Raw genomic sequence first — 144,179 nt, 5'->3', positions numbered from 1 at the left:
AACCTTAATGTAATTCTCACTTCAGGTGGTGCAACATTTTCTGTTTTTATTATAGTTAGGTCAAAGATTGTGGATAGATGTCCATTTTGAAGATGTTCCTTTCCATAAGGTTATTATCCCTCTGTTTTAGGCTACTGCCCCACAGCTCTGCTGGTTGACAGGTTTTTCTTAAATTTTCTGTAAGCTGTGCATTGCCCTGCTTTGGGAGGAATCAGCTAGGTTAGCCAAAACAGCTGGAATGGATGAGCAGCTACCTTTTGCTTGAAGCAAGCTGAAAAGTGAGAATACAGGGTCATTCAGTGGCATTTTAATGAGGGTGGAAAACTCTTGTAGCACTGCAGTGATGACCAGCCAAATGATAGCTGTCACAACTTCTTCAGAGTCCTTATGGACAAAGACAGTTTGATATGAAATGTCTGGGTTTACCCAAAGTGTTAGAGTTCCCTTAAAAATTACTTAATGAACAGATTTTTTTTTAAGGGTAGTCTGAATGATGTGGGCAATGATGAACAACTGTGGGTAGTAACACCCTGAGTTAGGACAGTCAGATCTGTCTTTGGTCTTCATAGGGTCTATATGGCCATGTAAATTAAATCAAAAATATTCTGTTTAGGTGATCTAGACTATTTAGAAGTAAATTCATTCCAGTAATCCAGCTCAGTATATTCATGGTCTTTAACATGTGTATGAGGATAAGATTTTCAGTTATTTTGGAAATAACTTAAATTTGTATTTCTGTCTTTCTCCTGATTTTGCACATGAATTTGAGCCTGGAATTATGCAATGTATCTCTGTGATTCAGTACATATGTGTGTGGTGAGAATCCAGCAAACAAACTGTCAGTGAGTTTTAATTGACACTATGGTTGGATTCAGTATTTTACTCTTTTAACAGTGGTTACTGGAAAAAAAGAGCCTTATTTTTAATATATCTGGGTTCTTTTTCCAGGTGGGAACATAACCCATGGACTGCATGTTCAGTTTCCTGCGGAGGTGGCATTCAGAGGAGAAGTTTTGTGTGTGTAGAGGAGACCATTCATGGAGAGATACTACAAGTGGAAGAATGGAAATGCATGTATGCCCCAAAGCCCAAAGTCATTCAGACCTGCAATCTGTTTGATTGTCCGAAGTGGGTGGCAATGGAATGGTCTCAAGTAAGTTGAAAAGTAATTTGGACCTTTATTCTTTCTTTTTTAAAGAAAGCCTCCAGTCTTGTGTTACCATGTGTTTATGAGCACAGTGCTATTGGAAAAGTATAGCCCTGAAAGATAATTCATAGTTCTTTCTAGGAGACGTTTGCACTAAGCAATTCTGCCTGATAATCACAATTTTCATGTGTCTGTGTGGAGAAAAATGCATGTAGAATTCTTTATGCCTGTTGAATTCCTGCTTTATATGGAGGAGAAGTTAGAGACAGAGGTGAGGTCCCTCTGCAATCAGATCATTTATGTCTCAGTTCTTGAGAAACGTAGTATTTCACTGGATATAAGAGCTAAAGGCACGTCTGTCTTAGGGGCTGGCAAGTCTGCAAGGGTGATTTTCCAGCATTCTTACCTTTCATTACAGTTACAAGAGCACAAGGCAACTTGTCCTGGCTATGGTTATCTGATACAGCCAGATAGCTCAGTACTCCTGTAATTCCTTAGTTCATCCAAATGACATCACTGACACAGAGCGTAGAAACTGCAGCACGCCTGACCCAGCTTTAAGTGCAAATGACCACTGTGAGAGGGTGTATTCTCAGTGCACAGCCATCTCTGGTTCAGACTGTTGCCAATCAGATAAGCTTTACAGAACCCCAAGAGATCATTTGCATTCCCAAAACTTAGACATTTTTTTCCAGCCTCAGCCTTTTCTTTACTCGCTTAGCAATGCAGGGGCAAATTCACGCGTCTCCGTGGAAAAAACTTAAGTGAGCAGGTCATCAGTACTTGGAAGTTCCTTCTTAAGAGCATTTGTAAATAGAATAAAGACATGGGTTGAGGTGGTTGTGTTGTCTCCTACAGTGCACAGTGACCTGTGGCCGAGGCTTGCGGTACCGAGTGGTGCTGTGCATCGACCACCGCGGGCAGCATGTCGGGGGCTGCAACCCACAACTTAAACTGCACATAAAAGAGGAGTGCGTCGTGCCAATACCCTGTTACAAGCCAAAAGGTAACTGGAATTTTGTCTGGGTCTGTTATTGTTTTACATTTTTGTTCGGAGAATTAAAAGCCCCTGGTAACCTTTCTCAGAAATGCCAGAAGCTGGAATTTACTAGGACTTATTTCAGTCTTGGCAGAAACAAGCACTTTAATTATTGGTGCTAGGAAAAGTGCCCTGCTGATATTTTTTGCTGATATTGTGGCCAGACTGTCATGAGGTGAACATGCAAACTAAATCTATACAGTCTGGTCAAATTGGGAAAACCAGAATTAATGAGGTTAACATGGGGAGGAGAAATTGTTCAGTGATATTTAAAATGGGAACGAAACTCCGTATGTATCACCTGGGATCTTGTTTGTTTGCTCTCATTAAATGTTTCAGCATTCTCAGTGGACCTCAGCAGCTCATTAAGTTATAATCAAACTAGTTTCTTTCTCTCTTCTTCATTTCTGCATATTTAAAACAAAGAATGGAACTCAAACATCATGAAGAAATTCCCTAGTAAATTTTGTTCTATTATCCAGTATATCTTTATTCAAAGCATTAGATCAATAGGCAGTATGAAGGTGAATAATGCAAACATCTACATATTGCTTTGATTTTGGAGGAATTACTGAATGTTTTGGGTTTTTTTTTTCCTCTACCAGAAAAAAGTCCTGTGGAAGCAAAATTGCCATGGTTTAAACAGGCCCATGAAATGGAAGAGACCATAACAGTCTCAGAAGAGCCAACGTAAGTTCATTGTCTTTTACAGTGAAGAAACATTCCCAGCGTGTTTTGCAGATATCTGCAATGACTGTTGCTGTGCAGTTTGCTTTGATCATTGACCCTCCTGGGGAGATGAGTTGTGTTATGAGCTGTTCCTAATGTTCCATCTCAATAGCTTCTGGAGCTCCTGTTCTGGATGACACTGAGCTATTACAGTATCCTGATATCATCTGTACAATTCAAAGGGATCTTAACTGAGCTTAATTAAACCTTAATTAATGCACGTGGAAACATTTCAGCAGATATAAATTAAATAAATGCAGTTCTATCCCAGTCATAGCTGTTACCTCAATAATGTAGTGGTTGTATTAAAACTTAAGAGGTATTTTGTAGGCTTGCCACCCCCTTTCCTTGGGGGGTGAGACCAATGCCTAAAGAAAGTGAGAAAAACCTGCTGATCTCTGAGCTTAGCTGATCTGTGGGGGTAAGTTGTACTATTTTACATGTGCATATGTGTGAAATGACATCTGGATTTTGAGAGTCCCCTTAAAAACTGATGAGCATGAACCTTGCAAGTTCTGAGGATGAAAGCATAACTTAAATCCAGCCACAACTTGTTCCTGACCCTTTTGCGTTAGGACATCCATTCAGTTGCTTATATGCCCTGGGTACATTTCTTACATACATACATATATATGAATATGTAATACATTCTATATATAATATTTAAATTTCTAAAAAGTTTTAGTTTTCTATAAGGTTTTAATGAGAGATTTTGAACAGTGTTTTGTTGTACTCTGCAGAATTCTGCACTCTTTTGTAATAATGTCAGTTTGAAATAGTTTAGGTGAGCTTACTGAAGTTCCTTTGGATTTATATTTCTCTGAGAGCAGAGTGTGCCCTATGCTTATTTTTCTTCTTCCATCTAGCTATTCCTGATTTTTGGCACACATGCAGCAACAGGTGTGATCATGAGTAATAAAATCTTTACACCTGCACTGACTCACAGAAGAAACCTCTTGCCAAACAGGTGTTTATACAGTTATGGTGACTGTACTTTAAACTTTTCACTGCTCTAGCCTCTCAAGTCAGGTGTCAGCCTACTGTGAGCAGTTATTTCACCCTCCAAATTGGTGGCCCTGAATTCAGGCAGGGTAGTAGCACAGACATAAAAATAAAGTGTGATTGTCAAAAGGGGTGATGCAATCAAATGTGCCTGTTGAATGTCAGCATAGCGGAATGGAGGGGTACGAGGCCACTTCTAAAGAGTGTTCAGCATGAAGCTATAAAGAAAATTATCTCTAGCATTACAAAATCCTGCTGTGGCAGCTGTGAGCTAATGCAGTTTCTAGGTTTTTAGGGTCCTTCAGCATCAGTCTGACAGAACAAGCAAGGAGGACTGGCAGGGACACAGCATCTGGTTCAGAGTATGTATAGAATATAACAGAAATGAGCTGGAAACTTTGTCATGGGTTCCCTTGTACCTTGTCCTGACAAAGGAAGCAGTAAGTCATCCTTCCTAGTTGTGACAGACGTATTCCACTGCAGCCTCACTGTGTGAATGGATCCACGTGTTCTAGTTCCCAGAGTGTTGTTACACCTGTGCAGTTTTGCAGTTTCCTGAATCTTTTTTCTTCTTCACTTATTCTGGAGACTGAGATGTTTTTCATCTTTCATTCCTGATCCTCATCTCATCCTGGGACTTTCCTTCACATTTTCAAGAAGCATCTTCACCTAAGTCTGAAAGTTCCTTCCAACCACTTCTTGCCAACGACTCCTCTTGGCCATCCCCTCTTTGCTGAGGTGCTGCTGAGGTGCTGCTGAGGTGTTGCTGAGGTGTTGCTGAGGTGCTGCTGAGGTGCTGCTGAGGTGCTGTGCTTTCCTATTCTGGGCATTCTGGGCTCTCCTGAGACGCAGTTCTAACACTGCAGCCAGATTCCCCATTAGTTTAATTTTGCCTGTATTCTGCTGCCAACTGCTCTTACTTTAGCCTTCTAAGGAAGCTGGCAGGTAAGGGGAAATGAGAAATAACTGGTCCCTGACTTCATTCCTTTTTACAGATTTTCTGTTGGTCATGTGGACAGTGGTTTGCAACCAGAGAGTTTCTCCATCAATGCCTTAAACCTTGTGCCCTAACTGCTCTAGTCTTTTCCAGTTAGAGACAGATTTTTGGGTCATGAATCAAGTTTTAAAAAGAAACTGTAGCAATAAGTTACTTTTCTCAGAATAAATTATAACAAGGTTTTCCTCTGGTTTGGATCTGTTTAATTTTTTCTGTAATTTATACATGACACAGTGATAGCTCGTAGCCCATCTCTGCCTAGCAGGACACTTACGATTTCCTTGGTAAAATGCCATCACTTTTAATTTTAGTTATTCTCTTGTCATGCAAACTTAAGCCACAATATGAAGTCCCAACTTCTAGTACATCCTTTTATTACAACTGTCGTTCTATGCTTTTGTGTGATATTTTAGTTGATAATGAATAAGAGAATAAATGCAGCTGTGTTTTAGAACCCACAAGTGATGGATATGCCAAAAGTAGCTTGTGGAAGATAAATATTTCTGCCGCTGTGGTCTACCACGGCTGGTGTCCTGAATTTACATAGAGGGGGAACGTTCAAAAGCTTCTTTTTTTTTATTATTAGCAAAATAAAAAATGACTGTCCTTAAAGTGAGGCCAAGAAAAATGTAGGTCTGACCTTTTCAGTTTTTAGTTGTGGAATGTGATGACAGTTGATACCAATCATTATTTTAAATGTTCTTCCCTCGAGCCTTCTTAGTTACAGTGGGATTCACAGAGAAGATCAAGCAAGTTCTTGCATCCTTTTTATTAGTCTTAAGTTATAGAAATAGACACCTCAACTGCTTTTCCATGTCATGGCTTAGGACAGAGCTGAAATGGTTTCAAAAGCTGATACATTTTTTCAGTAATATGAGCTAAAAAGGGATCACTAGGCTTGCGCAGTTGTACTCCCTGGATGTGAAATGCAGTGTCTCTCACAATGGTTCACGCTCATTATATTGGAGTCATTTTCACAGAAATGTCCTTTTGGTGATAGAGAATTACCCATTTTTCACAGCTCCTTCTCTGAAAATGGGCTGGTGATTTTGTGAAACACATTAGACTCGATGTTGATAAAGCCAGCAGTGTGACTGTGTAGAGTGGTGGTGGTGCTGTAGGGAGGGGCAGGGTGTCAGCGTTGTGGAAGTTCTGCCCCAGTAACAGCCACCATTTCAGATAATTCAAACTTTTATCCAGGCCCCTTTGTGCACTGGAACTGGAAATATCACAAGAGAAGAATTTGTTTTTTTCAGGATTTAGGCATTTCCTGTCTTTACTGAAAGCAAGAACTACAGGAACGAGGGGGAAAAAAAAATAAAATTAAGAAACACCATGTTTTCCAAGTCTTTAGAAAGCTGCAGAGGGCCACACTGAGTTCAGTTTTCAGTTCAGATTTGGTTTGGTTGTGTTGGACTGCTCTGTCCCAGTTTTCTCATCAGTAGTTTAGGTCACCGCTTCATTTCTCAGGTCATCCCACACTGGCTTTTACAGCGTGTGCCAGGTGAGTGCACATTCCCATTAGCATTAGACTGGTAATGCTGCAGCCTGGATGTGCCCTCCACTGCATCTGTACTGTGTTCATTATTCATACCTGCACAAATAGGAGCATTTTAGTTCTGTACTGCACTGGGAAGAATGACTGTACTAAAAGGCTGATTGTGAAAAGTTGAACCTGCTAAAATTTGCATTTTCCGATGCTTTTCCTTTTTTTTTTTTTTTCTTTTTTTAATCAGGTGATCCCTTCTGCAAACTCAGTTAAAGATCTCAGAAAATTTTCAGTTACCACTGTCCTACTCATTATAAATTCCCAATGATCGACAAGGCATTGTAGTACAAGTACTTTGAGGCTTCTTAATCCCAACCTGAGATGACTCTGAGTGTTTGCCCATTGAAGGCAGACTGAGTTTCAGGGAAGTGCTGTGCCCTGAGCATTGCCATGTGTATGCTGTGAATGCCATGGAGTGAAAAATAGATCACTTCTGAGGCTGGTGGAGTGGGCTTTAATGACCTATCACAGGCTTTGCTTTTGCACATTAAATATAGAATAAAAATTTTAAAAATCATGTGCTTAAACAAAAACTTCAGATAAAATTCAGTTCTCTTATTGTCCAGTCAGTTCCTTGCTCTAATTTTGGATTGTCAGTCTCCATTGGCTTCTACTGAAGGTGCTTATTGTGACTTCAACATGATCATCCTTGGAGCAGTTCTACAATTTAGGATTTCAACAGTCATGTGACTGGTTTAGCAAATGCCAAGGTAGAATAGAAAGTATTTTATGTGTTGCATTTTTATCTTGCAGTTCACTGAAAAAATATCAGACACTAATATTCAGCAGGAAAACCTCAGTTGTAATATAGCCTTGCTAGAAATAAAGGAAAAAAATGTTTAGAATTTTATGAGTTTCTTTATAAATAAGTTGGTTGCTGAATGGAATAATTGCTAAGATTCAAAATTGCCTTTAATTTTTACAGTATTTCAAAAGAATGTCTTACATTGTTGTGGAATGTCTTAATGCACTCAACTAGCAGTACACAAAACTAACACTTATTTCTCATATGCTGCTGTCATTCTTTTACCAAAAGAACTTATGCTTTCAGACTGCAAACTCTTAGGTGTGGTTAGGACACCAACCAACTCTTTTCAACTATAAATGTCCATCAGTTTTATTTTTCCAGTTAGGTACATAACTACAAATGGACTTCAATTTTTGGTTGTTTTGGTTTTTTTTTTACACAGAAGGAGAAGAAAGTAATCATTCTGTGAAGCCTGTTCATACTGGCCTTGATCCAATAAAGCACTTAAGCACAAGTTTTCCTCTGAACACATTATCATCCCACTGACTTCAAAGCACAGCTAATATGCCTCAAGTTAGGCACATGCTCAAGTGTTTCATTGGATGAGGGTGCTTTTGCCACGGCCACCTTAGGTAGTTTGCATGGCTGTCTTTGAAAAGACTGTGAGATCTGCTGTTTCAGGGTTAAGCTGATTCTGTCTGCTGGAGTAAGAGAAAGCCTTCCTTGGCAGCTTTTCCCAGAGATGTTCCATTAGAACCTGTTATCCAGAGCATCTGGACATTGACCCCCAGCAGCTGAGTGCTCAGACTCAGTGGGCTGTTGGGTTGTGGCAGTAGGGCATTTGCTCAGATTTGATCACTGTATGACACAGCCATCCCTCATTCTGATAGTACTTTTCCAATAAAAATGAGTATGGTCATCTTGGAAGGCAGCCAGATTTGTGAAGGGATGAGCACTTGCAGCTCTCCTCAGTGTGAAGAGGAGCTGGGGATAGGGTGCCCTTTACTGAGGTCTGATGAGAACCATTTAGCTCTAACAAAAGTCCTGAGACTGTTCAAAGAAACTTTGATGGGCTTTTATATATTTATATTCGTAGTAGAGTTGTACAAGGTATTTCATTAACATTTCCTTAAAGAATAACCAGTTAACCTTGTAACCTCTGTTGGAAATGGGAATAGTCTTTTTCCCCAGAGAAAGTCTATCCTGGGGCCTGTCCCAGTCACAGCCTGGGTGACTATCCCAAGGACTGAGTTGGAGTGTCCTTGCAGGCTGTCCACCCATCTGTTCTTCTTTCTTCTGTTTGATTCTTCCTCTGTGTACACTGACAAGAAGTCATTGGTGCAAGATGATAAACTGGCCACAGAATCAACCACACTGTTGACATTTTTCTGTGCTTGCTGTGTATGCAGAGCATAAATACTGATTTTTGTCTTACACAACTGTTCTTATATTTGTAAGGGCAGCTTTCCTGCAGTAAGGGAAAGATAATTCTTAATCCAAGGTAAGGGGAAAATCTTTGAATATTAATTTGGATCTTTCCTCCCAAATTCATTTTTAACATTGGTCAGATATGTCCTCCTATATCTCCTGCTGGTGTTTTGATCATCAGCTGCATTTGGAAACATAATAAAGAGCAACTACAGCCTTTTGAAAAAAGAAAAAAAAAAAAAAAGTCGTATGAAACTCTGTATTTAATTTCTTGCAAAATATACTCCAGAGCCACCCAGGATGACTTTATTAATGAAACTCAACCCGTTGACTCCAGTGCCACTTTGGAAATTGCTGTCAGTGGCCCTCAAAGTCAGAGAATATTATAACAAAGTCACAATCTGTAAAATAAGATTTTACTGTAGTTCATCAGGAGCATAAATGCTTTCTAATAAAAATGATGGATTATAGACTGTTCTGGTTAGACCTCTTTACTGAAGATGAGAGGGTGTTACAAGATTGAATCTGAAGAGGAGCCTGTGGTGGTGGGCATTGGAGATAGCTGGATTTGGAAAGTACTCCTCTCTCATTGCTGGTTTTTAGCACAACATAAGGTGAGGGCCTCTCAGATTTAAGCAGACTGCAAATATACTTTTGGCATATGCCCAACTCTGTGTACCTGGGGAGCTATTTTGTGTTATATAGAAATATCTTCATAATTTCCCCTTTTTTAGCACTGAAGGAGACTGAAAAGGAGACTTAGGTGATATCCTTTTTTTCTCAGGAAAGGGTACAACTTTTCCCTGTTCCTCGTGATTCTTTCCTAGATCTTTTATAAATTTTGGTGAATGGCTTGGGGTGGGAGGCAAATGAAAGACTGAAGACACTTGATTCTGCATTCTACTTAAGCATCAAATAATATAATGTATTGTCTGTTCTGCATATAAACACACTGTGCACACACAGACACAATTGCATGGAATAAAATGGCAGTGTTTCTGCTGCACTGTGATTATTTGCAGGTTTATTCCTGAGCCCTGGTCTCCATGCAGTGCCACATGTGGCAGTGGTGTGCAGGTGCGGGACGTGAAGTGCCGAATTCTCCTCGCGTTTACTCAGACCGAGGTTGAACTGCCTGAGGAGGAGTGTGAAGATGAGAAGCCACCAACAGAACGAGTCTGTCACCAGGTGTCCTGTGACAGTGATCCTGTCCCCTACACACCAGAATTTTCACATGCTGAAGATGACGATGTCATTTACGACTGGGAGTACATTGGGTTTACTCCTTGTTCAGCCACGTGTCTTGGAGGTACCTTCATTTATTTATTTATCCTGAGTTGTAAGAAATTGGCATTGTTTGATATTGTTGGGTCTTCTCTTAGGGTTACCCTAAAGTAGCTAAATTGATCTGTAGGAAAACATGCAGCTACAGGCTTTAACATATTTCTAGCCTATCCCTAGAGTGTTTCAAACGACTTTGTTTCATTTATCAAACACTGACTTTATTTGGTTAAGTAATGTGCAAGAAGTGATACAGTGACTTGCTTTAGTCTTGCTGCTGCAGGAGCCTCTACCAGATAGTCAGTGGTACCAGCATGTTTGATGCATCAGTGATGGGAATATTTAGATGACCTACCTTTTCCTGGGAACTGAAAGTGTATGATTACAGAGACAAAATTCCCACATTTATTCTTTATCTTCCAAAATGCTGCCATTTTCTGGAGTAAAGTAGGAATACAAAGTTTTGATTAGGAAGACTTGCTTTCAGCCTGATGAGCATGAAGATCAAACAGGAGTTAGTTTTGGTCTCGGTGCTCTGTATCCCTCCATAGGAACTCCGTGCCATACATCTGTCTGCAAGTAGTTAGGCACATTCCTTTTTGGATGTAATCGAATCTCCTTGTCGTTCTAAGTACATGTTACTAGACAAGGTTGCTACTACATACTGTACTTTGGGACCAAACACAAGTGAGTTATGAAGTGTTAAGTGGAGGCAGTGGAATTGTGAACACACCTATATATGACAGGACTGCTGACATCAGTGGGAAGTGAAGACAGTTGTACCCATAGAAGAAATAAAAAATATAGAAAAGGGGAGAACAGAAACAATCGGAAGCAGAGAGCCAGATAGAACTCACAGACAGCAGCCTCTTTTGTGCTGTTCAGCAGTTCAAACCTGGAAGACAGAAGCTGGGAGGGATGCCCCAGAATGTGATCAGCAGGATGGTAAGTGATGGATAGTGCCACCTTTATCAGTTACTACTGCTGTTTACTGAGGGGGTTGATCCATAGGAATAACAGCACATGTGATCACAAAAGATGAAACATCCCATTCCCTGCACTACCTGCAGTGGGCATTATTACTGGCAAGGGAGGAGAGACTGTAATCCGATAAAGTAAGTATAAACAGGAGATGGAAGTGACAGATATTGAGTATCTCCATTTCTTTTCTTAAAGAGAAATGTTTTTAGAAATAAGGAAATAAGGAGGTGTTCTAAAACTCCATAGTTTTTGAACTTTGAGGACGCTATCAGATATCTAGGCTGAAATAATCTCTAGTCTTTGCCTGCTGTTGCACATGTGCATGTTTACCTTGCCTGCATCTTCATGGGTGAGTTTGTCCATGCCTTAAACATCCGCTTGCCCTTGGTGTGCAAACTGATAGTAATTTAAGGAACCTGTACTGAATACAGTAGTTTCATCTGAGGGAACTTCAGAACTACTGATAAACAGAATCTCATGTTGACTTCTGATCCTTTCATGAATTTTGGTAGGTTCCTGACCTAGAGTTGTCCTGTAGGTGTTCATAGTAATCTAAACCATTTGTTTGATATGCAGTAGAAATTACCCGCTTGAAGAACTTTGAAAGACAATATCTGTGTTCTTAAGACTTGTGTGGTATCATTGGTACTGTGTCTAGACATTCTCCTTATGTGATACTCCAGGGAAATGTGGGAAGCTGTCAGGGTGTTTTATCAATGAACAGCTTCAGAAGCCCCTGTGCTGCTATGCTAGTTAGGTACCAGTGATTTTTTCCTTCTATCAGTTCTGGTCTTCTGGCTGCCTTGGCAAAGGCTTTCAAACAGACCAAAAATTACCTGCCGATAAATAGTTTTAAGGGAACCAGACATCTCTTCTGTTTCCAACTTATTGCAATATACTAACTAATGATCTCACTGTCTACTATTTTTCCATTGTGTAGTTCAAAGGAGCTGATCCATTTCTGCTAAGTTTTATGTTCAAATTTCATTTCAATTAGATGAACTCTTTAGTTACAAGAAGTAAATGTTTTCTGAGTTTGGAATATCCCAGTGTAACGTAAATTATATTAGATACTTTTTCTCTAGAATGTATGTATCTAGCAGTGGCTATTAAAATAAATTCCTGTGGATTTCTGTACCCTCGGAACTCCCTACCCCCATTTCTTGGTGCTTAACTCTCTCTGAAGGAGGGAAAAGTCTGCGGGGTCTGTGTAGGCTGGAAGCTTTATAGCCACTGTTAGAGCAAGGTCCGAATCTCTGTTTCAGAGCTTGTCACTTGCACCTTTTTTTTTAATCCTCATACAGACTAGACTTGTAATTCAAAGTCTTCTCTGGTCTCTCTGCGAAGCAGACGAAAAAATGCAGATGGAAACACTGGGGTTTTTCAGGCATTAGAGTTACAGAGCCATCTGCAAGGCAATATCAAACACCATCTTTCCAGTTCCAGAGCAGTAGTAACGAGTCCTGGGCCATTTTTGTGCTTTCTGCACCAAACCTGTATGCATGGCACTTGGAGTGCTGTACAACTTGCAGCTCTCAAGAACAGCTGTTGTGTTATGGCTGTTAGCATAATTAATGCTTCTTTCATCAGTCTTCTCATGAGTGCAAATAAAAGTTGTTGAATCCTGTTTGTCATAAAGCAGATATAATAAAGCACCTTTAATATCCATAGGAAGCTCTGTAACCGTCCTGAAAGCTAAAGATCTGATTTTCCTTCCGTGCCTGAAAAATCCCAAACCAAAAGTAAGCCAACTGTGAGCTTGGGGATCTCAGGATTTGCCTTTATTTTTCTGGAATGTTCTTGGGGGTTTCTTTGGTTTTGTTTTTGTTTTCTTTTAAATCTGAAGAACTTTGGCCCTGATATGAGAGCCCCCAGCATAAGTTTAATTCCCATAATATCTTCTGTAGAGAATTGTTATGAGAGTAAAGAGTACGCCTGAAGAGAAATGTTTTTGTTGTATTGTATAGTATTTGTTTAGTTTTGTCAATCATTTAACTACTCAACTACTACTCAACTGAACATTTTCTTGTTTAAATATACCTTCAGTTGCAAGAGATGGATTTTGATTGTTAAAAGCAATTATTATTATTATTATTGATACTCCATATGCTTCAGAAATTATGATTTGAGCCCCCTTAAGTAATTACACTGGCCTAAAAATAACGAGATTAAACAATAAATAACATAGGCACTTCCTGTTATTTCCTCTGTAGTCTGTGGCTTTGGAAACTTTAGGGTGCAGACAAGTTGTGTTTTTGGGCTTTTGTCTGGACCATAAGGGCTAAAAGTTTACCATTTTATTTATGAAAAACCTGAGATTCTTAGAAAATTAATGGATTCTAGCCAAATTTAAGGGCTCTAAGAAAAACAGTGACCTTTCTGAAACGCACATATAAAGCTGAGAGCATTTGATCTCAGCTTGTGTTGTAGTCAATTTGATAACTGTTACTCCTGTCACTGGTTTCATTAACTGCAGATACTGTTTACTCTTTTATAGAAGTTTAAAACAGATTTACAGAGAGGCTCAGGGATTGGCATTTCTTCTGAGTTATTTTCAGCTATTAGTACATATTTTAAGCAGCCATCAGACTGCGATTATCTGTCCTTCCTCTTCCAGGTACAGAGAACAGATCCACCCTCTCACCATTTGACCACCAGCTTTTTGACCCCTGTTTTCTTTGTACTCTCAAAGAAGCAGAAGCGAAAATTCTGGGCTTTTTTCAAGCATTTTGATCTTTTAACACAGCTTCGTGCACCGTGTATTTCACTTCACAGAAAAGATTGTAAAAGAATGTAAATGTATGTGGTTTGAATGCTGGGTTAAAATAGAAAATATTCTATTTCATGGAATAGTAGGGTAATTACTGCAGTAGTGCATCAGATTACTGTAAAAATACTTAATGCTCCCTGCTGCATACATAATGTTTTAGTTAAATTATCTACTATGTTTATATTATAAGCCAAGAAAGTCATACATATAAAACTTAGCTTGTTTGAATAATAGATTTTTCCGCTTTCCAATCAATGTAGAGTAAGAAATTTATCAGTGATTGAAGTTCCCAACTAATGGAAAATTACAGTTTGGGGTGAGATTAATTGTGAAGACATTCAAGCAAATGTAACATCAATTAAATGCAGTTATTTATTGAATAGAGCTCTCGAACTGAGAACTGAGGAACAGGAAGGGAGTGTTCGGTAGGTACTTAACAACTCTTTAGTGTTTCTTTTGTACTTTCAGCATCAAAACAAAGTGTAAGTTTTCTTTGAGCAAGGCTGCTGTGGGGAGGAATTGCCACTGCAATTTGTGCTCTGTACTTGACTCCAGTGAAATACACACCACGTATCAGCATTTTCTTCTCGTAATACAATTAAAGCTGCGCAGGTCGTGCTAAAAGGCAGGAATGGCTTAATGAACTCCAGGTGGCAATTTGCAGTGAGAGCCCATCACCTGGTATGACATGCCTTTTGTTCATTTGGCTGACCAGTTTAGCTTCCATAACACCGAGGTATAAAGTTCCTATGGCATTATTGCCAGTTTAGATGGTCTGAAAGGAATCTCACTTCGTTCCCCTCCTTTGTGTGAGAACTTAAGATACTACCTATTGCAACCTGTTCCAGAGCAGCAGCAGCATCTTGGAGTGCAGTTTTCCCACAGGATCACAGTGAGGTCAGCAAAGCTGAAGGTTGCTCACAGAGGGTAGATTTTGACCTAAAATAGAGATAATGTGGATGCTTGACATGGTCTTGATTGCTCATGAGGTAATGCCATTCTGTTTCTGCTGGAACGCAGTTTCTAAATTCTTACTTCCCTCCTGTAGGCAGTTGAATTTGCATTTCCTATGTAAGGGGAAAGGGAAGCTGCTCCTGTTTAAACAAACACATGGGGATCGACTGGACAGAAAACATCTGATTGCCCTGGTTGTCAGTCTGCAATAGAAAAAAAAATTTATTTATTGGTTTGTCATCTTTGGGCGTTTTCATGTCTGCATTATAGTCATGGTAATTGTTAAATATTTATTCTCAGCCTCACTAGTAAAATAGCTTTTCCACAGTGTGTGGGTTCTATTTAAATGTAATTATCAATACTTTGATACAAGAGAACTGAATAGGTTGTCAATCATATTTAAGGTCAGGTCTTTTGTTCTATAAAAATTCATCACTTTGTAGATGTAGTCAAAACATTTATATAACAAGGTCTTTCTGAACTGAAAATGAGTCCCAGAGGGGATCTCGAGGTGTACCAGAGAGCCTGAAAGAAATTGGAATCTCTGTTATTCTGAAAATCGCTGCTGGTTTACCCTTGTGAAGTGTCTGAAGTAGCTGGACTGGCTCGAGTGTTGCAGCGAGGGATTGTGGCCTGGGCTGGCTGAGACGCTGGGCTAAATCAGAATTATTCATAGACAGAAGGAACAGCTTTGGTTTATGAAAAGAATGACAGTGCTCGTGTACAGGAAAGAAATGGAGGCAGAACTCTGAGTGTAGGGTATTTCATGGAGCCTGCTGGGATCAGAATGGCTGATGGTCAGTGGTGACAAGAAACTGCTCATTGTGCGCTTTTGAGACAGAATCAGGGATAGTTGTAGGAGCTTTTGTGGTGATGTTTTGAGGTAATGCCATAGGTGATACTATGAAGTGGTTAGTGAAGGTTTCCAGTTAAAAATGCAGCTCTCTTTGAAACTTCAGGAACTAATCATAAGAAAAGAAATATAACCTGCTGCTGAAAATAAGTTGCTTACAAAATCACTGGAGACAAGTGAAAAATAAGAATGAAATGGATTTAAATTCTCTGAAACTGTAACTCTTTTTACCTGGAAACAACAAAATAGGTATATTTTATGATTTCAGTGCTTTTTTTGTTCTCTAAGGTTATGGTTATTAGCGTTGCGTATATAGAACATCCCAGATACATAAAATCCCCCAGGCACATCGCAACCCTCTTGTATTTCATGTGCATGGGAGTGAGCTTTGAAACTGAGCAAGGTTTCCATACTAAAAAAATACGATATATAAAATTGGATAATTATACAGGTTTAAAATAGAAGTAGTTCACAAAATGTGTATTCACTAAGCTGACTTGTTCTAAGGGAAACTTATATTACATTTCATTTTGACTCATAGAAATTTGAGTATTAGTAATCTTTCATGCTTCAGTAATAAGATCCAGGTAGCTGCAGATCAGAAGGTGCCAAGAATGGTCACGAGTGAGGAAAGCTTTAGGCTGGGTCAGATTTGCTGCCTTCAGCAAAACTGTTGCATCTCTTGGCCACTGTGAGAATGGCTGACTAAACATACAACCCTTCTCCTGACTAGAGTTTTGCAGGTTTTCTGCAGTTTTTAATAACAATTTTTGCAGACCTTTAGCTTAAAGGCAAGTTAAGTGAGAAGGAATCACTTTTACCTTGATTTTGGCAATGAAAGTAGTAGTTGGCTTAGGACCATTACAGAACCAGCAGATGTAGCCTCTGATAGTGTCTTGACAGACAAACCTATTTTATGTTGGTTTTCAGAGAGGTAGAATGTCGAATCAAGCCTTTTAAATATCACAGAAGTTCAAGATATGATTCACAAATATCTTTTGAGCATCAAATATGTAAACCTTGTCTCTGTGTTCCTTTTTGAAATGTTACTTTTAAGCCTTCTAATTCGGTGTCCTGAGCTTTTTTACTGAGTACTGTTCAGGAGTAAGCTTTGCAGAAATCTCTTCCACCTTCACTGTTTCATGAGCGTTTTCCTTTCAAATTCAGGAACGCAGGAAGCCATTGCAATGTGTCTGCACGTGGAGACAAAACAAGGTGTCAACGAAACCCTGTGTGACAGTTCCAAGAGGCCACCACCAATGACTCGTACTTGCAACGTGAAGCTTTGCCCTCCGAGGTACACTGTAATAATGAAACCATGTGGTGGCAAAGAAGGGGTTAATATGACTTACATAAACATTGGCTTTCTCAGAAGAGGTTCAGATTGCAGAACCGTGGTCATGCTTTGGGATGAAATTTCACTACTTCTGTTTTTTAACAAGGTTTTGGGATTGGGTTGTTTTTTTGGTCTTGTTCACTCCTTTTCCACTCTTCACATCCCGCTAATAAAATAGGGGACATTTTCTGAAATAAATCTCTTCCCTGTTGAATATTTGCCAGAGCTGGAAAACCAACCTTAACTCTTCTAGTGGTAGAAAGAAAATTTTGAGGATACTTCATGAAAAAAAAACAGATAATATTTACTTTTTATCCTTACTAAATGGGAAAAAAATGAAATCAGGATTTTTAAAGGTACCTTCATTTAAAGCTTCGTTGATAGCCCCACATAGTTCTTACGGCTTCTTATGTTTATTTGGAGATTCTGGGGAAAGAACTAATCCAGTCCAAATCCGAGAAAACCTCAGCCATATGTGAAATTCTGACATGCACTGCCTTATTTACCCACTTTTGATCTCTGACATCCCTGATCCTTTGCATATTGTTTCTGTGTGTTTGCAGAAACCTGCTATTGCTAAATGTAGGCAAGAAGTTAACAGGAACAGGATGTTTTATAGAAAACATATACACATTTAAAGGAAGTTTTGCAAATGTAAGAAAGATCTATTTACATATTTACATTTATAAATGTAAACGTCAGCAGGTTGCCAACAGGCTGCTTTTTAAGAGGAGCATTCCGAAAGGAAATGCTGGAGTTGAATTTGTCTGAAAATTTCTCTTTTGTTTGTTAATAACTTCTGCATTTGCTTGTCACCTGCAGGTTTTAATCCAGTGTATAATTCTGTGTTACAGCCAGACAGAGGGGCGTTTCAGCCATCGATCGATGCCTGCAGTTGTGTTTTTTGCTAGGCCCTGTTTGGGTAGGATTGCTCCTTGCCCAGTCTGAGGTGTGTTGCTCAAAGGTGATCCTTTGGCTGTGTTTTTGGAACAGGTGGCAAAGCGGCCCCTGGAGACGCTGCTCGGCAACCTGCGGGGTTGGGATTCAGACACGAGACGTGTCCTGCCAGCGGCCCGGAGGATCCGCTGTTGCTGCTGAAGAGTGCGAAGACCAAAAGCCTCATTCATTACAAGCTTGTAACCAGATTGATTGTCCTCCTGTTTGGCACGTTGAGGAATGGCAACAGGTATGACTGGGTTACAGAAGAAGGTTAAATGTGGTCCTCTGGACAGGGGCTTGAAACGCTCTAGTACAGAAGGTAGTTCCCCACCTTCTCCATGTGTTCCAGCTTATGCCCTTAGAACAAACTAACCCAGGGTCAAAAGTCCTGGTTTTGTCTGTTGTGCCAGTGGGTAGTCACAGGATGTCCTTTTTAAGATTTCAGAAGGATGTCAGTTACTCCAAACATCATCTCTCTATGCTCTACAAGCACAATAAACTGCTTTTTTTCTTCTTTTTCCTTTTGACTTTTTTTCTCTTTTCTCTTTTTTTTTTTTTTTTCTTTTTGTCTCCAGTGCAGTTTCCTAAGGTCCCAACAGATGTGTTAACTAGTGAGGGACATAGGCGTATCTGTGCATGTTTTTCTTGACGATTTTTATTACTTGCTTGCATCTAGGTGGTAGATTTGACTTCTGAACTCAAGTTCTCATCGTCTCTAACATATTAAATATTTTTGCAGAAGAATTTTCTGTGCTGCTTGATTTTTAGTTGAAAGTAGATGTCATTTTTCAGATGGGGGAGGGCAAAACTTGCAATGTTTGAATACCATAGCAATGTGAGCACAGATGTCCATGCAGGTGTTCGTGCTATGTTTTCTTCTCCTCAGTGCTCACGTACTTGTGGAGGAGGGATTCAGACCCGCAAAGTGTACTGTAAGCAGCTGCTGACAGATGGAAGTTTCCTGAAACACTCTGATGACACCTGCCAGGAACCTAAATTGCCGACAAGTAAACCATGTGCAAAAATTGATTGTCCTCCTCAGTTGGTCTTTGGAGAATGGTCCAAGGTGAGCGAACCTCAGCAATGGTGAACCAAAACCCTCAACTGCAATATGAGCCCTAAAGATTTCTGCTGGGGTGAATAAGCTTTGGTTTGGAGCAATAAATTGACAGCTGAAGGTTTCACAAGGCATGTGTCTGCACTAAACTGTACATGCAGTTGCTGTTCATCCATGCCTTTAAATCAGACTGATCACAGCCCCCTACCCTGAGTGGTGTTTCAGTTACTGAAGGACAGACCATAATGCACTGCATTCATTCTACCAGACATGTTTACCTATCAATTATTTTATGGTGCAACTTCCAAAAAGCAAATCTTCACATTATTCTGGCATGTCTCCTCCTCCTTTCACGTTTAGTGCAAGCTTGCTACAACTCCTCATTCAAAAAGATTTAGAAAAGTGAATTTAGAAGCTGCAATTACAGGTCAAGGCAATATGAGATCAGAGAGAAGGCTGAGAGACTTGACAAAGCCTGTTTTAGAACCTGCTGCGTTGTTTCTCTCCTACTAGCTCTCATTGCTCTCTTCTACCCATGATTGGCCATAAAGAAATACTGCTCTCTTACTTTAATTCCTGAATTGCTTTCTGGAAAAACTCTTTTTTATTTTCTGGAAAAGTGGAAGTAGTTTAATAACTAGATAACACAAGGATTCATATGAAGTTGAGCCTGTGCACTCCCTATCAGAACTAAAAATCAAAAAAACCCACAACAAAACAAGCTACTTTAAAATTAACATGTGTGGTGTGGGACACCGAGCTTAGCTTGTCTGCATCCTTCCTTTCACAGTGCTCAGTAAGCTGTGGTGTTGGAATCCAGAGAAGGAAACTTGCCTGCCAAACCCTAACAGCAAAGGGCCAATATGTCACATTAAATGGATCAATGTGTAGTGGTCTGTCTCCTTCACTGCTTGTAAGGTCTTGTCAGATGAATGCCTGTAACAGTAAGTATGTTACTTTATCTAATTTCTTGCTGATTTGGAATGATCTATTTATTAAGAGAAATCTGTATACACATAAATTCACTCATCTGCCTACACTTACTCAACATTACGAATCTGGCACAAACTGTCATGATTACTGGATCAGTAATAACATGATTTTTTTTCCCTGCCAGTTAGAAACAAAGGTTATGATCTCAAGAAGCAGTTTTTTAATACATTTTAAGGTACATAGCTCTCACCCTCATATTTACCCATATTTGATCTGATTTTTCCTTTATCCTTTACACTATTCCAACTAAAAAAATAAAAGAAATCATAAATTGACTATAAATTATAAAAGACAGTAGAAAAGATAAGAATCCAGTTCTGCCTTGTCTTTTCACTGTACATGTGTATTACACTGGACATTTCGCTTAGCATGGTGGAATACAAAACCTGAAACTCTGTGCCAGTGATAATTTTCAGTATAATTTCTATCTTTCCTTGTAGAAACTGGGATCCCAGTCTCATGAGCTTCGCAGTAAGTAAAGACAGTAGAGAAACTCAAAAGATTCAATATTTAGTTGCTGGCTATATAAGAATCTTTTCAGAAAGGCTGTCAATGGAAATTGTACAGTTTGGGTACAGTTGGGTTATGATACCGATGGTAGCTTCACTAATTGCATGTGTGTAACATCAGTGGAAATACCTCACTGATACAGAGTATGTTCAGTCGCACACTCTAATTTAGAATAAACAGTTCTGAATGCAGGATCCTTGTGTCTGAACCTGTGCTCCCCTTCCTTCATAAAGGAGAGCATTGGTTTGCAGGTTTGGGGAGCAGGGTGCTTAGAAGAAAGGAAGAAAGCAGAGCTTTTATTTTTGAGTTTGGGGAAAACCAAAAGCCTTCATCAATGTCCTGATTTTGATCACAGACCAGATAGATATGTTTTGAGCCAACTCATAGTGCTGTCAAGAAATAGCTACTTTATATATTTTGAAGCTTTGCTTTAAAAATTATTTGCAAAACAAAATAAGAAATAGAATAATTACTGATTCATACATAATATAAAACTTCTTTTCCTGGCCTGCATTTCAGATTAACATGCCAAAATCCTGAGGTTCAAAACTCCACTTTAAATAAAGCCCTGTGGACTTTCAGGAATGTCCTTGGCATAAGGTTTAATAAAATATTTTGAGCTGCATATCTATCTGAATTTAATTAATTGTGGATAGTTGAATGGCAATGTAGCTGATTTGAAAATTGCTTAGCTCAGACTGATATAAAAGTTACAATGTCAGCTTCCAGCACAGTGCCAAGAGAGCAGGACAGTGGACTGCAGAGGGAAGCCATCAGACTGGATGGGTGCAGATCAAAGTCACAAAGAGAATCACTGTCCTCTTCTTCCACGTCCACAACCCTTTGGAGTGAGGGAGCCCTCGCAGCTCAGATTTGCCTGGCAGTTCTCCTGCCAGGAGGGCAGGGGAAGGTGTGAGGCACATCCCTACCCGTAGCTCCAGTTTGGGTCTTGCAGAAGGAGCCAGGGCAGGAGCGGCAGCAGGCTTTGGATTCACAGGAACATAGAGGAGGCATCTCCTCCTCCTGCAGCTGTGGGTTCAGGCTGCCTTGAGGTGGGAGTGGGTAGAAGGCAGGAACACAGGATGGCCTTAGGATGGGCAGGCAGTGAGCTCAGTGAGCTCTACATGGAGTGATGTGGACTGGGTGAGGAGCAGTGGGGTGTGGGGGGTGTCTGTTGGGGATTCTTACCTTTGAGAGGAGTTTCTGACTGTGCCTCCTTGAGATGATGCTTCTGTGGCTCTAACGAGTGCCTTCTTTTTTACTGTCTCATGACAGTGCTGAGTCATTTTAGACTTAAGCTTTTACCCTGAGACCAGTAATCGTAGCTGTTTTCTGACTTAATAGTGCTTATTAAGTAGAAACATTCCTGACTCTGGGCTCTGAGAAATAGGAAATAACAGCAGTCTAGCCCTGAGGTCACCAGGACCTGAAACCAGCTGAAGCTGTTCAGGACTATTAGAGGTCACAGATGCAGATGGATTTGTATCAGGTGATAATGAGGTCCAGTGGCTCCAGCAAGTAAGATTTACCTTTACTCTCACCCTCTCTTACCTCAGCAGCTGCAAGATTGGATGACACTAAGGATGCAGAGAATGCACACTTGTGTAGCCTCATACATTCATATGACCTTGTGTATTTGTATGGCCTGCCATCCACAGCTCTGAACTTTGTTTCACACCGAACCTTGCTCACCAGTCACCAGTAAAACTACACACACCCTTAAGTGTTGAACTGCTAATGAGAGTTAGTGGTCTGTCTTTTTTTAAAAAATGAAATGGATGAGACTTGTTAACATATTTATAAGTATGCGCTGGGTTTAATTCCATGTTGGAATAACTAGTGTAAACAGACCACAGCCTGAAGTATTTTAATTTGTGTGTTTAAAGTTACACTTACTGTGTCTGCAAGTTGGATTTTGGAAATGGAAGATTTAACACTGGAATGCTTCCCTGAAAATAAATATTTGGGGTCCAATAACTTATTAAAAACAGGACGCTACTTTAATAATTTTTGTATACTGAGTGCCTGAAACAATTTATTTGTTGTACCATGTGAAATGGTTGAGGGAACCATGTATCTGGATAACAAATCCCAATTTAAAAGCTGTGTAATTTTGAAACCATGATATCCCCACAGGTCTGAACTCATTACCCAAAACATTGAAAATAACCATTTTGTTTTATAAGCATGAGAACGCACTCTAGGGTGTAGTTCCTACAGTGTACACACTTATTGAATGCTTGAAGCATTTAGCTTTTCACCTATTTCTTCACAATGTATATGAAGCACACGTATATATAAAAGGCGTGCAGCTTTTCAGATATCATTTGTGTGCCATCAATGTAGTTGTCTTTATATTTGAGTACCCACCAAATGGAATAGCAGTACTGATTTCATATTCAGACATGCTGAGATGTGTTTGGATCTATGTGTCCATTTCCTGGCTCATCAGCTCATTCTGCAGGCTCTGAGTTTTCTCTCTGTCACATACCAAAAGGCTGGGTCACTAAACACAATTGAGTTGTTTTCTAGCACCAACATCAGTGTTTCCTGACTCTTCCCATCTGGCCAATGTCACTTGCACACAAGAACTCAGAAGTTCATGCCCTTGCTCCACACCTTGTCCTGCAGTTCTTTGTTCCCTACCTGCCCAGTGCTCTCAGTCAGATTAGTTCTGCTGATCAAAGCAGAGCACAGCGGTTGCCAGTAGTGAGTCAGCACAGTGGTATCCAAAACATTGCAGTCTCCAGCGTGCCTACCCAGGCACTGCTGGGAAAGCCTGCTTTTTGGTGGTATTCATCCAGGCAGCTCCCTAGAAAGCTTCCAACATCCAGGTGCCTGCAGCACAGTGCAGGAGGAGCTTTGTGATACCCAGTGTCTCTGTAACCAACCTGCATGAAACTTTTGTTAGTCCATCTGACTGCTGTATTCAGCCTCTCAAACTTCTGCCTTATTTCTCTATTTCCTCGCTTCTCTCCCTACTCTCTTGGCACAACACTGTGAGCAACTCATCTTTCAACCCGAAGAAATTACCCTCAGCCAATGATTACGGGATGGCTTTGCCTTCTGCTTGTACTGTGTCTTCACTGACTGTTTCTGTCACCTCCTGCATTGCTATCAGTTTGGCTTGACTCAGACAACCAGCAGGGCCAGCCAACAATTTAAATCACAGTTGAGGGGAACTTTGCTTTCTGAATAGGTTTTGTTTCATTTAGGTCATTCTGCATTCAACAGTGCTCAAATGTGGGGAAACTGACAATGTGTTCACATTTTTTTTGATTCAGTTTTTTTCATTCCCATCATGCCTAGCCTTTCTGATGCAGCACTAGGAAATATATAGGTAATATAACCATAATAGGATCATATATATGGAATAATATATAATGCACGTAGACATACATTTACAAATGAGTGTACCATCTACATCCTTCATATAGGTATATGTTGCCTGTATCCTTTTATTGTTAAGAGATTTGAGAGAGAAGCAATAGAATTCTTGGCTGGAGCAGGGGAATGTTATGGTTTCATGTTGTTCATATTTTTGCATTTTTGAGACTCAGATAAAAGCTCTGCATGTTGCAGTCTGACCTGAACAAAGTCAGGAAAAGCTCTGTGAAGTATTCTGTGAAAAGCAGATTTTCTAAGCATGACTGCCAATGATTAGATGCTTTTCAACACTTTGTTTTCTTGCAGAGATTAAACCTAAGCTTCCAGGAAAGTTTTCTGCCCATGGACCTCAGATTGTCAGTATTCATCGAGTCTATATTCAAACGAGACAAGAGAAGCGCATTAATTTTACCATAGGGAGCCGAGCCTACTTGCTTCCAAAAACATCCGTTGTAATTAAGTGCCCTGTACGCAGGTTCCAGAAATCACTCATCCGCTGGGAGAAAGATGGACAAGTCTTACAGAACTCCAAAAGACTTGGCATCACTAAGTCAGGCTCGCTGAAAATACACTGTCTGGAAGCTACTGATATTGGGGTGTACAGGTGTATTGCAGGCTCTGTGCATGAAACTTTTGTACTCAAACTCATTGGTACTGACAACAGACTGATAGAACCACCAGCCCTTAGAAAACACGCCAGCGAGACCAGTAACGCAGATCACAACGAGGCCAACAGCTTTGGGGCCAAATGGCATAAAATGAGCAAAATGTGGCAAATGTGGAGTAAGAAGAACGAGCTCTATCTGGGGGACAGGCAAGTAAATGATCAGCCATTCCTTCGAAACCTTGAAGGCTTTGGGAGTAATTCAGCAGAGGATTTCAGCTCCCGTGAGTTCAAGAACAAGCGCCTGGAGGCGGCGGTTCTGCAAGGCGCCTACAGCATGGACACCGCGCAGTTTGAGGAGCTGATGAGGAACATGAGTCAGCTCATTGAAACGGGAGAAGTCAGTGATGACTTGGCATCCCAGGTCATTTACCAGTTGATTGCTGAGTTATCTAGGCCTCCACAACCAACTACCGAAAAATGGAAGGGGGCCCAGGATGAGAAACTTGCCTCAAAACTCACAGGCAAATCGCCAAACGAATCCGAGCGTTTTGGCACAAAAACAGTCGATAAGTTAACGTTTGACCAGAAGGTTCCAGTTATTATGAGGCAAAAGGAAATTCCTCGAGTTTCCCTCAACAAAACAGTAACCGTACGAATTGGAAATACAGTTTTTCTGACCAAAAACACTCGGACTGTCAATCTACTGTGTGAAACAGCTGGTATTAGTGAAGTGAAATATACTTGGACAAAAGATGGCGAGACATTAAAAGCCTCTGAGAAGTAAGTAAATAGCTTCTCTTTTACTTTTGACTGACTTGTTATGTCACTTTTGACTGTGAAAATCCCCCCTGCTGTGCAATATTAGAACATACTGTTGTAAAAATGAGATAAGCATGACCACTGGGCCTTCCATCTTTTTAGTAAAGTAATTTATTTTTGTTCTTTCGAGTGTCTGTCACGTTGTTTGGCTTTACTAACATCCAAGTATTTGTCCTTTCCATGATACTATATGGGAGGATAGACTTTTTTTACAGAGTGAAGTGCTTTGGATGTCCTGACTGTACTTTGTGATCTGTCTTAAGCATTTCATCTGTGTCAGAAAAAGGGCAGATTTATCCTCAAATTAGAAGCCCTATTGGATTCGTTCAGATACCGAATACAGTGGGAACACATTAAAAACTTCTGCCATGGTATAGATGAAAATAAGTCTTAGCTCTTAACCATTTTACGACAGAAAAATATCACTGGTATCCTCACCATCCTTCAACAGAGTAAATATTTAGGTATAACTGAAACTGCATAACTTCAATTGAAAAAGAAAAAATGAGCTTGTATGGATTTTTTTTCCCAATTGTTTAAAATGTTTCTGTTGAGGTCAGTGAAATACAAAGCAAAAAAACCTATATTAGCATCATGTCTGAGAGCTGTACCTGAGGAACAAGTACATCAAGAGTGTGTAATAGTCAGGTATTTGCTCAAGACTGAGCAAATACTTCTACTTCATTGCTGATAAATTAGAATCTCACCTGATAATATTAACATTAACTTTGTGTGTGAGCCTCTTGGAATTACAGCTGGCTCTTGAGTAATGAAAAAACCGATTCTGAAATGATAAAGGCGCTTTTGGATATTTCTCAACATACTTAACTGATTAAATGCACTGCCAAGAAAAATATACTTCTGCAGAGCTATCAATTAAAGCAAAGACACCAAAACCAAGCCATTTTAAAAAGTGAAAATGTTTTTGGAACTATGTAGCTCCCACCAGTTATATTTATTTTATGAAATACGCATAATTTTCCATTAATTTGTTGCAAGTGATCCTTTGATTTTTTTGGACATGATGGTGTTTTATTTATTCAGAAGTGTGTTTGCTTCCTAATTTTAGCTCAGACTGATATTCTTTCACTTAAGGCATATATTACCAAAGTAGGTTTATTTTGTACTTTTTTGTCAGTAAGATTTCTTGTAGAAAAATCCACATATATGTGTGTGGACTCAAAAGCCAGTGACATCAATAGCATTGCATCTGAAAAAAGAGTGCGACGAGGTAAATGACTGTTTATCTGTCGGGTTTGTAAAGAGTGATGTACTTGAGCCATTCCCAAGAGGGGGTTGGTTTTTTTGAGATGCAGGTATTTTTAATTTTATTTTTTTGTGAATCTGTTCTGTAAGTGTACTCAGTGTGGGAAAATACCAGATCTGCAGGGTTTTTGGGTTCAGTGAGTAAAGGGCAAGTCATGAACTTTAGCACTGAGAAAGGTAACAAGGGAGAAATACTTTTATTTTCAGCCTCTTCCCCAGCTTGTGATGCTCTCTCTAATATTTTGCCCCTCAGAGGGCAGGCCAGGTATTCAAGACACCTGTGAGATTTTAGTGGAATATTTTAACTTCAATAAGAATATTAATAAAAGCCCAAACAATCCCAACCCCACAGTAATTTGAAGTCAGACCGTACACCTTTGAATGTCCCAATCCTGCTGAAAACCAAGCTTGCTGTGGAGAGATCGATTTCTTGCCAAGCCTAATACTTTTAATTGTGGTATTCTGATTTATTCGTGCTGTTGTTCCCAAGGGATCCTGGTTTGCAGTAGCAAACCCTCTGTCCTTCCAAGGGCTTGCAACTAGGACACAGCTCTGTAGAGGAAGGAGATTTGAAGAATGTTCCATGTGTGTATCCCTGAGCATCTCCCATCTATCACCAAAGAGGAGGCAGATCTGTTACTGTGCGTCCTGCTCTGGAACAGCCACCTCCGAAAAAGGACTTTCATTGCCGTATCTGTAACTCTTGCAAGAAGATTCAGTGGGGTTGGACCCCGAGTAGTAACCCCTCTGTTTCCTTGTTGATTCTGCAGGGTGACCCTGGACACCATTGGAAAAGTGCAGATTCGAAATCCTACTGGAAAGGAGCTTGGCACATATGGATGCCTGGTTGTTAATGACTTCGGGTTTGATATAGAAACATCAGTGCTACTGCGTGCAGGTAAGACTGTAGCATCTGCAGAATTGGGCTTTTATATATATGTACATACATATATAGATGTGTGTGTGTGTGTGTATAAATATAAATATATAAGCACCCATCCCCACTGCCAGGTGAAATAGTTTATTTTACTGGCAATCCATGAAACTCTGCATGATTTAATAGGCAGCAATAAGATGGTCTTGTTGCTCTAAATGCTCTAAAACCATAACAAGTGTGAGTTCAGTCTATCCATATCTATCCCATATTTTCTGGCTGCTGCTTTGCAAAGTGAATTCTGATCCAAACATAATGATTTCAAATACAGGACCTATATTTAAAAGCCAAATAAAGCTTTTAAAACTTATTATCCCTTTAATTTCAAAGAGATTCCTGTCATCTTGTCCTCTGTGTTAAATGTGACAAATCTGGAAGCCAGCAGTTTCTCAGCAGTTGTTGGAGATACAATCGTGGCAAGAATTGGAGCAAATATTATGATTGAGTGTCCAGTGAAAGGTAAGCAAAGAACTGCACTGACATTCCTTGTAATGTTGGAATCGGAAGTTTACCTTATATCTTGAAATAAATTACCAGTGAAGGCAGAAAATCATTGATCATTAGTCTTTTTTTATTAGGCATGTCACCCACACCAGACCTATTTCTTTTCTGCCTGTCACTTCAATTTACACAATTACAGCTCAGAGTTTCCTTTAAAAGTGCTTTCCTTTTCATGAACTGGTCTAGGGCTCCGCTATGGAGCTGAAAGCCCACGAGAGTGCAGGACTGTCTTGCTGCAATAGCAAGCGTGACCAGCTGACTTGCTCATCAGAGAACTTTCCTTATCCCTGTTTGAGATGCACATATGTCTAGACTATTGTTAAAACTGAAAATGAAATCTCCAGCCATAGCTTAATAGAACTTAAAACCTGACAGTGAAGTAAACTTACCTTTTAGAGCCATCAGTCTGCAGCTGCAGCACGAAAACAAAGAACACTGCCGAGCTGTGAGAGCACTACAGATATTTTTCTAGCTCAGCATCTGTGAAGGAGCATTAATGTTAATCAGAAGTTACATGCATTAAGCAGTTCACTGCTTCATTTCATTTTCCAGTCCTTTATGTTGGAAAGGTAGATATTTTCCTTTTAATTTTATCATTGCTGTCTTTTAAGTTTAAAGAGTAAGATTTAACTCACTGCAGCAATATTCTGTCAAATATTCAATAAGCTGAGCTCAGCCTTTTGTGAAGATGATGTGTGAAAGTGCTGGTAATCACAAACATTGCAACTGAGTGCAAAGAGCGACCTCAGAGCAGCCAGAGTGCTGCTCCCATTTGTGCTGCTGGGAGGTGCAGATCAGAGGGGTGTTGATACTGAACCAGGGTAGTGATAGAAATATATGTATGCAAATAGCTCTGCACACAATAGTGGCGCCAGGCTGACATATATTAGGACATGTGGCTCTGCTATTCACCGTTGTACCAAGGCTAATTCTTTGATGAAGTAATATTTTCCAACTATAGTTTGGCAACTCCCTGTATAACTGACCTACATCTCAAATTCAGCAGAGAGTTCATGTCACACTGTTAATATTAATATGGTTAGGATGGGTGAGCAGTTAGCAATTTAAATATAAATTAATATTTTCACATGGGACTGTAGATTTCCAAATGCTTCAGAGTTGTGTATATTCGTGAGCCAAACTTTAGTTATGCTGAGACACCAGTGTTGACTTAAAAAATGATTTATCTAATTGCTTTATTTCCTGTCATTGCCAAGGAAGTAAGTATTGCTGTTTGTGAATAAAATAGAGCTTGCATGTCTTAAAATGTCAGTGAGTCTAAAAGCAGAAAAACTTTTGCAGTGGCTTAAGATTTTTCCTGTTCTCCTTTTCTTTAATAAAAACTAATAAATCACTTCAGAAGATAAATGACTTCAGAAGATTGAACCTTATAGCACCTTATGCTAATATGTTTGTCTGATAAAACGTGACCCTAAAATATGTCCATTTGCAGCGTAGGTGGATGAGAACTTTGTTGTGAATGCTGATAAAACATCATGTGAATCATCAGACAAACAAGAGTTTGAATAAGAAAAAAATACTAGTATTTCTATGCCCTCCAAAAGTTCTTACAAACAGGCAGTGTGAGTGTGCAAGAGCCTTTTGTCATTGTCATACATGTTGATTTACAGGAATGATCTCTTGCATTCTTGGAGGAATAGCCCACTGCAAATCCTTGCAGGTAATATCTGGAGCGAAAGTGCCGTTGGAAAGTGATCAAATGTAACTTTGTCAGCTGAGGATCTCTTAGGGTCACCTGTAAAAGTAATTGTAAGAACCTTTCTTTTAGTGTCAGGGAGACCTTGACTAGATCCTGAGCACCTTTCTCCCTGCCCCTCCTCCTGATTGCTCAGAGACAAGGATGAGTTTTCTCTGTGGATGACAACTTCTCTGCCTGTCCTGAGTGAAACATTATTAGCTAAGTCTTTGTGTTTTCCATACCTCTCCTTCTACACAGACGTTACTCACGCAGATTTCTCACTGGTGTCATGCAGATACATTTGATCTTTTGGCCTCTCACTAGCCCACAAAATAGTTCTCCACAAGATGAACCATCTAATGAATAAGGTGTCTGTGTGTGTGAAGAGTATTAGTGCCATGCCAGCAGCAGAATTCCTAAATTACTTTTGAATTTCTTGGCTGCAATGGCTTCTGAAGGATTTTTTGTGTTCTTTTTCTTCTGTAGGATAAATAACCTAAAGTACTTTTTAGAGTTGTTCAATCCATAGTTTCCTCTGGGAATAAATCTACATATTGAAGATGTAAAGATTAATATTCTGTGCAGCGTTGGCCGGTTGAGTAAAGGGGTTTTCTCTTTTTCATTGTTACTGATTTGATTCTTTTGTCCTTTTGAAAGCTTTTCTTGCACACTCCAAAAATCACATTGAGATTGAAAAAAGCCTTTGAAATGCTGAAGAGCAGTGTATCCTAATAAACAGAAGAGCATCAAAGAACAGACTAAGAAAAGTTAGCTGAACCGCTGAAGCTGATGGTATCGCTTTCTTTTCTCTTTTCAATTTATAACTAAACTATTTTTCCACTAATTATAATAAACTCACTTTTATAGCTCCCACACGAGTATACACTAGGAGATATTCATGGCAGTCTGGATAGATTCATATTCCGTTCTTACAGCCAAGAGCTTTTCAATCAACACACATGGTATAAATATCAATACTGATTGCTCCAAATTGCTCTTGGATAACATTTATTGTATTTGCAGAAAAGATTGCCTTGTGATTATTGTGAAAATAAACTAAAACTGTCAGACTCCATTTATTGTAAAACCTTTGAAAGTTTTAAGTTAAAGTAAAATAGGGGGGAAACTGGAAATACGTATAAAATGTGCATTGTCTGCCACTTGCTGGTGAGAGAGTGGAAGTGACACACACTAAGCTGAGGTTGTTTATAATTTACATGGCAGCTCTGAAATATCTTGGCACAGAGACATTGAAAAGTAGAAACTCCATCCTCATCCAAATTCTGCATTCCTATGAATACATTTTGGCTCTCTAATAATAACATACTGATAAAAAATTGCGAGAAATACACAAAACCTGTTGTATCTTTTTGCACAGAAGTTTCACAAAGGTGGACCAGCTACTTGGTGGCAGTATTGGAAACTGAAACAGGTCCAGAAAAATCAAGATTTTGATTTTCCATCTGTTCCTTCATTTACCCACACTATTCCAAATGTAACTTTGATGCTGTTCTTTGTCTTCCACGCTTAACCCCTCAGAAGACAGCAGTGAAGAAATACAGCAGTTTAATACATAGGATTCTGGCTCTTCATTTCTTTTAGGTTTTTTCTGTGTTCTAAAAGACATTAATAGTAGATTCCAAAAACTTGAAGGAGTGAGTAGAGGTGTATTTTATGAGGAAGGAATGACAGTATTTATAATATAAGGAAAATCTTTTATGATTTTTACAGTAAGTGCATCTACGTTAGAGTTTTTGTTTGGATCAGACATAAGTGAGAAGGGCTGAAAGATGTACTTCAAAAGCTTAATTATGCTTTGCTATGTGTTTTTTAACAGCCTGGGAACCTGAAAACTCAATACCTAAACTGAAGGGTGTGCCTGGGGCCTGTGCCTGTTATTTTCCCAGTATTAATGGACAGTATGTCCAAGGGTCCAGGCAAGATTCACCAAGTGGTCCAAAGCAATCCTCATCCCAACATTCATCGAAAATGTTTTGGAACCACAGTACCTACTACGTCTCTTTCAAAGCACATTCCTAAGGCCCTGTGCTACTTTCTGATGTAGATGTAACCTACAGTGTTCAGGGAGGGAGGAGTGAACATAAATTGAAATGGTTTACAGTGTTGCTTTTCTTTCTCTCACAGCTTTGCTAATTTGAGGATATTACTTTGAATTCCTAATTCAGGGAGGGTTAGGATGGATTGTGTGAAAGTAAAATTTCAAATACTTTCTACTTCAATTTGCAAAAAAAACACAAACAACCAAACAACAACAACAACAAACACCAAAAAAAACCGTGAAGAAGTTCCCTAGGCAAAGTTTAACATAATCTAATAGGGTAAAGGAAGAGGTGAGCTCGCTGGTTGACACCTGACTGAGTGACTGAGAGGAACAAGTGGTCAAATTTACAATGTAGAGAGGGTAAGGAGCCCCAGAGACTGTTCCGGTATTTGTGATGCTCAGCATGTTTATAGAGGTTCTCAAAAAGAGTGTGAGCAGTTAGTTGACTACAGCTTTGAAGAACTGAAGATTTGTACAGGCTGATTGGATCTAAAGCTCTGCAAAGAGTTTCAGCAGGATTACACAAGTCGTTTTTAATAGCTAAATGAGGGCAAAGGATGTTCAGAATTGATATTTGCAGAATAAATGTACACACAGAGCAAGTAGTTCTAAAGAGGGACTTACAGACATGGCTGTACCTTGAAGAGTGTCACTCAAAGAAAGATGAGTAAAGTTTTGGTGGGTAGTTCCATGGGAACACCAGCACACTTGCTGGGTGCTGACCATAAAGGCAAATCAAAGCTAATGACAGAGGAATGGATGAAAGAATAGAAAATATATATTGGCCATTGCTTAAAACTCTGGTGAATTCTGCTTGCAACTTGTTCATCTCATCCCAAAAACTATATAATAGTGCTGGATGAGGTGGAAAGGAGAGCACTACTAGAGGAAATAGGCATGATGGTCTAAGGGCTACTTCTGGTCCTGGAACACAGGAAGGTATATTGAGGAAGGGTCATTCAATAAGTGCCATGACTTTTGTACTCTGCCTACACATCCCCAGGTGCCCATGAATGGACAATAAGTGCTTTTAATTGGACTTCAGGTCTAAGGATAAGAATTCCTGCATAGTTTCTTTAATTTCTGATGAAATTGTATTTTCCAAGTGTGTATATTTTCCCTGCGTTTGTATGTACTTTATGATGATAAATGTCTGAGTCCTTGGTGATATAGCACAGTTATTCAGTAAAGTGAAAATGTAATTACCATAGTTGGGCAAAACAGTCTCTGCTAACAGTGCTGAATTGTGGAACTGCCCTAATGAACACCAACCAAGTCTTTGTTGGGGGTCGACTACAGAATTCAGTCTAGGAATCATTAATTGCCTAAATATAGTTTCCTTGCTTTAAGTGCCTGATTTTGAAAAATATTAGCCTTAAACTTGTGCAGCTGGAAAAAAGATCAAGTTCTCTTTGAGATGACAGCCAGAGAACTAAACAGAACCCGACAGAGCTGTAGCAAGAGTGGGACGAGAAGGGGTCTTGTTTGGGAACCCCTCTAAGGGGGTTACCAGATGTCGGTAAGAATATCTAAATCCTGCCAGATGCTGCTACCACCTAGGAAGAGGGGCTGGTAGGAAGCAGGAGAGGTAATAGCTTTGAAAGGTTGTGAGAGAAGGGGCAGTGTCAGAGGGCAGGTTGGGGGATCACACCGAGTGCCAAAATGTCTCAGGCTGGTGCTCCATCCAAGGCTGTTATTCCTGATGAAGTGGGCAAGATTCATACAGGTAATTTCAGTAGCAGCAGGATTTAGGCTTTTTAGGGTTCACTAGAAGTTGATTGCCCAAGCATAATTCAGGTGAGTGCGAAGGCAGTTTGTGAGAGAAAATATGAAAATGTATCAATCAAAGTAATTGCTTTGTAAGTGCACTGGAGGTGTTAGTGAGTGTAGGGTAAATAATAGTCAGATGACATTCATTGTGTGTATTGCTGACCCAGAAGTGTTTCCTCTGAAAGCTGACATGCAAATTTAGCCTCTGAAATTAGGTAAACTTTTAGTGAAGTACAGCAAATGTGCTTTGTGCTAGCACAGTTCTGCCTTGCTCTTGAATGGGAAATACAGAACACTTTATGAGATTCTACATAGCTGGGGGAAAAATTTCTGAAGACATATCCAATGTTTTAGAGCAACTAGTTAGTAGGCCAAGATTTTTATGGTGTGTAATATTTCACAGGGCTTTCAAGGTTGGAGGAAATTTGTTTTTGAACACTGAATATTTTAAGAGCACCCTATAGTGCGGATTCCTTTTATTTTTTCTTCTTTTAAACACGTGTTTTGCAGTCCTATCCGGAGCTGGAGTTTTTTTCCATAACATTTGCTGTCCCAGGGCCACTCATGGCTTTTTTCATGGAACATTGAGTATCGTAGATCTGCTCCAGTGCTAGTGGAAAATAACCTGTGTTTGAGGTCAGAAAAAGAGATTAAACTAATTTTAAAGTTTTATAGCCACTTAGGTCTATAGTAGAAATTTTTAAGAGGATTTAGATCCGTTGCAACAGTAAAATTTGCATTTTTAAGGTTTTTCTAAGACTAAGAGGGCCTGAGTTCAGGAATGCACCTTTGTTCATGAAGGACAGTTACAGCCATCTTTAATTTTAAGTATATGTTTAATTGCATTCCATGATAGGAACGGATTTAGTCTTATACCCAAGTGCTTTCCTGACTTGGAACTGTAGAATATGATTGTTTGATTCTGCTATTATCTGAATCCAGTGATAGATTTGAATCACTGGGATTTATATTGCATTCAGGGACTCTGAACCTTTGGCATTTTGGGGAGTTGGTACCTTTGGGATCATTCTCAGCTGTGTTTGTGGAGATGGAGTAGGAAGGAAACAAAGGTGGCTACAGGCTATCTCCTACCTCTTCCCCTTTCTGTTCTTCCTGGGCATCAAACCAGGAATTCTTCAGCTTGAAAGTCTTCTTGATAAAATTCTGTAATGGAAAAGGCTCTCAAAGACAGAGTGAAAGTTATTTTTGTTCATTTAAAGTCCCTGTGTAAACCAACCTGTGTGTAAAGGAGAGTTAAGCATCTGCAGTAAAATTCAACCTTGTACACAAGACAAACTCCTCTGCAAAGTCCAGAAATATGTCCCAAAGCTTAAATATAATTTCAGGTTCTTTAAGAAAATAAAAGAAAACAAAAACTTGGGTTTGGCTTATTTTTGCTTACTTTAGTTTCCACTTGGATAAGAAAACAGTACTTAAAACTCTTAAGGTTTTATTTACATGAGTACTAAAGGGTAAAGAAGAGATTTTAGGCCTTAACTACTTGCCTAGAGAAAAAAGAGCTTTTTTAGTGTTTTGATGGTATTCTTGAACTCTGTCCTGCAGTTTCTGTGTAGGAAAATGGGTGTTTTTCACAGTGCTACTGTAAGAGTCTTGTCACAAGAGGAATGTGGGAATTGTGTACTTTGCCTGCTTTCTCACAAGAGCTGATAGATGAGACTTAGCTCAGTGTGCAGTGCTGCATTCCAGTAGGGAAGGAAAAATCTTATCTCGGGAGCAGTAAATATGGGGTCTAATTTCTAAAGAAAAAACACTGAAACTCTGCACAATAGAAGTTTTTTCCACCTGAAATGTGCTAATGGTGACTGCACAATGGGGTTGTGCTCTGTGGTGGGTTATGAGACGGAGTTTAATGCAAAGCACTGTTAAGCAGAAAGGTAAATGCATACCCAAAAATAGTTTTTGTAAGTGTCCTTGAACAGTAAGAGTTCCTCCTGATAGGAATTCTAGAAATGAGAATATAAACAAGAACTCTGTTTGTCATGAGAGCTACTGCACAAAAATATTTTTCACTGGCCATATGAACATACAGATAAACTGAAGCTGTCCAGAAGACCTTGAAATGCAGGTGCTGCTTTGCCAAAGAGTGCGAAGGAGTTGGACTGCAGGAGTCTCTCTTCTTCTCCAGCTTTCTCTCTTAATCCATTTCTAGGGTGTCACTTAGGAGATGTGATAGCACTGTACCATCAGCCTTTTTTCTAACTGGATACAGAACTCTGAAAGCTTCATATCTCATTTGTGCCCTGCAGTTTTGGGTTCCCCTGAAAGGTTGGAGGCCCTTGATTTCTAACATAGAGTTGTGTCCTGACTGCAGAGTGTGCAAAGTCCTGCCCTCCTCTCATCACTTCATGCTCTATTCCATCCTGTAACCAGCCCCCAAACTCTTCTCTGAAAGGAATCTTCCTGGTTTTCCTTAGCTCAGGGCTCGGCTCAAGCTGAGGATTTGCTTTAATGCTCTTAATGACAACTTAACAAAAGCCTATGAAAAGGTCATGGAAGGAGCTTGATTGCAAATACCAGTTGTTTTTAAGCAGATAATCCAATATCTCTCAGTCTCACTTTCAGATAGCGACACTGTTTTTCTTATCCACATAATAAGAAGTTGTGGGGAAAGAAATAGAACCATGACATACAAAATCTTCTAGGGTCTTCAAAATCATTGTGAAGAGGCCAGCTCAGAGGGGCTCAGCACACAGTTCACATAACAATTATTAGCTCCTGGATAAAAATCTTCCTGATAGTTTTTGCTAAAATACCATGGAGCAGTGTTGTGATTATCCCCACTACTGTTTTCAGCTCAAACAGCTCACCTTTGTGGATGTACCCTGAAGGTATCCAGGTGACATCAACTCCACTTCAAAATGACAGCATGTGATAACTGTGCATAATGCACTAGCGTTGTTTTTTCCTGTGATGTGTTTAACTGATCATTTTCCATGGCTTCCCCACACACAGGCTCTTTACCTGTAAGCACCAGCACCCCAAAGATCACTTGGGTGGATTCACTGTGCATGACAGATGGACTGGCTGCAGGGCTGCTGTGCAGGGCTCTGTCTGCACTTCTGCTCCTCAGACCTCGAGTTCACGTTTGTGTGCTCACATTACTCACTTGAGTAACGGTCTGATTTACTCGTGTGTGTGGTATTGCTCGCTTGTTTCCCCCAAAGAGAAACATATACAGCTCTTTGGAGAAACAAAGGGGAATCATTTGCTATAACTTGAGTGTAAGGTGTGTGACAGATATGCAGTTTGGAACTTAAAATGAGTGGCAAAGCTATTCTGCAGATTTCTGCAAACTGAACTCCAGCCCCCAGGTTTTAAAAGGCTGTACATATGTCTGAATAGGACATGGCTAGAGGAATAGAGACATGGCTGTTTTTCTGGGATAAACTCTAGGATACAAACCATGTTTGGAAGTATTTTACTTTAGTTAAATCTCTGGAATGAGCTCCATTTCTAAATGCTGCTGTGCGAGCAGAGGGAGGACAATATCCTGGGGTGATACTGGGCCGATGTTTGATAGAGGCTCAGGTCAGAAGTTTAAATTTGAACCGTTCCAAACGTTTTTGTGTTTTGTAGAATTTGACTTTAAAAGTTCTTACTTTAGTCCCATCTCAACTGTGCTGCTTCTGGCATCTTTTTGACTCTGATTGCTCTGCTGGATTTTGGTGCCAGTGATGTTAGTCTCGCTGCAAACCTTTAGGCCTTATATTTGAACAGCTTAGCATCCTCACCCCACTTCCTCAGCCCATCTGCATAGTAACTATATACTCCTGAATGGCCATGGAAATTACACTGTAAAGGAAAAATATGTCTGAGAATGATAGACTTCAGCCAGAAAGCTGGGGTAAAATGGAAAAAAGACCCTTAAAACAAGACCTTGTCCTAATTCCAAAAGGATTTTTCAAAGTGGCATAAAGCTTCTTTTGGAAACTTGAAAAACAGCCTGGGTTTTGAACCCCTATGCACTCTGCAGATCTGTACTTTGTTTTATGCAGCTTCCTTCAGTAAAATACAAACCTACATGAGTTTAAAAGAACCAAACAGCTGCTAAATTGTCTAGAATAAAACCTGTGATTGTGCAGAAAAGTGTTTCTCTCTGCTGCCTTTCTAGACAAAATGGCGGGGGGAGCTTTTTTCTTCAGTGAAATAGCAGGTTCCAAAAAGTATGTCTGGTTCCTATTACAGCAAAGGAAAAACTTGAGGTGTGCGTTGGAAGTGCTAAGCCAGTGATTGAAATGCTAAAGTTGTTCCTAAAGGCCATTCCACATCATGAAGACATCATCTGTAAAGTAATACTGCACAATGATCTGTGAAGAGAGGAGTCTGAATTAGCATTGAATATGGCTGGAACTTCCAAATGTCCAAACCTCGGGTCGGCTTCTGTGGCAGAACCTGTTTTGGTAGTCTCCAGTGAGCACTGGCCGATGTATTTAGCAAGAAAAAGAGTTCAAGTGAAAGACAGTTTATCTGCTCTGACTTGTCGCTTCCCTGCACCTTTGTGTGCCTCTGTGGCTGCTCACTGTGCCACGTACATCAACCTACCCAGTGACTTCCCGAGCATTTTGGAACTTGGAAAGAGCATTTCTGCTGCAGCAGCTCAACCAGAGCACAAGCGATGAGGTGTCTGGTTTGCCAACCAGCAAAATATCTTTTTAAAGGCAGATGTTTGAGGAGTGTAAAACAGTAGAAGTCCTCCCTCTGGTACTGTGCCAGTGGAAAAATCATCTCATTAAAAATAAATGTCCAGAGTACTTTGTTGATTAAAATTTAAAATGACAAGTTATCTGCAAATGCCGAGGTTCTCACAGCTCAAGAGTTACAGCAGGAATGATGATAGACCTTTGGTTTTCCATGCCCCGGTAACTGAGATTGCTTAACAGCTGAGCCCCTCTTTCTGTTCTTTTCCCTTCACACTGTTGTTACTAGTTGTATAGATCACATCTGCAACCTGGAGAAGTCTTCAGGAGTCTTTTTGGCATAAATTGACCACATTTATTTTCTAATCTAATTAATAAATACACCCTATTTTTTTTCTGCAAGAGAAATATATTCTGCAAGAGAAATATATTTATTTTTTCTTTCTTTTTGATGAGAAATTGAATATTTCTTCCTTTCTTCATGTATTTTGATAGAAAAGTTGAATGTAAAGGGTCTGTGCAGACCTTTACATCAGCTAGTCCTGACTGGATTTAATGGTCTCACATCTTGTTCAGCAGCAAGACACGTGAGCACATTGCTTTTGTAGAACTGGTAACAGTTTTTAAAGCTGTCCATGAGCTTGGCTTTACAGTACTTAACTTTAATCTTTAATCTTAGTGAGGTGCTGAATTACTAGGAAGGCTCAAAACTGAGAAATTTTCTTGTGAGTGTGAGAAGTGCTTGTTTTGTTGCAATGTTTTTATTTTGGTTTTCCCCCTCTGTGAAATGACAATGGAAACTTGGGATTCTTGGATGTTGTGGCATCAGTTAGCAATATAAACCCTTCGGTTCTCTCTCACAATAAATGCTTTAATTACTTGCATTTTAAAGGTGTTCCCCAACCAAACGTAACATGGTTGAAGAGGAAAGACGTTCTACAAATCAATTCTTTCTTGGTTTTGAATGGCTCTTTATTTCTGAGGAATGTTTCCTATGAAGATGCAGGAACATACACCTGCAGAGCAACTAATGCTCTCGGAAAAGCCGAAGCTGCCTCTGTTCTCCAAATAACTGGTAAGTGCCAAATGACAATTCCTTACTGATAACAGCAGGGAGACACTTTATAATCAAAATTAAACAATAAAATAGCTGGGGGGATACTTAGCACTTTATTAGGAATTTGGAATTTTTGATTGCATCTGACTCCCTGTGATCTGTTCTTTATTTTGTGTTTCCTGTAATGTGGATCTACGAAGAGACAGTTTGACTCGTCACTTCAAGGTTATTCCATCTTCTTGCTTCCAGGCAACAAATATCACCCCTTAAACCAGCTGACACATTAGAAACTAAATCCACTGTCATGTTACATTGTTCCCAGTGCTTTTATCTAGGGAAACAGGGCAGGCTTGAGCATTAAGAAAATCTGCAGGGAAATGCAGGGAAATGAAAGCAAAGACTGGTTTTGGGATTTGGTTTTTGTTTTGTTTGTTGCGTTGGGGTTTTTAATTATAGAGACCAGTAAAATGTAGAGACATGGAAAAAAAATTCTGAATGTGAATTGCTGACTCTCAGAATAGAAAATGTAAAGAAAAACTCCATGTATAATACCCTTTTGTAAGTAGATTAATAATGTAATACTGTATAATACAATCTTACCTTGCAAATCACTGCAGTAAATGGATCATTTGGCTCTAGAGATGAGCTTTCTCACTATTTTGCTGTACAAAGAGCGGCACAGCTCCCCATGGCCAGTCCTGCTACAAAGCTCTCTTTCTTGGGCACACATGGAGGGCAGGCTGTAGCTGTTTGGGTCTGCTGGCCGAGGAAGACGTTCCAGAGGCATAATATGAGTCTCTGTGTGAGGATGAGTGTAGGCTGAAGCTGCCTTCCTGGTTTCAGTTTTCCTGGAGTGCATGAAAAATTTGGATGTTCCAGAGAGGAATATTATTACAATGACGTGACTGGAAGATTGCTCACAAGAGTCTGAACTTCGTTCCTATTCCTGATCACGTGACATGAGTTTAAATAAATCCGGAGTGGATAGGAGAGGGCCAAATTCTGCAAGTTTTTGGCTGTGCAGGACTGCAGTGAAATGGGAGGACTTCTGCTGTCAGGATTTGCAGATTGCACTGGCTCAGTGTTGTCTAAAACGACATCACATCGGGTTTTGGTCTTGGCTGCAGCATTGACTGCCTGACCAGGGCAGTCCAGCAGTAGCACAAAGTCTGTGCAGCCTTTCCAATAGAAGTTCCGAAGGCCTGACATGGCAACCGGTCTTTTGGCCATGGGATTGGCATCGCTGTGGTTTTAGACTTGTTTTGCCCCAGTGTTTACAGACAAGCAGAAGGCTTAGCACAGACATTGCACACTGAGGAAAAGGGTTTAACCGTGTAAAATGATCCATAGAAGTTCGAATGTAGCAAAAGATTTAAACCCTTCTGGAGGAAGAGTTATGGGTAGTATGTACATTCATCAGAACAGAATTGTTGACTAAGTGGTAAGAACTGTGCATTAGTGACAGATTGCCCACATTTTTGGCAGTTACTCTGCCGGCATATGATAAAAAGGAGGAGTTGGTATAGTGATAGGCATTTGATTCTGCATACATTATGCTATCTGTGTGCATAATGAGATTTTAAAAGATTTTCTCCTTTTTTCTGTTGTAGCACTTTGTCTTAATTCCATCTAATGGAACAGAGGAACTGACCTGAGAGAATTCCTCAGAGAGAATTATTTTTCTTAAAATTTCTGTGTGTTAATGGCTTGTAATGAAACAATAAATAACATTGGCATGAAAACCAGGAAATACATCCTGTAAATCTTGTTTTTACACTTAGTGTTACAGGCCTATTTTTCTGTTAAATTCAATAAATTTGATTAATGTAGGAGCTTGCAAAAACAAATATTTTCTGTGTTTCCCTGCTTACATATCTGAAGTTTATTTGTTATATGGGCATACATGAAGTTGATCCTAAGGAATGGCAAAGTGCTACTATCCTTCTGCTTCATGACTAGCATGCTGGATATTTTGATTATTTTTTTTTTTTAGCATCATGATTTAATTCTTGGTAAGAAGAAATCTTATGCATTGTATTACAGAACAAAGATTTACAGAGAGTAACACTCAATTATCAAAGGGAAGCAGAAGAAAGCGTGTCATAATGGCATCTGGAATTGGTACAAATGTCACTGTGGTACCTGGAGATCCATTAAGAATAGGTGTGTTGTCTTTTCTGCTTTGTCATTTTATTTATTTATTTATTTAAATTGGAGGGGGCTCCATGGAAAAAGTGAGTGTAATTCCCAAGAGTTTGGTGACCACCTGGATTTCCTAACTCTACCTCAGTTTTCTTTTATCATGGAGGAAGCCTTAGAGTAAGACACAAAGTAATTTTTTTGTTCAGCTTTTCAAAAAATATTTTGGAAGGTTGACCTTTTAGGCATCTTGAGGTGACTCATTGTGACACCAAAGCTGCATAATTACTCTTTGAGATTCACTTGAAAAACATGGGAGGGGGTTCAGCTGGGCTCTGGAAATGTTTGGGTTTTTTTCCCTGTCTAAATGAAGGCCTCTGTTTGCATCCCTGCTTGTGCCCATGGGGTGAAAATGCAGTAATTTTGTTCAATGTGTTCATGATTCTTTTCACCAAACAGATAAAATCTCTTTAATTACAGACCTATTTGCATACTGTATAGTCTGGGATGAAATCTTCATTCCATTTAAATAATGGTTCCCCCCCATCCACTTTGTTCATATAGAAATTAAGTTTATAAGACCTTATTGAAAGGGAAAATATAAAGAAGTGTATTAAGTGTTACCACAGACCTGATATCCCTCAAGGGGCAGTCAGGATTTTGGGCCATAGCTCAGACTTCAGTGAATTTATGCATATGCTTGTTTTTAATTAGAATGGTAATGTCCTTTATGTAGAATCACACATTCATACATCCTTGTTCACAAACATTTCACTGTGTTTAGAAAAACCTGCTAAAATCCTGTTGATTTTTAGGTTGCCCGGTGCTGCCCAGCTACAGACATCCAGTCCACTGGCTTTTTGGAGATAGTCCAATTGAGGAAGTTAAGACCTTGGAATACCGAACCCTGGTTGGGGGTCGTATCCTAGAGGTGAACACCAACTCTGGTCAATTTGCTGGACAATTCCGATGCTGGACTTCAGCTAGTGCAAAACTAATGTCAGTTTGGGTAAATGTCAAGAAGGAAGGTTTGTTGAAAATTATATGACAAATTCTTGAATTTTAAAGCATATTCTTTCACTCTGTAGAGACTTTCCTGAAAACTAACCTGCTTTTGTGCATTGAAAGTAATTCACGAATACGTGTTTAACTTCACATATGTGAATAGTCCCATTTAAGTCAATAGACAATGCCTGTACTCAGAGTTGGATATGGGAATTAATGTGTATCCAAATATCATGTGGGGGTTCTGATTTCTTACTTGTATATCTGAGAAGCTGAGAGAACAGGTCTTTCTGCTTAAGCTTTTTTAAATCAGGCAGGCACTTCTCCTCCAACGAATGGTACAAATTGCTGCTGTGATAGCCCACCAAACTGAAACAAAACTGACTTTGAGGTCACCTTTGGAAATACCTTCATTATGATCAAAATAGTTTTAATATAATTGTCATAATCCAGCATCGTTATGATAAATATGGTAGTGATCTTACTGCAGTCACCCTGAAACACATTAATGTACCAGGGCACACTCACTGATTTCTTTCCCTCAAGAATATCTCGTAACGTTCTCCATTTAATGTGTTTGCACAAAAACCACATTAGTAGGTTATGAAATGCACAACTGAGGATTGTATATGAAGTTGAGAAGAATCTTATATATGCACCAGCAAGACAGTCATCTGTATCTGCAAATGTTTTATGAAGCTTTAAACATTTTAAGTACTTTAGAAATTAATTACATTGTATTTTTAAAGCCCAGTTATAGTTAGATCCTCCTAAGAGTCTGGCAGCAAAGCATCACACTCCCTTTGACATTTAAAAAAAAAAAAATTCTGACCAGTCAATTCCCAGGGAATGCAAATCAGATTTAAAAACAAGTGTCTGTTGAAACTCAAAGGTTTTGTATGTGTTTTATCTCTTAACCTGTCAATATGATTTGGCGTATGGTGCAAAGGGCTCAAGCAGTAGGATCAGATCCCCTACACTGTGTATGAGGATATTCTCAGTGGCTGTTTCCTGGGTGAGGATGGTTCTGGTGTGTCTGGGGTCAGAGAGTCAGTTACGTTTGCAAAGCAATTTTACTGAGACATATCTATGATCAAAACATTCATTTTAAAAATAAAAATTAAGTAAAAATATTAATGAACTGAGTCAGAAAAATATACTAATAGAATTTAACAAGAAGTAAGTCCAGTCCTTGATCCCAATCTAGAGCTGAACAGTTCTAGCCAGGTATTGAACTCTTCACCTGTCTTGGGGTTGTCCAATCCCCTTTCCCAGTCAGATTGCTCAGTATTCTGGGGTGATTCCATTTTGTAGTTGAGAGCTTTAACTCTGATTGACACTTATGTAAATGTTTCATCGTGGCAATATCCAAGCATTTGTGAGACTGCATAATCTCCTTCGGTGGTTTTTGCACAGTAGGCATATTGAGGGCACTTCTGAGTAGTATCATCCTAGTTAAACAAACAATACAGTCTCTCCATCATAGCTGCAGTCAGTAAATTTAACTATTTCTATTTTGAAAAAGGCCCTTTTGTATTATTTTAAGAAACCCAGAAGTAATAAGGAAACATTGAAAAACAATAAGTTAAAGAATTCATTATGTGCTGGAAGAGTGAGCCTGTGGACACAGCTGGTAGCTATCAATTATTCTTGGTTATTATAGAAAAACCTGACTCCTTCTGTGATCACATAAAGATCTGTCAATATTGCATAGTACTTCATCTTTTACCAAGTGTCAAAAAAAATTTTGGAGGAAAGAGTAAGTGTGGAATTGTGAGTAAGTATAAAGGTAGTAATGGTTAGAAGTGATCGGTTTTTAATATAAAACGCTCTTTAAAACAAATTCCTTTTTCATCTTGCCAGATGCCTCAGTAGCAAATTATTTTTGCATTAAATACTCCTCTGTAGTTTAGTACAGGATTTTCTTAAATCCTGAAATTATGTGAGGTGTCTGGAGTAAGATGAGTTTTCTTCAGAATAAACTTATTGTAGAACAGCATGAAACCTGGAGAGCCTGATTTACGGTTTCCTCTTTTTAATGCTCATTATATAAAAATGTTATGAAAGTTTTAAAAGAAGCTCATCAGTTCCTACTGTGAGCCAGGTTCTGCCCTTCAAGTGCACATATGCTGATCCCATTTGCTTTTTAGAGAGCTTCATGCTCATAGGTAAGGGCTGAACTTGAGGGGAAGCTGAATGGGGCTAAATTCTACTTTGGCTCATGGTCCCTTTTCATAATGCTGAAATATTTGCTTTTTTACAGAGGATGCAATATCTATCCAGCCTACAGAGCGTGCTGCCAAATCAATCAAAATGTGACACAGTTCCACTGTACAGTTCCTCTCTCACACTGCCTCCAATTGCATTTCTTAGATTATGCCTGGGAATATGCTGAGTGGAGTCCTTGCTCTGCGAGCTGTGGGCATTCAGGAACCCGCTCCAGAAGGATCCAGTGCATGAACGCAGAGAGACAGAAAGTAAATGAATCCCAATGCAGAGAGCTGCAAAAGCCAGTGGTTATTCACGAGTCATGCAACACAGAGGACTGCCCTGCCAGGTAACCTCCTTTGTACTCTATTTCCATGTGCTCTAAGTGTATTACAATGCACTTACAACCTCCTGAAATTGTGGTTTTTTTCTGTGAAATTTCTGTGTTTATGATCTAAATCTGAAATCTGGGGTTTATTTCATCATGAACCCTGAAGCATGAGAGATGTGATAATGGATCCACCAGCAAGGAGGGAAACACTTGATTCAGCTGAATAAGTAAGATCTGAGTGTGTCTTCATGCTGCTGCAGCAAGTCGTGCTGCTATCACATCTCAAAAGCTAAGCTGGAGATCTCTCTGAGACGCTGTGGAATCTGTGCCACCCCACAGGGAGAAAACTCTTAACATTTAGAGCAGCCAGGATACTCTGTGTTCACCTGCTCTCAGTTGTGCCAGCAAAGCTCTGAGTAGGATGCTGACTGAGGAATGCCTCATTTGTCTCTAATACCCCTCACCACAGTGCTCCTTACATGACCTTCCCTGCCAGTTTTCTCACCAGATCGACTGGGGTACCTTGTGATCATGGGTCTGAAAATAAATTATATTGCAGACAAGTACACCTCAGCATCCAAAGGCCAAACCTTGACCTCTAAACTGCTTGAGTTGCACTGAGCATTCCAACCCAACAAGATGTTGCTCTAGGTCATTAGCAGGAAACCCCCCAGGAGTCCTGAAAACAAGTGCTTTCTGTTGCTTTAAGGAATTGGCCATCACTGTAGCAATGTAAAAATCTGTGAGGGATGCACACATTTTGGAGTTGTCCCTCGCTGGAAAATGTTGGGAGAGAAGAGTTAAGACCTTAACTGACATCGTGGGAGTGCATCGTGCCAGTATGTTCTCACTCTGTTCTAAATGCAGAAAACATAGCAACAGATTTATATCAGGAGAAATTTGTTTATATTTCATTATTAGCAGCCAAAAATCAGATCATCTTAAATTGTGAGACTGAACTCCAGCCAGCCCATAGAAAGCAAACGTTTTACCAGTGGAAAGATACTGAAATAGAACCAATAGTTCGAAAAACAGATTAAGTTGCAGGTTTCCCTCCTAACTCCAGCCTTGTGGAGCAGATGGCAGGAGGATAAAAAGAGGACCCGATGCTCCCCTGAGCAAGGTCATGCTTTCAGTGAATTGCAGGGCATGACTTAATCACTGGACTCGGAGTATTCACAGCAAAAACAAATCAGTTGTTTCATATGGCTAAACAGTGTGGGCACTGAATTGTCTTTTAGAATGCTTTGATTTCTTCTGCTTTTAATTTGGCTTTATATATTCACCACTGGAAGGGAACTGTGTGTATAGTAACATAATTAACTCTGCCTTCAGTTGTACATGTATTCTTTTTTATGTACCTTGCTTCTTTTTTACGAAGTATTCCATGCATTCTGTACAGGAGAGTCTCTGATGCCTGGAAAATATGGAAAATAGCCCTGTGTCTGGTTCTTGGTGCCTATAACTTCTCCTCTCGCTGTGATTACTGTCCTGGGAGGGAAGTGCAAAATGTCCAGACTTCCCTTCCCATTTCCACACTTACTGATTTCTGCTCAACCTTCTCATCCCAAGGCAGCTCTTTAGAAAGTATCCATAGAATTTTTAAGGCTTTAGACATACGGTCAGTGCCATGGGCCCTTATGATTCAAAGTGTTTTGCATGTGTTTAATCACTTCTTTCTCTCACAGCAGAGAATACAGTTAAGCAAATATAAGGTTTGAGTATGTACTTAACTTGTGCTGTGCTGGGCATGCACTGCACCAAACGTTTGCAAAAATACTTGAGCTTTAAGAGAGAGAGAAATGAACTGGTGCACACTGTAAAAGATTAATCTTCCTTGAAGGGATATAGGCTGTTTGACTGTGAGAAAATTAAGTAATTGCTGAAGAGAATAGAACATTTTTCCTGTCATCACTGTTGTGCTACACATAAAGTCCCATTCTGTATTTCTAGCCTAGACCTATGAAAAGATCAAGTACATAGATTTTATTACCACCTTCTGCCTCCCCAGTGTTGTTCCTAGCTGCCAAGACAGACTAAATCTTTGCAACTTCTAATCAATAAGTAATATATTCTGCTTGAGCCACCATCTAGCAAGATGTCTGCGTAATAAATTCGGATGAGTTACGATACCTGTCACCTTAGTAGTAAATAAGTTGGTACCGTCCATTTTAGAAGTTGAAAAAGTACACTGTCCTTCTTACTGAAATGTCCTGTAGGTGGGTGGCTGGTCCGTGGTCTGAGTGCTCTGCATCTTGCGGCAATGGATTTCGCCGTCGACAACTAACGTGTCAACAAATGAAAGGCAATGGCAGCGTGCTGACACTGCTGCCAGGAGCTTGTACACACAGGGATCGGCCTGTGGGGAGGAAACCCTGCACGGGCCACTCGTGTTCAGTGGGACCAATGCAGACAAAGGGACAGGTAAGTCACAGCGTTTGTCTTGAAACTCCACATATTATAAAGTGTGTGTCATCACACTGTTGGCTGAACATCTTTCCTCTTGCGCAGGGGAGGAGCTCTGTGGCAGTAGTTGTAATTAACTTTCAGACCAGTCAATTAGAAATCCTGGTTTGGGTTTTTTGTTTGGGGTTTTTGGTTGTTGGTTGGTTGGTTGGTTTTTTGGGTTTGTGTGTGTTTTGTTTTGTTGTGTTTTTTTTTTTTTCATTTTGTGATATCTGAGCAACTTTCATTTGTTCAAGACTTGACCCAAAACCAGAGTATCAGCTTCAGTATATTTTATAAGCTATGCCATTATGATGTATTCCATTTTCCAAGCTAGTATATTGCTTTTATTTCAGTCTTATAAGAACACAGTTTGCATAGCTGTTCTTCTGAAATCCCCGAAGAAAACATATAAATGTACTTCAACAGCAGTTGCCACAATGTTTACTGCATAGAACAGTTTTCCTTTATTTTCTGTTTCTTCCTTTATGCAGTAAACTTGTGTTCATATTGATACAATTTTTATAATTATGGACATTAAATGGCAATAGTATTTATTATGTGATCTGCAAAGTAATGACTTAGAATTACTGTTGCCACGTTCCCAAGACAGGTTTCAGCAAGGCAAGTTTGTGATTGTCAGAGGTACAAAAAGAACATTGTAGCAATAGTGTTGTGACCTTATGAGAGCAAACAATGGATTTAGCTTTAGAAATAAGCAGGAAAGTCAGTGTCTTGGTGAAATTGTACACGCAGAATCTAAAACATCTAGGCTTTATCCAAACTGAGGTGTGATAGGGCTGAAGAAGGAGAAACACAGAGCAGGAATTATGGCTGGGCTGTGTAGCTGTAGTTGGGTAGCTGCCTAGAAGGGTAATTCTATTGTTATTAATTTGGTTGTTCCTTTTTCTCTCCATTTTCAGTGTTCTGGTCGCTGTGTAGGCCGCCCTGTAGGTTTACAGCATCGTCATTTTATATGTCAACTTCGTAATGGATCTTTGGTGCCAAACTTTTCTTGTGATGAAAGAAAGAGGTAAACAGTTCGAAGAAGTTACAAATTAGATTCTTTAGATGATCAGATTAAAGGTACAAGATTGTCAATGCAGTATAGATATGTAAATTCTTTCGTATCAAACACAAGGAAGGGAGGTAGTAACAGTTATCCCTTTGTACACAGTGGATGAATTCAGGAACCCCAGAGAGGTTATTCACTAAAACTTGGAGCATCCAGTATGCAGTGTTTCAGGGTCAGTTAAGTTTTCCAAAAGGTAAAACACTTTTTCTGGTTTAAAGACACAGGGCTTTGTCCTTTAATCCCTCATGAGTGAGGAGGTGTGATGAATGGGCACAAAATTAAATCCAGGGAATTCAACTTAAATATAAGAAAAAACTGGAACAGGTTACCCAGGAAAGTTGTGGAGCCTCTTCAAAACACAGAGATGATCTTGAGCATCCTGGTCTAGTAGACTGTGCTATGAGCAGGAGGTGTGGGCTAATCAGTTCCAGACACCCCTTTCAGTATTGGGTATATCACTCTGTGAATAAGGATTTAGCAAAAAAGCAAAGATTTAACTGCCACTTATTTCCCTCCACAGGCCTCCTGTCAGAAGAAACTGTTCTTCAGAGGCGTGTGATGTCTATTGGAGGACAGGCCCTTGGAGGCCTTGCAGTGTGGACTGTGGGAGCGGATTTCAGTCAAGACGAGTGTACTGCGTACACAGACAGAGTAACAAACCTGTGGCTGATCAGTATTGTGGATGGAGGAAGAGACCAGTGACCTGGCAACACTGCAGTGTCACATCCTGTGGCAGTATGTAAATGTTTATTTAAATATGAGCATAGTAATAGTTTGTAGCAGTTATATTAGAAAGTGACTCACAGTTGTACACTAATGATTCTGCAAGCATTTGATTGTACATCAAAGGTAAAACTATCCTCTCCAAGGAGCACTTCATAATCCTGGGGTTACTTTTGTCTAAGTAGGCCAGTTTGATATTAAAGCCTCAAAAGCACTTTTAGAAACAGGATATTTAGGAAGTTGTTTTTTTGCAAACTTCCCTACATGACTGTGCCAGTTGTGACTCACAAGTCTCTGAGCAAGCTGTTAATTCCTCCAAGATGGGGTAGTGTTCAGAAACGGACAATAAGTAAATGAATGGAGCAAGATCACACCTCTTGTGACCTTGTTTAGCTGTTGCCAGGAATGCACAGTAAAATAATTACAAACCTACCAGGAATCCATCAGTTGTTTGCAATTACAGTGACAAGTTCTGCTATTTCTCTTTTGTTCATTATAAAGCCTTGTAATGTGTAAATATATTTTTCAGAAGGCGAATGCAAGGATACAACTCACTACTGTACATTTGTAAAGCAACTAAAGTTATGCTTGATAGACACCTACAAACAAAGATGTTGTCATTCATGTCAAGAAATGTAAGTCCTCTATGGCAAGTTCATGATGCTGCAGTGAAGAGATGAGAAGAGAGGTCCATTAATCTAACATGCTCGAAGTATATACTTGGAAATGAGACATTAGTTGTAACAATTCAATGGAAACGTGGGGCTAATGAAAAAAACCAGTATTACAGATTGATGTGCTGGACAGGGTATTTTTGGGGGGAACTTTTATTACTCACTCTTCGCAATGGAACTTTTAATGTTTTAAACATTTTCGTATCTGGATTAGCAAGATAATAGCATGGTATATCATCTGTAACATTTTACAGGCCATCACATCATAATTTTATCAGGGGAAAAAGGCATTACCTAAAAACACCAGATAGGGCTTACTGTCCTTAACTTGAGAGAAAAAGTCACAAAAATACTGTGAGAAATTTTGAAATGCAGCAACTATTGACCCCTAGGTTTTCATTTTTTTTATTATATTTAATACAGTTTTTAAATTCATAGAAGCTGTGGCTTGTAGTTGTAAAATTTTTGGCAGCAACCTCATTTTCATAAACAGCTTGAGCTGAAGAGTTGATCTCACAGGATATGTTTTACTGATATTAGCTGTGAGATGGATACACAGAAGCACATTCAATTTTTCATGCTTGTACTTATGTGTATGCAGTAAAAGACACTACCAATGCTGATACAATTTTCAAAGCTGTTTTGAATAAATGAGGTGTCACATTTTATTGTTTCTGTTCTAATTCCAGTCTCTGAAGTACGATCGAAGTTCTGGCGTGATTACACTTCAGCACTGATAATAAATTAGACAGAAGGCTTCCTTGTCAGAGCTGTGAAGGAAACATTTGTGATCACTGTTCTCTTGCCCATGAAGTCAAATGGGGAGCCAATAACTGGCCAAACACGGCTGTCAGATTTCCTGTCTTGAATAATCATTTTATTTTTCTCCATTAATGGGGAAAAATGTCCAAGGAGGAATTATTAATTATGAAGATAAACAAGTGAAAGAAGTCTATTTTGAGCAGTTTTCCATCAAGATGGCTTTTCATCGTGACCATTAACCATCTGAGTCTCTTGCAAGTTGATAAATTCTCATTATGATATTCCTGGCTAAATTATTTTCCATATTGCAAATTGTCTGATTCGGACTGTAAGCAGAGGGAAACCCATGGGAGGCAGAAAATAGATGGTTTTTTCTTTTGTAATTTCCAAACTAGTGCTCACATTGGAGGCCTGAGTGCTTGCATTGACTTGGCTCTTGTGTTACACCACTGAGCTGTTACAGGCTGGTGAGTGGGTGTGCTGTTAGAGCAGTTCACACACAGCATTCCTGCACAGGGTTTGCATCACTGAAAATTAGGTTAGCACTACTGTATAGAAAATGTTTAAGGTGGACTGTTGTGTCCAAGGCTGACTGCAAGGAGAGGATATTCCTGATCATTATCTTCAAAATCAGCAATGGGTCTTGATTGTTTAAGCCTTTTTTTTTTTTTTTAAATTAAAATAAAACATTTGTAAGATACTTTTGTAGATATTTATTGTCTGATTTAAAAGTGCAATATTTTGTTTTGTACAGTGTTTAATAAAGATTTTTGGACATATATTTTTTCTTATTACCAAAATTTCTTATTCATGTTTTCCCTTTATATTTAAAGTTTTCAAGTGTTAACACATAGCATTTTTTGTTGCCATAACTCTGTCTATGGTTAACTATGCATGCTATTCAGAAGCAGTGCTGTAAATGTTTGTTATTGCAATTGGCATGACATTCCTCTGCAGATTATTTTATTGCTTCTCCAGTAACTGAAGATTTTAGCTTTCTTGAACGTAGTTTTGATATTTCTGAAATAAAGTATAGTTTGATTATTCAACACTGTGATTACCCAGAGACTGTTTATTACTGTGATTTTCATGGTAACCATGCTTTCATTCTTTGTTATTTTATCAGATTACTATGTCCATAATTCTGGGATTTTTTCAGAGCCTCAGTTCTTATTTTCAACAGCTTCTCAGACAGATTCTCAGCTTCACTACAGTCTGGTTTGCACTACTGTTAAGAGACAGCATAGACGTAACCTGAGTGAAAAAGAAGGAAGAGAACTTGCCAAAGTTCAAAAAAGTCAGCTCTGATCCACTGAAATCTAGAATCAGGATTCTGTAAAAGGTGGAATGAAGTTATATTTCTCTGCTGGCCCTTCATGTACTGAACCAAGCAGAGTTCATTTAGTTCCTACAGAACAGCTCCGTGCTTTATATTTAGTGAGTGATGAGAATAGCTACATGAAAAAGAAGTTGTTTCAGAATATCCAATATAGGTAATAGTTTTTAGAAAGAAGAGTCTCATAAGTAGCATGTACAATAAAATCCTTACAAATTTTTATTAAATAGAAAATAAATATCTAGCAGTGGGAAGGTGGTGTTCCAGAGTTATCCTAGATGGTAGTATTGGCAAAGGTGCACGGATCTGTTTAATTTTCCTTTGGTTCAGCAGTGCATTCCTTTTTTGCAGTCTTGAAAACAAAGTAAAGATTTTATACAGCAGTTCTGTGCAGCCTGCTGCTGTATGGCAAAGTGCATGGAAAGCTCTTCTACAATAGCAACTGAATCCATGAATAACTTCTCTGCTTTTACATCTTGGTTTAGCATGACATCATAAAATGCTTTTTTAACAGCTATTTTGGAAAAAATATTAGTTTTCCAGCCTGCTCTTCATTTGGTTTGCATTTCAATAATATGTTGCTTATGAAAAAGTTGATGTCACATATTGAATACTGTCTGAAGGTTTATAGTATCATTTGATGCTTTTTCTGGAAGCACCATCAATATGTTGTGGCTCTTTCAACTGTAAAGTAATAAAGACTTCTCTCTTTCACGGTTAAACTTAGGAGAAAACATTAGGGACAAAATGAAAGGGAATATGCCCCTCCACCCTAAAGTCTTCAAACACATCTGCAGAGGAACTGTTAAATGTATCTGAATATGCCCTCCACTTCCTCTCAAAATCTTTGTGCTGTGCTGGTAGGTGGCAGCAAATTACATTCCATAACTTAGGGTAGGGAAGTGACTTCAGAACTGAAAAAACAGCTGTGTAAATTTAAAAAAGCATCTGTGCTTACTCACAGACTCAGAGGAAGAGCCATTTTGATCAGAACATGCAGGCACATGTAACTTCATGGATTCAGATTGCATTTCTCCCCCGCTAGAAAAGACAGCTGGACGGCATCTGTAAACTGCTCAAGAGGTACCAAGGTTGTGTATAGGATGTGGACCTGAGTAGATGTGACTGTGCAAAGGTTTGACCTTGTTGTCTCCTCAGTTGTGGCCAGACAGAGAATGACTAAAGGGGGTGTTTGTATTTTTTTCTTCTGTGGTAAAGAAAGATGAATTGGACTTTTCCTGTGCTACTTTTAGGATCTCACAGATCTACATTGTCCTAGTTCGTTCACAGTCTGAGGGACGTGAATAATCTTCAGAGAGAAAAGTGTAACAATTGCTGCTTCATTAACAGAATAAGTCATACTACAAAACACAGTATGAAGAAAAAAATTGCCTAGAAGTGACTGATGCTCTAGTAATGTCTGGATCTCTCTCATGCAATGCTTTTGTGCACAGCTGATATGTTCAGTTTGGCTTTCTTGCTTTCATGTGACCAAGTTCCTGCTTTAAAAATGTTTTCATCATTGCCCTTAGCCCTTTTATGACTGATTTTGTTTATGAAGTACAGGCACATAATTCTGCAGAACTCTGTTCTACACCAATAGGTGTAAGATATGCAATACCGAGAAAAAAATCATACTGGAGTGCTGTGATAAAGCATGATAATACAGTTAATCATAGAACTATTAGTTGGTTCATTTAGATTTCTCAAAATCAGCTAAGGATATATAGAGAAAATACTAAGTATCTCATGCAGAAGCATAGTCATATAAATTGTCTGTAAAAAATGTGGTTTCTGTGTATTTGGAACAAGCAATTCTTTGAAGAGCAGACAGACTGAAACCAGGCTGTCTATAGATTTTTGCATCTCGGCTGATATTTCTTTTTTTTAACTGAGTTTACACTGTTTTCCGTTATCTCTACTTATACCTGTGCAGTTTTCTGCCATTTTTCCCTTCAGACTGCCTCTGCAGTGAACTCTGGCCATAATAACTGGCTGTTTAGCTTTAAAAATCAGATAGCAGGTTCAAAGTAGAGCAGATGTTAACCTTTTGAGCCTGATTCTCTCTGCTTCCCCACCATCTGCCTTAGAAACTAAAAAAAAAAAAAAAAAAATGTATGCAATCTCATTGTACATTGGGTTTAAAAATTACTTAACTGCTGAGGACACGTGCACTGAGGGTGAGGTAGGAAGGCTGAAAGAGCATGATCAGGGAAATAAGGAAACAGAGTCTGGTGATCTGCTTTTGGTGTGTTTGCATGGTTTCAACTACTACTTGTTAATTGCTGGCAGAAATTACAGTGTGACCTTTATACTCACTTTAGAATGGAATGAAGGAAAAGCTAACCTCAGGTCTTTAGAAATGCCTAGGTGTCATAGCATGCTATCTTGTGATTTGGGCAGCAAAATATAAAGACCTTACCAGATTACTGAGGTTATTACTGGTTGCTTAGATTATTATAGATAGCGTTATTTGCTTACTCTGTAAAGGACATTACCATCAAAAGACACTATTTCACAAATACAATCATTTGGTTACAGAAAATCTGGAAGAATTAAATGTGCAATACATATGCTTGAGATGGAGCATAATGAAATCTGGGAAGTCGAGAAAATTGGAATGTACCATCAAAAAAAGGACAGATACCATGTAAGGCGTAGTATTCCTAGAGCATTTGGCAAATCTTTATTGGTCTTGTAATAAACTTCTGGTTTTGCTTTGGTTTTCTTCAAACTTCTAAAAGCAAAATTTGCGTTACTTAATTTGCTTTTGGTGTTATTTAAAGAAAAAATGAACAAGTTGGATTCCAATTTTTTCACCGGGGTGCTTGAAATATTGCACTTCGGTATTATGTCACAACAGCTACTTCGTTTGGAATGGGATTACAGTTTGACTCGGAGGGTTCTGGACTCAGCCGGCGGAAGAACTGGTGACCCTGAGAATCTGTGTTTATGTAGACGTAACCCAGGTTAGATGGATGATGTGCTGGGCAGATCTCTTTTTTCTTTGGAGTATACTCTATGCGATACATAGTTTCATCTTGAAAAGGAACTGGGTTAAGACCTACAACATGTACAGGTTTGCAGCTCTGAGCTGGAGTGCCCTGATGTGGTATGTAGTGAGATCTGAATGTAGTTAAATCAGCAAATTTTCCCGTGGGTTTTTGAATTTCTTGATCTTTCTTAATAAGGCCTCGTGGACAGATGCTCCAGGGTTTAAAGTCTTCTCTTGTAGTAGTGTTCCCTTGAAAAGGGGCACTGACTCGTCTTCTATGAGGTGGTCTTATAGGGGCAACAGGAGAAATCTCATGTGAAATGTAATCAAGACGGTTGGTGGAGTTGAGATCCATCTTGTCTGTGGGTGGAACGTACTCTCTGGGTTTGCGGAACTCGGGCAAGGAAACCAGATATGGCTGGTAACGATCCTGGAATTCAGTGGTTCCATTAAAAGGGGCATCGGATCCAACTTTTCTGTGTTCAGGCCTGCAGCTTTTTGCCTGTTGCCCAGGTATCCCTTTGAAGTCTCTCTGGTGGGTTGTGAGATCCTCAAAGGGTTGGTCGCATGGCTTGTACTCTTCTTTTGGTCTTACGAACGGTGGTTCCATCTCATGAACAACATAAGCGGTGCGATGGATGGTGTTCCCGTCGAAAGGCCCATCTGGCAGCTTGGCTGCAGGAGGTTTACAACTTTCTGGAGGATTGGGTTCCCTGGGAATATAGTCATCTTGGAACGTAGAAGGATTTCCAAACCTCTCTGTAGGTGGCTGGTATGCGCGCTCCACCTTACAAGATTCCGTTCGCTGAGCTTCCCGTAACCTATAGTCATCTGGAAGGCAAAACCGAAATTCCACCACACGGGTGTTCTTAAGACCATTCCTTTAAATTTAAGACAAATATTCTTCTGGTATTAAATCTTGCAATACAAAGAAAATGGATGAGAGTGATGATTTTACCTGCATGTTTGTGGTATGTCTTCTATTATAGTGTGTGATTAAAACAGACAGAATTTTACAGGATGCCCTGTTTTGACTATATTCTCAAGAAAAAAAAATAAAGTTGCATGTGCTTATTTAGTGTGTGTTTTATACAGAAAATAGCACTATACAGGTTTTACATACAATATCTTCCATTTTACTTAGAAGTTTATGCAAGTATTCAAGTGAAAGGAACTTTGTAGGTCAATGGGTCATGTTTACAACTGCTTGATAGAATAATCTCTTAATTTCCACATCAACGTTACATCCTTTTCAGGCTTCTTGGGATTTTTGTTTTCTTTGCCAGACTGTTCCGCTATAGTTACAGAACTTACTGCCTAGTCTGAACTTCTTCACCAGCACTTGAAATCAGTTTTTTGATTTGCAATTCCTGTACTTGGTGTTTTTTCACTCCTTCATCCTTAATCCCTGTTTCATGTTGCTAACATGCATTTTAAATGAAACAATTGTGTGCTTTCTTAGTTGTGTGCTGAGACAAGGCTAATTTATTCATTATTTGCTTACTACTTATGTGCAGGCTAAACAGAAATATTTAAATTCCCTTATAACTATTTACAGTTAATAAATATAAATAGAATGTATTTATATATATATGCATTTTGTCTAGCAGAGGCCTAAGCTTGAAGAAGCTAGTGCAGTATAACTGATTTTAAAGAGTCTGTTTTCCCACATTTTATCCTTCCAGCTCTTTTGTTGCTGCACTCTCTCCTCTGCTCATTTCACACCCAGAATTCTAACTTCCTGTTTTAATACCCATATATGATCCTTGTTATTTCAGCTATCTCTTCGATACCACGCTTATCGTAATGTGAAACATCTTGATTTTCAGTAGATTGTATCTTGTAATTTATGTTTACTTACTTTTAATTGGCTAAAACGCAGTACATGTAACAAATTCAGTAACACACATATAAAATTCTCTAGTGGTTTAAAGTATATCAAGGTCACTTCTCAGAATGACATGAAAGGAGATTTAACTCCTTTCTGCTGACTGTTGTAATAGAACAATTTGTGTCAAGACAGATCTTTACTAGGATGATATATACATAAGCTATAACATACACAAGCAGAAATCTAAAATCCACTTTTGACCTACTCTGTGGCAAAATATGTCACATGAACTAAAACTACCTGAAAGATATATTGCACTTTAATTACAATCCTCTTTTGCCTGAGATAGCCTAACCAAGTGTACTTCCTTCTAGCCAAGAAAACCTCAGAGAGGGCTTTTCATTTAGAACCAATAAATGTCACTTCTGAACAACTGTAGTGCTCAATATTTTAAGACATTATGACCTGATTTCTATTATGTCTTACTCTGTCCCAAAATAACAAATTTGGTTTCTAATGCAGATTATTCAGAATACTCCCTTCATCTTGGTTATTTCTCATTCTGTAGCTGGCATATCTTATTACCTCGGTAGGTTGGTATGGTATCCAGTTTTGCATCTGTCGTGTGTTTTCTCTCTCTAGGTCTTGCCAGTGTCACTGGTCCTACTTTATGAGGATTATAATCTCTCTGGTAGATGGTCCCCAGGTCAATCTTTCCCGACTTTGGTCTATATTCTGCTGGTGCCCGAAAAGGTCTCTGCACAACTTCATATGGTAAATAATCAGTTCTGAAGTGGGGAAAAAAAAAATGGTTAAAAAAACCTACCCTGAAGAAGTCAGTTTTATTTCCACTGTGTGGAAAAGTGACAACTTAGGATGTTTACTCTGAAAAATCAACCTGATGCCATATGTTAAAGGAGTAGCATGCAGGGAAGGAAACTGTAGTACATAAATTCCAGGGACTCTGATGCATGATAGAGCCTTTATTCAAAGGTAGATGGTGAAGCAACTTTTTCAACACTCTGAATCTCATACACAGTCTAAAAATATTATTTTAAATATCTGAAAGGAGACTTAAAAAGTTGCTATAATTTTGCAAAGAAACGATCCAGTAAACAGAAGCAGAGGAAAGCTCAAACTACTATAAGGGGTAGCATTTACTAATGGCATGAGGAGGATGGAATATAATCAGAAACATAATTTCACTGGTTTTATATGGGCACATTACATTAAAAGGGTGTATATTGCATATGTGGGTGTTTAAACAGTCCATACAGTACATGACCAATCTGGCAGAATGGCATTTGGGCTTTTTATTTATTTATGTCTTTTTTTTAAATAAACATAGCTTAAAAAAAAAATACTAATGGAAAAAGTAAAGGTTGGTGTGCCTGTCACATCACTAACAATGAGTAAGTGATGTCTTTTTCTCTTTGAAAGATACTCTTTAATTCTGTAAGCTTAACATCAGTCTGTGCACTGACAACTATTAAACCCCTTTACAGCTGGCTTTCTTGAAAGTAATCATTTAGAACTACGAATAAAAAAAATTTCCTTTTTCTTAAGATTTCATTTTCCCACTATCTCAGATTCCACATGTGTATTACAGAAAGTGCCCGCTTTTCAGGCTCCACAAGACCCAGATTTCCTAAACAGGCTGAAAACACGGACAAAAAATTTAAATAACCTTTACAGGCTAAAGGATGCTGTAAATAATGCAAATCTTCCTGTACGTGTGCTTCGCCTATTTTTTACAACCTTTCTGTGGTAGCAGTGTTTCTGTACTCAAAATTTATACCTTAAATATGCAAAAAGCATAAAGGATGCAATGAGAAGATAGCAATGCCATGTTTAGTGTGTGTGTGTGTGTGTGTGTGTGTGTGTCCCTTAAGAAAAGCTTCAAAGAGGAACGGTAAAACACATTGCTTCAAAATATTTACTTAAATATCGAGGTTCCATCCATTTTGCCGCGGTGCTGTTGCAACTCGGGTTTGGGCTTACAGCTGCTGGGAGGGCAGATGTTGCCATAGCCGGGGTATTTGTCCACGTACTCGGTTCTGTGGCTTGGTGGCAGCCCATCGTCGTAAATCTTTGTGCGTTTGTGGCAGCAGCGATGGCGCCTGGGCAAAACACATCAGGTGAGATCATTCTGAACAGTTTCATTTCGCAGGAAAACCTGCACACTGCCTACTGGGAGGGAACAACAAATGGGGAAGATGGAACAGGGTCAGTAGTTTCGGTTTAAAATCTTTTCTGAGTGAGAAAACCACAAAATGTTGATGGCTGGTGGCACAGGTCCCAGAGCACAGTACACTAATACATTAATAAAAACAGTATCAGATGTGAGTTAGTCCTTGGGACAGAGGACTCAGTCCTCTCAGTGATGGCTTTCCTCTCTTTTCTTTAATCTTTATCCATATGATTAGTTTTACTTCTAAAGATCACTAACTACATTTCTTGTCTCATATTGCCTCTTTTTTACTCTATTCCCTTATCACTTGTCTTTTTATTTCATCTCACCTATTTTCACTACTATTGGTAACACTTTCTGATTAAAATTTTAGCAGTGTGAAATCTGTTCTGCAGACCATTTCTGACTTTTTAACCCTTTTTTCCCTCCAAGGAATGTCTAAATTCTCTATCCCAAACCCATGTTTATTTAGAAGTAACAACATCTCTTATTAGGTTTTATTTCAATTACACCTGCTTGTCACTGATGCCTATATCAATGACACCGTTGTGCTCAAAGGTATACCATGACAATTTATTACTTATACCTTGTTGTTTTGCATAAATGATTAATGAAATTAAAATTTACATGTTATTATTGTTTTGAAAATTTTGTTATAGTCATTCTAATTTGCATAACACCCATCTCTCTGGCTGAAGTGATTGTTGTTTGATCTCTCCCTCAAGGAAATATGTAACGAAAGATCTTCCTCCTTCTGGCTGACAACTTGCAGTACTGGTTCAGATATAAGCAAAGGGAAAAAACAATAAGTGATTTTTTCAAATAAAAAGTGTTATAAAATTCTATACGTGAAAAGCAAAAATATCTAAAAACCCAGAGAGGTAAAAGTGCGCAGCTCTGACTGAGTACAAATAAATTCAAGTTTCAAGAAGGTAGATAGATATCCAAGGAATAGTTCAAAGGTCTGTGGAGAAGTTTAGCTAGCACTGAATACCGAAAAGAAAAACAATAAATTAAAGCAAGGTAAAACAGAATACAGAAACAGACATAAAGGACTCCTGTTGGGAAAATGAAAAAATGAAAATGGAAAAACCACTAAAAGAAGTTATTTGAGACTGGAGATCCTAAAGCTGGGATTAGTTTGTGCTGCCTGAGTTTGGCAGCTCAGTAGTTCAAAAAATGAGAAATTAAGTAGCCATATCTAAGAATCCAGGTCCTTTCAAAGCCCAAGGTCCTTACTCCTTTTCAGTCAAGTCAAGTAACAATTGAGAGACCTTTTCAGAACATAGAAGGGAAAGGAAAAAGGAAGAAGAAGGCAGGAACAGGAAAGGTAGGAAAACAAGGAGGTAAGTGTGTGCTATTTCTCAGCACGGTGTTTGCTTGTCATTACATTTGTCATGAAACTCAGTTTTCACCTTTGTCATGTTTTTTTCATAAAGTATAAACAGCATATGTTGTGTCACGGAGCTTCTAAAAGTAACAGCTATGCAGAAACAAAAAACATTGAATGGATGCTTTGAAAGCTAGTTGAAATATAGGTTATCAAATTACAGTGTTCTTCATGTATTTTTTTGGCATAAAGTTCAAAGGAGTTTGAGACAAACACTATTCATCTGCAAAAACTTCATTGTGACATAACTTCATGTTGCCATATGCTGGTCCAGACCAATAATCAAACAAAAACACCTCCTCTCCCTAGTGTCAGCAGGCTTTAAGGACTTAACTTTGAATATTTTCAAAGCAACCTTGTCAGTATATCACATACATTGCTGAATGGACATGCTACAAACAGAAAGACACTAGAAAAATAATTACTTGCAGACTGAGCCTGTAGTTCTTGGTAGCTTTAACCCAGAGGTGAAAGTGATCTACTCTATCTTGCCAAGAAACGAGATTTTTGCGATTTTATTAGAATTCATTGCTGATCTAAAAATGTCCTTCGTCCCAGTAATTTCTAGTATATGAAATAACTCTGAGCAGACTCTATGTACAGAATTACTTGGAATTGGATGAGACTGGTTGGGAAGATCCCACATCCTACTCTGTGTTGTGAAAGTACTTTCAGTGGGTCTAAATGGCACCGTAAAACTACCTTAATATCAACATGAATTTGACTTGGAGAAGAGATATGGGTACTTTTGTTAAACCAATAAATCTACTTCAGGATGTTGTCCAGCAGCTAAAGTGGAAGTTTTCATTTAGATAATAACTTTGTACAGGCCATCACAATGCTACAAATCCTCAGAGAAGACAGATTGCAGCTCTGATAAATGAAATATGTTTGGCCAGAACTCCTTGAAACACTGATTATTTTTAACTTGTTGTTCCTCGTATTTATCTTAATTTCAACCCCAGAGTTACTGATAATTCACACTAATTTGGTGAGAACATGCCTTTTCCCATGACTGGCTGGTGCCTGCTTTGATGGATTATTATTCTTTCCCTTCTTTGAGGGAGACCAACTATCTTGTGGCTTGCATAAGGTCTGAACAGAACCTCAGCTAACTAGAAGTGACAGTATATGAGCTCTCTAGTGCCAAATGCTGTTGTTCTGGTTATTTTAATAGAATGCTGGTGCATTTCACTTATTTAGGGCTTGGCATACATATGTTTGTTTTTTATGTAATGCTAGATAGACCCTTGAAATTTTCCCACAAAGCCTTGTCCTCCCAGAGAGGAGTTTTTGTGTCATTTCCATGTGGTCAGTATGATGGCTTAAGTAACTCATATTTTAGAGAGATCTCCCTCTTTCCTTCTAACTTACATTTATTCCAGAATCTAGATTTTTATGATAATGATAACAAAAGTGCAGTAAGTGAGGGGCAGTTGACATATTGAGAAGATAAAGCAGCAATTTATTTTTGTATCTCAAAATGAAACTTTTATGCTTTTGTATGCATCTTTGTATACATCTTATCTATCTTTTATAGCAGACAAATAACTATTCTTGAGTGCAGAGAGTTCATCTACCAGAGAGGCTTTTTTCTTCTTTGGAAGCCATATTTAACATCCTGTATTAGAGAAAGCAGAATAAAATTCTGTCTTACTGGCTTTTCTCCCTGTATTTGTAAGTTTTTTTAGTTTTGTTTGTTTGGGGGTTTTTTTTGTATTTTTTTTTTCTGGGAAAAGCTGATAAATATTTTTTTCCTTTTATTTTATTATTTAGAATTAAGCAGTATTTATATGTCCACAAAATTTTCTGCAAATAGCTAAATGATAACTTGTAAAAAACATTGGATCTTTATATTTGCTTTGAAATCTCTTCTAGGGTGTTTATGCATTCCAATATCCAGGTAACACTGCCAAGTGACCAGCCTTCCCTTAAAAACAGAAACACTATACACTGAAGCAAACACAATGTGCTGCCTAAACCAATAATGGCTTAAGAGCCTATTGACTGTAAAAACTTCAGTGATGTTTGTTTTAAACCACGAGTTTTCTGCATGTTTAATTCAATTATTTGTATTATTAAAGTAGGTTTTTGGATGGAGAATTTTCAGTTGAGTTGAACCTTATTTTGTGCTCTCTCACTGTGTTATCTCACCATCTTTATACTTGAGCCTGAGCCAGATTTGTTATCTCATCATGAAAACAATACTTTCCATCTTGTCATTAATCTAAGACTTTTGAAACAATTCTATGGGGTAAAATTCACCAGAGTCTCAGCCAAAAACAATGTGAGGAGCTTTATTCACTGCCTGCCTCTGATCTCTGTCTACAGATTAAAAAAAAGGTGGCTCATGAACAGATAGAGAGACTTCTCCCACTGAATCATGTGAGTGTGTCTGCTATACAGACCTTCCAGAGATTTGAAACCTGTAGTTCTTAGTGCCCTTTGCAGCCTTAGGGTTGGCCCAGTACTCCCAAAAAATATTGAGCACACTCTTGAGATCTTACTATGATTCTTCTTGTGTATAGTTGTTGGATTTTTTTTTTAATACTAAAGCCTGAATCTTTGAATCCTATGATGATTATTTTTCTGGTTTTGGTTTGGTTGTTTAAGCTTTTTAAAAGAAGAAATTAGGAGAATAAATTGAAAATATTAACAGTCGTGACTGAAAACTATAAACATATATCTGAATTTTGCAAGATTTAAATCCCTTATTATTTTGGGAAACCTGACTTGTGATTTTTTTTCCCTATGACATAAATAATATTGCTTATAGACCTGTAATTTTAGACTAAAAGCTGCCTACTGTACCTTTTTGTACAAGCCTCCCTGGGCCAAAGAGGCTATAGGGCAATGATGAAATGTTTCTGTCTATGTGGGACCACTGAATGTAAAGAAACAGTGGTGAGTGCTACTGGATGTGAGGGCATAAAGGCAGATCTATTAAATCTCTCTTAAAGGCTGCAGTGCTTTTCACAGGTTTCTTACGAGGTTATGAGAACTCATCCAACTTTTGTGCAGTCCTTCAGTGGGAGCTGGCTTTGTGGAAAAGCCTGATCCTGAGGTTTAGTCCTGCTATTCTGCCACACTGTTCCTGACACGGCCCAGGTTGCCATTGGCCTTATTGCCACCTGGGCACACGATCAGACACTGTCGACCAGCACCCCCAGGTCTTTTTTCTGCCGGGCCACTTTCCAGCCACTCTGCCCCAAGATCGCAGCGCTCCGTGGGGTTGTTGCGGCAGGACCCGGCACTTGGCCTTGTTGAACACCACACCGTTGGCCCCGACCCATCGCTCCAGCCTCTCCGGGTCCCCCCTCTGAGCCTTCCTGCGCTCCATCAGATCGTGGCGCCGTCCGCGAATCCGCCGGGAGCGGGCCGTACTCACCCGCAGGAGCAGATCTCGCACAGGCAGCGCGGCGGCCCCATCCCCGCTCGGCCGCGCCGGCCGGTAACCAGGGACGCCGCGGCCCGTGGCAACGGCGGCGCCGCGGGCCCGGCCCGGCCCGGCCCGGCTTCCGTCCCGCGTCACGGGGCGGGATCGGGAGCGGCAGCGGAGCCGGGACGGGTTCCGGGAGCGGCGCCGGAGTGAGAGAAGGTTCGTGTTCCCCGCTCCGGGAGGGGCGCGGGGGCAGCAGGGCTGGCTTCCCTCTTCCCTGGCCCCGGCGCAACCCTCACCACGGGCAGGTCTGTGCCGCCCTCCCGGGGCAGCCGCGGGGACAGCGCGGCGGTGCCCGCTGGAAGGGGCGGCAGGGGAGGGCGGACCGCGGCCAGAGGGTGACTCGTGAAGTTGGTGCGGCTCCGGGGCGGCTCCGTGTTCGTGCCCAGCCAAACTCGACCCAGCCCAGCCTCCTGCTCCGGGTCAAAGTCCAAACACGGCCCGTGCTCTCCGAGTTTCAGGTGTACAAGTGGCGGCCCAGGGACGTGACGTGCTCCACGCGGTTTCCCCGATGAGCAGCGCTAATCGCAGTTTACGTTATTAAAAAAAAAATCCCAGACGTTTTCTTAGGTTGAATCCTAAATAAAATACTACTTCACTCACAGAATTAGCCCACCATGGTGCTCACTAGCGTGGAAAAGATGGTTGGCCTCCAGAAGAAGACGTCCGGCATCAGGAATATCTGTATATTAGCCCACGTGGATCATGGTAAGGCAGGTGTTTGTGGCTGGCAGGAGACCCCCAGAGGAAACTTGTGTGTGTTGGAACGGTGGTGGGATGTTCTGGTCACTGTTTCAAAGCAGTAGGTTTTCATGGGTTTAGTTTTGAACTGTCTTAAACCTGATTCAGGGAAGTAAATTTGCTTTATGCACCTTTTTCTTGGGATGGAACAGCTAATCTTTAAGAATTTAAGAGAGCATTATACTGTAATAGTTTGGAATAGTTGAAACAATATTTTCTGCTTCTATGATTGTAAACGTCAACGTGAAACACATGCAAGTATAAAGATGGTGAGATAACACAGTGAGAGAGCACAAAATAAGGTTCAACTCAGTTGAAAATTCTCCATCCAAAACCCCACTTTAATAATACAAATAATTGAATTAAACATGCAGAAAGCGTGTGGTTTGAAACAAACATCACTGAAGTTTTTACAATGGCTGCTGTTTTTCTGTATTTCCTTACTACAACAACTTTGTTAAATAGGTGGAAATAATAAACATAACACAAATACTTTGTCTAATTGCCTGCTATACTGAGGTTTTGATGTACTGTTTGTTATTTCAACTGCTCCTCTGGTCATGACAGGTAAGTTTGCATCCACTCTTCAAAAATAAGTTCATGTGTACCTAACAGGTGAAGCTGAATAATCGGATTTAGTGTTTTGAAAGTTAATTTACACTTTTGTGGCACTTAAAAGCCTTTATTAGTGTTCATATTTTAGAACACTGCTTGTTGTCAGCATTCATAATGTTGTTGCATCTTTTGCCACTGTTTGTATTCATTTAATCTGAGTAATTTATTTTTCTTTTCAGGCAAAACTACTCTAGCTGATTGTCTTATATCTAGCAATGGAATAATCTCTAGCCGCTTGGCAGGAAAGGTAGAGTTATACTGTCATTTGTAACAAAATTCTGGTGTATGCATGCTGGGATTGTAAATCTGTGATGATTAAGAAAAGTCCAAATTCTAGTCTTGCTAAACCTTGTTTTCTTGCACACATAGTCTTTGACAGTGGATAAGAAGCTGTGGAGATAATTCTGCAGACTCATCACCTGTTCTTTTGTTTTTATACTCAGCTGAGATATCTAGACAGTAGAGAAGATGAGCAGATCCGAGGAATAACAATGAAATCTAGTGCAATTTCACTGCACTTTGTGAAAGGTAAGTTTTTTATGCTGGCAAGTGGGATTTTTAATACCTACTTTTATTAGTTTTCCCCGTCTCGTCATTGTTGCTGTTGTGAACTTTTTGTGTGCAGCTTTTACTTTTGTATTTCCCTCTTCTGTGTTTTTTTTTTGTGTTTAGACCATCTAGGAATTTGTGAGTTCTGCAGAGACTTAGGCATGCATTCAACAGCCAGCCAAGATATTTGAGTTCCATCTCAGGGGTAGCAAAAACATCTTCAATCCTATCTCCGAGTGGAGGCTGTAAAAGTAGCTGTCTTTATCTTTTTATTTTAAATCTAAATACTTAAATTTTAATCTTAAATCTTGAATTAATGGCACTTAAAGGCAAGAACTTCTTTCAAAAAAAACAAGTTTAGTACAGTCTTTACTACTACGTCAAGATACCTGCTACACTATGCTGTAAAGGTTTTTTGTAGTGTAGTTTGTGTCATGACAGTTACAAATAATAGCTGAAGCAGAATAACTGGGTGGCTGAAAGAAATATTTTTTGAAAACTGTTCTGAAATGTTAATTTATTGTTTGATCCTAGGTGATCAGGAGTATCTCATTAATTTAATAGACTCCCCAGGGCACGTGGATTTTTCTTCAGAAGTATCTACTGCTGTCCGGCTCTGTGATGGTTGCATCATAGTGGTGGATGCTGTTGAAGGAGTCTGTCCACAGGTGAAATAAAGTGTATTAAACAGAGAAAGAGGGTAGGGAAGCAAGAATAAGTGAAGTCTGAAATATGCTATGTAGAAATGAAAGATGAGCTGTGTAAGAAGTTCTGTATAACTTTTAATAAATGACAGTGCACTTGAGGTATGAAAGTAGTTGTGCTTGAAAAACTGAACAATGCTGGTGAGTGGGTGTAATGATGCAGTGTTGAAACTGAGTATGCAGTTTTTCAGGTAATGGAATATTTGTATAGAGAATTCTTTAAAGAAGTAATTTCATGTATTTACATGAACTTCTAGGGTATTGAAAGTGAAAAAATATGCAAAATAAAACTGAGATAGCCATGAAAAAAGGAGCACAGTTTTCTATATATGGGTGGGTTTTTTGTCGTTGTGTGTGTTTTTGCCATAAAATTCTGCCATTCTGCAGAATTCTTCAATAATTAACACTGTACACCATGGGAATCAGATTTCTGGTTTAAGTGTCAACCTGTCCTTTACTATATGTTTATTAAATTTTAGGATTATATTTTCTTTTTTAATATTCTATCTTTTTTTGTGGTATCAAGCCTTCTGTAATGGATATTTTTTAAAACTATTTCCTTCTTAGACTCAAGCAGTCCTGCGACAAGCATGGCTGGAAAATATACGTCCAGTGTTGGTGATTAACAAAATCGATCGCTTGATTGTGGAGCTGAAGCTCACCCCTCAGGAAGCATACTTGCACCTTAAGAATATCTTAGAACAGGTATTCAGGCCTTAGTGCCACGTTCACACAGCAGATTTTACTGCACTGTAACATTTAGTCCAGTTTTAAACGCTGGGATACATCTTCTTTCTAATAGGTTTTGAGGTTCGTTCAGAAAGCCTGTGACGGAGAAAAGAGTGTTAAATGCCTCTTGACAGGTCATCAGGAAGAGTCTTCATTTTTAGAAATAATATGCTGAATGTTTTCTTCTTCCTGTTAAATTGCTTAAATTTTTTGGAGGTAGATGAATTATCTCTTTGGAATGCTCCTGATATTGATGGGTTTATGTAGGAATAAAGTTGATTCATCTTTTAAGTTTTAAGTTAAGTTGCCCTCAAACTTCTTTTCCCCCCAGAGTTTACTTTTAAGCACTTTCCCGCCTGGCTTCCCTTTGCCCTCTGTTGCCAATAACAAGTTTCTGTTTCACCATTCCTTGTTCTGAGAGGCCAAGTGTGTTACTCATGATCCTCATTATCTGATTCAGTCCTGGTGTGGTGGCCTTTCACTTGAAAACTACGTGGTGTTTATGTCTCATATGGTGTTAGTCTCATAAACTCCTGTTGTCTTCAGATGTGCAGAATTAGATACACAGTGTCTGTGTTTGAAATTGCCAAATGAACCATAGGCAATGCTATCTTGTTAACAAAACTTCTCTCTTTATGTTTTGGAGGGTGGGGGAATTGCATTTTAGTTGCAAGGGTTGTGAAAGAGTGCATGAATCTGAGGATGTTTTTACATATCCATTTTAGATCAATGCAGTCACTGGAACACTCTTTACCTCCAAAGTGTTAGAAGAAAGAGCTGAGAAAGAAACAGAAAGTGAAAGCGTTTCAGACACTGCACCAGGAGATCAAATTTATGACTGGAGTACTGGATTGGAAGATACTGATGATTCACATCTGTATTTTTCACCAGAACATGGGAATGTGGTGTTTGCCAGTGCAGTTGATGGCTGGGGTTTTGGGTAAGTCTGGGATTTCTTTTTTTTTTTTTTTTTTTTTTTAAATTGATTACTACAGTTGCTCCATATTTGTAAAAGTGTTTTTTTAGATTTTTCTGTGATATGCAACTGTATATAAACTAATTCTAATAGATTAACACTGAACAGCTGAAAGTACTGCCAGCTTTGTCTCTGTGTCAGGGACCTCTGCTTTACTCTGACAGCAGTTGCTGGGCCTGCTGTGGTGTCCAACCTGGCCTGGTAAACTTATTATTTTATCAACTGCTGGCACTTGATAGACTGTCATGGACAAGGCCAAAAACTGCAGCAGTGCAGGAGCTCTTTCTCAAGTAGATTAGTTTGGGAGGGCAGCAGGTGTGTGAAGGTTGCACATGTTCTGGTTGCTGGCCACCAGGTGGAGTCTTTGTCTACATCTTGAAAATAGAATTAGGGAGATCCACTCAATAATACAGCGAATGTCTTGAATATTGCAGAACCTTTAGAAAAATCTTCTCCATGACTTTTAAGTCAAACTCTTAAATAAGGCGCCATGCGTAGTTTGTTTAACACAAACATTTCTTGTCACTTCAGAGGAAAGGGAAAATAAAATCAGCTATTTTAGTTTAATTATCTGTCATGAGTAATAATAATTTATAAGAAGAAAAATCAGAGAAGTGTGCAAAGAAGTTGAAAACAAGTCTTCCAATTCTGACATGTTCTTTAGTCTGCAAGAGATCTTTTGTTTCTGATACCTTTGTTTTACACATTAACACATCTCACATTAAGTTCTCCATTCCCATATGGTGCCTGCAGTTACTTTCCTGTTTATGGTGTGCAGGGAAACACTATTTTGGTATCTGTAGGCTTTAGCTTTCCTGACTGGTAACTTTTCATTGAAATTTCATGCAGAAAATGGATTATGGTAGTAAACTATTGATACACAGAGTATTTGGGCTGCAGTTGTTAAGCACTTGTTTTAGTAGAGCTGTCTGTTTTTCTCCTGGATGGGTAAGAAATGGACAATTTGCAGCTTATTTTTGTTTTGTATTCTGATAAAGCCTGTGCAAGGGCATAGATGAAAGCAAAATGCTAAGTTTTGGTTTTGGGAAGTTGAAACATGGCCTGTGTTTTGCATTAGTATTCCAAGTATGCTGCCAGGGAATGTTAAACATGAAGAAAAATTACTCTTAAAGGAAGTGGTACAGTGGATACATTGTTACAATAAGTAGAATTATAAGCTCAAAAGCAATTTAGAAACTATTTCTTTGGATCAAGCTAGTTGATATTTGCAAGTAAATGATCAACTATTAAGATTTTATAGGTTACAGAACTACATTCTGATATAATCACGTGGTCATAAACACCCTGTGATCGCCTTTGTAATGAGAAAGCACATATGTTGTTCTTAAATGGTAGGTGAAAATAATGGTTATTTTTGTAAAAGTGAGACTTAGGTAGCAGTTTTGCTTTCATCATTTCCTTCTTCCTGATAATTTCTCTGCGTGTAGAATTACATTTCATACAAATGTGTCTGAAAATTAGGTTATTTGTCTAGCTCAGATTTCAGCAGAAACTCTTGGTGTATGTTGGTACTGGTATTTCTGCAGAGCGGAATGTGTGATAGATCATTATTGCTCCATGCAAGGGTAGTCTGAAGTGGAATGATAACTGGTCTTTAGGTGTTTCTCTGTATTGGCTATGTCGCTGCCACTTGAAATGTTTGTCAAGTGCCTTGAGCCTTACTTGCAGAGTTTCTATAAGGCTGAAATCTAAATATTTGTGGTCATTTAGCTCCAAGTGGGAGGAAGAAATGGGCTAGATATGACTTGTCCTCATTTTTGTGATTGGTGTAATCATATATTAAAGGTGATTGATAGGCCTTCTGTTTAGTCTTTGCCAATACTAAACTGATTCAGGATGAACTTAAAAATCATGCAATGGTTTTTATTGAATATGGAACAAAAAATCATTCTTGCTTAAATTCTGCAAATTTACACCCTCTTCTGCTTTATATATCTTAAGACACTTTTGTGATTGCATTAATTGAACTATTCATGTACAAGATTATATCTCAGCCAAAAATATTTGTGCATTTCAGGTAAGTGGTGTTACTCTGCTGCTGCTGGGTCTGCATCAAACTGTTCTCAGATTACACATTAGAAGATTCTGTTAATTTAGTTTCTTTCCAGTAAACTGTGCCTACAGCTTAGACAAATGACAGGACTCCAATCTGCTAGATTTCTTATTCATACCAATCCTAATTCTCTATTTCTCCCTCACACCCTGAAGTGGTTTTAATTTATTTGTTGAAGGTGGGTGAAGATTGTTGGTTTTCTGATACTGTTGTGTTTCTTACAGTGAACTGGCAGACCCTGGCTCTTATAAATTATATAATGGAGGGGGGGAAAAAAGAACACTTTTCCTAATTAGTTTCAAGAGGTACTTGTGAGCTGGCAGCAGTACAGTGTGGTGAAATATGGATCAGTGGAGCATTTTCCTAATCATGGAAAGCCTTGACTGCTGTTACATGGTTGTGGGTTCTTTTCCTGAAGGTATTATGACTTACTGTAGCATAAAAAATTTAGTTATTGGGCAGTGCCAGCCTCATCCAGTGTAGTAGGTGCATGTGTTTTTCTCATAATCCCCAGGTCAAAATGCTATAAATGTCTATGCAGGAGCTGCTGGCACACAAATCTTGAATGTTCTCCCTGTATTGAGAGTTTAGGGTAATTTCTGGAAAAGAAATCTCTTTGGGCTTAGTTGAGAACTCACCGCTCATGTCTTGCTGACAAACCTTCCCATGGAAGGTTTTTTTTTAGGTGCATAAAAACTTAAGAATTCTGAGTTTCAAAGAAAAGATTATCAAATATCATTATTCTGTAAGTAGGATTATTGCAATTATAAATGTGTTGGTTTTTTTTTTTTTTTTCTGTGGGCACAGGGAGCAAATATTCTGGTCACAGACTATATTTAAATGTGTTGTGAGAGATCTTTCATAGAATTAGTCTGAGAGTCACCACATAAGTGTTTATAACTTTTCTATTATGCTTTTGAGTTTTTGCTGAGGGAATAGTACACAAATGTTTACTTCAAATAAACAAGTACAACCTTGAAGCTGACTTGAAACAAAACAAAGCCATTCAAATACTGCTTATGTTTTTGACCTGTTAGGACTAAATATTTTTGCAGGTGTAAATATTAAACAATGTGAACTAAACTGAGAACAATTGGAGAAGTGGGAGTAAAAGAAGGATATGAGATTTTTGTGTGATTTTCATGCAAGCTGTCTGTTGTTTAGGCTGAAGAGAACATATAAACAGGATTGTACTTCTGTCAAGGTATATTTTGTTTCCTTTCAGCATTGAGCATTTTGCCAAACTGTACAGCCAAAAGATTGGAATCAAACCTGCAGTACTTCTGAAGACTTTATGGGGAGATTATTATCTAAACACAAAAGCGAAGAAGATAATGAAAGGTGATCAGGTAGGGAGGCTGTCAAAAATATTACCTGATTCCTACTTTGGGGCTTGTTTTTATTTTTTCCTTCTATTCCTCAGAGTGTGTTGTGAAAATTGACCTCAGTACCTGTTCACTTGGTATCACTGGAGGTATAGAGTCACTAGGATAGCCTTGCTTCAATCCTTGGAGCAGAGAACATTCCAAAATTGACCATTGAAATGCTACATGGAGAAAATCTCATCTCTCAGGGAGTTCCCTTATTTTCATTTAATCATGATTTTTTTAGTATTTATTTCAATCCTAGGTGAGGATTAATAAAGAGTTGTAGAAATAGTTATAAAAAGGGGATAACAGGCTCCAGGTAGTTATGTGCCATATTTATCAGGTACCTTTTCTAAAATTGGAACCCTTGTCCTCTACTTCTAAATTTTGTGGGTTTGTGCCTTATACCGTTCTTATAAGACAGATTGTTAAAATAATGATCTTGTTTGGAAACTGTCCTGATTTTGAATAAAGGTTTTATGTTTTGCTTAGGAAGAGTGCAGTCTTAAGCCTATTGTAAAAGTGAGGAATTGCTGGTAATGAGCTGTATGTTTGTCTTCTACCAGTCAAAAGGAAAGAAACCTTTGTTTGTGCAGTTGGTGCTGGACAACATATGGAGTCTGTATGAAGCTGTTATGAAAAGGTGAGAAGTTTTATAAAGTTTTCATGATGTCTCTTTCCATGTGCTGTGGTGATTCTGTTTCTTAAATTCTCACAAATTATAGATATTTGTTACATATTGCTGCTGTAGTTTTTATCTATTTATTATTTTCCTTACAGAGACAAAGAAAAAATAGGAAAGATAGTCACCTCTTTGGGATTGAAAATTGGTCCACGGGAGTCACGGCACGCAGACCCTAAAGTTCAACTTAATGCCATTTGTAGCCAGTGGCTGCCAATATCTGATGCAGTCCTCTGTATCCTTAAGAAAGATACTGTTTTTGGTTTTATTGGCAGTTCTCAGACTTCAGAGGGCACTCACATATTTCAGTGTGTGATTTGGTATGATATGTTCCCTTTTTTTATGTCTGTGCCTACGGTATCTACACCTGTTTTCTTGCTTGTTACCTTACAAGTTATGTATCTGCAGTTATTCTTACATTTCTACCAACTTTGTGCTTTTGCATGCATGCTGTTTTTAGGAAACTGAATTATTAAACTGGAGGTAATAAAACAATACACTTTGATTACATAGTTTTGTATACAAATTTCAGTGCTTTTCCTGAAGAAGAAACCAATCTCCTGTTTATAATAGGTCTTCTGTCCATGAGGTTCTGTAAATATCTGGTGTTATGTTTTAGGCATTCAATTTCCTAATCCAAAATCAGCCTTTGTTGTTTGTCTGCTATGCTCATCATTTATAATATAATATGTATTATATTGTAGTAAATGTGCATAAATTATTGATTAATTAGTTTTCTAAATCTTGCCCCAGTTGTGCTGTTCTTAGTTTCCCAGTTGCACATAGGGTGGGTCACTCCTTCTTAACTCTCCATTCTGCCTTTGATAAATGGCAAAAAATTGTTGCTGATTTGAGCACTGTGACAGACAGAGCTGGATTTGGGATCTGTTCTTGCTGGTAGTTGGTGCATGAGGCTGAATTAAAGAAAGAACCATTGAAAGCATTTGTTTTCCTGTTATTTGCATTCAGTAAGGAAATATCAATATGTATCCTTAGCAATGTGTTTTAGCCATGGTGTGTAATAAAGTTCCCAGTCCTCTTGACATCACGGCAGAGAGAGTGGAGAAGCTGATGTGTGTTGGAGCTAGAACATTTGATTCTCTGCCACCAGAAACTCAGGAACTGAAGAGTGGTAAGTGTTCTCCCATTAACACGAAGGTCACTTTTGTCTTAGTGGTTTTGTGTGTCTCTGGGTCTTAAGATGTGGAGAATTCGCTACTTAAATTTATAATTATTTTACTTGTAATGTCTTTTTCGATGTTTGTCACTGGCATGTCATAGTCTAATTTGATAAGATTATGTTTACGTATTTTTCTTCAATCCCATATATTCATGGTTTCTCAACAACTCAGGCTGCAGGTGGGATTTTACAAGGCTATGAGGTTAATATTTGGTTTTAGTTGTAATAGTAGAATTGAAAATGTAATTGAGAATTGAATATTTTACTAACTTCCATATTAAAATCATTAATTTTTAGCCAGTAGTGGTTTGAATTTGGTTTTAATTTTTGCAAGTGTACTGATTAGCTTTTGGTAATTGGATATTAATTGTAGAACAATATTTTGAGGAGAACGTCAAGAAATCTAAGAGGATGAGATGTCAATTAAAGATGAGCAGTGAATGTATTTGGTATTTGCAGGACTCCCTCCTTTAGTTTGAAAGGAGGGAGAGTACTTTGAAGTGCTGAATAGATAGTTCAGTCTTAACCATAAGCTGCTCTCTGGTTTTCATTCTAATCTAAATCAGCTGGTAAACTCAGCTTTAAATATCAAAGCAATGCCTTTAGTTGGAGTATATGTAGTTTGTTATCAAGCGTTGTCTTTTTGCAATTGTGCTCATTTTATTGTGAAACACACTTGAAGATACAGGCAGTGTTAGCAAATGGTTAGGCCTGAGTAATTTTCTACTTTTTCCTATTAATTTGACTTTAGTGTATTACCCACTGAAATAGAAGATGAACAGCAATACCTATAAAATTAATGTAAAGCCATAATTTGTCCATACTTTGGGGGAAAAAAGTGAAAATAACTTCCTTTTGTGTTTCTTCAGCTTTCATGAAATGCAGTAGTGAAGGAACAGCCCCAGTTATTGTCTTTGTTTCCAAAATGTTTCCTGTTGATTCAAAAGCATTACCACAGAATAAACCAAGGTAAGAAAATGTAGCATTTAACTTTCTGATCTACATTAGATACTTCTAGGAAAAAAATTCATGTTGAAAGTGTGGGTAAGTTGTTTTAGAGCTGAGAAAATAATTAATGGGTTCTTGAGATTCAATAAAGTTTTTTCCTCAAGTAAAGACTTTCTGAATGAGTTTAAAAGATGATTTTTAAAAATCATATTATTTTTAGAAGATACAACAAATCTATGCTATAGATATAACAAATAGTACTGTTATCCAAATATACCATCTTAATGCTGTTTCAGGATGTTTGTGGAAATGACTGAGTTGTAATACTTCCTTAGTTTTTCAGTGAGGTTGTGTTGGCATGACCATAAACAGCTTGTCTTGTACCAAGAAACACCTCCCATCAAATTGGGCATAATAGCTCAGTGATCATCCAGTCCATTGCAAGTGCAAAATAAAATGGGTTAATTAAAGTAGTCCAAACCTTGACTAACTCTATTCAGTGCTCTGAAAGGCACTAATGCACTTCAAAAGGTTTTCTTCTGGGAGGTTTGGGAGACTGTTTTGTTATAGCTTTTTATTGCTTAATAACCATATTATTTTCTTTGAGGAGTAAGTCCTTCTTGATTTAATTTCCCTGGCACACTTAAGTGTGCTACTTTTAGCTGAAGCCATCTGGGGTTTTTTCAGAAGAAATGTATTTTTCTGAAGAGTTTATAAGAATGAGGTTCATCTTAACCTTTCATCCTTCTAAGCCTCTGGAGCATTTTCAGTAGGCAACTTTTGTATTGTTGTTTTTCTAGGACTGTCACTGTGCAGTGAAGTAATACAGAAAATACAGATTTTTGTGATGAATTGGACTGATTGTGACTGTTTAGTAGTTGTGGAAAAAAATGGTACTTCTACAGTAGTAATAGTTGAAAGCTTTACTGCTATCTTATGTTTTTCACACACTTCTTAGATTTAATTTAGTTTTTTCTTGCTGAGCTTGTCTACAAATCTTCCATCAAAAATCTTTCTTGCACTGAGTTCAGGGAAAAGATGCATTACACTTCTGGGTTGAGCAGACACTAGATGGTGCAGTTTTGCTTTGAGTATCTGAAACACGAGTTCTCAGGTCCTGGTGTGGCACAGCAGCGCCATTCCTGCTTTGTCTCCTCTCCTGGATATGTACTTTAGTTATCAGAGAAGAGTACACTGTGAGGCCGTCACTTTCTGGCTGTTCTATCACTAATAATGATTTGAGTTTATATTTATTGGGAGGATTGAGAGTCTTTGAGGTCATGAGAATGTGACATAGGGGCAAAGGTGGCTTTTACATACACCAGACGCTGAAATTTTGAAGATTTTACTTCCCTTTCTTCCTGTTTATTCAGTACATTGAAAATTGTAGTGTCTTGTGTGAAAAGTATTTCTTGCTGGGCTTCATAATAAATTATTCTAGTTACTAGTTGCCTAATGTTAAAATGAAATCACCTGAGTGTTTTCCTTTGAGATAACCAGTCATTAGCAATACCATGTGATTTTGAGGATTAGGTAGTATTAATGATTTTGTTTTGAGGTGACAGTTGGATTCCATTATTTAAAAAATATTAGTATAGCTAAATGTATATTTCTCAATATTTTATTTGTTAAGATTCTACAGATTAGCAGTTCTGGAAGAAATTGGAAAAGGGGGTTATTTCTAAAGAATAAAAGGTATCTCCATGAAGCAAAATCTAAGTGTTTTAAAAGCACAACACTGTGCAGATGTGGTTCCTGAGCACACTGTGTGCTATTTATGATTACACAGTGAAGATTGTACTTAACAGAATTGAATGATGCTTGAGTGGAGCAAGAGAGATCCAGTATTTAAACTGACATTCCTTGAGGGTGCTCCATAAGAATGTCTGAACATAGGGAGGAACAAAGAATGTCTCCACTATATCTGTTACCAGTGGTTTCATGTTTGCCTATTAAAGAATATTAAAGAACATGTTATATGTTTCATTTACATGTTAATTTTGAGGAGACATAACTGTTCCTGTGTATCTTGACGTTTGACTGCTGGACTGATTTGCATGCCTTGGGCGTGTAAAAAATCTGAGAGCTTTCTCAAGATTTTGTTTTTTGCAAGACTGGTACTTTTCTAAGGTTTTTGTAACGTTCTTAGAAGATGCACGTTGACTTTGCAACAGTTTTTTATAGTTAGCCTTATTTCTGCCATCTGTTTGTAATAAGATGGGAAAAGGAAAAAGCTCTTCTAAGTCCAGGGTGTACAGTAAATGATAACAAAGGATGGATTTTTAATTAAAACAACCTCCTTTGAGACTGCTGTTGGCAACTAATATCTCCTAGAAGGTGACCTTAAAATTAATAGATTCTGCATTAAAGCTGCTATGATTTTGCTTTTACTGGTAAAATAGCGAAGTTTTTCAGCTGTTACTACACTAGAATACATGGGAAAATAATCTGTTGTCAAGTTGCCAGCTTAGATTTGTCTTTCTTTGGAAAGAACTGAAAACTGACTTTCTGGATGGTACCAGTATGTCCTGAGTTTTTATCAGGCTTTCTGATACGAAGAATTGTGCAAATATGTTTTGTCTTCCAGTTTCTCCTTTCTGAACTTTTGAAATTACTTCCCAATTCCAACTGAATCAAAGGTGTAAACTGATGGTTGAGTGGAGTAGACTAACAAATTAGGACTCCTCCTTCACTTTAGATGTTAAAATATCTGAAACCCAAACCTGTAGGAAATAGGACCATATTGGCTTCTCTTGGAGCTGCTGGCTTTGTGTTTTTTGGTTGTTTGTATTACTTAAGAATAAGTATTATTGTGTGTAGAATTAGCTGTTCATTCAGCACATGCTGTTTCTTTCTCTCATTCCACTGGTGTTTTACATTGAACTGCAGCCTAACACAGAATATTAGAGTGTAGGTGTAGAAATAAAAGGTGAACTTGGCATTTAGGTGCAGGGTCTAAATGTTCCAGTTTCCTCTTCCTGAAGTTCAGAATTCTGTCTTTATCTAACCTAGTGTAAAAGAGAAATATTTGGTAGTTAGTTGCAACTGCTTTCAAGTGTTGCTAGGTGTATTTAATGTAAAATGCTAAGAAAATATAAGTTGAATATCAGATGTTATGATGAAAGCAACTTCTAACTTTGTAGAGCTTTATGTATAAATGTCACAGTGAAGTGATGCCATGTCAGCAGTAGGAAGCAAACCTTTTATGTTACTTCAAGTCCATCTTACAATCCTGCTGAATAATGTAAATAGAGTGCACTGAAGAAATTCCATTTCTGCTTTCTAGTGGTAATAAAGAAAAGTCTATTGAACAGATAAGCTGGTGTACTGAAATTATATTTCATTACTGCACTGGGGGATATAAAACCTATAATACCTGTACCATTTTCCTCCAGATAATATGAAAGGTTCCTTCTCAGTCAGCTTGAAATCAGGACTATTTTTTCCTTACGTGTCACCAGGAAGCAGACTCCTTCCCATACAATTCTGTGTGAAATTATGATGATAGTTGTTTCTTTATGCTACAGCTCAATTGAATGTCTTAAACCAACAGACTGTATTGTACTTCTTTGCTTTCTAATGCTTCCTAAAAACTGTATTGGAAAAAAAAAACCCTGTGATTTTCACCAGACTTTCAGTTGAAACATCATTACATTGTTTTGATCCTAATAAGAACATTTATAAAGCTCGAAGCTCTGTAAGGAGTTACTGTCTTCTTGCAAGTAAATTAACTTAAATGTTTAAAGGCAATACGACCTGCAGTGACTTCAGTTGATCTGAACCCATCAGCTTCTGTTTTCAGTAATAATTTGTTCAAAATAGTAGTTTGTGCATTAGAAAGGAGTCATCTGAATAGGCTGTCAGATTTGCAGGTTAACATCTGAATTTGGCACACAGTTATATAATTAATAGACTAATATATGCTTTTGAAAAATTAAAACCTCTATTACGGTTATCGTGAAAAAAGATTTCAATGTGACAGTATACAGCTGAATCCAGCTAAGACCTTTGGAATTGATCCAAGGAAGAAACGTAGTAATGGCTGAAATTTGGATCTCTGGACGTAATTTGGTTTGTGTAATGGTAGGATTAAGAGGGAAAAGCTTGTAACGTTGTGGAAGAGTTTTGCTTCAAGTTTATTCTTTTTTTTTATTGCACATTTAGCATGTGAAATAAATCAAAGGTCCATATATCAGTCTAGAGTGTTTTTCAAGGCAGGGTATGACAGCTTGGTATTGATATCTTGTTCCATTACATATCTCAGAATGAATGAAAGCTGCTATGTAATATAATACAGAAGAGTTATTGAGTGTTCCCTGTTGCAGGAGCTCTGGAAGATTGGTGTATGAAATTTTATGTAAATTCTGATTTGGATAATTTTCAGTTGTTCCTTTGTTGTTTGCACATTTATTTCTACTGTGAATTGCACAGCACTTCCCATTGCAACAGAAATAATAGTAAATGATCTTGGTAGAGCTACATTAGTTTGTGAATGGAAATAGTTCCATAGACATTAAGTAGTGTAATACAGAAAGTAATGAGCTTCAGAAGGATTAGCAAGACCACTGGACATAGGCTGTGCTGAAGTGGAGCAAATAAACTGCACTTGGCAGAGCTGTCCTTAGGGATGCTGCTGACAGAATTCTTTGAGTGCCAGATGAGTGGAACAGCAGCCAATGATTTCACTGGAACTTAGTTCTCAAGAGCAGAGCCATGAAGAATCTGGAGGATTCTCCTTAAATTACTTGGATTTAAAGATGTTATCAGAAGTTACCCCTTTCACACCTTGTGAAGTCAAGTCACATGTCCATGAGCTCACAGAATTTAGACTGGTAAAACTGCCTGGAGAGAAAGTATTGTCAGCACTTCAGGAAAGTTATCCATGGCATGGGAGATGCATCACAGACACTTGTTGGCAATACTATTAATATTTTGGAAATCAGTTGATGTTCTGACTGTGGCGTTTCCTTTTTAAAATGGTCTGAAGGTTAAAAAACGTAACACTTTAATAATCATCAGAGGTAAATTTATCTTCGGGGGGTTTGTTTTGATGATTCACTCTGAATTTTTGAGTTGTTTTGGATTGAAGTCTCTCTTTGATAATGTGAAGGAGTAGAAAAGCTATCATATTCAGAGGATTGATTGCACGAAGTTAAGTTGTCATTCAGTTTGCACTAAATGCTGTATCCTGGGGGAATGTGGGAATCATAGAAGTAGCTGGCAGTGCTTGCTTACATTACCTGAGAACTGGTGGATTTGATCAACAATCTACTAAATGTCAGTAGTATGTATGTTATACTCTTTCCCACGTGATTATTTCCATAGGTTTTCTGTACCATGTGTTTGAGGTTAAGATGAGTTAGTAATATGTGGTTACCCATCTTGGGCCAGCTCCCCGTGTCTGGAGGCAGGGAATCTCTTCTTTCTCTTTCTGCTCCTGAATTTTCGTTTGCTGGTTTCTGTGGGACTGCATGTTCTCTTTTTTTTCCTGACAGTATTAGGAGGCTGTAGATCCTTTCTTGTGGAGTGAAAAAAGGGGAAGGGAAGAAAAAGAGAGACAGTCTTTCTTTTGGTTTGAGCAACGTTTGTTGAAAATTGATTTTGCCTCTGATTGGTTTTTGCCAACTGGAGAAATTGAATAAATCAGGGTATAATTTAAAACTGGTTTTGTTGCAGATCCAGTGCCTTATGTACATTAATCTTGTTCTGTGTTCTGCCTGAGTGTGTTACAACTCTATATAAGGATTTATTTGACAACATTGTCTTTTTTTAGTTTCTAATGATACTATCGGGAGTGACTAATTTTGTAGAAACTGATGCTGACAGAAACCAGGATGGAAGTTTAGGTTGTACCTACTAGCTAAAGTCCCACCTACACTCAATCTGCTTTTTTATCAAATTGAGCATAATTGACTGTGTTTATATGACTGCAACTTACACCAGTGCATTCTGAATTTTAAGGTACCATTAATATTTGTGGTTGGGCTATTTGACACCTAAATATACTGATATTTTTAAAAATACCATGTAAAGGGGAAAAAGCAAACTTTTTTTTTTTTTAATCTGGGTATTATTTACACAAATGAAAAGTATTTTTGGACAATCAAATGTGTTGGAATGCATATGTATGTCCTCATGTGTATACTATGCCATCATATATAGACTGCATTTATGACACACTTGGCTGTCTCATCTGTACTTTCCCTATCAATCTCTCTCCTCTGGGAATTTTTATGACATTCCAAACCCTTAAATAACTTTGAACAGCTGCCTTCAGGAAAAAAAAAATAATGATAAAAAAGTTTTCATCTCCACCATCTGTTTTGCATTTTGTATTGTTAAGCCTCGCTCTCTTTTGCAATAAAATAAACAGGCTGAACAGTAATATCACAGTATCTGAAATTTCAGAGATACGTATTCCTAATTCTGTCACAATGATTACTTAAGGAACAATTTAAAAAAAAAAAAAAAAAAGAAAAATTTCCAAGTTGCTAAGAAGTGTGAACTGGTGATTTTGTCTTGCCTTCTCCTTTACTATGACATGTGATGTCAGAACTCAGAACCAAGTTGAGTTCTGAAAGTCTGTGCTTCAAATTCTTACATTTTATTCTGGTGGCCTCTCTTAGGTAATTTTGTGAGAGATTTTTAACGTATGTATAATTTTCTTATTCTTTTGAATTGGACATTTGGATTCAAGATAAGCATGATAACTGTTTAGTGATTTCCTCAAGTTCTAAGAAGAATTTTGATAAAAGGAAGGGTCTCATTTCTTAAATTAGGTCTCTTGTAGAACGTGTTATATGCAGAAAAACATCCAGATTGTAATATTAAAATCTTACTGGCAGTGAGTTGGTCTCAGCCAGATAATCTGTTCAGGGCTTCCTGTCCCTAATTAATCCACTTAAGAGCAGAGTCCTGTAACTGCCTCTACCGACTACACATAAAAACTTTGACCTGTGAGTAATGGACCATTTCCCTATTTAGGAGTTGATATGGCAAAGTGAGTCAATTTTGTTGTGCTTTTTTTAGTAGAGATCATATTTACATGGCTGTTCTGTAAACAAAAGTTGATCTACTACTGTAGTGCTTCCTGTGGTTTTCTTCCTCCTATCATTCATTACCACTATTGCTATTTAGGAAATCTTGACCTGTTTTTGTAAGTGTGGAAATTAAGGAGAGGAAGTGACTGGTCCAAGGCTACCAAACAAGCTAAAACTACTAATAGGAAAATTCTAAACCATCTAAACACTAAGAACTGTTGTCCTTACCTCCATCATGTGAGGAAATGCAGGACACATCATGTAGGTAGGGATTACGGTCACCTTCTTGAGTTGAAGTGAAGATCTAAGACTTGGTGATTTGTTTGTCCCGTTGTGTTGTAGAAATGCATGTTTTATGATAGAAAGACTTCTATTTCCTCTTGAGTTAGAATTTCATTAAGAATATTCATACCCTATAAAAAGGTATATTGGTTATTATTTTGGAAAGAATTATTTATCAGTGCTTGAAAGCAATACATATGTCAATTGCTCCCAATGCAAAAAAATCCCAAACCAACATTGAAAGCATTCTAGTTCCAGTAAAAAATGTTATCTACATCACATTTTTTCCCTCTTTTAAACCACAGTGCTAAAGATTACTTTTTAGTGTAGGCACATAAGAGCATGTTGCTTGAGAAATAGTTGATACTAAAATTAGTAAACTGAGTAGATTATTCTTAAGAGCATGTGTAATGATGATAGCAGGAGCACAGGCTCACCTCTTTTGCATGGGAAATTAGTAAAAACAGAGAAATAACTGGAAAGAAAAGATGACTTGCATCTGAAATCAATATCCTGCTCTGAAATTCATTAAACTGGAAGATAACCTTGGATCACAGATTTTTATTTAGGGCTAAATATAAAAATTAAGGGAAAATTTCAGGCCATGCTGTTAGATTTCAAATATGTGTAATGAATATCCCTTTGCTGTTTAAAATGCTTTTATTTAATAACAAATCTCCTTATATTGCCTTAGGTAAGAATGATAATATAATTCTTTATCTTTTATTATTTATTGCTCTAAATCTTACTGTAAAGCTTTTGCTTTAGGGCAGGGTGTACCAGTGAGTAGGTAGATACATCAGAATATTAAAATTATTTTTTGTTTTTGTCTTTTAAGTCTTTTGTCCTTAATGAAGTTACTTTATAGAAGGTACCTTTAGCAAGCAAAGACTTTGAGCACTTGCTGTATAGATTGCCTTAAAATAATAAAAATACCACAAGTAATTGAAAATGGCACTATTTGATCTCTTTGGAAGAAAAGTCTGGGTTTTCTTCTAACTACCTTGATACAGATAAACTGAGATTAGTACACTGTATTTGTAGTGTGAGCAGTCATTCCAGTTCAGGGTAACATACAGCAGGACATGGTGTAAAAAGCAATTTTGAAAATTGTCTTGGATTTTTTTCTGGAAAAGTGAGAGCTCACATAGTTGAGGAAGCTTGACTTATTTTAACAGAATAAACAGAAGTTTAACATAGTGGCCTTTTTCTAAATATGGTAGAGGAAGAGTTTGCTAATTTTAGCTAACTTAAAATCTATACTATCATGGGGACAAGAGCCTGAGTTTTTGCTTTTGCCAAATATAGTATTCCCATTATTGTTACTTGTTTCAAATTAGATGCCTTTTCCAAATACTAATGTTTTAAAATACAATGTAGGCCTTTAACTCAAGAAGAAATTGCTCATCGGCGTGAACTGGCGAAACGAAGGCACGCTGAGAAACTGGCAGCAAGTCAAGGGAAGGAGCTGTCAGAAGAGCCCCCAAGTGAAAATTCATCTGAAGTAACTGGGAACACTGGTGATACAAAAGGTATGTGATGCCCTGATACCTGTTTCTCCTGGAGGATGTTTAATAGTAGTGTCTTGGTGTTGCCGAGGGGCTGTGTACATCCACACTGGGAATCATCCACGTGCCAATCCAGAGTTAACTACATGGAACTGAAGAAGGAGTGAGGAAGGATTTGTAGGAAAGCTGATAGTTCATAAATGGTATAAGAGTGCCATGGATGCATGTTCTTATAGCTTAAAAATGTGCTTGGTCTTGGTATTTTGAGAGAGATGATGCTTGAAGGAGATGCTGAAAATTAAATAATTTCGAGCCCCAAACGAACAGCCTAATAACAGATTGGTACAAAAGCAGTGTGTGAGCCACAGGACTGGATTATGAGTTACATTGGTGGGAGTTGGTCGTTCTTCACAAGTAACAAGTGATAGGACAAGAGGAAATGGCCTCAAATTGTGCCAGGGAAGGTTTAGAACAAAAATTTCTTGACCAAAAGTGATGTAAAGCATTTGAACAGGATGTCCAGGGAAGTGGTTGAGACACCATCCATGGGGATATTTAAACGATGTGGCACTTAGTGGCATGGTTTAGTGCTGGACTGGGGAGTGCTGGGTTAAGGCTTTGATTTCATGATCTTGAAGGTCTGTTTTAACCTAAACAATTCCATGATTTTCCAGATGGGATAACGTAATATGTAGCTGATTTTTTTTTTCTCTTCAGATGATGAAGCAGAAACTGGTTTTATATTTAATATATTTTTTCTAACTTTGATTAGGTGAAGAACAACAGCTTACTGATCAAGGAGACAGCATGACCTCGAAGGCAGTGAAACAGGAAACAGAAAGCAAGGAATCTTTCATCGCATTTGCCAGAGTGTTCAGTGGGGTGGCGAAAAGAGGGCAAAAAATCTTTGTTTTAGGACCAAAATATGATCCTGCTGAGTCCTTGCATAAGGTAAGAGGTGGCATTGAGCTGTTACAAGAGCTTGGGATTCTTTTGAAGCATTAATGGCTGAACTTCTTACATGTTGCTCACTCAAAAAATAAAAAGTTCAAGTAAAAAGTTACAAAAAGTATCAAACTAATTTAGGTAATTGTGCTAATAGCTGATTGTGAGTGTAAGCTCATTATAAACCTTAACATTTCCAAAATAGTTTTAAGTAGTGTTGTATTAGTTTACCATAAATCCAGTATGTATATATTTTGATTTTAAAAAAAAAAAAAAAAAAGTGAAGGATAAAGCAATGCTTTTAGGGAACACAAGATGCATAATAGTATTGAATAAAAAAGTGTTAAATGTTTCGAGATTGTGATCAAAGAAGTTCATTGCTTTTGAATTTAATTCAAAACACTTGTTTTATCAGTGATAATGAAAAGTGGGATGGGGGCAGTACACACCTAAAATTAACCAAAGAAAGCATTATTTTTTAATCTTTGTAACATTTGCTCATTCACCACAAACTGGATTTTTGGAAGTGTGTGCTGATTTTTAATATTTAACCTTTGAAATGAAAATTTTTTAGAAAGTGGGTTTTTCTAGCTTTGGAATGCAAGGAGATTTTGTGGAAGAAGCTTTTGTCAGTAGTAGGTGTTAAATATCCAAACCCTGGTTGTTCTACTCTGTGTAGCTGTCAGCCCAGTGTTCTGCTACCAGTGATCTGCCAGCAGTACCTCATATGACTTGCTGTACCCTGGAGAATCTCTACTTACTTATGGGAAGAGAACTTGAAGACCTTGAAGAAGTACCTGCAGGAAATGTTCTGGGTAAGTTGTAACTTGTATTTAATTTCCTAGAGCTTGAATCCTTGTATCAGCCAAAATACACTGAAATTGGTTAGATGTGATTAATAAATAAGAAAACTTAAATCTTATGAATATTTTTAGGTACGTCTTGTGTGCAAAAAAGGAAGGCACTTTAATTAAATGGGGATTTCTGTGAACTTTGAATAGGAGAGAATTAGGGATTACATTAGTATGTTATCTTCAGATTGGATTATTGCCAGGTAAGCCTTGCTGCCAGGAATTGCCAAAGGCAGAAATAAATTCTCATATTATATAAATCTCAAGGATTATGTCTATTTTCCTAGTAGTGCAAATTCTGTAATGTGACTTTTCGAATGATGTGGCTGATTGGAAGTTTTCTTTATGGGTCTGCTTGAACTATGGTGCTAAAAATTACTTTGTTAATGACTGTGGCAAATTTTTCACTTTCTCCATGGACAAGGTTCTAAAGTGATAAATTATGATACTCATTGGGTTCTGCTCTTTTGTGCCAGGTTCTGAGCTGCTTTGCTATAGAGTATGAATAACATTCTTTGCTGGTTTTATCTTTCATTTGTCTTTTTTAATATCAAAACTACTCTTTAGAATTTAGAAGGTGTAAACTCTAAAAATTGTCTTTTTTTTTTTTTCATTTCATTATTTTTGTGTCTGATGCCTGATTTTTAGAATTTAAGGCAAATGTATAGTAAATGAAAAATAGGTCTACTCTCTCAGGGTTGGAATTTATAATTTAGGCAGATAACCATGCTGGTCATTTGTATCATGGGCCTGGCATTCAGAACATAAGCAGCTGGTGAATTAGTTTTATTTGGAAGCTTGGTATTTTAAAATTCTGAATTACACCTCGCTGTTGTCTGATTGTAGTTGACCATTCACAGTATCAAAATGAGTTGAGTATATAGTCTCTTTACTTCAAGAAATTATTAAGAGGTTGGGAAAATAAAGAAACCCACCCCAAAACACTCTGCAGTACAAGTGAAAGGATATTATTTTCATGTTTACCGAACAATAAATACCCCTGGAGCTGCCTCTTGCAGAGAAAAATAAATTGTGAAAATTTTATTATGTCTTTAGTGTTAAGAGTTGGGCCAAATTTCAAGAAACTGTTTTGTATCCATCTGATTTTGCCAAAAAGTTGTGAGTGGTCGTTAGTGCTGAAGGTTGCTCTTCAGTGGGATCCAACTTTTCCATAAAGACAATTACTTGGGTGAAATGAGTTCTAAATGGTCATATGTAGAAGAATTCAACAGAATTTTAAGATCAGAATTCAGTCAGAGCTCTAAGCCAGACTGTGTTTGGTATTTCATATTTTTTCATTGGGTCACTGTAAAGTAATCATACAAAACAGGTTTTCATTTTTACCTGAAATGTGCAAGTTCAAGTATATATGTTGGATTTTTTAAAATCTGATTGTTAAAGAAATTCCTAAATACCTTTCCTTTGTTTCTCCCATTTCCCTGTAGAGCTGCATTGCTAATTTACATAAATTCAATAAACACCTTTACTGATTTGATGATGATTTACCACACTCAGGAGAAAAGGCAATACATTTATTTGAAGGGAATGTGTAACAATGGTGATGCAAGACTTTTATTATTCCAGTTAATAACAATGATTTCTGTTTCAAAGGCCATTTATCTTCCAGCTTTGAAGCATACAGCAGTGATTTCTCTCCAGCCATATAAGGAAATTGCTTGTGGATTATCTAGAAAATTAAGGAATCTTTGCTGAAAGCTCTGTGGTTTTACTCTGTATAATTAAATTATTGCCATAAGGAATACACAGTTAGTCATGACTGCCTATTTCCGCTTTAAGACTCATGGTATAAGGTTTCTTTCAGTTGTTTTTTTTTTCTTCAGGGTTTGGGGATTTTTTTGCTATTATTTGTAAGGTTATTTCTTACAAGGAGGAATCTGCTTGGTCCTAGTGAGCAGCATTTTTATCCTTTTCAGTGTCTTATGCAAAGGTTTAGTGATCAAAGACGTGGCTTGATACAGAGGTTGTTACACTGAAGATGGAAAGATTTCATCCTTGTTCCTTCTTTTCAATTAATATTTCCGTAAAACACTAGTCACCTTTTAATTGATAAAAATATGAGATAGAAATATTCTAAGAGGGAAAGGTAATGAGACAAACTGTGTTTGAACTGCAAAGCTGAGACACAAACAGAATTAAAAAATAACCCAGCTGAAAAGCGATGCTGGGTCCCTGTCTAACATGTGTAGCCATTCTGGAAAGCTTTGGGAAGTTATTTTCTGGTGTTGTCCTGAGTTCCTTGAAGTTAGGAGAGACAAACTGCTTTGCATTAGTTAATTTGTATTGCAAGTTTGCAGCACAGCTGTTTTGTCAAGAAGCTTTAAGCAGTGTGTCATTTTCAAGTAATATGGCAAATACAGAATAGTGCCTCTTTCCACATAGCTGGTTGTACTTCAGAATTTTTCTTTACAATCTTGTGACTACTGTGCATTTTTGTAAGCCTTGAGTAGGAGGTGAAATATGATTTAAAGCAAATGTAAAAGTTCTTGGGGACCAAAGATAATTAGGTCTTTGTAACAAAATTTCTTTTAAAAACTATTTGTCAGAATATTTCTCAGACAAAACCCGCCTGGTTTACCTGGTTTGTAGAATCTGTAATTTAGGAGGGCTACTGATTTTTCTGAGAACTAAGAAGGACTATGTGAATGAAGTGCTGTCTGAGGAGAGAGTACTCTCTCATTTTTCACCTTTTTTTCCCCCTGCACTTCTGTTCAAGGTCCTGTGCCAGCAGACAGGATATTATACTTATTAACTGGCACTGTTATGGTCTGTTTTGTACTCCTTTGAGTGAGCAGAGACCTTGCAGAAGGCAAATCCAGTTAGTGGAGCAGCAGATATCATTGTACTAGATCAGGTGTGTGCCCTCAGATTCCAAATGGCACTTGCATTGAGTTGAAACTGCTGAATGAAAACATGATAGTGACTGGAGTGGGCCATGGAGGTATCTTGAGGTTTAATTTGGAAAAACGTTGAAGTGCTGGTCCAAAACTAAATCATGTGTTTTGATGCACTGTTTCAGGAACAGCTTATGTTTCCTCTGTCATGTCACAGGCTTTCCAAAGTGTGCAGCTGCTGAATTTGAACCTCCCTGTGGACATGAGCTCTGAGAGCTCTGGGAATGAGAGCCTGGTCTTGCAGATGCTCCTCCTGCTTGTCCTGGTTGATGTGCTGGCTGCCTTTGTGTCACTCTGTCCTAAGGACCATATCAGCTTCTGTACTGCCTTCACTTGGGCTGAGGCCTCATTACCTTAACAGAAACAGTAAATTCTATCTAGGTACACCAAAATCATGCTTGCATTCCAAATACAGAAGTACTCCTTACTTGCAGACATTAAATGTGACAATTAGGTGTACCACCAAAACCCTGATCTCACAATCGATTGATTTTTGATACCAACACATCTGGGGCACAGTCTGTGCTCCCTGTTGGAAAACTGTCTGAATACTCATTGGAAAGAAGGTCCTTTATCCTGAACTTTGGACACAAGTCTGTGTGCTGTTTTGACGATATTGTCCTTCTATGACTTATGGGAGAGAAACGGTACTTAAATTCCAAAAATGGCTTGATTGATATATCCTTGTGTGTTCTTTGTGACACTGTAATTAACAGACCTGAGTTTGCATAATCAAGTCTATGCAAATAGCAAGTTCCTGAAACTGCCCCACTCTCATGTTCTTCTTTCCCATGGCAAAAGTATAACAGAGAAAGGAGCTTTATATAGACAATCATCTGGCTATCCAGGCATGTTTAGCTTTTTTAGTTTTTTGAGTATTATAGAAGCTTGGGTTCTTGCTGGGACACTCCCCTTGTGCTACAGGGGATGTCTGTGGCACTGGAGCTGCCATGCAAGCATCTTCTCCAGAAGTGTTTGACAGGTGAACCCTGGCTGTAGCATAAAATTCATTGGTCTCCAGTTTAATTCTCATAGCTCCTCTTAGTAATGCGTTGTTTCTCTTATAAAGGAAAACAATAAATGGTCCAGTCACAACATGGTAATTTATTTAATTTGGATGCTGTGTGTAAGTTCTTCTGCTTGCCAAGCAGTGTTAAGCATTATTTAACAAGCAGTAGAGACTGATAACATAGCTACACAAATGGAAAAATTAACTCTAACATAAACTATTTTTAATTATTTTGTTAATGAAAGTTGTGGGAAAGCAGCATTTATTATGCCTTTCCATGAGTGAAAAAATGTTACTTCTTTACCAGAAGGGAAGACAATAACTTCAATTGAACCAGTGTTGAAAAGTCCACCAAGGAGATTGCTACATTCAAGTTTTAAATTATTTCCACTGTGTTTCTATGTTCAGATTTTTTAGTCTAAATTAAGACTATCTCTCACACAGAGACAGTTTTAAAGTGATAGTAGGTCTGTGTTATGGGGAATTCAAGAGAAAGTGGGGATGGTTGATTTGCTTATTCCCATGCAGGAATCTCTCTCCTTTCCTATACATATAAACACACTTGTTTGTTTACTTGAACCAGTCAAAGAAAAAGTACAGTTACAGGAAAAGTATCACTTTGTAACAATTGTGAAATTTTTGTGGTTAAAGACTATAAAAAGAAATAAGCGGGTGATCCCCAAAGTGACAAAGGAAAAATCATAAGGCACTATGTGAGGAAAATGTAATCTGGGCTCGTAAGTAAAGACCGAACAAGTGCATGTTCTCCAGATGCACAGAATATCTTCCTTTTTTTTTTCTCTCCGTCCCTTTTTGTTATTTTATTTGGTGCTGTCCTATAATTGAAGGCAAAATGCCTTTTTTTGTTCTATGCAATAAAGGGGGGTTTGAGTAATAAAAACAATTATTAAAAGTAGTGTAAAAACATATTTTAAAAAGAGTAAAAAGAGGTAATGGGTTTTTTTGGTGATAATATGCACAGATGAAAGGCATAGAATTCCCATCCTGCGTACTGTTTCTTATTTCTAAGTCATTTAAGCAAATACCTATATGAAAACAAAGGTGTGTGTTTTTGAAAATACTGGTTTAGGTACTTGTATGAGTACAAACATGTTTAGGTACTTGTATAAGTAAGTGAATAATGTTGTGGGATGTTTTTTTAAGTTGGTTCATTGTCATGTTTTTCCTTTGAAGAAACTGAAGGATCATTCAGTGATACATTTTTGTTAATTGGAATAAAATTTACCTCAAGGCATGTTGTGCATGCACGCATTCATGTGCACACACCTGAGTTCAGAATGACATGCATCTTAAAATTATTGATCTGTATATTGCTTTTTATTCACAAGTACCACAGCAATAGACTTAAGTTTGCTAGTGTACAAAACCTCGATTTTCTTTGAGGCTTCCTGTTTGACTATTTAAATGCTTTTTGTGTTTTGTGGAATACTGTTAAAAGCTTTTCCCTTACCACTAGATTTGTAGTGCTTTAGTGTAATGCTCATAGGAGGCTACATGATTTCCTTGATGTTTTCAAATGCAGTTAGCTCTGTGAATATCAAGTGTTCTACCGAATTAAGAGCATTTGGAGGTTTTTAACTTACCAAATTACATTGTTAAAAGGAGGAATCCAGAAGTCACTCCTGTTGCCACCCCACTGTCTGACTTCCTACACGACAGACTGCTGTGTACCTTGATTTCTGCATGTCTAAAATGATGGTTTTCAAATGTTCTTTCAGTTATTTATAACTTGTATGCAACTCTCTATACGACTTACGGGGTTCTTGTGCAATATGTCACAGGAAATGTGGGTGACGATGGATTCATACTCCTGGATTTGTTTGGTGCTCTCTGAAGGTAAATTGCCATAGATCTGCAGTAGCACGAAGAGCTGGTGTGAAGAAGTATAGCTAACCTCATTACAAGGTGTCTGACAAGCATTTTATTCCTTCAGGACTTCATTGAGCAATTTAGGAGCTTTTAATAAGCAGCCTCTGTTAAGAACAAAGAGCAGCTGCGAGCAGCGATGCCATTTTAAAGGCCCAGAATGGCTTTCTAGGCCTGGTGCCAACCAGCGAGCATTACCACCTTCTGTGAGAGCACCAGGAACAGGCCTGCTGTTCACCAGCCTTGTATTCCTGTGCAAACATTTGGTGGGCTAATTTCACTCTCTGAATCACTAATGTGATTATTTAAAAAAAAAAAAAAAAAAAAAAAGAGAGAAGAATAAAAAATAGCCAGCTTGAAGTGATTCCAGCTGCATGGCCTGTCTCCTCCCGTGCTATGGCGGGTGAACGCAGGAGGGCAGTCTTCCCCCAGGATGTTACTGAAATGGGCTGAAAATAGTGAATGAAACAAAGAAAACTCAGACCTTTGTCTTCACTTTTGGAGTACTTACAGTTTTTTATCGCTAACTGCCATCTTACAACGCCAGTAAAATAGCCATGCCTTTTTAGTTAGTTTTTAGTAATCCAGCACTGTTCAGGAAGAGGTATATGGTAGAATGGATTTTGTTGTTGAATGACATACTATCTCTGTGGACTGTTGCATTTACCTGACATTGTTGTATATATATTAATTTCCTGCCCAATTAATGTTTAATAGTTAAATTGTTGAAAAAATTCGACATATTCAAGTTGTTTCTTTGAGCTAAAGACATAAGAGTTAATCTGTTGTTTGACCTCTTTCAGTGCTGAAAACTGAAACCATTTTCTTTAACTCTGTATTTACCTTAATGGATTTAGTCCCTTTGCAGTTCCTGCTCTTTGCTGTGTGTGCTTCCAACAAGGAGGCTGACTAATCTGTATTGCTTAGTGGGCAGCATAATTTGACATGGTGCACAGCTAATGAAATAGTATCAACTGAAATTAGAAGTATGTTTTGATGATTATCTGATGAGTTTCCTTTGCCTTATTTGCCTTACCATTTCATGTGGTTTATTCTGAGGAATTCGACTTGACAAACTTTATTGCAAAAGAAATAAGTGATTCATGACCTTGTTTTCAAATCAATATTGACGTATCACTGGAGAGAAAAAAATATGTCCTGTCTTAGGTCAGAGTTATAGCACTGATGTGTCTTTATTAACTCAACTGATTTTGGGAGTGGAAAGGATAATTTGAATGTGGAATAGTTTCCTTATAAAGCCTTTTTTGTTTTGGTGGGGTTTTTTGTTGGTTTTTTTAAATTGGAGAATTTAAATTGCATTTTGAGTAGCTGGATTTTTTTTTCCTGTTTTTCTGACTGTAGCTATTAAGACTATAAAAGGAAATCAGAAGTGTAGTAATTCTTTGTGAAGAAAACCACTTCTAAATTCTCTAGTGCTTCTGGAATGTTCTCTGCTCTAATTTTCAGGAGTTGATTATGGGGTCTTAAAAATGTGTTTAGTTTTGCCACTGGAATACAAGGTTTTTTTAAAAATCATATTTGAAAAATTGAACTATATAAGACTATTAAAGCCAAAGTCTTAATACGTTCCTTTTCTCATAAATGTAAGTTTGCTCTTGACCCCTATTGGATTATAATGTCAAAAAATTCAAATGATTAAGTTTTTGAGGAAAGGACAGAAAGCAATGAAACATTCAGTGTCAGTTTTAAAGTAACTTTTAGTTATTATAATCTGTAAAAATTTTGTGTAAATGGAAATTAGATTTCTAAATAATCTTCCAAATGTGAGGCAAGCACTCCTGATTCCATGGGGTTTGTCTGCAGACAGCTACTTGCTGATGCCTGAGGTTTCCCAGATTGTACCAGAAGGAAAACTGCCCAGACTTGTTGGTGTTCGTTGCTGCTACTTATGTGCCTGTGGGCAGCAGAGGGACTAACAGGAATCAAGACAATTTCATACCATTGCTGCTTGAAGGAACTCACAGCACAGCAGCAAGCACATGCTCTGCAGCTACTTAATATAAACCACCTAGAAATAGACTGGGAAGAGGGTCTGAGGTGCAGGCACTCATCTCTGTTTATCACCCCAGTGTTTACTTTAGAGAGAAGTGGTTCTTGCCCTTCAGACTTCAAATTTATTTCATGCCTATTATTGCACTACTATTCATTGATCAGAATTCAGGGCCAGTGTTTGGGGAGACCTTTTCTTGTGTCAGAGTGGAGAATTGACTTCTGTAGTCATTGCCCCTGGGCAGGTGTTACTCAGTCTTTCAGCAGCTAACTGTTTGTGGGTTTAGTTTGGAGATACTGCCTGGCTTAACTCCAAAATCTCCAAATCTTCTGTGAGAGTGGTTGGTTGGGTGTAATTTTTCAAGTCTCCTTAAAATGAAAAGATGGGGATTTTCCCCAGTATTTCACACTTACTGCCTTTAGCAAGTATCATTATTATTTTTAGTCTCTCCCTCTATGAAAGTGAGTATGTGCATATATAAATAAAGGGAGAAGAGTTACCTTTAGAAACAACAGTATTTATTATTTGGCTAATGAACCTTATTTTTTTTAATAATGTAAGTTATAGTACTAATATCACTGATGTAAAATGGTAAGAGAAGTCTTAAGGTGAAGTTCTGAGATGATTGGCTGAGTTCACATCTGTAATGTTGCATTTGGGATTTTTTACAGCATACTGAGATACATCTCTGATGGTTTGGGGAAATGACCTCATGTTTTCATTTGAAGAGCCTGAATGCTATACCTTTCCTTAGTCTGCTTATAAAAATTAATTGGAGCATTCTTTTGTCTTTGGTGTGTTGTATTTTTTTTTTAAGACTAGTATTCTCTTTAAAACTAGAATGTGAGCATTGTTTAGTAGGTGTCTAGTAAAGCCGTGTGCCCACTCCTTTCTCATGATGTGGGTCTAAAGAAAACCATTTAACTTGTTTTGTTTAGTGGAAAATCTGTAAAAAGACTTAGATATCCATTACTAAATGAGGATCTATAATAAATGAACCAAAATGACTTCAGTTTTGTGCTCAAAGTTATTAGAATTCCACATCTAAGAAAAACCTGTCTGTTAGTGCAGCTATGAAGTGGTGTATGGAGAAGAGGGAAACACCAGTCCAGGGATGAACTTGGGATACCAGGGCACTAGAGTAAATGTCTGAGAGATTCAGCAGCCAGGCCTCATTTGAGGAATTAGCGTTTCAGGTTCAGTTTTCAACATAGGTGTAAATTATCTGATTTAAAAAGGATCTGTATTTAGACTATATAATTGAACCTTTTATCACTCTGCACAAAATGGCATTAGGCTTGTTTTCTTGTTTCTTTCAGAAACCTGTTTTAAAGGAACATTTCCTTTGTTTAATGTGACCTTGGATTTTCTAAAATTCACACTGAGAACATGCAGTGTCATTTCAAAAATAGGTGCAAAATAATTCTTTTGAGCACGAATGGATTTGTAAATATATGCCTTACTACTCGTAAATTCATGCGTAACAATTCAGACATAAAAAAGACATCATAAATCAAATCTGTTTAGGAATGTGTGCAATTACCAATGCAGAAGGAAATTCTGTTCTAAAAGGATTTGGGGTTTTGCAGTGTAATTTATGGACAATACATCTCTCTTGCTACCGTGATGGTGTACATGAATCAACTAGTGACGTTCAGATGTCTGTACTTTTAAACAGCTGGCTATTCCTTTAGCTGATTTTGTCAGATAAAGTTCAATTTCTATCAGATGAATTAAGTTGCAACTTCATTGCAAATATTTTCAATTCACATACTAAAAGATAGTTGTGAAATGTAGGCATTTTTTTGGAGAATCAAGTCATTATATATTTTGGGGCAGATAACTAAATAAAAATGTAACTTGAATACTGCCTCATAGGCTAGACTTTTACTCAAGTGTGGAATTGCAAAGACACTGAAGGGTGTAAAAAATTAGATTAGGTCATGAAATTATCCATTTGGATAATCATTGCTTTGTGTATCACAGGGACATGTTTCACATGTGTGTGCAGCTCCGCTCCTAAGAGAGCTTCTCTTGCCAGGCCTCGTATACAGACAGTGCTGCCTCTTTATCCTTCTGCAGTCTCAAACAGGACAATGTCCTTTTCCCAACACAGCCTTAAATAAAACAAATAATTGTATTCATGGTACAGAATATTTTCAGTTCTGATGTTTATCAGCACTGAAATACACTGTGTGTAACTTAGAATGGGAGAAGAAACTTGGAGCTAGAAATTACTTGTCTCCAAATGTCATCCTCTCCATGCCCAGTGAATGAGTGATGGATAAACATGTTTTTTCTAGGCAGTGTAGGCTTTGTTGGTTAAATCTAGTTTGTCACTACTTTTGCATAGTTCTTGACTTCTGAGTATTTTCTTTTAATTCTTTCCTTTTTCAGCTCTAGTACACCAGGAAGTTGTTCTCTGTATATGTGGTTTATAGCAATAAAAATTTTATAATTCTCTTTAATTTATAATCTTTGTTTCTGTATAATGTCTTTTCTATCGTTCTGGAAAACTGAAGCTCCTCTACATGGCTTTGATTGAAGAAGGCTTTTTTCCCCATCTTTATACTTTAAACAAATATCCTGTGAACAAAACAGTTCTAAAGAACAAATTTAGTGGTTTTCTTTGGTTTTCACTGAGTTTCAGTTTCTCATGACATATGCACAACTCTCTGATAAGGATTATATTTTAAGTTCAATATCAAATGATCTCAATATTCAGAGCATTTGAATTATGATGATTCCTTGACAAATTAGGATAGTCAGAGAATTGCCATGTAATTTTCCATATGTTTCTTTACAAGAGCTGGCTCTAGGAACCAGTTTTATCCTTTAAACTGTTTTCTTATTCCCATTTTATGTGAAGCCAGAGGGCACTGTTTTTCATACAATACGAAAATGTGTAGCTATTTTCAACTTCGGGTGAAGGTCTCACATGGATTCACAGCACTGTCAGTGTCAGAGAAAACTTTATGATTTTTAATGTGCATTTCTTCATGCAGAAAATCTACAAATGTTTTGACTCTGAATTAAATTAATCTTACGGAGTAGTCTGAAAGCCAAAAATCTGCAATCAGCATGGTTCCTAGTTATTAGCTCAGCCTGGAAATTTACAGGTTTCAGAGGCAGTCTAGTGTTAAGTAAAGCCACTGCCATGAAAACATCTTGTTTAGCTTCTTTTTTTTCTCTGACACTTTGTCCTGAGAAAAGCTACTGTTTTATATGAAAAAGAGCTCCTCTTGGAATGTTTCTTTAACTTTCATGGCTACACTAATTGCCTTCTGCTCAGAGTAAAAGCCAGACTGTAGAAATTAGGCTGGACCTCCCTCAGCTGTCTTTGGAGTGTTAACGTGGCTCTGAAATCGACCCTTTGTCCCCTAAGCTCCCCAGCCCAAATCTTAGTGTTAACCTCTTGTTTACTCTTTGTATTTCACCTTCCTCTCTGTCTTTCCATCAGGTGTTCTACGTCTGCTTTTTATTTTGATTACATTAGTTATCCCATGTCAGTTAAGAAAAACTATACCAGAATATTTTATTTAACTAGAAGCTAAACAAACGCAAAAACTCTTCTTGTAACTGTCACTGTTTATGCAATATAAACCACCAATCTGTGAGGGCAATTCATTTGAATGTGTTTTGAATTCCTGCTGGAGCACTTCCTAATCTTAGCCGGGCTTCCAGTAAAGGGGAGAGGAGCAGGATACATGTTTTCACACCTGCGTGTGAAGAAGTGTTTGTCTTTTTGTATAGTAGACCTCGAGCCTCTAATGTACGGCATCCTTGCAGTAATTACCATCGGTGGCTGTGAAATTCCTCTACATTTGAACCAGCCACAAAAGCCTTTATTTGTTACTTCGGATGTCTCTCCCGTGCTTCCATTGTGTGTTGTTACCAAAATTTCTTAAAAAAAAAAAAAAAAAAGGCAGGGAGGGGGTTGCAGTGAGGACATGAGAGTGTGAGTGAGGATGACCAGTTTGGAATCAATTCCCCCTGATGGAATACAGTGAACACAGTCACAGAGAATCACAATCCTGTGTAACAAACGGGAAGGTTATAAAGTCAGGAGACTGTTAATAAAGGCTGTGTTTTAGTGACTTCTTTTCTAAATATTTTCCCGAAATTTTGATGTTGTTTCATGTTTCACATTAAATTGCCAAAGTGTTGTGAGGGTTGTTTGGCCTGTATCAGGCTGTGAGTCATGAAGCTGGCTTTGTCTGGGTTGTGAACTGTAGGGGGGAGTTAAGGCAGAGCTATATTTAGGAGTATCAACTGATGTCAAACTGTGGAGCACTGCTAAACAACAGTGTTAAAGGGGCAGCACTGCATAGTTTAGGCTCAAAGTTTAGATTGTTTGTGGTGGTTTTTAATTTTGTAAATAATTGGAAAAGTTGATATTTACTGGAAGTAGTCTGTTGAGTTTGCAGGCCAAGCAGTGTGTGTCTCAACTTCATTTGTACTTATCTAGTAGTAAAACTATTGTAATTTAATTGTCAAAACAGTATGATTGGAAAATAGCAAGCCTAGATAAAAGTTTCCACGTTTAAGAATACGAATCTTTAAGAATGTTATTTATAAAGACTTGTTTAATTCCAATCATAGATATGTAAGGGTAATATTTGAGGGGCTGTTACCATTGAGTTTTTGTCTTAAGGTGCAGAACAGCTGCTGACTTAACTTGATTGTGTTTTGAAATTTTGGCTTTAATGCCTGGAACTAAATTCAAGGACCCTTTTGCATCTAATTAAGACTAAAAGAAATATGGTTATTTTCTAACATTTCTTTCTTTCTACAGTCTAATTCTCTCCAGGGAGATCTGTTATGTATATGGGCAGAATTCAAGACAGTGATTTTTAAAAATGAAAAGCTCAATTTTCCAAAGCTGCTCCTTTGTCATGACTATCATGGACTGTATCTAGTGGCTTTTTTGTGAGGTTTTACATTTGGTGACCTTCCTTTATCCATGCATATTTTGGTAGATAATTCACCAAATTTGGTAGTGAGAATTTTATATTGCCATCTTTGCTTCTGGTCCTGCCTGTGTGAAAGCAGTGAGATTGCAGTAGGGGAACTGCAATGAGCTTAAGGCCCCCAGCTGAGATGTGACTCAAAGCTTTTCCTAACAGAATTCAGATAATTTCAGTCATTCCAATAAATTTGAAGTGGGTAGATTTTTATAAGGCACTTGGTGTTGGTTTAAGCACACTGTTGTTGTTTTGAATGTAGGCAGACCTGCACCAAGACAGTGTAGTGGTGGGGAAACAGAAAAACCATGCTCAGTATGTATAAATTACACAGTTGTTTAAGTTAATGTGTGGGGCATAAGTCAGTCTATCTGTAACTGTCATTTTAAGCTTCATTGGCTAAAATGTAATTGGCTAAATCACTGCCAGCTTTGACACAAGTCTGTTTCAGTGACTAGTTGGATTTCTGAAACACAATATTGAGCAACAAATACTCATCTAAAGAGATGTTCTCAAAGTGTCATATGTTAAGATTTGTACAAGTCATTCTTTGTGCAATATTGAAATATTGGGTCAACCGGTGTGAGCTGCATGACTGTGAACCCATTAATAAATGAAAATGTAACCTGCTGGTAGTTCTTGTTCCATCAGTTACTGCACTCACATCAGCAAAGACGTTCACACCCATTCCCCCCTTCTTCATTCTGTTGGAGCTGGTGAGGGCAAGGAAGTTGAAAGCCCAGGTGACAAATTGTGAAGAAAGCCCCCACAGTTCACTTCACTGACGCCAAGGTGTGTGTTGAGAAGCTTTCAAAAAGGGATATAAAATGTTTGGAATCCTGACGGTTATATTTCTACGGAGCTTTTCCACAAAAGACTAATTGTTTTGTGATGTTCAGGAAGTTCGTTCTCTGAGCAGTGTTACTAACAAAGCCTGGATTCCTGTGGACTGGTGTCCTTAAAATCCTCGGCTTCCCTCCGAAGCTACGCCTCTGCCGGAGCTGTGTGAGTCCCAGTTGGCCAGCCAGGCTGCGCATGCCGGTCGCCAGGCAGCTGCTTCCAAGCTCGATATATAATGACCGTGTTTTGCCTGCCCTTTCTCTCAGTGAGCTCGCCAATTTTGGTCTCCCTTCAGTGCTTAGCCGATGATTTTACATAACTTGCGGGAACTTAATTACACCTGAACCCTCCCCTCTCTCTCGCTGGTAGAGTTAGTGGAAGTTGACAACATGTTTAAAAGTTGTTGAGGGGAGCCTGTGTGATTACAGGAGCTGCGTTTACTTTGGAAATGGGACTAAAAACATACTCCATTTTTAACAGATTCTTTTGTGTCCACAATCCCATCAGGAAGTATGACATACTGTGTTGAAAGCCTTGCCTCTCAACCAAAAAGAGTAATTTCAGTGCTCAGGCATTTTTAGCAGAAGTGCTTTTCATTGTTAGTAGAAAAGGTACTACCTGGAAAAAAGAATCTACCTGGAACTCTTCCAAGGAGTTCAAAGCTCATACCAAAAAGTGGCAAATGGCCACATTTCTTCGGTTCAGAAAAGCAGCTGACTTTTTTTTTGTGTGCGTGTTTCAGGGTTTTGCTTTGTCTTGGAGCAGCAGCAGAGCCACTGCCGTTGCTTGTGGGTGATACATGATACCTCCTCTGTGGGCTTTTCTGCTTAGGCAGCACAACATTGGCCAGCCTGGTCTGATTTGAGAGGGCACAGAGGTGGGGCATGGAGACAGATTAGGTTGTTTCAGGACCTAGAGGTGTTAGCTGCGCTCTCTATGTTAGAGTGGGAAGGGGGAAAAAGGTCTCTTAACTAGTGTTACAAGATGTTAAACCTGCACTTCTAGTTGGTCATCATGCTATAGGGGCTTCACTGGGATTAATAGGTTGATTTGTGTGGTTTTGGACAACACATCAGAAGCAGTGTCTGTTAATGCTTTGTTAGTTGAGGGAGTGAAAATTGGATGAGAGGGAAAATTGCTTTGTATTAGTATAGTTTTGCTCTGTTTATTTGGTATCCTGTATTGTCTCACCCTGAGTCTGACAAATGCCAATGCTGGTGCTGGGAAGCCAGAAGAGAGGACAAGCTCTTCTTGAGGGCAACTGGCTGCTGGATCATCCCACTGTGTTTGACATGGTGTTCTCAGAGTGCCTTTTGGGGTGGGGTCTCTTTTCCTTTTATGCTCTAATGCAAATGAAGCACTCAGTGTCTGGTGTTATTCGTGTCAAAAAGGGAATTAAACACTAAGTGTTTCCCAAATGTGGAGATGTTAAAGCTCCAAGTTCCCTCCCTGGTATCTTTTGGCAGTGTGAGGCTCTTGCCAGTTTGTAGCAAATGAGAGCAGTGTTAGGGATATTCTCAACGCATGTAGACTCATGTGATGTAAACAAAATAAAATCTGATAATAATGTTACTTTTTTTGCAATAAGGCATTAAAAATCGAGATTACTTCTATTTAATTTCTTCTCTCAGTTTTGAAATAGAGTAATATTTTAGGGCCCCATTCAATTATGTGGCTTTCTACACTAGTCTTAAGAATTCTCCTATCTTAGGAATGATCTGTATATTTTTTCCCATTTTTTTCTTGACCTAGAGCTAATGAAAGTTAATATGTTGCAATATTTTAGGAAGTCAGAGTAATATGGACTGCAAATTACAGTAATAACTCTCAATGATACATTAACAGAAGTAATCAGAAATTAGGGGGGAAATGACAGTCTTCTTTGCCTTGGGGAAAAAGATTTCAGGGGATAAGGAGGATAAGTAGCAGTCCTAACTTTCAGATTTTTTTCACTTTAAATATACATGAATTTGGTATGCTTAGTTTACACAGAGGCAGACTGGCAAAAATACTTAATGTGAAGCTGACTTGTAAAATACATGATTTAAATATAGTTTTAATTTTGGGGGAAAATATGAATTTTTTTACTGCTGTAACAAAAGCCGGTTTTAGCCACAATAATGAAGGACTAGCAGAAGGTTTTCTCTAGAATTTTATTATTTTACATTTCTTAGGTAGTTTTGTCAATGATTAATTTATGTGTTTTGAAATAACTTTCTGGAATTCCATCTTCACTTTTCACAAAAAAATTGTCCCTATTCTAGCTAGATTTTATTTGATGTGTTTGGAGCATATTTCCATCTTTCAATCTGAGATAAATATTAATGGTCCATTCATGGGTTTTCATCTGGCAGCAACTTCTTTGCGTTTTGCTTTTTTTTGTTGTTTTAATTTGAATGCATTTTCTGTTTATTTGTGAATTAATTTTGCTGTTAAACTGGAATGTATGATAAATAACTCATTATCAATAACTTCCTAGGCTGCTGATATAACAAGTGTGTTTAAGACATCCCCTGTTCCCTCTCGTGCCATCTGTTTGAACACCCATCAAGTCAAATAGTCCTAATCAGAGGCATTGGAAAGGTGCTTTATTTGCTTAGAATCCCTTAGTTATTCCCCTAAATATTATTGCTTTTATAACTACAAGTGAGCTATTTAAAGGTTTCTTTTAGCTTGGGAGTCAAATTTTATATTCTTCTTTATCCCTGTTGAAAATTATTGTATTTAAAATAAACATCAACTTCTGCATAATGCAGATTGAAATGGTCCATTATTCATGGTGCTCTGGAACACTCCAGGCCACATTTCCCAAGGCAACAAACTCAGCAGGCATAAATCACTTATGGGCAGATGTGTTGGGCGTGTGGGGAGGTTGCCTTTAAGGGAGAGCATTAGGCATTGGGTCAGGCCTTGGAAAATTGAATTTTAATTAGTTACTTGCATGTCTTACAAGTTAACAGGATAAATGGTCAATGACTCAGGCATTTCCCACAGGATATTGTACACATTTGGTGCAGCCTTCTGCTTGTGATGTCTGAAATATCCTCTTAACTGATCAGTCTGTATTTGCATTTACCTCATGTATTGAATGATCAAGGTCTCATATTCTTTTTTTAAGTGATGAAAAATAAGTATATTGGACTTCTACAGTTAAATTCTAAAATCAGCACAAGGATGGACAAAATTTAATGAGCTTTTAAACTAAGTGTCATTGTCTTTTGTAATTGACACTTCTAGTGGTAGATTCTAAATTCCCCATGTACTCAGGATATGTAATGCACAACTTGTAGCAATATGTTCATGTAGTTTTTTCTAGACAAACATGACAAAACCTCCAAGAGTTCTGCAGATTAGAATTAATTCTTTGCAAGATCAGTGCCTGAAGGCCTCATTAATTTTAACACCACTTATAATTGATTCTGGGAAGTAACAGATGTTACTTATGTTTTATAATCTTCAGTTTAAGAAAACAGTATATACATGAAGTCTGCCCATTTTCAGGAGACTTTACTAAAACTGAATAAAACCTAAAATGGTATTTTCAGTTGGTTGTTGGGCTATCCTATAACTAATCTGATTTATGAAGAAATCATTTTATGTTACTGGGTTTTTTTAGCTGAGATTAATTATTTTGCTTTGTTGTGGAAAGTAGTTGGTCAAGAAATTAGAAGAATTCAGTTTTCTGTTGTGCTCAAAACCCTAGTGAACTTTAGATATTTGCTCATGTGCATCTTGCCTCCAATACTCTCATAAAAGTATTGAAATATTGTATGGGGTTTTACGTCTTCCCAGTGTCTACTTAGAAATAAAAATTGCACTTTGCGACATTTTCAAATAGAAAGGCTTTGCCTCCATCTCCTTTCTTCTAATGTTAAACACTTTTCATGCTCAATCTGATAGAGCACAACTGATTCTATGCTTCCCTTCTCAGCCTCAGGCTGCTGCTTCCCCCTCTTCTGCCTTCTGAACATCTAAATACATTTCAATGTAGGTGAAAAAACATTGAGAGAAAGTGAGAAGTGATTGCTTTGATTAATACTTCCGATATATAATCTGTTAATGATCCTATTTTAATCTGTTTCCAGAACTATGTGTGCACAGCTCGAGTTATTGATGGTGGTCCCACAAATGTGTGGAATTACAATTGCTCTACTTTTTTCTAATATTACTGTTATAATATATTAGTAATATATCAGTGAGCTAGAGAGGTTGGTTTTAAATAAATTATAATTAAATTTTTCTCCTGTTCATGTCCAAAATATAAGCAATATCAGCGGTGTCTTTGCTATACAACTGCTGGAGATTTGCCTTTTGCTTCTGCTACTTTAAGTATGAGGAACTGTAGGTCTTTTAGTATATGTTCCTTTTGCAGACTTAGTTAGGTATTAATAGCCTAACTTAAGGTATTCTACCAAACACTTCAATATTTTCTTGAGTTTTCTTGAAGGATGAGATTTATTATCAATTTGTAATTATGTGCAGAACAGCTTTATGAAGGGTCAGTGGCCCTGTCTTTTTCTGTCCGTAACAAGTCACATGGGATCATCTTGGAGAATTTCAATATGGGAATTACAAACAAAAGAACTATTTTTTTCTTTTTTTGTTAAATACTTTTCTTGTTTTACCAAAAGGAATTGTCAGTAGATGACCAGCATGTGTTTATCTGTGGAGCAGTGGAGGGAGACGTCTGGAGCTACATCTGTGAAACATTTCCCATCTTCACAAAAAAGTACATATATACCCTTTAGAGAGTAGTTAATGCTCTGTTCTCTAGAACATTTCCTTTTCTTTAGAGGATTGCTGGGCCATTTTTTTCCTTTTGTAGGATGCTCCAGTGCAATTGTATTTGTTTATTTACTATACACATTGACTATTACTAAATTAAAAAAACCAAAACACAGCAACAACAAACCAGTGTTTCGAAAGACTTGTAGATTATCAAAGTAAATATGTTGAAACCTATTTATACCTAAATTTCTTTTATTTGGGACAACAACTGTTACGAACTGCCTCTGAAGTTCTGGTAGTAATTAAAAAAAAAAAAATTAAGTCAATTCAGATGTGTTGCTGTCAGGTCAAATTAGAATAATTTATTCAAACTAATTATAAATCTAAATTTTGGGTTGTATTTCAGAAACACTTGAAGGGTTTTGTATGGTGGTAAATGGTTTCCACATGCAGTAATGGAAGCATTAATTTGATGTACAGGCTAACTGAAGTGAGTTGCAGTGCCTATGTGGTCACACCGTGCAAAGATCTGTCCACATATTTTCTGTTGTTCGGTGTTGCTGCTTTCAAGGGATGCCGAGTTGAGCTGGTGTGTGGAAAGGGGTTATATATAATATGTGGGCTCAGCCAAAATACATGCCATGCATACTGCTGAGGACAGCTACTGTTTAATAAAACCACAGAAGGTACTGTTGAGTGCCTTTACCAAGAATGCTTTACAGTTAAAAGATTAAAGGGGCTTCAATTGAAGTCAAGACTTTTTTTTTCCTTTTTTGTTTTTTTTTTTTCTTTAGAGCTACAAGTGCATTGATTTCATAATATATAAAGAAGGATGAGGGCATGTTACAGATCTAAGTATGAAATTTTTAAGTTTCTGTGCTAAAATGAAGCTTAAACATAAATATTTAAACATCAGGATAATTTTCTTGAGTCTTGAGCTCCAAAAATTAGTATGACATGACAAATGAAATAATTTTGTAGCATAAGAAAAACATCATTATTTGAAATACTTTCATCTTCTGTATTTATTTGTCTCATTAAGCAGCTTAAGGAAATCAATATTTCATCTTGACTATAACAATTTGTAAATCCAGAAACCAGATTTGGAATGTCAACTGATTTTGGTTTAATTCTGTTTACTTTAAGGTAAATTTGTGTTTTAGCAGGCAAATTTCTGACTCATCTTTGGTGTCAGCTTTTTCACATAGAAGAGTGAGTGAAGGTAGATCTCTAGCCATTCACTGTAACATTTTAAAAATGTTACTGTTTAATGTAAAGGGTTTTTTTCTATAGAGTCCTTGAAATTGTTCATAGTCTAATCTGAGAAAAATATAGGAATGTTCATAATTACAATTGTCAGCTCAGTCAACAGGAAATGTGTATCATACAGTCTAACTGGATTTTTTCCCAAAGACACTCAGCAGAAGATAAATGATGCTTGTTTATAAATGTTTGCAACCCTTTTTGGAACTATAATTTAGTGATAGGACATTTTGAGTGGAACATGCCATTAGACCATATTATTGCTTTCCTTGTAGTTCTCAAAGCAGACAGCTTTATTCTTTTTCCTAGAAGAACTCAATGTGATGCTCCAGCACTTTTTCATCCTTTACTCCTGGAACATTCATAGTAAAGCATTGAGTTGCTTCTTGTGTCAAAAGTCACTTATTGCATTTAGTGTCTTATCACACAATTGTGCCCCTGGGGGAGAGGGAATTGTGTAGTAACATTATTAATAATGTGCTGAGTTTACTCGCATCTGATCAGAAAGTTATGCTCAGTTTCCCCTCAAAGTGCTGTGAAGCAAAGTAAAAGTAAAGTATTAAATTACAATTTAGCACTTTTGTATTGAGGACTTGAATTCATGTTGATCTCTAGCACGTGCTCAGGTAGAGCTTGTTCCCTGGAAACTCATGAAGAATCTGGGACAGAGGGTTCTACAGTCAGTTGGATAATGGTGATTTTTGGAGATTCAGCGGGGGAAAAAAAAAAACACATTGGGAAAAGGAAGTGAAATACAAAAGAAAATGTTGAACTAACCTTTTCTGTAACATGACTGGAAAGTACTGAGAGCAGCTGAAACTATGCACGTACCTTAAAATGTTCTGTTTTCCACACAAGCCATTTCACTTGCCTCAGAAGCAAGTAAGAACAATTGAGGGGGAAGTGCACAATTAGAGATGAGGAGGCTCACCGGCAATCTGTGCTAACATGTGGTGTGTATTATGGAAAAAGCTGATGAAATCTCGAGTAGAATGTGGTCTGTGTCTTGATTTACATTCCCTTCCCTTCTAGAAACAGTTTCTAATATAGAAAGGTCAAGTTCTGCCCTCAGATGTCTCTCTGCAGTGCCCATGAGACTCAAGAGAAACATGCTCGAGATCTGAGGTGATAAATGTATAATACAAAGTATTCTTAAGTCATAGTAGCTACTTGTCCAAAGTCCCTGCAGTTACTGTCATTTAATTCCAGTGATTAGTAAAACATTTTAAGATTCCTGAAGTATGAAAGGCATACTATTGTAACTGAGTTTAATCCTACCAAAAACCAGTTTTCCTTTGCAAAATCTCTTTTTTCCTTTTTTCTTTTTTAATTATGGGTAGTAGTGTTAGTATCTAATAGGTAACAGTGTGCTAATGTTTCCTAGTCTTATGCTACATTGGGGAAAGCAGAATTATTTGGATGGATTTGAAGGAGAATGATGATTGACACAGAGCTGTTTTCCTTAATTTTTTATTATTTTAATATTATTTGGCAAATATATTTTGTCCTTCTCTTTGTCTTAGTTGGCTTTTAACCTATTTACTTTGAGGAGAAACTGGAAACATCTAAGAGCCAATCATACTTTTAAGGTGGATTTGTGAAATTTATTTTATCATACATGTTTTTTGAAGCACCTTTAAAAAATATTTCTTTTAAAATGTCTCTCACTAGGGAGGAATAAAAGTATTTGTATTACTGCTCAAACAAAATTATAGAGGTCTTAGTCTATTTGTACAGTCCCTTTGAAACAAAAGGCTCATGGTTGCTTTGAGATTTCAGATTGTGTAGATTTACAAAAGTTTGCATCATGCCGTCTTTTACATGAATTATGGAGGAGCCTGCATGGTCTGCCTTCACTGGTACACAGTGAAGTGCATGGAGCATTTAAACCAGGAGGCTTCACATATTGTAAGGTCTTAATCTTTCTAAACAGATATCATTGATAAGAAATGATAGATTTTGGTGGAGACAGAGCCCTTACTGGGAAGATTAACGTTGGCTTTTTGCTTTACTTAGTTCCTCGCTGTGTTAGTCCAAAGCTTGACATGTCTCCATTCCAAAGCAGCTAAGGATTCTTAAGTGGTGATATCATCAGTGAGAGAAGATAAAGATCGACTGAACTAATGTGCTGAGGCTAGTAACAATGTGGCAGAAGTTAAAATTTAAACAGCTTTCATTCTTCTTTGTTTGAGTTTTCACACTGCAAACTAAATTATTCCCTTATCTGATTGAAAAACTTAAGCATGGTGGTGGTATCTGCTTCATTTTTTTGCGACTTGAAAGGACATTAAATGCTAAATCTTTCTACATCAAGGGAAACTAATTACATATACCTTGAAATTGATCTGTTAAATGTTCAGATCTTTATAACTGAATTCAGCTGGAAAAGCATACTTCATCTGTAAAGGCAGCAAAATTATTGTCTAAGGTGTAGTGGTTACCAGCAAGACATAGAAGTGAAAAGTAAATTGAGACTTGTCTTAACACTCCTACTCCTTTCGAAAATTTCAGTCATGATGTTCTTATCTCTTTTTACCATTTAGTTTCTGTCATTTAATATCTGGTGATGCAAGTAGGTATATACTTGATTTAGTATTCTTATCTTCTAGGGCAAGTAAGAGAAGGGACTCAACAAAAGAAGGACCTTTGTAAATCTTGTATTTCACCACCTGTGTAATAATTCTCCCTGAACCATCATTTTAAAGGATATTTATCCTTTAAAAGGATAAAGCACCAAACTCAGAAGGTCTTATGTAACATTATCTCAGAGTCCTTATTAAGTTTCTAGTCTGTGAAGAGGAAGTCTTATTTTTCAAACTACAGATCTGCAGTTCCTGTTGAAATAATCACTTTAATACTTTGAAATGCTCTTAATTTATGCTAGCACAAATCAGTTTGATAAACAGTTATGTGTAGGGTTGGCTTCTTTAGGACAAGAGTGTTAATTTGTACTCTTTTTAGAATTGTATCTTCCCATAATATTTGAAGTCTAGCCATTTAAGCTTTGTAAAATTACCTTCTTTTCAGTCAGAGCCCTGAAGTGTGGGATTTTTCAATCCCTGTTATTATTCAAGTCCAGTTGGGTTCAGGTCCTGTGTTTCTCTGACCATCAGTATGTGGGAATGCTTTTTTAAACAAAAATGTTATTCTGCAGTTGGAGCAAAGCATTTAGATGATGAATTTAAGAAAAAGCAATCTAGTCTCATACTGTCAAACCTCATAAGATACCCCTCGGTAGGCTTGGCTTTTCATCTTGGGTAGCTTGGTTTGTGGTTTCCTATGCTATAATCTCTTTAATTGCAACAGGACTATGCACCAAAAAAAATATAGTAGTAACTCTTTAGTATGTATGGCTCTTTGCCTTAAAATCTGTAAAGGTGATTTGACTCTTGTTGGGGAAGAAAAGTCTTTGCTGCCAAGAGCAGTGTTAGGAGTGGTGTTACACAGTATATAACAAAGCATGTGATATTTCTAATAAGGAGGTTTTAATGAACTCTTCTGTCTTTGAAACCTACACACTTCCCCAAACAGTCAGAATTCAACATTGTCTTTTGTACAGAAATGAGAAGACATCACAGGCAGAGTTAATAAAAAGAAGTAAATTCCTGATCAAGTTCATACTCACATTAAAAAATTCCTACTGATGCTTTTAACTCCAGCTTTTCTTAAAAATACATAAAAAAAAGCAATGTACAACAAACTGCTTTCTACCAGCCTGCATGTTTATTTGTGTGACAGACTGCATACTTTGTAGACTTTGTTGTTCTTTGAGAAATGACTATTCAAAAATACTTGCAATGGTTTTTAGTATTTCATGTTTTAAGCTAACCTAAAATAAAAGCAGTTGTTTGTCTCCCCTTCCTTTTTTAAGATTTTTTTTACCTTTAGTTCCTTTACTTTTGAAAATTATTGCATTACAAAAATAAATGTGAAGTCAAATGTGTGTATTATAATGATTATAATTAAATGTTTGTATTCTTCAATGGTTGAACAGGACAAAAACAGTCTTAAAAGGGGAGGCATATTTATAAGCTTAATTTTGGAGTGACTTTTCTAAGACCTTTCAAGTAACATACGAATACTCATTTGAGATCTGTGATCTCAAGTAGTATATGTAAATTTCAGTGGGCTGGACAATAAGTTTAAATTTATGTATCAGCATAATTAATAGAAATCTTCCACTGATATAACGTATGGTATCTTGGAATTAGTTTTGTTACACCTTCCTCTAATATTATTCAGAAAACACATTAGCAGTTACTTAGTAATCATATTATGCAACAAAGTGTCCAAGAATCTTTATGGATTTTTTTTCCAACATTTGTTACTAAGAATTTGTAAATTAAACAGATTCATCAGGGCTGGACGCTACTGTGTTAGCTTACATTGTTCAGCAATTAAAACACTCAAGTTGTAAGCCTAACAGATTTTCATGAAAACTGACAATTTTTTTTTTATTGTTATTTTTAGTGTAGTATTGATGCCAGACACTCGTGTATTTCATGTATTTGTACCTTCAAATGTGAAACAAATGAGCAAAAAACTTCACGTTTCCTTTATGGCAGTGAGAGCGCAGTAATGTGTTAAGAAAAAAGGGAGTCTATCTGAAGTAAGATTTGGTAACTTTATTTCTCTGCTTCACATTACACTGAAAAGAGGTTGTTCACCTCCCATTCTAAATCATTTTCCTTCTACCAGCTGGAGAAGATCAGAATAAAATGGACCCATCCCTTTTCTTAGTCCCTGGTGGTGATGATGATCCAGCATTTGTTTTTCATTCAAACCACATGTTGAATAAGTGAAAAAGAGGAAATGCATGCTGGTCATAGGTCAGGTGCAACACAGAGTTTATACAGATTTATTTTCTTTGTAGCATCTGCAATCCTGCATTTAAAGCTGTTGGATGTTGTTCTCCTTCCAGTTATTTTGAGGCAGGTTTTCTTATATAATGACATTCTGGGTTTTGGCATTCCCTGCTGGCCAGGCCTCCAGAGCCGGAGAAACAGCCTGATTTCACAGATGAGAACTCTGCAGCAACTGGCTCTTCAGAACTCAACTCCCTCATGATCTCATAGGGTGGAAGCTGACCCTCTTTGTTTCTGGCATGAAATAAGGAAAGCTAAGCCAAAAAGAAGAACCTGGAAGCGTATTAGGGTGATAATGGGGAGCTGGGGTTAAGAACTTCTCCTTGGGCTTGTAGGAGAGAATGAGAAGGAAGGAGCACAAATGTACTGCAGTCTACAGTGTGAATGTAATTTTTAAGCAGGTATAGATTATGAGCTAAAGGTTTCAGTTTTCTCATAATGTTATAAGTTAGATTTAATTTATACTCTGCTGGAAGTATTGTAACTCTGATTGTGATTGAAGGAGCATCAGGAAAAGTGACTGTGTATGTTGGTATCAGCTTTATTTGTTGTCTCTATTACTCAAACACTTCTAGTTGTGATTTTATAGCTTTGACTAAATAATGAATGATGTCCTGTTGGTTAGGAATTTGAAGGCAATAATTTCAAATTCTCTTAAATGTGCCAGCCAGCCAAGACTAAATATGCATTTACAGCAGCTATTTTTCAGATTTATAGCTAATATTTTTCTATATTTTTTCTTATCACTACAGTTTTAGCTCACTTTTCTTCAACTTGCCAGCATTATAAAAAGTATTATGATGAGAATTAATAGCTTACTATGCGATAAATTAAATTTTACAAGAATCAAGTTGGAAAAAAGGGAATCCCAAATGGGCATGAGGGGGTGGGAAGGAAAAAAAAGCATTCTTCACAATAGTAATAATTAAGCAATGAAAGAGCTTGGCAACACAGACTGTTCAATCTCCATCATTAAAAGTTTTTAAAACTTGAGTGGATAAGTGTCTGAGCAACTGTGAAGTTAGCTCTTCTTTGGACTGGAAGTTGGACTAGATGACCATTGCAAGGCTCTTGCAGTCTAAATTTTTCTAGACTTAAAACACCAGAATTGTCTCTGAGCTGTACAAAGGCTTGGACGTACTAGAAGGGAAAAAAGTCCTCATGTCCTTTCTGTTCTTCAGAGCTATAAACATGCCTTTTTAAAATACTGAGGGACTGCAGTGGGAACTGAGAGACTGAATATCAAATGTCACACCAGAGACTTGAGAACCCAGTTTATGCACAAATATTTTAACAGATACTTTATATGAACGGCAAGGAGTTTTTGAATCTTGTTTTTGTAATTAGAATAATTTTGGCTTTTTTTTAACTTGATGATTGTGTCTTTGGTCTCATTTAATGAAAGTGGTTAATTTTTTGTTGTTGTTTTGCCTTTTTTTTTTTTTCCACTTACCATTAGGAATAGGAGGCCTGCAAGATTTTGTGCTCAAGTCTGCAACACTGTCAACATCACCTGCTTGTCCACCATTTACTCCTCTCAACTTCGAAGCGACGCCGATTGTGCGGGTGGCTGTTGAACCAAAGCATCCAAGTAGGTTTGAGGGAGAATGGGGATAGGAACACGAATTCAGTGTGGTAGTAATGCAGCCTCCCACCCGTAGTGATTTGTCTGGTTTATGATTTAGCCACTGAATCAGAGGCTAGCCCAGTATAAATTGAATATATGTGTTGCCTAGAGGGCTGTGTGTGAGTTATTCCACCTGGCTCGCTCACGTCTCAGTAGGTGAGGAGATAGAGGAGACCTTGTTGTGCCCTTTTGTGGTCAGACTTAGCTGTTCCACAAGTAAGACACCACATGGTGCTAAAAGTTCAGTATTCCTTTACTGTGAAGGTAAATAGATCTGTGTGTTTTCCCTTTCTGCTGCCATTGTTATATGCTATATCATTAAGGTCGTGGTACAGATTTGCAGTACTGCCTCCCACTGATCCCTTCCTCCAAACCACAGAGTGGTACATCTCTGGCTTTATTTGAATTTCAGCCCAATTTCCATTTGTTGTTGTGGTGTTAGTAGAACCAAAATAACTGGCGTTATGTTCACTTGCAAAATAGTCTAACGCTAAGATTATATGTTTTTTTAGAAAGTGATTGGACAGTTTAGCAGCTATTTGTTTCATGTGTTTGAGTAACAGATAATCATATATTGTACATCCTGCATTTGTTAAAGCAGTTTTGAAAGTATTGGAAATTACTGGTTCTGCTGAGTGCAGTATTAAGGTAAATGTTAAAATGTTAAGTTAAATGTTAAATGAATGTAATTTTAGAACTACTGACCAATTTGGGCGTAATTATTTTCCTTAAAAAATGAAGTTACATCATTTTTACACCATTACTAAGTCTCCCCTCCTTGTTAACTTCTGAACCTGTGACTTGAATGAAATTTCATAGGGGGACAGAAGTCTGAAAGGTAGCTATACTTAGGAAAGTTTCCTGAAAATCCACTGCTGCTTGCAGCAACAACGGGAAGACAAACCAAATTTGGATTGCAGGCTCAGCTTGAAAGCAATCAATTGCCCAGTGAGCTGTATGTAACCTTGAGGTGGCTCTAGAACATTGTCACATACGGGTGCATTGGATTGCCACATCAAACTTGCTTCAAAACTGCATCTTCTTATTTGGAAGAATGACTCAAATAAGTATAAATTATTTCCCTGGGTACATTTTACGAACTTACTGCATGTCTTCACATTCATGCCAAAATCTTTCTGTATGGTTACCATAAGCACTAAAAGAAAAAAATAATCACTCTTTGAGCTTAAATGCAGAAGGGAAAGCAAAGTCTTTGTTCATCTGTGTTGGCCATGTGAACTAACACTGTGTTTTTCTCCCTTTTTGTTTATTTTTATGTTTGTTTTTCAAGGGTACTTTTTTATTACACCCTTAGCTTAGCAGTAAATATACAATATCATATTTCTTTTAATAGTCTCCAAGTGAATGACAAGTTTAATGCCACTCTTCCTTCTGAATATGAATATGCATTCCTAGAAAGCCTGTGGGTATTCTTTAACACGCATGTAAAATAAAAAAAAGGATTCATAATTAATTTTTTTAAATTGTATTCATTATGAAAGGCTGCTGACATGAGGTGCTTATGCATAGCTTTGATGTAATCTAACCAAATTTGACTCAGCTGTGGCTGTTCATTCTCCATTAACTTTAAGGCAACTCTTTTTAAACACCTTCATTTTAGGGACAGCTGTGATTTGTTTCACTGAAAAGCTCTCACATTCCTGATTTTTCCCCTTTTCAGGTTTTAATTGCTTTAAAGCTTTTCAGTGGCTTCCAGCTAATTTAAAATCCTTCCTGTGCTTCATTTGCTCTTATGCCTTATAAGTAATCCATATGGAATACTTTTTAGTTTTATTTTAGTAAAGTTAACATGTCATTATTTATGTATTTGGAGCATTTTCAGCATTAGCAATTTAGAGGTTGCTACACTTAGTCATGAAAGACTGTAAGGAAATACAATATTTTACTGAAAGATGACATTAAACAGTTGCAATAAATAAGAAAGGTTATAATTCAATAATTTGTGAAAATGATGAGTGAAGTCCTGAATTTTTTAATCACTTCGTATCAATAAAATTCAGGGGGTTTTATTGGTCGTGAACTGTTTATGAGCTGTACCTGAAATAAATTGTATATAGGAAGCAACATAGCACAGTCATAGTCAATAGCTGGCTTGTTATACTAAACCTGTTGTAGAGCTACGCAAACAAAAAATGTGCAAACCATTTAAGTGTGGATTTCATCATCAGTGTATAAATTGTTGGTGACAAATTCTGAGGATAGCTTATGTTTTCAGTTGCTGCTCTTAAACCATACCACTTTGTGACTCATAAGCAAAAATTTACCTCTCTGAAAGTTTTTGAGTATTCCTAAAATAAGTATTTATGTTTAGTCTTCCTTGAAAACAAGTTTTACTATTTCTTGGTTTAAGTCTATCCTATTTCAAGTATTCCTTATCCAGCATTACTTTGTTAATAATATCTTATTTTGCCAGGTGAGATGCCTCAGCTGGTCAGAGGGATGAAGCTTTTAAACCAAGCTGATCCTTGTGTGCAGGTTTTAATCCAGGAGACAGGAGAACATGTGCTGGTGACAGCAGGAGAAGTTCATCTTCAGCGTTGCTTGGATGACCTGAAAGAAAGGTTAGAGTAGGAAGAAATATTTTTGGTTCAGTAGGTGTCTGTTGTATTTCTCTGTCAGATGGATATCTTTGATTTATATTCTGGTAAAATAGAGCCTTATCCACCAGCAGTTTTTACCACTAGGTCATAAATGTGCCTTTTTGTAGCTATAAAATTATCTACAGTTGGGCAGAAACCACTAGCTTATCAGTTCTATACATCTTATTAATCTTTTGGGCACTTTCTGGAAATTATAAATTACAGTAGGTTTAGGAGGCCAGTTAGGAATGTAATGTAGTGTTTGTACAAAGTAAAACCCGAGAGGCATCACGTCTCATAAATGAACTCACAAAAATTTGAAATCACCAAGACTAAAATTGTATGTGCACACTCTATCCCATCCTTTTCTCTTCTCATTTATTATTTTTTTCAAATGTTAATCTGTTCTCATTCATGAGCAATATTTTTTGCAAGCATATGTGCATATGTTTAGTATACTCTGTTTCTTCAAATGAAAAAAGAACAGTTGTCTGAAATAATCTTTTCCTATAACTTCATTTCATAAAACATTCCTGGTAATTCTGCCACATACATTTACTGTTGTTTTCTTTCTAAACCAAAAGCAAACCTGATGATATATTGTTGAATGTCGATGTTACTGTACCCACACTCATTTCAGGTTAATATCAGGGAACCGTCATTTCTTATGGAAGTTGTAAAATTGGAAGTTTATTTTAATGGTTATCCTCATTACAACTTAGTGCAGCACATTTTTACCACTTCTAAAAACATAGTATTATTTATTAATATACCCTCCTTAAATGTAATGTGTTAAAGCAAAACTGTCTGTGCCTGTCTTTAGCTGCAGTTTGCAGATTGTATAAGTGCCTTTCTTATTGGCAGTGGTCCAAATCTGAAAAAAAATCATAAAATAATAGCCATGTGACAGGGAAATATGATTACAGTGAGCAGCTCGTAGCAGTCCCTATATTTACATTCCTAACCTTTAGTTTTGTGCGTGTAGTTTGGGTTTTTTTATGAATTTTCGTCTAATTTGGCCTTTGTTAAGAGAATGATAAATTGTCAGAAGTGACCATTTTGTGTCCCTTAGCTGTATTCCTCAAACCAGCAGGGCTCTCACCATTGTCCTGCCTGACATGTGGCTCTTGATTACTGTTTTTCTCAGTTGGGTACCACTCCCAAAAGGAGCTGGGGACAAGTGTGTTTACTGGCTCATGCTCCTTTAATTCATCTCTGAGGATTGGGCATATCTTAGCTGCCATCCCTCACATACTGGCTTGTGGGACCAGAATTGTACCTTCCTTCTCTCCCCATTTTCTAGAAGCAAAAGCCCAGAATGGGATCCCTGTCTTGCTCCATTCCTCATGGGTTCCATGTAAATTTTGACAGTGGTAAACTTGCACTAGTTAACTATTAAAGCGTGAAGAGGAAAAGTTGTGCTCTGAAGTGTCAGCTGTACTAATATTTAAATTCTTCTAAACTTGCATAATTTGAAAGAGCAAATTGTGAACTAGGGATTGAGGCAGCATAGAGTAACCTTGAAATGTGATCTACAAGTTTTTCCCCCAAAATATTGGGAAAGGTTACTCACAATGTTCAAGTCACACCTGAAGCAGTGGTGCAGAATTCTGATGTTAGCATCTACCATAATTGCATCAACTGGATTATGCAAAGTTGATATTTTAGACTAATTACACCAGCTGAGGAGGTTCTGCTGAATTCAAACTACATTGTGTTGTCTTTGTCAAGATTTTAATCAGACTTGTTCAAAAGTACATACTTAATTTTAGCTTTCCCAGTGTGTATTTAGAAAATTATGTTCAAGTGATACTTATTGTCAAAAATGTGGAGAGACATGGGAACAACTAAAAGATCAGTCATCTATGTTTATCTAAATTATTAAATATGTATATTTTACTTCAATTTACTAAATTTGTTTTTCTGTTTTCTTCCCAATTAGCTCTTTTTGAATAGAGTAAGAAATTAGACCTTGTAAATTTAAACATTTATTTTCTACTTTCTACAATAGAAATTCATAAAACTTTCTGTCCAAAGAGCATTGCAAATACTAAGCCCAAAGGGATTAAATTACCCTGTTCAGAATGAGAAACAGAGAGAATTAAGGTAGTGGTTGCATGTAGGGAGGGGGTCTGTTTGTGTTTTTAGTATAATGCAAGTGCATGAAAGAACTGCAAAAAGGACAGTTCTCTTGGTTTGGATTCCCATGGAAATAAAGCTAACAATTGTATTTCCTTTTCTTCTGCAACTTTTTTAATCTGTCAGCCAAAATTTACCAGAACATAAGAAATTTTTGTTAGTCCTTTTGTTGTCATTTAATAAATCTGCTCAGAACTTGAGTGGTTAAGGATACAAAACACTGAAGTTTGGGTCTGTCAGATAAATGTAATAAATAATTCTTCCTTTTTTTCTTGCCATCACTCATAACATTTGACGGGCCTAAAATGTTTCACCTCAAGTTAAAGCATCACTTTTTATCATGAAACTTTTGTAACAGTGGTTATCAGACCAAAAAGACAAAAATATTTCTGTTAACTTTGTGCTTGTTGCTGTGCCAGGAGTTTGGAAAAAAATGGGAGTATCAGCTCTCCAAGTGCTCCTGGCTGAGGATAGAGTACTTCTACTGGGTTAACAGATCTGGGTCATCTCTGTTCAGCTTACCCAGTGCTTCATCTTCTTGGGGCACCTCAACTGTATGAGCAGATGTAGTGGTTGAAATCAAGTGTCCGTCTTGCTCAGTAGCATGTCTGCAGCAGTGTGGCCCACAATGGTCTGGGAGGAGTAAAATCAGAGTAACTGTGATGCTTTCCCAGGCCTCTGCTGATTGCAGTTTGAGGATCTTTTGTGTTTTGGCTGTCAGTTAATCCTAGTGAGCCTTCCCCGTGCCCCTCAAAATTTGGCACCCCCTCTTGTACCCTTGAAGCATCTGAAGGCTGCTGGTGCTTGTGTCCCTTTGACCGTCTTTATTCTCAATTTTTTTCTATTTCTGTTGTATTTCTTTTGAGGGCACATAGTTTCCGAGACGTGGGTGAACCAGTGATTTATGAAGAGGGAGAGCAATGCTTTTGCTTTTATTTTCTTCATTTCCTTTCCAAATATTTCTGAAAACGTAAAAGGCAATGCTTCTTTTTTTCAAGTACATAAAATTTGAGTTTGAATTGTGTTACCTAGTAATCTGTGTTGCAATCAGATTTATTCATGAACATCTGTTCCACGTTAAGGCCATTGCCCTACCTCCTGCAGGTTTAAAAATATTTTCAAAATTTTAAAACTAATTTTCAAACTTTGGTTTACAGGTTTGCAAAGGTACAGATTAGCGTGTCAGCACCTATTATACCGTTCCGAGAGACAATCACGAGACCCCCAAAAGTCGACATGGTGAATGAGGAGATAGGAAAACAGCAGAAAGTTGCTGTCATACACCAAACAAAAGAGGACCAAAATAAAATTCCTGAAGGAGTTCAGGTTGATTCAGATGGGCTTGTTACAATATCAACTCCAAATAAACAAGCTACTCTCAGTGTAAGAGCAATGCCACTTCCTGAGGAGGTAACTCGACTTCTTGAAGAAAACAGTGACTTAATTCGAACTATGGAGCAACTCAACACATCTCTGAATGAAGATAAAAAAACTCATGAGATAAATCAGAAGACTCTTGATAGAATCAAAGAATTCAAACAAAAGTTGGAGAAAAATCTGCAGGGAAGAAAGTGGAGAAATGCTGTTGATCATATCTGGTCATTTGGACCACGGAAGTGTGGGCCTAATATTTTGTTATATAATTTTGAGGGCTATAAAAGGTCTGTGTGGCAGTGCCTTGGGAACACTGTGAAAGAAGTAAGTAAATACAGAGACTTTGACAACAGCATAGTAAGTGGATTTCAGCTGGCTACACTTTCAGGCCCCATGTGTGAAGAACCCCTCATGGGTGTTTGTTTTATAGTGGAAAAATGGGAAATAAATAAAGTTGGAGATACGCTGTCAACTAGCAGGCAGGATTCAGGGGAACGTGATGCCACAGAACATCCACAAAGTGAAGATAATACTCTAGGAAGCACTGACAAAGGTCAGAGTGCAAATGAACACCAGGACAGGAATCAGAGTGGTACAGAATCACCTGAGAAAAGCAGTAAGCCCAAGGCAGAGTTGTTACTTGCAGATTGTTATGGTCCCTTCTCTGGACAGCTGATTGCCACCATGAAGGAAGCTTGTCGTTACGCGCTGCAAGCGAAACCCCAGAGGCTCATGGCAGCAATGTACACGTGTGAAATCATGGCCACGGCTGAAGTTTTAGGTAAGACTGGGAAATTAAACCTTTGTCAAGGCTTTCTGGCTGAGGTTTTATCAATGAGACCGAATCAGAAAGTATAACTTGATTAAAAGTTTTTGTCAGAAGTTTTTTGTCAGAAGTTTTCAATGACTTTCTAAAGCCTGTGGTATTTATACTGTTCTGAATGAAAATTTAGCATTCTTGGTTATCTGAAACATATGCATAAATAACCATGCTACACCTTTTTGGAAGTGTAATATACAAAAATGTTACCTTTTATGGAGTTTTTGTAATATCAACTTCAGTAACCATGAATACTGCCCGTATGTTTAAGCATTGATGAAGAGATGGGAAACCTGTCCTGTCTGTAAAGTGAGTGCACGATCTTAGTTAATGCCATGTCAAGATGTTTTGAGGTAATATAATAAATAATATAGAAATAAAATCAGGAAAAGGAATGTTAAGTTATTGTTGCAGTCCAGTTGGTAATTTTGGTGGGTTTTTTTTAAGTAGCATCTGTCTTCTTCTGGTATGCAAGTAGATTACTTTACAAAGCCAGTGCATACCAAATTGTGTCACTTATATTACCTTACCACTTACACCTACTTAAACTTGTTTTTATGACCTACTTAAAACACCACTTAACTTACCCTAACAGTTGTTCTTGGAGTTTTCAATGGGAGTTGCTTGCACACTGAATCCAATCCAATGTACAAAGATTTTCTTTAAAACTAACCTACACTGCATTTAAGCTGTTGGCAAATTTACTTTGATGGTACTAATCATGACAGAAATTATAGTATATCCCACATACAGTAATTAAATATTTGGTTACTTGTTTTAGAAAACCTTGTCATAACACAAGCATAATGATAGTTGTCCAGAGAGCAAAATTTAAAATTGTATGTAATGAAAACAAATGCCTTTGAGTGAGCAATTGTTTTGTACAGATAGATGATCCTGTTCTTTTCTGGCAGTACTGGCAAAAGGTCTCCTGTGGTAAGCTTATTAACACATTCCCTTAAACACAATTTACTATGGTGTAGAACTTTGGCATTTTAAACTATCTTTTCTAGCATATAATAATGGCTCTCAAAACTAGACTTTGTAGTGTTACGTGTTATCTCTACATCAAGCTGTAAGGAAGATACCAATTTTGAAACCACAAAAACACTGTATATATAAATTGCTGTTTTCCAAAATACCCACTACCCAAAAAGCATGATTGTTTGCAATGAGGGAATTAACATGCACATCAATTTTGCCATAAACCCAAATGGAAGCCTTGCTTTCTAATGCATATATATATTTTTAATGAGTGTAATTTAGGACTCAGACATGCAAACAAATTAGTCCAATCTAATGAATGTGAGTTGTGGGGTAATAGCCACGGACATGCACTTACTTCATTACAAATTCATGGATTTAATTTTTATTATGGAAATTTAAGCTAATAAATTGCATCCTCATTAGGGAAGTGAAAAGCATGCCTGCTGTCCAGTCAGGCTCAGCAGTTGACGTGTGAGAAACCACTGGTTTTGTATTTTTTATTCTTTCCCTTGGCATTCCATACATTGATAGCCAGTGAAGTTTAATATGTCTTCATATTGATCTGCTTGTTTCTCAGATGTTAGCTTCTGGGAGAGTTCTCAGTTTATAAAGCTTTTTCCTTCAGACTTGTCTGAACTGGAGCTGAGGAGAGGAGCAAGGAGAGGGGAACACAGGGATGTGTTACAAGCTTATACGTGTCCAGTGTAATGGGCCTTGGGTTTAGATTTGGGTCCTGCATACACCTGCTGTTTGATGTACTTTGAGCATCCTATTCCTACAGTTAGTTCACTGGAAAAATCCATTTTTATGCACATTCCTACTTTATGGAAGTCCTGTGTAAAGCCTCAAAATCTGAAGAATGTTCTGAACTAGATTCACGTGTTTAATTATTGTTATTAGCTTTTGCCTGCTGATATTCCTGCCTTTTGAACTCTTCTTACTTTGTCTCTTGTGTTCTGGAGACTGAAAGATAGACTGCCTTTTCATTTTAAATGTGTCAGTGAAATGTAGTTGGGACAGGACTTTACTGGTCTCTGTTGTAGCGTTAGGTTTTGGATTTTGACAGTATTCCATATGTCTTTTTTTTTTTTTAAATGAAGTTATTAAAATTTTAGATCAGTTCATATGATTATCTCTGGCTCAGTTGTGTGAGTGAAGACATGCAGGTCCAAAACAGAAGAGCAGCTCCTCCTTCCCTGTTTGCAAAGTTTATGGTGACCCCTGGGCTCTTGCAAATGGTGATCCTGTTTCCTTCCACAGTCTTTCTTTCCTGTAGGAGGCCTTATTTTTTTCACTGACTTAAAGTATCCTTCAGTAAAGCAGTGAATAGGAGCTGGATATTTCAAGGAGCTGGACTTAATACTTAATGGAAGTGAGACCATTATGCACAGACTTCTGTATGCTGGAGCACCATGAAGCTGTTCTTGAACTACTGTTGTGGTTTCAGAAAAATTGGTTGAACTGTTTTGAATAAGATCTTACAGTATTTCTTGGTGATTGATGCTGCTAAATCCATTCAGCTAATTAGAGTAGAACCAATATTTCTCCAGTATAATGCAGTCAGTCTGCCCACAGTGGTAAAACTGAAGACCTTTCATAGGTTCTTTGTGACACTTGATTGAGCCAACACTCCAGACTGCTGGGATCAAATACATGTAGCTAAAAAACATTTACTAAAGCTATAAATTGTTTTCTGGCACCAAAGAATAATCTTCAGTGAATTTTGGCCAGAATATGTGCTTTGTGGTAAATGTTACCTTACTTATTAAATATGTATGGAAAGTTTGTTACGTCCTACTAAAAACAGTAAAATAACCTATAAACTGGTTTTGAACTTATTTGCTTCAGCAAATTGCCTTTAATGTGTACTGTGTGTTACATACACAGTATATGTACAGTGACCACTAACTGATGCTCTTTTGCAACGTTTAAACCTGCATTTTAAAGCAGTTACTGAATTGTGAGCCCTGCTGAGACCCGACCCTCTCACATCTGAGAGTATTTTGGACTCTCTGAAATTTCCATAGACTTGAAATTGCTTTATTATGTTGACAAAGGCTGTACATGCCTGGCAAGGTCAGTGCCTTATCTTCAGAATTCCTTAATCTTTTCGTGATTTTAAAGTGTAGAATCTTAAGTATTTCCTCAATTTTCTCATGAGCATTAAGAAGACTATTGTGCACAGTAAAGGCGAAGTTCAGTGAGAGGGACAGTGAGGAGGTCCTGGTAAGGGAATCAACAGATAAAATTATCAGTGATAATAGGAAGCGCACTTCAATCCACATTTTATTAGTGAACTATAAATTCTGAAATGTTTGGTGCTGAATTGATGCTTCATTCCTTGCATCTGATAGGAAGATTTAACTGTACTAGCTGTGTGCTTGTGCTGAATTTCCTGAAGAAGAACCAGATTCTGTATTTTTAAAATAACAGCAATAAACCCACTCCAACATTTCCTCAATATATATGCAAATCAGTGCATGTGGCTGTTGTATTTAATGATACCTTTCTGTCAAATCAGAATAGGTGGCAGTTATTACAAAGTAATGTATATTTCTAATTATTTCCAGTAAGAGTCAGTTTTGCCCAACTGTTTAAAAGGTAGCAGTATGTATTCATGTTTTTTCAGTGCCATATAGTATATTTGGACCTCTGAGAAATTGTTATTAAATTGTTCTTCACAGCAAGGTACTCTTAAAGTAATTTGTACATCTAATACTTATTAACTGTTCATGCTTGTAAATGTGGGCATTCCTAAAACGTTTTTTTCAGTGTGTAGGTTTTCTTGATCTTTTTACCTTGATCTTTGTGTCTTGATCAACATAAATGTACTTGTTAGTTTTTGTCTGTAGAATACTTAACTCCTAAGTTAGCAAAACCGTTTTAAAAATTTACTACCTACTGTAAAGTCAAGCATGGACATTTTCACAGCTACTTACATGATATGTACACTGCATTTCAATGGACTGAGTACTAATTTGGGAAAGAGAATTAAAATTATCCATGACTAACTTAAGACTGTATTATTAAAAAACTAATTGAAAACATTAAACATAATAAATACGTAGTATTTCAGATAAGCTAGTTTTTGGTGATATGGTGATCCAAAGAAATTTCTAAAGGTAGCTAAGATAAAATTACAATAAGTAATATTTTTTAGTAATGACTCCCATATTTATGGTTGGGAGAAATAAAGCAATTTAGGCACATAATCTGACAAAGTGCCTTTTAAAATCAGTCATATGACTGTGTAAAATATACCCCCGTGGATTTATACAGTAGTAGTAATGTATTAAATGCTACTCACATGATTCTTAACATTGTACTGGCAGAATGTGTTGGCTGTTTGAATTTAATGGGTCTGCTTAATTGATCCACTTACAAGGAAGAATTTTAGCCAAAGGAATTGTGCATTTTACTTAACACTGAAGCTTCCTGAACAAGTCTTTATGTACTTTTCTTCGTGATGCAGAATATAAATATGCTGGTAAGCTCATCAGAATTCTGTCTTTGCAGGTCGTGTGTACGCTGTCCTGTCCAAGAGAGAAGGCAGAGTGTTACAAGAGGAGATGAAAGAGGGGACGGATGTGTTTATTATTAAGGCTGTCCTGCCAGTTGCAGAAAGCTTTGGTTTTGCTGATGAAATCAGGAAGAGAACCAGTGGCCTGGCCAGTCCACAGCTGGTGTTCAGCCACTGGGAGGTAAAAATATCTATTCACTCCATCTGTTTTGGTGATCTATTTCCTGTAGATGTGGCAGACTGGAATAATAAGCGGAAAAGGTTAAGTTTTGGTCAAGGCATTTGATTAATTCCTTTTTGAAAGGAAGAGGAAAAAAGTAGCTTTATGTTAGTCTTACTTCTTTGTAAAGATATACTCTTCAGAACTGTATTTACATTTTGTTTAGACGGGATGCTTTTTTTATTTCAGTAGAAAGTCCTTCCTAATTGAAACTGATTCTTGATGAATGTGTTTCACTGAATTTTTTGTGCTTTTTTTTCATGAGTTCTCTGGTGAGCTTCTTTGGGGAGTGGGAAAAAAACTAAAACCGCAAAACAGTCCCAACCTACCACTAGCAGAAAATGTATCAATAAATCTAATGCACATGAAAGTTAACCTTTTAGGGGTTAGCAGGCACTTAAGTGGTTTTCTTTGTCCCTATATATTCCAAGTCAACATATATTTTCGTACTTAAAGTCTCTGAGTACAACCAACTACAGATTTTTGAGGTCAGTAATACTCCATGAAGTTGCCAGCTATGGATTGCTCACCACTGTTTCTCTCTGAAGTATGTGCTGGTTTTTCACGTGCTGTGGACTCTTCCTTAGTTTCTGCAGCTAAATTGTCCTAGTAGTATCTGTGAAATACTCCACTAACAGTATTTCTTTGTCAGTAATTGTTGTAACTGCCTCAGGAATTTTATGTGGATACCAATGGAAAAGGAGAATCTCTGCAAACCAGCCATATGCTAACAAAATACTTGGGAACCCTTGAAACAGTACACTTGGAAAAGTGTTTTCTTTAGCAGTGGTACCTTACTGGTGTTAGAAAATGCAGGGACCAGGGACTTGTCTCTCCTCCCTCAATGCCGATCATTTATTTTGTAATTAAGTTTGACTTCACAAAGAACCACAGAAAACAGCTACACAGAATGCAAAAAGATAAGAAAAAGGACAACCCTCCATAGATAGTGTACACATAAAAAATAGATACCCAGCTTTTGAGTGTAGGGATCTGGTGTAAGGCATTTACAGGTCAGATACCTCAAACCACTAAGTGTTGGCAATATTGCATACGGTAATCCTGTCAGGTTTGGATGTTCCCATCTGAAGTGCAACTGGGGAGGCTTTGTGGCTTAACTGGTCTTTAGTCTGAATGGCCCCTGACATCAGTGCCCTACAGAAATATCAGTCACAAGGATGATAATTCCAGCTAACCATTGTTCTGTGCCAGCTTCTTTAGGGTTTGTAGCTGCTGTGCTCCCACGCTAAGCAAAAACACAAACCCCGTGTCTCTCGGCCTTCCCTTCCACCACAAACCTTGGCCCATATGTTCACTCTCAGATGTTATGAATTTCACATCAGAGAATGTTCACACATAATTGCAGAGATGCATAGGAAAGGGAGATTTGAACAACTGGCAACATTTTCTAAAATTGACCCGGAGGAGAGATTATAATTGCAGCTAGTATGTTAAAATAAGGTAGGAAAAATTATTGTGTAAGCGAGTCACCTTTCCACCTGGTAAATCTGCCAGTGGGGAGTGTTGGGATTTTTTGTCTCATTGAAAGCCATGCTAACATATTTTTGTGACAAAATAAGCCTTTTACTAAACTGCTAGTAATGTTGGCTCTGTGCAGTGATGGCAGAAGGAGTGCATGTTACTCTCCCATCATCATCAGAATTGCTAAATAAATACAATTTTCAGAATCTCTAGTGGTGGCATGAGAGGGAAGCCATGAGAAATGGTTTGTGTCTCAGATCCTGTTTATTTTTCTGTCTCTATTCTGCACAAAAGAAAACAATCAAATAAAAAACCCTGTCAAGTTGCATCAGATGTTAGGCATGACTTTGACATTGCCACCTTGCTGATGAATTACAATGGTATATGTATATGAATGATAAACACCAGCATTCTATTTGAATCCCTATTATTTAATTTATCATTGTGTGAGATAAGATGATGTGAACTGTCTAATCTTAAAGTATTTTTTCCTTAGTGTTAAAAGTGGAAAGAAAGTGCAGTAGCCACTTGGTTTTGTGGCTACTGCTTTAATTGCATGATATCCAAACCCTTCCATGACATTTGGAATTAATTCTGTGTTAGTGGCACTTTCTCAATGTGCTCAGCTCATTAGCTGAGTACCTGGGACATGTAACATTCCTTCTAAGATGTTGTTAACCCCTTTTTACACTTAGTGAAGTAGATACTTTTGGGGATTTTTGAACTTTTAAACACTTAATGTCATGGAAATCACATACATAGAGTATGTTTAAAGAATTGAGGCTTGAATTGACACTTTTATTATATTTCATTAACATGATTTGTAGACTCTAAACACAGGAAGGTCAGTGATAGAGCCTACATTTAAATGAAGCCATTTTGGTCTCCGTGGAAATGATATTACCCTTTTTTTCCCTTCAGCCCCAGGGGACAGAGCAATACATGGATCGAGGTCTATCTTGTCACATACTCCTTTTTTATTAGTTTCTTTTGGCACGCTTATATAATTTATTCCTGCCTGTAGAGGACAGCACCAAGTAACCATTAGTGGGAGCTTTCAGTTTGGTCCCAGCTTACACAAATTAATTTTAAAAGTTACTCAGGTATTTTCCTCTATGAAAAGCCTAGGCAAGTGTCAGGTGTGTTGGATTAACTTGGCATTATTTTTGTAGATTCCAATATAAACTTTCTTCTGAATTGTTAGTTTAAAATGTTTAACTTTAGGATAATTATGAACTACTTGAATTAGTAATACACATTCTGTTAGTATATGTTTTTGTTTGAGCCTGTTTCCTTTGGTGTCTCTCTGTTCTTTGCAGTTCAATCTTTTACTCAGTCATGTCATTTTATCTTAATCATAAGGTTCTCTGAACAAGAAGATATTTATGATTGCCCAATGCTTAGAATAATGGAACTCTAATCCCATTTGGGAAATCTGTTATAAGTAAAAAAAATAATGCATGTGGCTCTATACAGATGCTGATTGAATTTTCAGTTAGTCTGGAAATTATCAAAGACATCTACTACTTGTAAAGTTGTGAAATGTACAGTATTTCTGTTAATTCACATCTCTTAAATTGCACAATGATTGGCTGTTAGACACAACTATTATTCTTGAGGGGGGGCATGAGTGAACTAAATGTGTTTAATTAGAATTCTTTTTTGTTATCCCTTCCAAGTAGAATAGAGTCTACCAGGCCTCTGGAGAAACAGTAAGAGAAGGACTGCATGTAGTAGTTGCTAAGAATGCGAGGAGGCATTCTGAATCTGGAAGTTTTATATTCTGAATCTGAATTAATTCTTTTCAAATTGTAAGTCATTTTACAGCTTGGAAGATGAGGCTTAATATAGAAGTTGCTGGATGACGTTGTTAGGCTTGAATTGCAGGAAGCAACCTAAAGTAATGAGAGAGACTCGAAGAATCTGTGAGTCTACTCTAGCTTTGAACTGTAACTTTACATACATTATTTTGCCAGTGACAGTTCAGGCACATAAATGAGTTCTAGCAGTAACCTGGAACCTTTCAGACATGAGAAGCTCGTTGTATTGGCAATGACGTTCGAAGATAATTGAAACAGTAAATAAAAGTGCTAGTGGTGTGGCTTTAATTCTCTCTCACAATACATGTTTCTTAAGTAATAGGAAAAAATGCAACAGTAGAGCCACATGTCTTGTTTTTTTATTTCCAGTTACCAAATTCCTGTTTGCAGCTACTGACTGAAGTCAAGGCTAAAGCTTAGCTCATTGAGACACAAACAAGGATGATGCTATTGAGCCAAAATAAACTTGTATGAGTTTATTTTATAACAGTGTAAGTGTTCATTATTCCATTATTTCTTGTAAGAGGAGTTCTTGTGTCTGGCAGGGCATTTTAAGGCCTTGGCAGTCCCCATTATATATTGTGAGTGGTGGCTCTGAATTATGAGATACTTTTCAGAGGCTCATTTTACCTGTAGGGAGTCTACACTCCTAGCACATACATGTAGGGTATTCTCTGTTCTGGAAGCACACTGCCTGTATCCAAATGGCCTTGCATTTGTCTGTGCTCAGTGCAGAAGCATTTGTACAGCATTACCCAGCATACTACATATGCTGTTTTGAAAAAAACAGCAGGTAACTATTCACATAAACCTCTGCAAAGTTCTGGCATTTTACCTGAAAGTAAGTTTACCTGAAAATTTCCGTTTTCCAGGGCCACTTCAGACATTCTGTACGTGCATATCAACTGTGTTAAGTTACACAGTCTATGTCATTAATGGGTGATGGACACCATTGGAACTGAGAATGCTTTTAAAGTATCTTTCTGGCATCAAGTTTTCAAAAGCAGAAAGGATTCTGATAGGCTGACAGTTGTATCACCTTTGAAACTGTGCATAATAGTTTTGAATAATTTTTTTTTTAAAGCAGCTTCTGGCATAAGGTTTTTCCTGATGTGCTGAGGGCTGCTGGTGGTACTGACTTTACTGTTTCTTGGGATTTCTTATTAAGCAGTTCACAAAGGCCATTATGTTGCTTGCTGGTCTTAAAATCTCCATCAGACAGTGTTACCCTGCTCTTTCTATTCATGGTCCAACTAAAGCATTTTCCACATTGATGATATTTGGCTCCGAATAAATTTTCTGTCTTCATCAGGCAGTAAGGACCAGTAGGGGAAATGCTACTAGGAACATGGCTGTGTTCCCAGATCTGCCTGACCTTTTGGATGAACTAGGCAGATCCTTTCTGTTTGCTTTTGATGCTTCTCTCAACCTTGTTTTGCATAATTAGGCTGCCTTAGGCAGAGGCTGTTTCATACCATCATTTTGTGAAATGCATTAGACAATGGGACCAGGATCAGTATTGGAGCCATCTGGGTGACACTGAAATGCAAATAATAAATCATCCTCAAATTAAGGCTTAAAATTCCAAGTCCTCTTGAAGTGCAAGTGATCTGCTCTAACTCATGTCTTATTGACAAGCTTGGTTAGCTTACATAATCATTTGCAGGATTAGTACACACTCTGTCATCTTTCGGTATTAACATAGCATGCTCATAGTATTTCTATTTTTATTGATTGATTATTACAGGTATTCAGATGGTGTCTCTGACAAAGATACAAGCATTTATTGCTTGAATAATTAATGTGTAGCTGTTAGGCTGAAAGAAAGTGACATCTGTTTTGCCTGTGCTGCTCTGCATGCTGTTACTGAACAAGGCTTATGAGACTTCATTGTTTGGGTGTGTTGGTTTGATTGGTGATATTTAACAAAACGTCTTGCTTTAGAATGATTTCTTTTTCTCAAGAATACCCTTCACTTACAGTCTTTCAACTAATGTATTCATTTCTTTTGAAATACCTAATCCCAACTGACTACATTATAAACAGTGTTTTATTTATGTCTAGAGTGGGCTCATAGTTCTGCACGAAGTGATGGGACACACTTCAGAATATATTTGACTGGGGTTTTTTATTTTAAGTCATAGTTTGAACGAATTGTATCTGAAAAATTAGTATATTGAAAAATCTAAATAATTTTAAATGTGAAGTGACATACAACAGAGTGTTTCTAAATGTCTCTTCTGCTTTGATCCTATGGATCTTTTGGGATCCACAGTAAATGCTATCTATGAAATAACTGCATCATATTCCAGAAGGATTGATATTTAGAATCTAATTAATCATTTAGGACTTTATCCAGACAAAAACTCAATTTCTGTCACAAATTCCAGAGCCATCCCTGTGTGGTTCCCAGGAATACAAACAATAGCTCAGGGCCTAAAAAGGTTCTCAGCTCTGATTCCAGGAAGCCCAGACCCACCATTCTGACAGTCCCTATTGTAAGGGAATTGATGACAATTCCTTGGGGGCATTATATGGAAACGTTTTCTTCCTTTTGCTTGCTTGCAACTGTATTAACAGAGCATGGGGAATGATGGATGCCACCTGCTATGAGCATTTGCTTTGATTCATTAATGTGACGTGAATAAAGAGGAACAGTCTTAATTTGTGTCCTCGCCATCACTTAGAGAATCAGAACCTTTAAAAAAGAAAACTTCCTACTTATTTTTGTGTCTCTGTGGCAGTAGCATCTCTGTGTATTCATATTAGGGTTACAGTGACTTCTTAAAAGAGATGCATTGCTGGTGCCCCAGGTTCCAGCTGACTCAGCTCATCTGGCTTCCCCTTTTTCATTACTTACCAGGGTGTGATAACACATGTGCTGAATAACTCCCCCTTTGCAGCGTGTCTGCACCATTTAGGTAGCCATGGTCTTCTAACAGAAATTTCTGTTGCCACCAGATGTTGCTCTAGAAGCAGTATGTAGTGGCTGAATTATTTAAAGAGGTTGAGAAGCAAAACTAGCTCCTGAGGTGATTTTTGGAACCTAATTAACCTCTTCACAGAGCAGCTCTGCATCATGTAGCAGTACAAAGTTCACTCAGGATTCTGTAGCTGTGCTGCAGTAAGTTTGAAGGTTTACCCTTTCTGGCCACTAAACAGTACATAAATTTGAGTCTCCTGTTAATTCTGACTTTCCTGAGACCTGTTGAAGGATAAAGAATTATTATCAGTGGAAGAAGTATTCAGGGCAAAACTTCAGTAGAGCAAGTCTTTCATCAGTTGTTGAAAGAGCCAGTCTGTCAGACCTGGGGATTTTCTTAAGCATCCATCACTACAGTATCTAAATATTTACAGGTAGATTAGATCTGTAAGTTGAATTTTGTATACTTTTGGACTCCTCTGTTGTATTCATTCTTCAAGAACTGCTGTTTCACTGTTTCTCTCTGGGCATAATTTCTGGGTGTTACATTTCTTGCTAATGTAAAAAAACCTTCATCAAAGGGGACAGTAAAAGTCTTTTAAGTTATCATAGTTTGTAGCTGTATGACCTCCCTCAGTAGTACAGTCTGGAGAAAATCCCCTGAGTTATCTTTTCTTTTTCGTGTGTTCTTGGACTTTGAAATTTTTGTTTGTTCAGCTATTTAAGCAGATCGTGAACAGGGAAGTCCCTGGTAGCTTTACATTATTAAGATGTTCAAGATGAGCATCACTACAGCTTCATCAAGTTAACAGGCAATCCTCACTGCCCTTTTTCTCTGTTTCTAAGGTATAAAATAATGGTAAAGCTTTAAAACTCTCACAAAGAGTGGGGAGCACTCTTTTTTTACTGATGTAAGCTATCAAGGAATCACCTTAAAGTCTCTAAGCATTGGTTAGAAGGCCCTGTGCAAGATACCAGAATGGGTATGACTCAGGCAGATTCTTCTGTGGTTAGACAGTCCCTACATTTATGTTAAAAATAAACACAGAAAAATCTGGAAAGCAAAGTTTCATACTGTTTATTTCTGAGCTCTGCTTGCTTTTGGTTTTCAGCCAGACAACCCTGTGCCTAGTCATTTCCCACGTAAATAATTGAGATTGGCTGTCCCTTTCAGCACGAGTAGTACCCACTTAATTTAACAGGCCTGTGTATGTGCTTACCTGTGACAGACTAGAACTGGTTTTGTTGGTTTAGCTTTGCAAGCTATTTTTGCAGGATTGAACCTTCAGTGTTACCTAATACAAACTAGGCATCTGCCATATTCATTCTCCTAACTCCCCCTAAAGTGTAATTGGTTTGGTTGTGTTAGGTGTTATTTAAGATGAGGTATTAAATTAGGAGTCACAACTGTTGATATTTCAGGGGGGAAATGGCCGTCTTAAGTCATCCTTTTTTAATTTCTTTTCTTGTTGGTTTGTGTAACTTAAGCTTTAGGAGATTTTGCTTGGATTGGCAATTGAAAGGATTTGTCAAAAGAGAAAGTTTGTTATAGTAGAAAAGGTTTATAACATTCAGCTAAAATTGGTATTTTAGGGAAATTTGTTCTCTACTTCTCAGTTATTAGTGCTAGTGCTAATATTTTGGAAATTATTATAGAGTAATATGCTCAATTATTGCTGTAACTATCATAATTCTTGCAGCAACTAATACTTGTCTGTACTGCTTTTTCCATGAGGATTTTATTTAAGGAATGCATACAGTATTACCTTTTTTTTTTTTTTTTAGTAAAAATATGTTACTTGTAACTGTACCTTTTGAGGAAATCTACAATGAAGTAAAATAAATATTTTTGAAATTTGCAGTAGAACCTGTACAACAAAATATGGTCAATTCTATCCCTCCATGGTGTTCATATTTAGGGTTCTTGGAAGGTGATCTTGTTATTTTTCTCTGTGTTCCTTAATGCCCATTAACTACAGTGGTTTTTTACTTTGTTCTGTTGTTATTTGTCCTCTAATGGGAAGAAGAATTAAATCTCAGGACTGTAAGCCTGTGAAATTTTGTTTGGGCACCAGACATCAGTTCTCTAGGGAGCATTTTCCAGATTTCATTACACATACATGTTCTATGTGCTTTAGACTTGACGATCGCTCTTAATGACTTAGGAGTAATTTCTGGTGCCTGCAGCAATTTTACACATATGGGTAGAACTGAGGTGGATTCTTAGGAACTTAGATTTGGAGTGGGAGGGAGAGTCTTTACTTCTTTAGGTATTAAAACACTTGCTTGTAAAACTAAAACTTCTGAAACTAATATGAGAGTCACTAACAGTAGCAGAATAAATTGTTATCTTTGGCTAGCTATTAAGCCTAGAATTTGTATGATATTTATAAAGTCCAAAGTTAGAGGGTAAATATCTCTTCAGACTTGGGGAATTAAAAATTTTTTAGCCTTGTTATGTAGAATGAAATGAGAAAAGACTTTAAAGACTGTTTAAGATAATTAGATCTTTGTAAATACTCTCAGTGGTAGTCAGAGAAGTGTGGGATATAGAAGATGAGCTGGGGCAATGATCCAATTATTATGTGCAGTGATTGTGTTAGACCTAAAATCTCTTCTAGATGAGGGCTAATAAGCTGTAAGAACAGCTCTGCTAAATATGTTAGAACCATGAAACCACTAGAAACAGTGATTTTTAAACCATCTATCCAACTCAGGGTTGGGATTGAAGAACATAGGACACAGAAATGAGCAGAAATCTTCAGTTCTCATAAATTCTAATTAAATCATCATGAGATAATATTCTGAGTTCCTTAATGAAAATTGAGGATTTTCTGAATGTCACTTGGCACTGTTTGCTGACTGGCAATTAAAATTCTTTTTAAAAAAAACTTCTATGCATATAATTGCAACTGAATTTGAGGAGTTATCATGGACTTCTTAAAACAAGTGCTACATAGTGTGCCTTAACTCTTTTCTGCTTAAATAGCTGCTTGCAGGCTTTCCAGAGAACTTTATCTGCTCTACTTTCATATTTTTCTATTTTAGCAGTTGATTACCTGAAATATACTAATAAACTTTGTACTACTTAAATTTTTTTTTGTTTGTTTGTTTCTTATTACAGATCATTTCAAGTGACCCATTCTGGGTACCAACCACTGAGGAAGAATATTTGCACTTTGGGGAAAAGGCAGACTCGGAGAACCAGGCCCGCAAGTACATGAATGCAGTAAGAAAGAGAAAGGGACTGTATGTAGAAGAAAAGATTGTGGAGCACGCTGAAAAGCAAAGAACTCTCAGCAGAAATAAGTAACTGTGTCTGCCTCCCTTTCTCTCCTGACTCAGCTGGATTATTTTCTATGCAGCAGATTGAAAATTTCATCTGGACTTTGTTCTTTGACACCATTTTTCTTACATGCTATTTCTGTGGCTTATGTTTTAAAAAACTTAAGCCTTTCCAACTTTTATACAGAGAAAATAGTTTATTTATTTAAATAAAATATAGGCAGTTGGTCTAAATTTTTAAAATTTGCTGCCCAATTGAACCTCCTGTCGCAAGGATTAGGAACTCAAAATTTACTTTGTTTCTTTCTGATTTATCATGTGTAGTTACAGTTAGAGCTGGTTAGTTAGCTTCTTGCAAATAAACTATACACTAAATTTAGCTCCTTAATGGTTTTGAGTCTCTTTTTTAAATTATTTTCTGTAGCGTGTTTGTTTCTCACCAGTGTTTTCCATAGTTACCTATTGCAAATAGTGCTAAGCCTATTAGGAGTTTCGAAGCTGTTTGTTTTACTCTGTTCCTCATGTAAGCAGTTAACCTGTCTTCTTTAATTCAAAGGTCAAAAATAGCACATGTGGAAGACTTAAGCACTGTAAAAAACCAAGCAAGATTTTTCTTTTTTCCTTCCTTAGAACTCATCTTATTAAAATTTCATAGGATTATCCTAAAGTGGGAGCTGCTGCCTCTGAACTAGACACACAGCTACTTCTGCCAGTCCTGTGTGAGTGTTTATAAACTCTTTGAGAAATTCTGCCCATTCACCCTGTTGTTTTGAATTCAGTGAAAGGGGGCACTTGCAAAAATATACAAAATATCTTGCTGTTTGCAGGTGTCTTAAGATGCAGAAGGCTCCAAAATGATTCAGACCAAGACTAACAGGAAAAAAGTCCTCACAGGGTGTAAGTTTTAGTTAAGAAAAGTGGAAACCTTGTATAGGAAATCATAGAATCATGGAATATCCTGAGCTGGAAGGGACCCACAAGGGTAATCGAAGTCCAGCTCTTGTTAAATAAACATGATGCATGGATTATCTTCTCATTTGGCTGCTTAGATTTGTAAAAGGAAAGAACAAGAGTTCTGGAAGGTTAAGGCTGAATAGATAGGTGTCCTTCAAGAGGTTCAGAATGAATTGGAAATACTTCCTTAAATTTTGTGCCAACTGACTTTATGCTACCTCTTGTCTTTGCTAATTGCAAAACGTTCTGTTTCAGATAACCATGCAAATAGGTTGTTCTTTTCTTTCCAGAATAGGTTTTTAATTTGTGATTGCCTGGTACTCCTTTAGCACCTACCTGATCTTCCTGAGTAATTATTCTCTGTGTGTCAGTTAATACAGCAGGGAGAATTTACTCATACCAGTTTTGCTTCTTATGGGAAAGAAAAGTGTTACTTGTTTCACGAGCAGAATGATTTTGAATGCTTAACTTTTATTTTAAATAATAGATTTTTCTTTTCCAGTTTGTTTGCTTTCATTGTGGAAATGTTTCCTTTTAAGATTATATTTATGAAATACTCAAGGAAACAAATATACTAAACATGTACTAAATGGGCTAAAACATGTTAGGTCTGAATAATTGACTCCCCACTGACCTTAGGAACTAACTCTTCTTTTTTGAGACAGTCATTTGGAAACTTATTCTGTGGGAAATAAAATGTGTCACTTGTCCATCAAGTCACCTGCCATGCTGACAAAAAGAGAGAAACATGCAACCTTAGAACTGTGCACTGTACTTCTGATAAATGTAGAGCATAGAAGAGTAGATTTTTCTGTGATTCTGAAATACTTAATTAGATTGAATACTTTGATAGCAGAGGGGTCCTGGCAAAATTCTTGACCTCCACACAGACATTGTTTTGAGTTGAAACTCGTCTTTAACAATTTGAAGTTGGTTAAGCAATCACAATTATAAATGTCCTTTACATTTCTCAGAGCGCATGGTTGAACCCTCTGCTTTTCTGTGTGTGTGTTTGGCTATAAATCCATGCAGAAAGCTGCAAGAATAAGTCTATAGGAAGGCTGTGAGCAGCACAGTTCAAGTACCAGGCAACTTCCTGAGCAGTCCTTCCAAAAGCACAAGAGGGAAGAGGTGAGTCAAGACTGGCTTTACAGTAGATGGCAGCTAAGCAACAAGATTTGTCTCATGAAAAGCTGTGGGCAGGAAAATTCTGTAGTCCTGCTTGAGGGTTCTTTAGCTGATCTTTCAGGCAGCCTTATTAAAAGGGAATCTTAAACTAATGAGTTTGGTACAGCCAGGCCTGGCCTGATATACTGCCATGCCTGAGAAAAACTGTTTTGTGTGTGCAAGGAGTCACCTGGTTGTGCAACTGAGACCCACAAGGATGAAAGAACCTCAGCTTTGCTAAGTGTTTGCTTGTTCTTTGTTTCTACAAAATACTGGGGCAGGGAAGTGTCTCCAGGATAAATGAGAAACTGGACATCAGTTTTCTTGTCACAATTCACACAGGAAGTAAATACACTGTACTTGAAAATTCTGGGAGCAAAACAGCACTCTTGATTAGAGAGGGCTTCCTCAAATATATCTGTCTGAAACATTCTTTCATTTAAATAAACCTAGTGCCAGACAAGTACCATTTGCAGATGGGACTAGAAGCTTAAAACCTCCCACACTGTGACTTGGCAGCAGAACTCAAATTGGAAACTCAGGTGAGTTTTTTCTCCTGGCCCTGATCATATCAACCTAAATTCTTTAGACAAGGTATCTGAAGGTTTTGCTTCTTCTCTTAGGGTTTCTCCTTTCTAACTTCTAACATACAGAATGCTGTATGAACTTTTCTGTGCTTTTTCCTAGTTTCCTTTGGAAGCAGGAATAGAAGAGCATGTGGAGGAGAGGATGTGAATGAGCTGGATTATTTTGTCAGCACCATTTTTTTTAATGCATAGTTTGAATTCTCACATAGCTTGTGATTCATTTTGATTCTTGTTCATACCAGACTGCCTGTGAAAACCTAAGAGTTGAAGCTAGGCAAGGGAGTATAATTTCCTTTGTTGCATCAAGTATAGGATGCCCTACATATGTCCCCTTTTAGGGATAAGGTCTTTTTAGTACCTGTTGTAATGTTGGCACAAAGTCCTTTGGTACTCGTAAAATGTCCTGAAATTGTTCCTTGGAGGGAATCTCTTATTTTAAACCCTGCATAGATATGCCAGTAAAATGATAAAAAGTGTTTACTTTTCTTATTGTGCTATTCTTCACCAGTTTGCAGTTTTACTCCTTAAATTTGCAGTATGTCTGATGTGCTGCTTCAATACAGCCCTGAGGAGGAAAATACAGTGTTAACATGAGTTGCCTGCGTAGGCCCAGCTGATCTTACTCGTGTCGAGACTAATAGTTTACATGCTAGATAAAATATTTACATGTAAATACTAATTTGATTTAGCAGGATGTCTGAATTTTGGTCTCTTATCTGCTTGATGTAGCTTAGTCATATCCTCTGTTGTGAGTGTATGCTTTTTGACTTGTTTTGTGCTAGTTTGGATCTACTCAAAATTAGATAAGATAAAAATTAATATTTATTTTTGTAAAATTTATTAATAAACTGAAAAGGTTGAGGACTATTGTTTTTTTTACAGCTGTATCATTCCATGATTATAAAACTCCTGCAAACCATGACTAATAGGAGGAAAAAATAGATACCATGAAGTAGTGTGGTTTGGGCTGCTTGGCAGAGACTTTCTGTTTCAACAGATGCTGTTTTCCTACAGAAGATTTATTTATTTATTTATTTGTTGTTAATTTATCCTTTCTTACCCTTTACTCATCCCTCCTCCTTAATTTCTTATTTTACCAAGGATTCAACTCCATAACACCCCACTGATTCTTAAGTGGAATATTTTTATTATCATCTTACTTCTTTTTACTGAAACTGCTTATCTTTGTAAAGACTTGCTGATTCTGGAATTTGAACCAAAAAAGGAGGCAAAATTCAGTAGTATTTTCCTGTTACCATTTTTCATGGCTGTATAAAAGCCTTGTCCTTCACCTTTACAAAGTGACACGTCTCAGTGTTCTCCAGTGAGATATTTAGATGCATTTTTTTCCCCAGAAAAGCTGCTGGTGTAAAAGGGTAACAATAATTTACCCAGACAGCCAAAAAATAAAACTTTTGTCACAAGAATCTATATAGTCTTTTTAAGCCTTGCATTTTGTACATACTCACACACATTTGCTACCCCTTGAGAAGGAGTGGAATTCAGTACTGTTACAATACTTTTTTTGTGAAGTGGCCACAGAGCACAGCTAAAACCTGCATCTTGTCAGGTGGAATTACAAATGGGAGGCAGATTGATCATCATCACCTATTCAATGCTATCTTTCCCATCTGTAGAGACCTCTTTCCAGAATTTTTCATATGGTTCTTTTACGCTGTAATAAATTGTCAGGTGATGAATAAATCACTCTTATTTCATTGCTTTCTGAATGATTTATGCCAGTGTAAACTGCTACCCTGGCAATATTTTGTCATTTGTTTTGCTGTAGCAGAGGACTCAGAGACAAGCCTTAAGAAACTTTTGGGCTTTAGTGATGACTCCAAGAGAGTTATGGGTTTTATTGTCCCTCTGCCATATTCTCATGAAAACAATAATTCTGGATTATAAATTGCCTAAAATAGAAGAAAAAGCCCACAGTGTTAAATCTCAAAGGTTGGCTATGGAGTAAGCAATGAGATTTTCAGAGGGGTTAGTACAAAATGATCCCTGGCCTTCTGACTCAGTGTAATGTTTTTATGGCATTTGAAAAAGGGAACATTGAGCAGTCTTTTCATTGTAGGATTCAAAAAAATAGTTTGGAATGGCCACCATGCAAGGCAAGCCTAAATGCTGTCCTTCCTGTAAGAAGGTTGATCTTGATGAAGAGACAGATTTAATCATGCTTAAAGAGGCCTTGGCAAAGTCCATGACAGCTTCAGGAATGCTAATCCTTTGCTGCATCTGAAGGCAGTGTAACTTTTTGGCTAGACTTACCGCCTGAATACTCTGAGATATTACTCCTGCTTGGTTCAAAGGGGAGGATGCAAAGTCAAAGGCAGTCATGTAGGAGGAAGGACTGAGATGACAAAAATCCCTCAAAAATTTTTATGGGCAGGAGTGATACAACCATTAAGCAGTGGTTTCTGATTGTCTCTAATATATGTGTTTGACTGTAAGTCCTTTTTTTTTTAGTCGTTCTAAGGCTCCTTTAAATGATGATTTTATAGCAATCAGCCTAGTTTCAAAGTCTGATTTATTTGTTCTGTGATAAAGATATATCCAGAGCAAACTGGCGCTGAAATATAGTAGCAGGCATGCTATGGAGCATTTTCTGTCTTTCATCTCTTGTCATGGCAGCATTTACCTTTAGGAGATCAAGAGAAAGGCTCTTCAGTAGAAAAACCTGGCGTTGCTTCATGGAGTGACTGACAGAAGGAGCTGGGTAAGTGGCAGCTGAAGCTGCTCTTCCCCTGGAGACTCGGCACAGAATGTTCATGACAAGTGCTGCTACCACTGGTCTGAGCACTGAAAGCTGATCCTATTTATGAATCCATGTCTTCTCCTTGTAATGTTGCTGTCTTGCACTACGAACAGCTTAGGGAGGTTATTTTAAATTAACCTTCCTGTGTTAAAACAATGTCTCGTCTGTTCCTATCACATCCAACATAATAAGCATCAAGGCCAGCGAGCAGTTCGACTGCAGCTGGTGTGAAAGGGAAGGCTGGAAGAGAAATGTAAAAATGTTGTGGAAAAAACCAACATCATCACTCTTGCATAGATGCCTTTATAGGAGCTGCTTTCATTGCATAATGAGATTGCTTTGTGCCCTAGAAGTGTTCAATAATAGATAGTGTGCAAGTGTGCTATATGAAAGATGTGCTGCCTTAACAGGCAGAGTGTAATTACACAGAGCATCCCTTCTGTGTAGCTTTGCCTCTGCAAAGGACATTGTGAAGAAACAAGCCTCTTTAGCTTGTTTCTCTGTCCCTGTGCTGTAGAGTTTAGTAAAAACCCCTTGACTGTGGCAGACTCACCATTTCAGAGAGCCTGGTGGAAGGGAGCTGTGCATTGCCAGCAGCAGCCATTCCCTGGGTACCAGTTCACTGACTGTATAGAAATCAGCTCTGAGTAGCCTTTTAAATCCCTTTTTGCTAGAACCTACCACTGAATCATGGCTTCTGTTGTGTCTTGCTGCTGGGACAGGTGGAGCCTGAGGGAGTGAATGGAAGTACATTTTGCAGGGATGTTGTTCTGAGATCCATGAAGGTGACAGGCCCAGTGTCATGAAATTAGAGAGCTTACTCTTTCTCAAGTAAGAGAATGCTGTAAGGCAAATTCTTTCATTATTCTTTTGTTCTTGTGGTTCTCTCTCAGTTGAGCACCTCAAAGCACATGAAGAAGCCTCTGGGCTGGAAGGGCTTGCAGTAGAAAAGGGAAGTACAGTAACTGTCCTGCTTTCTGATAGCTGTCACTTGTGCTTGAGCTTATCAGTGTAATTTTCCAAGCCAAAGAGAAAATACTAAAACTGTGATTAACATCACAGTGTCACTGTTACCTAACTGTGTAAAGGAGAGTTGGTGGCTGACAAGCTGAGCTCTGCTTTTGCAGGGAACATATTTCTCTGGTCAGAAAGAATGTATTTCTTCATAGGTAACCAGAAAAATGGCAAACAACTGCATCTTCTAAATATGTCTGAAAGGTGAAGTAACTAGGGTTCCCTTGCTTTTGTGTATAAACAGATTTAGTATTGATATTAGCAATTTGAGCAATGTCATTGTCACATTATGTGTGATTCACTGTTAGACAATCGAAAAAAAGAGCCACATTCCCCAGGCCGTGGTATTGACTGGGCCAACCCAGAGAATGTGTCCTGTGAAAAGGCAGCCACAAGAAAACAGAGGCCAAAAGAGCCGAAGCTGGATAATAACTCAAACAGCAGCTTGGAAGGAACAAAGGAGCTGTTCAATGAAGAAAGTTACTGAGCAGTTGAAAGAACCACTGAAGAGTATGAAAATCTTATATACTGTGCCAGGGACACCCCTCAGTGCAGCCATGAGACTGGAATTGGTTTGGAAATGGACTCCCTTGTCCATCTTCCCTTGGGGATGTGCATTTCTTTTGCAGCTCATTCCATGCAGGTGTGGTGTAACACAGCCTGGGCCTCCATTTTTAGGACATACAGAGTTTTAGGACCAGAATCTCGTTTTGTGTCATTTGTTGTTTATGTGATTTCAGTTGAGTTCTATTTGATTTCTGCCAGATAAGGATCTGGGTTTTGTGCCACTTTCATTTTGTTCTTGACTTACAAAGTGACAGGTATCTCTGATAATTGTTGCTGAGCCTTTTTTCTTCATAGGTTTGTTACTGGAGAGCAGAAATACCTCTGCAGACTTGTGAGCACACCTATAAATAGCAAGCTACTGTACATAAGACTGTTACTGTTGCCAACTGCGTGTTTTTATGACAAATCTTGTGATACTTTGTTTTTCCTAAAAACCTCAGGTCTTGTATTTCATCAGAATCTCGGTTTTCATTTTTAAAAAAAAAAGTTTCCAGCTTGATGTTGGCATCAAATTAGAGAAAAACATGAAAATGTTTGCAACTTCACCATGATGGCAGAAAAAACCAAATGCATACAAGAACCCCTAAATATAGTATTTTACTTTAAAAACAACAAACAAAAAAATCCCAAACCACCAACTAAATGAAAGACCTGTGGTTTTGAGGGACAGACTCTTAATGTCTGTGTTGTGGTCTTTTACTGTAACTGTAAAAATGACTTTTGTAATACTTTTTATAAAGTGGTGGTGTTTTTTTCATTGCAGATAAGCTTCTTGCAAAATCCTTGTTGAAAAAGAAAAGATCTTGCATCCTTTGGAAACATTGGTCACTTTATAAAACAAAGAGCTGTTAATAGTCCCTGAACAGATGCCTTTTTCTCTAGATCTGATTCTTGATTTGAGTCTGCATGATCCAAAGCAGAAGGGCTGGAGGCTGAACAATAAATCTGACAAAATATGGGGCTGTTGTGGGGGGAAATGCGAGTCTTGATTCTTCCCTCCTTGCTCAAAGCCTGCTGAGTTACCCCTGTTTTTTATCAGGGTAAACGTTTAAGGAATAGTCTGTTCTGTTTTAATATTTAGACCTTGGATTTCACTTCATAAAGATTCCTTGAAGGTACAGCCGTCCTTTAGCCCCCAGCTTGTGTAAGAGCAAACCAGTGTGTTGTGCTGTGCTTTTACTGGAGGAGTCTCAAGTCATCCCTTCCATGAATCAAAGTGTTTAGGATAAATCTTGGTGGGTCTGGGCAAGGGATACCAGGTGGGACTGCAAACTGAGCTGGAGCTTTCCCCCTCTCACCGCTTCCCTTGAACTGACCGTTCTTTTCTCAGAGAGAGAGATTAAATGTTTTAAGTCTTGCACAACATAATTATCCAGCGCTTCAGTAAAAGGGAGAGAAGTGGTAATTTGTTGTGTTTGATATTTCAGATGTAAAAATCAATCTGAAATTATTCCAGATCAGCTTTAATCATCCTGAATAAGTAACGAAAGGGCAAAAAAAGTCAGAGCAAGCTTTTCACTCTGCTTTTGTTGACAATAAATGCTGATGTAGATGAAGAAGTTATCAGGGCTGAAGAGAGGAAGATGATTACTGGATAAATGGGCAAACTTCACTTTGGAGAGTTGTGCAACAAGAGGTAAGATTATAGAAGAGAAAATAAGAATTTGGTAGGGTCAAAGGCCTTTTTGCTACAACAAATATTTTGGAATGTTTGATGGAGTTGTTACAGAGGAGGTTAGCAGAAATAATGATTTCCTGATATTTAGACATGAAAATTTTGCAACAGTTGTTAATTTCGAAATCAAAAGATATTTTCCATGACTTTGAGCTATGTTGGTTTCATGTTGTTATACTCTAAAAAGCTGCTTTTTGGAATTATAGCAAAACAAGGGGAGTTTGTTTATTTTCCATCCCTTTTACTCTGTGGATTTTAACAAATACTGGGAATTATAGGTATATTTTCAAGGCAAAGATGGAGCCTTCCCCTATTATGCCGTATTTCCTTTTCTGATGCTGCTGTATCAAACTTCTTGGTGATGATATTCGTCACTGACTTATAATGATGCTTCCAAGGAGTGTGCTGCTTTTCTTCTGAGATACAGAAATTCGGGAGAACATCCCAGGAGCTCATCAAGTTATCAGAAAATATATTTTTTCTTTTCATTCTGCCCTGGCAAATGTGTTTTTGAACACTCCATGTTTTGCTGTGCAGTGTTGTTTAAAATCCAAAATGCATGCTTGCGGGAAGTGAAGTGAATGATTTGTGAATTGTGTAGCTGTGGAGGAACTGGTGGCAAGGTCTGGGGTGTTTTTTCTATGCTGATTGCTCAGGGATGTATTATATTATCTAATCAGAAGTCATTACCGGTTTATGCAGCATTAAATCAGACAGCCTTCCATACATACACTCTGCTGGGTCCCTCAGGGCAGGATGGTTCTCTAATGGATCACATTCCTGAGATCAGCTGATAGGGCTGCATCATTCCCCTTTGCTCACACAGATGATCTGCAAAGTGAGCAAACATTTAACTACCCCAGGAAAGAAGTCTGAAACTGAGTTTCCAAGCTCACATTCCTGCTAAAGAAACAGCCTTGGGTTTTGTTTGCTTGTTTAAAGAAAAAATAAAAATTATCCTTCTAGAAGGAACACCCAGAGTCAGCAGGTTTTTTAGAAGAGTATTTTTCCTCATGATGGTCATTCTTCCAGCACACCCATATTAATCAGTAATGGAAAGAACCTGATTTTACAAACTCAGTAGTCTGTGCTGAGATATGTGATGGCATCAGGTGGGCATAGGTGTGAAGTCACACTGAGCATTCACAGTTAACTCAGAATGTGCCATGAAATGTTTGTCTGGCAGAAGTATCAGAGCTCTGGTACAGGGCAAAGAAGGAGGATGAGGGTTGCTGCTAAGAGAATATGGAGGTTCAGAGGTGGGTCTGATTTTATTGATCTGCATGAAAAGAAATAAGTTAATATTTCCTTTATTTAAGAAGGATGTTTTGAAACTGAGAAAATCCTTTTCCACAGCTGTAGGATGCATTTAAATCACCCAGCGGAAGCAGTGATCTATATTCATGTAAATGTGTGTTGATGTCCCCTTGGAAGTTTAAATGAAACACCCACATCCAGGAAGCTGGTTAGCTCATGTGGGAGCACAATTGCAGTTCTTCATTAAACTTACTAGATGGGACATCTTTTTTCACTTCAGAAGCACTGAACTTTGGCAATTTATGTTTATTTGAGATAAAAGAGGCGAACTAACAACTCAACACTTACCACTTCTAAATAAGAGCAGACCTTGGTTACGAATTCATCATTTTTAAAAACTTACTTAATTTTTCTTGAATTACTCATTCTTATTGCAGATGGTTAGCACCACTCCCTGTTCTGTAGAGGCAGATTTTCTTTTTTACCATAACACAGCAACCTTCACCCCCCATATCCACAGGAAAATGTTTCAGAAGGTAGAACAACGAAAATGTGGATGCTTTCTCAGATGATATAAACTTGTGTAATTTTCTTGTCTTGGTAGGTAACATTAGTTAGCTAGTGTTGTAGCTCTTTTAGATCAGTGAAGTTAAACTGATTTATTCTGGTTGAGGGCCTATGGGGGATTTTATTTTTGGTGCAGATTGGGATCTTAACGGGCCTGTAGAATTTTAGTGCAGGGAAGGAGCTGTATATTAAACCTTATGTGAAAGGCCAAAGGCAAACTCTCCTTTTTTAATGAGCCCCATTATTTAGTTCCATGTATGTATCAGTGCTTCTATTTGAAACACAACCAGGTATTCTATTCACATGTGTTTATAACATTTTCTATGTAATGTTTTAGCAAAAAAAAAAAATGGGATTGGGACCCTTGCAGAGTAAGCTTTTTCATGAGTGAAGCTCTGAGCAAAATCTACAGCACTGTGCTGTATTATGTTGGGAAAGTAATGCCTCTGTAGCTTTTATCTAATGCTCAGCTTAGGCTTTCCATATAGGTCTGTTTGATTATTGCCCCTTGGAGCAGATAAGTGTATGGAATGATCTCACTCTGTTGTTAAGATAATTTCTCTTTGGGGATTCTGACCTTCTTCACATTTCAATGACATCATCCTTTTTACCGACTGTAAATCACTAATGTTGACTCCTGGCCTTGCTAATAAAACTTGCAGAAATACAGTATAGAATAAGAGAATACTTGTATTAATATTGTTAGATGTGTAACTAACTTTTAGCTGCTCAAAACTACTTTTTTAAAGGTAAACTTGGATAATTACAGCCTCATTTTATGTTCCTAACATGCCTGCTCTATGCCAACCCATACAGTATACAGAGCTACCTAAACTGTAACTTCAGTGTTTTAATTCTGTACTCTAAATAACTTTATTAATCAGCCTGAAATACAACAGCAAAAGGCAACGTTTTTCCACAGTGGCCAGCTTTTCAACTGCAGAAACACTGCAAAAAAATAAAAATGTATCAGTTTAGCCACAGCAAATAGCCTTTATTTATAGAAAAGACCAATTTTGCATGAACCAACAAAGACAATTTTCTCATTTAACACAGCAGGTTTTTGATGGATGCAAAATTGCAAATGATTCTTTCAAAATACCTCTGAACGGTGCCCATCAGTTTCCCCAGTAAATACCTTCATCTCAGCAGCCAGGGTGCTGCAGGGGGTGTAAGACTGCAAGAGCTGCAGAGAGTCTGAATGTTCTTGCCACAGCCTATTGCTGGGGTGAAGCAAAGAAATCCTCTTTCTTTTGTGTGTTCTTCCATGTGTTGTCTTACGTGCATTTTACCTTCTGAACAGCATGGCTCTTCTGTGTTATTGGTATTAATGCCTAATGCCTAATTAATGCCTCATATAATGATATTAAAATCAAGCAAATCAGAGCAGTGTTTTCAAATCACTGAGAGCACTCTGTGTACACTTTCACTATTTCTCCTGCATGTTCAAACAGCTTCCTCTTATGTTTGTGTGGCTTTTCACATGTAAGAGAAAGAGAAGATGGTTCCTACAAAGATATGATTGAGGGAACAGACACTGGATAGT

The 144,179-nt window shown here is 37.7% G+C and overlaps 3 protein-coding genes across 7 annotated transcripts in view; 2 read left to right on the top strand and 1 right to left on the bottom strand.

Moving 5' to 3' along the window:
- The window catches only part of ADAMTSL3 (ADAMTS like 3), a 177,984-nt gene extending 126,498 nt beyond the window's left edge, over positions 1-51,486 (top strand). For all 4 annotated transcript variants that reach the window (XM_027887039.1, XM_027887037.1, XM_027887036.1 and 1 more), the window contains 19 exons: positions 949-1,153; positions 2,006-2,153; positions 2,792-2,876; positions 9,662-9,948; positions 16,646-16,775; positions 17,808-18,000; positions 18,640-18,819; positions 19,601-19,754; positions 24,007-25,087; positions 27,163-27,290; positions 27,657-27,785; positions 38,909-39,091; positions 41,117-41,236; positions 42,028-42,240; positions 44,591-44,774; positions 46,976-47,180; positions 48,125-48,234; positions 48,797-49,011; positions 49,529-51,486. In XM_027887039.1, the coding sequence (XP_027742840.1) occupies positions 949-1,153; positions 2,006-2,153; positions 2,792-2,876; positions 9,662-9,948; positions 16,646-16,775; positions 17,808-18,000; positions 18,640-18,819; positions 19,601-19,754; positions 24,007-25,087; positions 27,163-27,290; positions 27,657-27,785; positions 38,909-39,091; positions 41,117-41,236; positions 42,028-42,240; positions 44,591-44,774; positions 46,976-47,180; positions 48,125-48,234; positions 48,797-49,011; positions 49,529-49,638 (4,060 nt within the window). In that variant the 3' untranslated portion in view covers positions 49,639-51,486. The remainder of the gene's footprint in view (positions 1-948; positions 1,154-2,005; positions 2,154-2,791; positions 2,877-9,661; positions 9,949-16,645; positions 16,776-17,807; positions 18,001-18,639; positions 18,820-19,600; positions 19,755-24,006; positions 25,088-27,162; positions 27,291-27,656; positions 27,786-38,908; positions 39,092-41,116; positions 41,237-42,027; positions 42,241-44,590; positions 44,775-46,975; positions 47,181-48,124; positions 48,235-48,796; positions 49,012-49,528) is intronic.
- A 2,936-nt stretch (positions 51,487-54,422) lies between these two features.
- Positions 54,423-63,692, bottom strand: SAXO2 (stabilizer of axonemal microtubules 2). The gene is made up of 4 exons (XM_027887014.1): positions 63,567-63,692; positions 58,538-58,717; positions 57,183-57,385; positions 54,423-55,597 (listed from the first exon to the last, which is right to left on the bottom strand). The coding sequence occupies exons 1-4, from the start codon at positions 63,605-63,607 to the stop codon at positions 54,621-54,623; spliced, it is 1,401 nt and encodes a 466-aa protein (XP_027742815.1). The 5' UTR covers positions 63,608-63,692; the 3' UTR covers positions 54,423-54,620.
- On the top strand, positions 63,682-132,463 carry EFL1 (elongation factor like GTPase 1). Of its 2 annotated transcripts, none has more exons than XM_027887012.1 (20): positions 63,682-63,776; positions 64,223-64,325; positions 65,153-65,220; positions 65,417-65,501; positions 66,057-66,190; positions 66,794-66,931; positions 67,681-67,895; positions 71,231-71,354; positions 71,939-72,015; positions 72,153-72,289; positions 73,064-73,186; positions 74,104-74,203; positions 82,885-83,036; positions 83,785-83,963; positions 84,637-84,772; positions 110,747-110,878; positions 113,349-113,496; positions 116,811-117,808; positions 122,351-122,535; positions 131,924-132,463. In XM_027887012.1, the coding sequence occupies exons 2-20, from the start codon at positions 64,235-64,237 to the stop codon at positions 132,110-132,112; spliced, it is 3,411 nt and encodes a 1,136-aa protein (XP_027742813.1). In that variant the 5' UTR covers positions 63,682-63,776; positions 64,223-64,234; the 3' UTR covers positions 132,113-132,463. The 2 variants fall into 2 exon arrangements, with proteins under 2 accessions (XP_027742813.1, XP_027742814.1); XM_027887013.1 differs by lacking the exon at positions 63,682-63,776 and adding an exon at positions 64,022-64,081 and having other exon boundaries at positions 64,217-64,325.
- The last annotated feature ends 11,716 nt before the right edge of the window (positions 132,464-144,179 follow it).

The sequence above is a fragment of the Empidonax traillii genome, unplaced genomic scaffold (assembly GCF_003031625.1).
Source record: "Empidonax traillii isolate 1590-97213 ecotype Southwest subspecies unplaced genomic scaffold, ASM303162v1 scaffold201:size1909950, whole genome shotgun sequence".
NCBI lineage: Eukaryota > Metazoa > Chordata > Aves > Passeriformes > Tyrannidae > Empidonax > Empidonax traillii.
This window is presented reverse-complemented; position numbering and strand designations above follow the sequence as displayed.

Bases quoted from the DNA above. Each gene is read 5' to 3' on its own strand.
- SAXO2 (XM_027887014.1), bottom strand. From the start codon at position 63,607: ATGGGGCCGCCGCGCTGCCTGTGCGAGATCTGCTCCTGCGG. The intron at 58,718-63,566 runs GTGAGTACGGCC...TGTTTTGCCCAG, and splicing joins TGCGAGATCTGCTCCTGCGG to GCGCCATCGCTGCTGCCACA. The intron at 55,598-57,182 runs GTAATAAGATAT...TTTGCCTTCCAG, and splicing joins TACCATACCAACCTACCGAG to ATGACTATAGGTTACGGGAA.
- EFL1 (XM_027887012.1), top strand. From the start codon at position 64,235: ATGGTGCTCACTAGCGTGGAAAAGATGGTTGGCCTCCAGAAGAAGACG. The intron at 64,326-65,152 runs GTAAGGCAGGTG...TTTTCTTTTCAG, and splicing joins ATTAGCCCACGTGGATCATG to GCAAAACTACTCTAGCTGAT. The intron at 122,536-131,923 runs GTAAAAATATCT...TTCTTATTACAG, and splicing joins TGGTGTTCAGCCACTGGGAG to ATCATTTCAAGTGACCCATT.